This window comes from Petromyzon marinus, chromosome 2, assembly GCF_048934315.1.
Source record: "Petromyzon marinus isolate PM22_M1 ecotype Great Lakes invasive population chromosome 2, UKy_Petmar_22M1.pri1.0, whole genome shotgun sequence".
Lineage (NCBI taxonomy): Eukaryota > Metazoa > Chordata > Hyperoartia > Petromyzontiformes > Petromyzontidae > Petromyzon > Petromyzon marinus.
In genome coordinates this window covers 18,953,356-19,075,251 of record NC_133668.1, presented here as the reverse complement: position 1 = coordinate 19,075,251, position 121,896 = coordinate 18,953,356, and the positions used below count along the sequence as shown (strand labels likewise).

Sequence of the window (121,896 nt, the reverse complement as noted above, 5' to 3'; positions counted from 1 at the left end):
CTTTTCTATGGCGACGATCAAATCCATCCGCAAGACGACCACTGACAAAAACACATGTATCGCCTAAGTAACCCATGATTCCACCTCGGCGACACACGCCCTTTACCGGGGATGCCCCGACACCGGTTGCTGGGCACCAGGACCCCCGCCAGCCACCCGCCCCGCTCGCGGCGCCCACGTGTATTTGACGTCACACCGGGGAACCCCTCACCCAGACGTCACTCTTCTCTCTATATATGGTATCGTGACGTCAAATGCGGGGGTGGGGGTGGCGCGCGCGTCGTGACGTCTGTAGGTGGGCGGGCCCTTTGAGTCGGAAGAGCGGCGGGCGCGAGACGCTGCTCGCAGTCGGCAGAGGGGCAGCGCGCGAGCCGGGCAGCACGTGGACCGCGGGGGCAGCGCGCGACGCGGGAGGGTGGGGGTTAACACGTGGACCGCGGGGGCAGCACGTGGACCGCGGGGGCAGCACGTGACCGTGGTGGGGGGCAGCACGTGACCGTGGTGACGAGGAGGGCAGCACAGCGGGGCAGCTCTTGCGCCTCGTCTGCGCGCTGTCATGTCATCCCACGGGCCGCGGTGAAATGGAAGACGACGTCGCGCTGCGGGAGCAGAAGTTCCACAACCGAGTGCGGGAGTGGGTGGTAAGTGCGGGCACAGGGCGGTTGTGGTGTAGTTAATGTGTGTGAGTGGTGTGGTGAGTGGGTGTGAGTGGTGTGGTTAATGGGTGTGAGTGGTGTGGTGAGTGGGTGTGAGTGGTGTGGTGAGTGGGTGTGAGTGGTGTGGTGAGTGGGTGTGAGTGGTGTGGTGAGTGGGTGTGAGTGGTGTGGTTAATGGGTGTGAGTGGTGTGGTTAATGGGTGTGAGTGGTGTGGTGAGTGGGTGTGAGTGGTGTGGTTAATGGGTGTGAGTGGTGTGGTGAGTGGGTGTGAGTGGTGTGGGTGTGAGTGGTGTGGTGAATGGGTGTGAGTGGTGTGGTGAGTGGATGTGAGTGGTGTGGTGAGTGGATGTGAGTGGTGTGGTTAATGGGTGTGAGTGGTGTGGTGAGTGGATGTGAGTAGTGTTGTTAATGGGTGTGAGTGGTATGGTTAATCGGTGTGAGTGGGTGTGAGTGGTGTGGTGAGTGGGTATGAGTGGTGTGGTGAATGGGTGTGAGTGGTGTGGTGAGTGGGTGTGAGTGGGGTGGTTAATGGGTGTGAGTTGTGTGGTTAATGGGTGTGAGTGGTGTGGTTAATGGATGTGAGTGGGGTGGTTAATGGGTGTGAGTGGGGTGGTTAATGGGTGTGAGTGGGGTGGTTAATGGGTGTGAGTGGGGTGGTTAATGGGTGTGAGTGGGGTGGTTAATGGGTGCTCTTGCTATTAACAATGAGTGCGAGTGGGGTGATTATTACGTGGTGTGGTGCTTAAATGGCTGTAAAGTAGCACGGTCAGCCATGTATATTCCATTTTTATGTAAAGTTTTGGAATGTGTTGTGGGTAAATGGTTTGCGAGCCATGGTGAATGGTCGGTGTGCTTGATCGTGGAGACGATTGGTGTGATGAGTGGTGGACGACCTTGCCTGTAGGGGTGTGGTGAGTATTGTAGTGCTGATGGTTGGTGAGTTCCAGTGTAACACTGCACGTCGCCATGTATCGCTTATCAGCAGATTGGTGGATGATGGCCTGGTTAGTTTGATGTGGTTCACATATTTTGTCGCTGTTGGCTGTGTTGCTTGACACGCGCTGGTTAATGGTTGATTAGAAGCATGCTGATGTTAATGCGTGTCAATCGTGGTGCAATTGCCACGAATTGGGTTGATGATGAATGGGATGTGATTGTAAGGGGTCTCGTGGAGTGGCAGTCTTTGCAGTTGGGGTGTTTCGGTGGCGAGATGTGAACTACCTCGCCTGCTATACAGGAAGACGTGGGTTCGATCCTGACCCTCACGCCTGCTGGATATTTGGAGTTTGCGTGTCTCTCTTCCCATGGCCACGTCGATTTTTCTCGAGGTCCTCCTGTTTTCCCCTCCACATTTAGAATCAACATGCGTCTTAGAGTATTTGGCTGCTCAAAATTTCCACGTGATAAGCCACTTCGTTGAGCTATCATGTGTGGCCAGGTCGCATCAGGCAAGGTCCAACTCAGTGGACCTTGCCTGGCTTCGGGCTTCATACCCATGTGGCATGAAGCCAGGCATCGCAGCTGCGGATTGCATCATGGAGTGCGAATAAAAGCTGTGGTTTCTTTGGGACAATACCATGGGGATCCGTGACGGCCTTAAGCAGTGTTTCAAATATCCATTTGGAACTTATTCATATGAACCTTATGGCGGTCACTCGGGGTACCAAAGTACCCCGGGCTCTCGCATAATGTCCGTGACGCAGTCATTCTTAGTCTGTCGATGGTCGGCGATGCGGCAATCGACTCATCTCGACGAGCTGTACTCACGATGCACCACCACCACCGTGGTGCGTACCCAGAGCGTTCGGGGTTTCAGCGCAATCGTCGTGTGGCACCGATTTCGGATTGATTGGTTTACCCCAATCGCCGAGTGAAGTAACACCCCTGGAGAAAAGAAATAAAATATTTCATTGCCTCGGCCCATGTTGTATTATTTAGTACCCCCGGGGTTACCGACATGAGGATCGTATAACAAACGAAAGGCCAAGATCCCCCATGCTCCCCCTGTGTAGCCTTCAGAGACAGTTGGGGGAATGTGCTGTTGGCGAGTAGCTGTGAAGACCCGCAGGGTACACGAGGGGCTGGGTGGCCATCACCACGCCCGACCGCCTTTGTCTCCGCAGTGGCGATGTTTACACACCGCACCAGGTACTCATTTGAGGCTGAGGCGACCTAGGGGAAGGACCAAGACTAGTTCAGATAATCGTCCAGTTGTGATTCATGGACCTGGTGCACAGCACCACCCGATCGGATACATGTTTAACTTCATGTGCAGTCCCCACCCTAAGCTGTCCTATAGCTGGTGTGGTACGGTAATCACATGGACAATGGGTGATATGTGTTTTTTTCCCATGCTTGCAAAATCCACAATTATAACCGCACTTACAACCAGTGATTTGGCACTGGCTTAACGGTATTGGTGCTCCAAGTCCTCAACAAATAATGCCGTATTATGTTTTTTTTTCTGTACAGACCAACATTGTATTTCCTACACTTTCTATTACCTTTTACAGAAATAGCAGGTCTCTTGCCGCACCTTTTATCTTTGTATTCATATCTATGCATTCGTTTGTTTTGACGGTGAGATCTCTCAACCCTTAGGGACTGGGATGGTGATTTACCTCGCAAAATGGGGCTGGTGGCCTGGGGGATGTGTTCAGTTTTGGTAAAACGAGCTGCGGAACAATGTGGGAAAAACACAGCAAAGGCTGTCTGTGATGGCCAACTGAGCTGTAGGATTCAGCCATTATCTATTTCGCTTGCTGATTCTCCCTGGCCCAACTGCTGTTTCTTACACGAACTGTAAATTACGTAACAATATTGCATAACCATTTTTTTGCCTTCTTGCATGTTTGTTTTTGCTTTCTCATTTCAACATGCGCCAATCTTCATGGCCATTGTTTGGCTATGTCGCCACCTCTCTCTGAAATGTACCGGTTCTTGTACAGCATCATTACACACTTGGAATGTCAGATTTAGTTACTAATCCAAATTCTGGCTGTGTGGATTTATGGAAGAGTGCTGTTGCGAGGTGTGGAGTGGTTGGACCATAGCACAGCACCGGTTGTAGGATTGTAGATCACTGGCTCAGGGCCACCAGCACAGCCCAATGCTCATTTGAGCAGGGAGACACGATTCTGCTTGACAAAGATAGTGCCTCAAGCAGAGGTAGCAGTGGATTACTGATTCATCACAAGCTGGGTGCCGCGGTGCCGAGCTATTAACTCCCTCGCCTGGTATGCAGGTCGTGGGTTGCATCCCAACCCTGACGCCTGTATATTTGGAATTTGCGAGATTTCCCTGTGGTTGTGTGGCTTTTTCTCTGCATCCTCCGGTTTTCCTCTCCACATTTAGAAACATTTGTATTGAGTATTTGGCTGCTGTAAGTTTCCATACGATACGCCACTTCGTTGAGGCATCATTTGTGTCCAAGTCGCTTCTGAAAAGTAACTATATAGCTCAGTGGGCATTCCCTGGTAAAATAAAACCAAAAAGTTGAAATAGCTCTATGAACCCAGCTATCAGAGCTTGATTGCTGGCTATGTCTAGTGTCAGCGGTGAGTGATGTCTGAACCGGTCCTGGGACCTCTCGTCGCATACTGCTTCATCACCTCACACATTCGACGTGGTAAACCACAATCAAATAACCCTCATGACCAACAGTGTGGTAAGGCCTTCATCCAGAAGTGTATTGGCAAAGCTGTAAATTATTATTAGAGAAACGTGTCGGTGTGTTCACCTCATTTCAGGCCACATTGGCATCTGTGATGCTTGGGTGATGACTTTCTGATGGCTGTACAATGTTGCACTGCATCGCGTGCTTTCAGATGGGCTTTTGCGGCCGTCTGGAACACTCTTCCTTCTGATATTAGGAAGCTACTGGAGCTATGCACTTTTAAATGTAGATTCAAAACTCATTTATTTAAAACTGCTTTTTAAGTTTAGTTTGATGTCCTCCCTCGCAGCTCTGATTAGCACATTTGGCTATGTACGGTGTGAAATTAATTCAACATACATTCGCGCAGAAAAACAGTACATCTGTTTTATTTTATTTCTCACGTCATTCAAGCATTTGTGTTTAGTCTTTTCATAAATGAGTCATTTCTTTGAGTTATTGGCTGCCCTGGCTTATGCATATTGGTTTACAATGGGAAGATAATGTAATTAAATTACTCTTGGCTCTTAACAATGACACTTAACCAGAAACACCAGACCAGAGAATGTTCTTTTCGATAGCAATTATAATATTTATACCTGTAAAGTGTTAAGATTAAATATTAAAAAAGTATGAGTGGTGCGTGGTAATGAAATAGATCCCTTGACTCCCAATTGGAAAGTTGTGAATTAATTCAAATTCTGGTTAGAAGTTGGCTCAGCCATCATCCCCATGGGGTCGAAAAAATGGTGACCATTTTCAGTCATTCTTCAGATGTTATTGTATAGAGAAACTGGATCCAGTCGTGGGAATGTGGAGTTGGCACAACTGGCTGAGGACGACCAAAATATATCTTAAGTATTATTATGCTTGTCGACCGGAGAAATCCTCAATGAATGTCATGACTCTTTTACAAGAGGGTCCTGCCAAGTTTTGCAGTCGGGGGCAATGATTTCTATGTATAATCCAAATTGAGTAATTTTGGAGTAATTATTCAAATTTGGACCATGACACCAGTACATAATTTCCTACTCTTTGTAAATGACGGTCACGAGATCTCTAATGTCCACTGTGAAGCAGACAACGCATGGTTTGTTTTTACAGTTAATTCACCTGCAGTAATAACCAGGGTAGCCGCCGGATTTGAATCGTGAACCTCTGGGACAGGCAGAAAATGCCCAAGAGTAGTAGGCCAATGTGTGCCCGCGTCAAGGTCCAAATTTTCCAAATTTGACAATTGACCTGAAAATTATTTTAATTTTATTTACACACAGCAATCATTGCCCCTCTCCCACCCCCACTGCGAAAACTTGGCAGTTACCCTCCTGAAATTTAAGACGAAAAACCTTAATAAGTCAAATCACTTGAACACGTAGGCTTTCGCGACCATTCTGGCGAATTGCCCGATGCTGCTGGATGTAATTACCAGCGAAACGTCGTACTCAAACTGTAAATGTTGTGGATTCACTCTTTAACACACCGGTGGGCTAAAGTAGTGAATTATTTGTCTTTTGTCAACGTGACACTTTTTTTGCTGATTGGCCGTGTCGGGTGGTGGAGGGTTACGACACATTTATAAATAACGCGATCTAACCCAAAAACCTTTATTATGAAGTCGAATCACGTTCATGTTTCCGCCCATAGGTCTGTCGCGCATTGCTCATTTGCATTGGTTCTTTGGGTTTACACAAGCGCTTATTTATGTATCACTGTATTGGACAGTATATTAATATGTGCTTTCATCCCTCCAGCCTTTTATTGAGCTCATTTTGAAAAGTGACCAGGAAAAAGAGAGAGCAGTGGAGTTACCATAACACATGCAGCTCTGTAATCTCCAACTCCGTTTATTTATGAACAAAATCTTTTATTGAATCTTTCTGATTCACGTTATTGGCAGGTAAATTGAGAGCATTATTTTCAAAGAAGACAAAAATATCGGGAGGGTTTTATTGCAATTCTGGAAATAAGTGTGAATTACACATTCTGTGTCCTGGGTTCGTTTGGTGACCTGCAATATTGTGGATGACAGGACAATTTCCACCAATGCTTCACCGCTCTTACTATTTCAATAACTTGCCCGCTGTTATGTAATAAGCTGGGTTTTCGGCCGAGTGATTTAGGAGCTAAATCCTGCCAAGCCGTTACACTAATAAGCAAGGGCTTGCTGTGATTTGAAACTTTAACTGCAGTGTTGTGCAGCTGCTTGTGTAACAACAAATACCCAGCAAATTCCGTTTTAATTACAAAATTCGACATGGAGGGGAGGGGGAGATGCAATAAAAACAGAATTTGGATTTGTAACGCGTCAAAATGCAGCCACATCTTGGGATGCTGTACAATGCACAACATGGGACAAAATAAGATGTGTGCATACCTAAAATAAATATTTTAAGGCGGCAAGTTAAAGCACATGCTCAGTAGCCTTCATGGGACCCCCCCCCCCCCCCCGTTACTCGACAAAGGTCCCCTGGGTTACTTTCCACCCCCCCCCCCGCCAACCTCCCACGACTTAAAACACATCCCCGTGTGCCTGACGCATAATGAACCCGATTGACTTAAAGCATTAGAATGTGGAGTTGGCGTGGGCGGTTGATGTTAACATTTTAGTATGAGTACAGTGAGAAGAGGGATTGCCCTTGGAGTACGTTGACGACAATTATTGTTTTAAATTAGCTGGCGGGGGATGGGGAGCTTTCGGCTTCGAATAGGCACTCTGGAAGGACGGCAGGGCAACGTAAACAGACACGTTGAACCTGTGTCATGATGTTCAACGGGCAGCGCTCAGAATAGACGCGCGCCGACAGATGGACAGATGGCCTGCAGTCTTCTCCCGCCGCGCAATGCAGAGCCAAGACGCGCACAGAGTAGTTCTCCGCGAGCGGCTGCTCGAATGGCATGCTCCAGTTCAGTTGTTATATCGCAGGATTGTGAGAGATGGCGACGGCTTGGGGAAGTCTTCATCCATCTGTGGCTTCGTGACGCCTGATAATTCCACTTATAATGATGAATACATTTCGACGTCTGCTCATCACGATCAAGGGAATATGTTGACATGTGTGCTTATACTAAACTAACATTGGCTGGCACTGATCCTAGTTAGTGGTCCCGGGCCAATCTTGGAAGTTCCAGGTTTTTTTTTGTATGGCAGGTGTCACTGTTCACTTCCCGTAGCAGTGGTTGTCCAATGGTGGTTATCCATGTCAGAATGTCTCCATGCTCAAATGGGCATGTATGTACGTATGTTGAACTTCTTTCGCACCGTACATAGCCAACCGGGCTAATCGGTTGGCTACGTAAATAAAAACATCAGTTCTAAAGAAATATATTTTTCAATCTGCCCACGCCAACTCAAAAAGGTATCTATTGCGTGTTTGAGCATCTTAACACCTGTTTTATTGCCAGAAAGGGTGAAACCTTTCTTATTTTTCATACTTGTATACTGGCAAAAAAAGGTCCCGTGATAATCTTGATAATTAGCATACATATTCTTGGTTCTTTCGGTAAAGAACCAAGAATATCAATCCCTGCAGTCACGAAAGCTTTAAATAAAAATTAGCATAAAATTACGTAACATTGGTCCATCAACCAAAAACCTCCGTAATAATTAGTTTCTATCAGAATATCTTGGAGTGGACAAATCCAGTGGCTATGGTACAGTTCAGTATCATGAGATCAATTCCAGCCAAGGCGAACTCGGCCCCATCATCATCATCATCACTGCTTTGGGGTGTCTAAAATGAGCACTGCTTGTCGTGGTTACACAACTTTATCAGAAGGCACCTGGTGGTCATGGCAACTGATATCTCCCAAATTAATTAATATTTAATTGTTCAAAAAGTATCCCTTTATCCGGGAAAAATATCTCAAATTTCTTCTCTGAATTGTCGTGTGTTTGGTTGTTTGAATGATTAATTGCTGTGTTTTATAGCATGCACCAGTAGATGCAAATGTGGCGAAACCCCAAACATACATGGGAATAAAGACTCAGTGCCCTACTTGCCCTACAGCCATCTTACTCTACTAGGTAGCAGGCTCACGAACATGCTTATATTCTGCACGATCCACAAACCCTATCTCCAAATCACCAGGATGCAAAGCTTACGCCGTCACCGCCACACACCCCCGACGTTCAATTGGTGCCTGCTTAATGAGTGTGTCCGTGAAGCAGCTGGTGCTCAGCATGGGCGGATGAGCGATGACCAGTGCTCATAGAGTGGCCTCAGAGGCAGCAGCTGTCAGCCACAGGGGCCAAAGGGCCAGGGGGCATTGACTGCACAAGCCCCAGCGTAATTAGAGGGGGCCGCGTGGTGCAACGTTGTCCGAACAATGCCAGCCGATGCTGTGGATGACAAGAGGACACAGTGCGTGTTGTGATAAGACTGTTATTGTGTCGAGCGAGCTGGAGCCTGAAACTGAATGGCAGCCTTTATTGTTTTTTTTTGTTCATATGAAATTTGAGTCTCTTAAGGCAAACATTATGAAAGGGGCAAAATAGAGAAAGATAAATCTTGACTTAAGAGGGTACACCCCTTCGTCCTACCGTCTCCACCATTGACTCACCCACCTACAAACTGACTCGATTTCTGTCTGAGACCTTGCAACCATTCACTGGTAAGACCACCTCAGCTGTATTTAACTCAGCTCACTTGGTATCCTTAATTAAGGACATCTCACTATCTCCAGGTAATTTGCTCGTTAGTTTCGATGCAGTCTCTTTGTTTACCAAAGTTCCTGTGCCTGACACCATTTCAATAATTGAAGATTTGGTCCAACAAGGACTGAATGCTGATGTAACTGGCCGTGGTGAGATACTGCCTCACCAACACTTACTTCACCTGGAATTGAACATTCTACAAAAAGTTGAAGGTACCCCAATGGGTTCTTCCTTATTTCCAGTTGTAGTCAATGTTTTCATGGAAAAATTTGAGACAGATGCCTGCCAGGCATCCACTCTACGTCCGTCCCTGTGGAAGAGGTACATAGGTGACACGTTCGTCATCTATCCACATGGCCGACCAGCTCTGAACCAATTCCTCAACCACATCAATTCCATACACCCAGCCATCAAAGTCACCATGGAGGTGGAAAAGGATGGCAAGCTACCATTCTTGGATGTTTTAATCAAAAGGAGACCAGATGGCGCAATGGGACACTGTCTACAGGAAAGCCACCCATACGGATGCATATCTAAAACCTGACTCCCATCACCATCCTGCCCAGAAGAATTCCCTCATCAAAACTCTACACCATAGAGCTCGATGTATTTCCGACCATCATCACCTCGCCAGTGAACTGGAACACGTACACCAAGCTTTCAAGATGACTGGATATTCAGACTACACAATCCGTAAAGCGATCACTGCAACTGTTGGGAAAGAACCATCTGAGGACCGAATCAAAACCATCACCTTGCCATACATAGCAGGGGTCACCAAAAAGATCTCCAGCATCATGAGCAAACACCAGATCCAGGTTCGATTTACACAGTACATAAAATTTGTGATCTGATCCCATCTGTGAAAGGATGTGATCCCTGACATGCAATACCCCGGCGTCTACAAACTAAGCTGTGTCTGCAGCAGTAGTTACATTGGGGAAACTAAGCGACATGTCTCGGACCATGTTCGTGAACATAAGGCAGATCTTAAACACGGTAGGACCAATACCCCGGCTGTGGCTGATCATTGTTTTAATGCGTTGGGCTCACACGAAATTTATTTCCCTAAGACGAAGGTACTTTGCAAGCCCACTGGCTATCAACAAAGATTCGTTCATGAAGCCATCCACATATACACGCACAGACACAACTTCAATCGAGAAGATGGGTATAAACTGAGCAATCATTGGAAGGACGTTATCAACCAGTTTTAAGTCATAACTGGCTGTGATGTTCCCATCCTACCACCTTCCGATATTAGTTTTTATTTTCGGCTCTCTGATTTTACATAAGAGGTTAAATTTCTCACACTAACACAGCCACCTCGCTCTATGAGCTCGAGGTTGCTGCTCTGCGATCTCCCATTAACCATGCTTATCTCTCATTAACATGCTAATCTCTCACATTAATAAGCTCATCTCTCATAAACATGCTCATCTCTCACTTTAACATGCTAACCTCTCCCATTAACATGCTAATCTCTCACAGTAACATGTTAATCTATCCCATTAACATGCTAATATCTCACACAAACATGCTAATCTCCCCCATTAACATGCTAATCTCTCCCATTAACATGCTAATCTCTTGCAATAATATGCTAATCTCTCACATTAACATGCTAATCTCTCACATTAACATGCTAATCTCCCCCATTAACATGCTAATCTCTCCCATTAACAGGCTAATCTCTCGCAATGACATGCTAATCTCTCACATTAACATGCTAATCTCCCCCATTAACAGGCTAATCTCTCGCAATGACATGCTAATCTCTCACATTAACATGCTAATCTCCCCCATTAGCAGGCTAATCTCTCGCAATGACATGCTAATCTCTCACATTAACAGGCTAATCTCTCACATTACCATCACCAGCTATTTTGCTGTGACTGTTCCACCTGAAGACGGAAGCTTGTGTTGCCTCCGAAACGTCGTGATTTTATTTAGTTGTTTTCATTTATTTTATTTTATCTACGTGACTTTACCGAAAAAACCAAAGAGTATGAGTATCACTAGCCCCCTGCCCACTTCGTTCATGACCCTTGGGCTACACCCATTTTAAACCTTTAAAACAGTCTGCCTCAGCAGCTGTCCCCCTCTTTTTTGTTCCTGATGACGAACGCTTGCGCTGCGATCGAAACGTCGTAGTTTTTTGTTATTTTCTTACGTGACTTTACCGAAAGACCCAAAGAATATAGAAAGTATAAATCCAATAATGTTTCCGTAAAAACCAGCATGCAGCATATCCCATTTTTGTTGATGGCCCGGAGCCGTTGGTGGATATTTTGTAGTCTTATGGTGGGGGGCCAGTCCTCTTGATTAGATGGCCACTGGTTACTTCACACGAGGTGAAGGCAAAGTATCTCCACGAGTGTGGGGGTGCTTTGTGCCCATTCCTGTGAGATGACGTTTGGTCAGCGTTTCTTCTCTCCAGTCCTCGTGATCTTTCCCCCATCTGCCTTTTCATGATGATCAATCGTTTGTCATCATTTTCAAATGACGCCAATGCCCACCGCTTGCACCCGCTGGTTGGTAATCACAGAAAGTTAGGCCTTGAGGGGTCACGAGGACAGCGTTTGAGAAACCCAGCATTCGCTAACTAGGGCCTGCGGTAGGAATGACATCTTGCCAGATGGTGCTGCGGTCAGTATGCTCCTTTTACAATCGTTTGAATTGCGTTTAGTTTGTTGTTCTTTCCCTGCACCTCCGATTTGCACGGTTGGCTACGTACGGTGCGAAAAAAGTTCAACGGTCGGAAAGTTGACGGTTCAAAGGTTCTACATCATTAGACCTCCATTGCCAGTACCAAAATGTAATAATAGGGTTTTTCCCCTTTTTTTCTGGCAACAAAACTGAAACCTTTTTACAAGGATTCATGTCTGCATTAACCACAATACCTGCAGTCAAAATGCAAACAAGAAACATACTATGATAATATATGATGCATTGTCCTTGAAACTGATTGGTCCACACCAAGGGACGGCTTTCTTTTGAGCCTCGACCCAATTGGTGATCGACCAGATGACGCCAAAAGGGGAAAACCCCTATTATTACATTTTGGAACTGGCAAAGGAGGTCTAATGATGTATGTTCAAAGGTTGTTTGAGCCTATAATCCCGATTTCTTGTATTGAGCTGACCTTAGAAGTTCGCTCAGAGAACCTCCCTTCGCAGCTTTAATGAGAGATATTCATCAGTTGTCGCATTCTCACTGGCGATTCCAAACCGAGCCACGCTTTTCCTGGAATGTACCTGGGAAGATGCTGGCATGGTCCTAACTATTTTTCTTTTACCGGGTACAGCCCACTGAGCTATATAGTTATTTTCAGAAGCGACCTGGCCACAAATAATAGCTGAACAAAGTGGCTTATCATGTGGACATTTATCGCGGCCAAATACTCTCGTATGCACGTTTTTATGTGTGGAGGGAAAAACTGGAGGATCCGGACAAAAATCCACGGGGAGAACATGCATACTCCGAATAGATAGGCGGCGTGCTCAGGATCAAACCTATGACCTCAATATCAGGCGAGGTACGTGGCATCTGAATCAAATGTGAGCTTTGCAGGGCTTGGCCCATTCCCTATATCCCTCCCACCTCCCTCCTCCCCTTCCTTCTATATCCATTGGGAAGCAATCATATAATTTAACATATTTGAATATTAAATATTTTTTACACATGTTTGCATTAGCTAATATGCTATCCCCTCTTCCTGATGACGAACCGCTTGTGTTGCGATCGAAACGTCGTAGTTTTTAGTAAATTTTTTTGTTATTTTCTTTGAACCTATCTACGTGACTTTACCGAAAGACCCAAAGAATATGCTATCCCAAGCTCATATTGTTCTTGGTAATTTTGTGTTTTACAAAAAGCCACAGCACTAAAGTTTACCTCGCACGAGAGACGGCACTGACGCCGCTTGTCTCCCCCTTGTTAACACCATGGTGTGGCGATTGTTTCTGAGGGTGGCCTCGCTCAGAGGGGAGCCTGCGTGAGTGCTTCACGGCCCGGGTACAGCTCGCAGGCTGTTGTCACAATAATCCAGGCCTGGTCCACCTTCACCGCTTCGCAAACTGGGCAAGCAGGCTAATAAGTTATGTGTGAGAACACGGGATGATGCAATCTGTACCTAGTGTGCATTACATTGAAACTCGTGAACCTTTACCAACATACGTGGTTGTTTAGATAATCATTGCCCTTTAAACGTTCATTCATCTCTGCACCTCACACTTGCAACTCCTGCTGAAGTCATTGCAGATAATAAAACGCACGTACCCCTGCAATTCAACTTTGGCCTGAAACTGCTGTATTCAGCACGGTTGACCACATTTTAAGCTAACATTGTGCATGTTTAGTTTACAGCCATTCGTAGATTTTAGAGCCCAATTCACTTGTTAAATATACTTTTTTGTGATATTGTGCAGATTGTCTCCATTACCCACAGTGAGGTAAATTGCCCGAGGTGACGTGTTGAGGCCGTTGTGTCAACATTTGAATCTCGCTCTTTAAACACACGAATATGAAACAGTCAAATCAACAGCCATAGTGCCGAACGTGGGGCAGTGGCACTAATTTCCTTTCCCGGCCCTGAGGAGATGGTGGTGAAAAGTCCATATTCGTATGGAACGGCCATGTCCACAAAGCAAAATGCCCATTATACGTAACGAGGGTATTCTATTTTTGAGTTACGAGTATTTCTTTCACGGGGGTCCTGTAATGGGATGCTTGACCAATTAATTATTGAGTTGTGTGTGTGTGTGAAAGGAAATCAGTACCACACATTACAGCTACAAGAGATTATAATTCTCTCTGCTCTGAAGGAAGAGCCTTCGCCCAAGTTCATGACGAACGTGGCGAGCGTTTTTAGATTTCGCCTTGGATTAATTTTTTGCTTTTTGGCAGCAGCGCATCCGTGCCCAGGCGTGCAAATGAGTTGTGTGCAAAGCGTTAGGTCCCTCCCCCCCCACCCCCCCCCCCCCCATGATGAACGTCAAAAGTCAAACGCTGCGTGGCAAATGTGTAAGGTTGGCTCGAATGTGATGTTCTCGGATTCAGGAGGCCACCGTGGGGTTCAAAGCACTGCTCGCTGTGGCGAGTCGGGACGAGGGCGTTGGGGGGTGGCTGCCTCGTGAAGGAGCGAACTGTCCACCCGTCCTGAGATCCACTGCCCACTTGCCCTCATTCCCGTAGCGTCACCTCCGAATGGATTGTTCGTCCGCGGCTTATCAGCCCGGCGGTGGACGGAGATTAACTTAGTGGTGCCGCTCTGGAGATGAGTTTACGCGTCGATATTTTTTTCCGGCCGGGCTTTGCGCATATCGCCGCTTGTCACATAAATCTGCAAGTGTTTTTTTGTGAAGTTTTTTATGGGTAAAGAAAACTAACGGTTTGTGGAACGCTCTGTGATGCACATTGTAGTGACATTATGCAGTCGACTTGGGCAAGTAACAGTGTGTTGTCAGTCAGGAAATATACGTTAAAAGCCCAGCCTTTACATTTACCATTGTTTGAGTGACATCAAAGCCAAAATGCAGCTTTGAAAATTTCACACAAAATACATTCGTGGACTGGTCTGCAAGGTCAAAAATCCAGTCAAAGTGTCTCACTTCTAATGAAATTACTTCAGCAGCGCTCCTCCCTATTGGTTGCCTCGATCCACTGGTAGAAATGACACATTCACATGGCGGGGTCATTTTGTTCGTCAGGACGACCTTGTTGACTTCCCACAAAATCATCATACTCCGTCTGTACACCCCAGGAGCATGATGGGCTTGGGTGAACAACTGACGTCAATTTGAACTTGCAACCCGGTTATTGTGAGTCCAGCACTCTGGTCTTCTAAGCGAAATTGTGAATCTCAGCGAGCTCTCACATGGGTCAGTAAAGGGCACGAATCAATGAGCCTATCTCCTAATGAGGCCTCTCACTCTTACGAATGCCTAATGCTCACCGGATTCCTAGACTTGTTTATATGTCTGTCGCCCCTACTCTCCCAGCAGCCCTCCCTGATGTCCTTAACAAATCTAAGCACCCATACAGCATGCACCTTAATGAGCCGCCTCCACATAAACAGCCGATGCACTAACGTGGGAATAAATAACGGGATTGTGAAACCACGCACGCACACACACTCAAGTGCAATCAATGTAAACCGCAACACAGCGATCAAACCACACATCCCCACTTACTCAGAGTCTGTCCCCTTTAGCAGGGACTTCGCTTCCAATTCCTATTGCCCGTACACCCTCCCAGCTCTGGCCAATGTGACATCCCCCCACCTCCGATTATATTTATCCAAATTTCAGATGAAAAAATGAGGCGGACGATGAGAGCCGGTTGCAATGCTTTTGGAAAGCGGAGTTTCATAATAAAAAAGGTAACGGAACAATGTGGCCTCGAGTTCAACATGCTTCATCAGTGCATACGACCGGTGATGACACATGCTTCAGACACATGGGTATGGATGAGAAATGCTGAACGAAAACTGAAAAAGCATGGGGAGATGCACGATGGGAATTGCATTGAGAAAAAAGCAAGTGGGCTTGGGCAGAACGCATTGCTCGCAGGGACAGTGGCTGATGGGTCAAGAAAAATGATGGGAGTGGCAGTGAAGGATTAGAACGCGTCCCAGCGAACCTCTCTCCTCTGGGGAGATGGAGCGATTAAATCGACTCGTGGTGTGCAGGTGCCGGGTGGATTGTTACATCACGAGCATGAGAGATGGCAGCGGCTTGGGGAGGCCTTCCTCCAGCAGTGGATTGGCCATGGCTGCTGATGGATTAAACCTCAGAAACCACCTAAAGTTGTATAAAGGGACATCTATGTCGATAAGGAGAGTGCCTGGTGGCAGAGAAGGTGAGAGCGCTCCATGCCACAATTTGGTAAGATTGTGAGTTCATGTGACAGTTGGGTTGATCTCGACCTGCCATTCTTTGATCGATGAAATAAGTGTCATCAAGCGGTTGTCCTATGGATAGGCTGGCTCTCTTCATGGGAATGTGCAGTTCCTGTCACCGGCTCGGCCACCAATGGGGGATTAATGTCGCCCAATGCCCATTACAGCAGAGATACACTTTGAAGAACACTTTGTTTGGGGCTGAGTTGGTCCCAACCAATCAAGAGAAGCGCAGATCACACTTTTACACAGGGTAACATCCACGTCTCTTTGACGATAGGTGCTCTCGATTAATGCTTAGCATTGGACAGAGGGGTTTAAGCAAACACTTGGACCTTTGCAAACCCAGCCCAAGAGTTGCTGCATCAATAATACAATTTGTACTTCCTTACCACAGTGTAGACTGTCATAATCCTTCGTGACAGTGCAATGACGCAGATGACTGCATCTTTAAACATTAAGCAATGTTGCGGCAAGTTTTCTGTTGTACGCAAGCAACCACATCCGTAAAAAATGATATTCTCTGTACGGTTTCTTCTTGCTGATTTACTCACAGTAGTTTATAGGCAGACTCCCCTTCGCAAATCGCATTGGCATCGCCTTATTAGGGTCTTCTTATCGGTCTTATTGGTATCTCTGTTTGCTTGCTTATCTGCCCATCAATGTTTTTCTTGCAGGCTTGGTAAATATGTCTGTTATTACATCTGACCGCATTGAAGTGTTAAGAGTGCTCAATTCACAATTTGAAAGTTGCCAGTTCAAATTCTAGTGACCTTATTCAGGAGGCGAATCAACCCATCTCTCCATCGGGGTTGACAAAATGAGTAAATTTTGATTTAAAGCTTTCGTGACTGCAGGGATTCATATTCTTGGTTCTTTCGGTAAAGTCACCACGTAGAAGGGAAACAATAAAATAATAAAAATATAAAACAATAAAATTCTCACGACGTTTCGACTGCAACACAAGCAATCATCATCAGGTGTGAAAACCACAGCAAGAAATTTTAAAAAAAGTGGCGGTTATTTTTAACGTTAGCACCACGGAGTGCGATTTGTTCAGATGGACGATTGGTATTACCCCAGAGTCGCGGAATCTCTTCAGAAAGGTGAGAGACTCGATCAGCTAAGCCTTCTTATCCCGGAGTTTGTTGAAGGATCTCAAAGTTATGTGGAAACCCTCTCTGTAGAGGCGGTTAAATTTTGATTTAAAGCTTTCGTGACTGCAGGGATTCATATTCTTGGTTCTTTCGGTAAAGTCACCACGTAGAAGGGAAACAATAAAATAATAAAAATATGAAACAATAAAATTCTCACGACGTTTTGACTGCAACACAAGCAATCATCATCAGGTGATGTTTCGACTGCAACACAAGCGATCATGAGTAAAGCTTTGTGGGACATCGACAGTGGTTGCCCCATGAAGTTGCTGGCTCCCATCATAGGAATGTGGAATTTTTGCCACTGGCTCAGAATCGCCAATGGAAATGAGTACAAGTCTGTGCTCATGTGAGGAGGGAGACACTCAGACTTTTGACTTTTACCAAATCATTTATTTTTGTATGATGATACAGAGGGGGAAAGAGAGCCATGAGGTTCACTAGCCCAAGAATTTGGCGGGAACCCACTGACCACTCAAGCAACTGCTACTTCTGCATGGTGGACCCTTCCAAACGTCGGACTGGCAAGAGTGCACCTGCTATCACGTATCCGGACCTTCCTTCATCCATCGCCCCGGTGCCACACTGCCATGAGCTCCCCGTACCCACTCCTCCGGAGAGAGAGCAGCCGTCTTTAGAAGAAAGCAGCAAGTCGGAGAACGAGGAAGACGTTGTAGATCCAGATGACAATTTCAGGGGTGGAGCTGAGGAGAGAAACCCATACGACCCCAACCAAAAAGTCCTCAACGACTTGATCAGAGATTTTGGTCTCACCAAGTCCAATGCCGAGCTTTTGACGTCTAGGCTCAAGCAGTGGAACTTGTTGGATGAAAGTGTGCAAGTTGCAGATCAGAGGAAGCGTCACCAACCTTTTTGCAGCTTCTTCACCCGTAAAGATGGGCTCTGCTTCTACCACAATGCGACCAGTCTATTCGAGGCAATCGGAATCGTCTGTAACCAGAATGAGTGGCGCCTCTTCATTAACAGCTCATCCACGAGCCTCAAAGCCATGCTGCTCCATAATGGTAACATGTACCCATCTCTTCCCCTGGCTCACTCGGTGCTCCTGAAAGAGGATTACAACAGCATAAAGACCTTGCTGGACGCCTTGAAGTATGATGAGTACGGCTGGGAGGTAATCGAAGACTTAAAAATGGTGGCATTCCTGATTGGTCTTCAAGGCGGTTTTACCAAGTTTCCCTGCCATCTTTGCCTTTGGGACAGCAGGTACACCAAGGCGCACTACCACAGGCAGGACTGGCCACAGCGGACCGGGTTCTCTGTTGGGAGGAACAAGGTCAAGTGGGAGCCACTGGTGGACCCCCGGAAGGTGCTGATGCCACCACTGCACATCAAATTGGGCCTCATGAAAAATTTGTCAGAGCTGTAGATAAGGAGTCGGCAGCCTTCAAGTACCTTCAAGACTTCTTCCCTAAGCTGTCTGAGGCAAAGGTCAAAGCCGGTGTCTTCGTCGGACCACAGATAAAGAAGATCCTGGAGTGCAATGAATTCCCCAAGAAGCTCACTAGTAAGGAGAAAGCGGCTTGGAACAGCTTTGTCGCAGTGGTTCGTGGCTTCCTGGGAAATCACAAGGTCACAAACTATGTGGAGCTGGTTGAGACTCTGGTGAAGAACTACGGCACAATGGGCTGTAGGATGTTCCTCAAAGTCCATATCCTTGATACTCATCTTGATAAATTCAAGGAGAACATGGGAGCGTACTCGGAGGAACAAGGCGAGCGCTTCCACCAGGATATACTGGACTTTGAACGCCGCTACCAAGGACAGTTTAACGAGAACATGATGGGAGACTACATTTGGGGGCTGATTCGTAAAAGTGCTTTACAGTATAATCGTAAATCTCGAAAAACTACTCACTTCTAAATCTTTTGTAGTATTTTTTGTATTACTTTAGTATAAATACATGTTAGTTTTGATTCATGTTGTTTTTTTCTGACTTTATGTGAACAAAAAGAGACAAATTCGCCCCTTTTCTCATTGAAAATAGGTACATTTCAAAATATCATTGTCCTGTGGAATAATAGCCATTTTATATACTTTTTAGGCATAAGCAATTAGGAAATAACACTTACTACCTAGGAAAAAAAATTGTGTTACAAAGTGTAATCATCAGGTGTTGTTGTGGAGAATACAGTATAAGTAACAAAATCAACTTCTGAAATTATGCGCTCTCAGAAGGCCATGTTGCCAGAGATAAATGTGTGAAGGAGGTACAGAATATTGTTTATTTAGGATTTTCCTACGAAAGGATATTCAGTGAGGTAAATACAGAATAACCTTTATTACACAACGCGCCATTGTTTGCACATGCACTTTTGGCCCAGCGGCACAGAGACATCCTGGAAGAGAGAGGCGAAAGATGAGGTGTAGTATTTTCAGCAGTTATGTCGTGAAACATATCCGGAGGGCATGTTTGCGGAAAACAACTGTTAATCGCACCAGAGCGCTGTTAAATGTGACGTTTGGGCGAAAAGGGGCAAACGGCACATATATTGTAGCCGCATGCCTCGGAAGTTTGTCCTGGGCGATCGCCCATCATGATTTTGAAGCTTCGGTCGCTAAAATATCGATGTAAAGTTGACTTTCGGTTACACTTTTAGTGATGTTACTGCAACGATTCTGTTTTCTACACCGTGTGGGTGATTGATACCCAGCTCACTTTTGCAAATCAGAGTCATCCTGCTTTCTTGAGTTCTCACCTGGTTAAACAAATCAACTTGACGCTTGATCACGTAAAGAGGAAATAATAAGTTTCTGAACACACATCTCATTGCCTGCACTGTGAGGGGAAACTGCTTCAACTGATGCTTCAATGCGACCCTAATGACTGCCAATGGTTCAGATAACACCGGCTGTACAGGACACATGTTTCTCTGTGCGTGTGGCCAGGTGGTTGCTGTGCCTTGAGCGTTCGATTCACAGTCGGAACCTGAGAGTTCTAGTCCCATGCAGGAGTCTTATCGTCATACCATTCCGCTTCATGAAATGATTACTGTAGTTACCAGTTTAGCCAACAGTGGTCCTGTTAAAAGAAGTGATCCTGGCCATAGAAACGTGTGGCATTCCAACCACTAACGTAGACTGCTGCCTGAGATGAGTGCTGCCCTTTGGTCCTTTGAGCAGGAAGACAATTTCACTTTTTATATATAGATGTATAAGTTCCTTTGAATATTGCTAAGGTCCTAAACTGCGAGGCCTCCTGCTATATAATGGTGGCATCCGTTATCATATTGCTGGCACGAATGGCTTTGCAGAAATAACAATTTCCGTTTCTCCATAAAGGCACTGCACAAAATGGAGATTAACACAGTGGATGTTAAGTACTTGGAATCCCGTCCAGGTTCAGTTGACAATTTGCCAACTAGCGCTGTGCATCGACAATACTTAGATTGTAGCGCAGCGTGATAAACACTGCATTTAATCTAATTTTTTATTTATAGGGCGCCTTCGTTTAAGGCGCTTAAAATACGATGACAGAATGGAATGATGTAGCTGACAGGGGTGTAAAAGGATTGAGGAATGAATGACAGCGATAGAGGGGTACTTAGGGATCACAAAAGGGTAGGGGAGGGGAGGGGTGAAGTGGCGAGGGAAGAGGAGGGGAATGGGCAATGCACAAATGCACAACCACCACAACCGCCATTCGCCACTAAGTGGTGACGTCGCCTCGGTGCTTGTGCCAGGCTATGTGCACGTTGAGGCCACGTGAAGTGTCGAACGCCCGCTGGCAGGAGGTCACGGGGCAGAACCCCAGGTGCCAAGGGTCGACTGATTGAGATGGCTGGGCGCGCACCACCTGTGCCCCCTGCTGTGCCAACTTGCTGTGTTTTAGCCACCCGGCACTCCGCTCGTTGTTGTGAGCGTCGCTCCTCTGCCCTCCGTTGTTGTTGGAGGGCGACTGCCTCCAACTGCCCAGTAGCGTCCTTCACGAGCCTCCTCCACAGAGGCCGATCTTGACACCGCTGGTACCAGTCATCGGCAAGTCCACTCAGCTCCACATCCTCTTGTTCCACATCACTCCATCTCTTCTCCAGCCCGTGCCGTGCCCGTTTAGCCCCCCTCTATCCGGCTGAACAAAAGCTGCATGCACGCACACCTATGCACACACACACACACGCGTATCGAGTGTAATGACAGAGACGGGGTCTCCCATGTAACGTAATAGACAGTAAGGGCAAGAGCTACCAAGGCCGACATGGTATACGGGGTGGGGGGGGGGGGGGTGCCAGCATCACACTCGGTCGCTTTTTAATTTGCATCACAGATGTTGACATTATGCACCAGGTGCCCATTTAAGGCCAAGTGAAACTAGCAGAGGACCAGACCGCATTTCAGAAACTAAACGCAGCTGGTGCTCTGCATTATAGCACATATTTGAGGCCACGTTTCCAAGTTCAAGTAACGTGTACTGACCGCTAAGCAACAGGCACACACGCGAGCGCACTCACGCACACATTTGTACCCCAGCATTGGTTGCAAACAAGGCTGCAGATCAACCATACAGCCTACACACACACTATTGTGACAAATGCTGCTAGCGAGCACCTATGAAGGCCTGCAAGTGGCAAGAGGGGTTTGGTGTGGCCAGAACTTCACCTGGCCGCCTCTGTCACCCCGATGCTGATGCTTGCACACCGCACCGAGGTACTCATTTATGACTGAGTGAACCTAGGGGAAGCCCGGGAGCGATTTATATATCGGTCGCCGCTGATGTTAACCTTTGATTGGAATCGCTCTCGGGTCTCCGGGTTTGTAGTACAGTGCGCTAACTCCTTCGCTACCGCTTTCCGCACTTATCGACATACACAGACAAAGATCCCCCGCATAGGCTTAACAGACTGTTGAAGCAAGTGCTGTTAGCGAGAGGGTTTGGTGGCCAGCACCATGCCCGGCCGCCTTTGACGATGGTTACACACCACACCGGGTTACTCGAGGCTGAGGCGACCTAGGGGAGACCCATGACTGGTTCAGATAATCAACACCGGTGTTGGCCGTGAGTGGGAGTCGAACTCGGGTTGCCGGGTTCGTAACGCAGCGTAGCACTGACCGCTACGGCCACCGCTCCCCACTACGGCCACGGCTCCCCACCACGGCCACGGCTCCCCACTACGGCCACCGCTCCCCACTACGGCCACCACTCCCCACTACGGCCACCGCTCCCCACTACGGCCACTACTCCCCACTACGGCCACGGCTCCCCACTACGGCCACCGCTCCCCACTACGGCCACCGCTCCCCACTACGGCCACGGCTCCCCACTACGGCCACCGCTCTCCACTACGGCCACCGCTCCTCACTACGGCCACCGCTCTCCACTACGGCCACGGCTCCCCACTACGGCCACCGCTCCTCACTACGACCACGGCTCCCCACTACGGCCACCGCTCTCCACTACGGCCACCGCTCCTCACTACGGCCACGGCTCCCCACTACGGCCACCGCTCCTCACTACGGCCACCACTCCCCACTACGGCCACCGTTCGACATACAGACACACACACACACACGGGCATGCACGCCGCCATCAAACTTGTGCCGAGCCTTGTCTGGGATTGTTGGCACGCGCCGCAAACGCCGTCTCATAAAAATCCGTGCTCAAAGCTAGCGTCGCCTGCCAGCACGCGTTAGGTGGACCCTGCACTGCCGTTGTCCATTTAAACGTCTCCAGTGTAAGGGCACATGGCAAGCGTGTCTCACTGGATGTGCGGTCCTGTAGCCTGTAGCAGGAGGCTGTTAGATAAACATGCAGAATAACAGCGAGTCTGTGCTTTGAACTCCGGATTCACAATCTGAAGGTTGTTACTTAATTATGCTTTCGGGCCTAGCTCATAACCCTTGGCCCTTTCAAGGTTAATAAAGTGAGTAACAATTTGCGGGAACTAACAGTTGTGTTGAGACATTGGTTCCTGCCCGTAGATATTTGGAATTTCCACCACTTGCTGTAAGACCGCCAATGAAAATGAGCACTGCTTGGAACTGGGGAGTTCTTAGAGATGCAATGACTGTTGCGTCGTTACATCAGTAAATGTATTCGAAAAAAAAAGGTATTATGCACATGTTTCAATGTTGTGTAATTTATATGTCCCAATCAAATTACGTGGCAGCCTTAAATGACATTATCGGGATTGTTTGTAAACAAGATTGACGAAATGTGATGTGGAGGCATAACTGTTGCACAGTAGGGACACACAGTGACTCTGTCGTGGATGGATGATGCAGCATTCTGCTTCTTGTTTGATCTCATGGCATGTGCAATGTGAAATTCCGTGCACATGGAACATCGATCTCGTTAATCGAAAAGCGTCCATAAGTTGTCATTGGCATGAAAGCGAAATTTCGTAAAACGAACGTCCGTAAATCGAGGGATACCTGCACACACTTGACATGGACAACATTACAGCAACCTGGCCAAACAAATACACAATCTGGCATTCGCACATCTGGTCCGGGTCACCTAATTAACGCCCTCGCAACCTGTTCAGCAACTGGGTCCACCAAAATCACGACTGTGGAACATGAAATTCCAGGGAGCCCTTCATGACCCCCAGCGCAACGAGTGCTATTGAAGCGCACCCGTCCGTCATCGGTCGCGGACAGAGGAGCGAGCAGGGCTCGTTTGTTTCGTTTGGCCCACGACGCGCAAGCCCACCCTGGCATCGTACATCCTCGAGATGAGGTCCGTTGACCGTATCGGATTTAAAACAAACCCAACGATTTCCCGGGGGAGTGATGAAGCGCTGCGCTCGGCGAAGCCAAACGCCACCGATGTGCGGGCGTGCACGATGGTCGATGGGCGCACGGGAACGGGAAGTGCGCGCCTATTCAGGTAGTCTCCCCCCCCGACTTACGATGGGTCCGACCTACGATATTTCGATCTTACGATGGCGATAGCGATATGGCACAATTGTAAAATGTTTTACGTTTCGCGCGGCAGGCAAAGGCAGCAGCGTACGAGGTAGGAATCTTGGCGAGTGCAGTAGAATATGATGCGGTACGATACGTGCAATGCATGTATGATACGTAGCTTTAGCGATTTCATTTTAGGGTTACCACGATACGATACATACGTTCAATGCATGTTAAAAGTTTTTATGGCAGATAGGATTGTTTCCTGAAAAAAACTTTCTATTAAATTGCAGTTCATATAGGTAGGCTAAGAATTTACCTTGGTTTTTTATACTTTACATTTTACTGTGCAATCCAGTATTGCAATTAATAAATACATACAGTTTATAGTTTATGCAGTACGGTACTGTAAATTGCTCTGTTTCGCTAAATTTTCACCGTTCTTTAAGACTCCTGGGTAGGCTAGGCCATCTTCGACTTCGTCCTAACGCATCTCCATCGTAAGTAGAGGACTACCTGTATACACAAGCAATCCGTGTCCTGCACCTCATGTAGATAAGACGCGTGCTTAAATGAGGTACCGGCTGTGGTTGTATGAGGATCAGTCGGCGGTATTGTGTCAGACACGCCACCCCCCCCCCCCCCCATTAATGGGGCATCTGTGAAAAAAGAGCTTATCGGATCCCTCCAGTATATAAACACACGTTCTGATTGTGAAACTCCACAAAAGCCACTGAGGGATGAATGGGGCCAAGGTCAAACACCGAGCGAGCGACCCGAATTTGATACTCGCAACCCCTTGCGCGATTGAGAGTCTGAGCACTCTGTCAAACAGCGGCGCGCGCTCGTTTATGTAATGAAGAATGTTGCGTGCGGGAGCGGCAGGCAGCTTGCCCAGTGTCGCCGTTGTGGCCGGGGAGGAGGGCGAGGCATCGGGGAGGGGTGGGGTGGGAATCCATGGTGCCGCTTGCCCCGAGGCGAGGTGCGCGCACCGCTGCTATTTGACCTTTACTCGGAGCCCTGCCACGTCTTATCCGCCCCCCTGGCAAGGTACACGTGTGGTGGTGGTGGGGGGGGTGGCGTCTCTGACACGTGCGCACGTGTCAGAGACGCCACCCCCCCCCCACCACCACACGTGTACCGTGCCGTGGCGCAAGCTGGCAATTACGCTGCGTGGCCTTCACGTGCGTCTGTTGTGTTTGCGCGTGTTTACGATTGGGTGGAGCGGTCGGGGGTCGGCCGTAAATGACGTCACGTACCTGGGGGGTGGGAGGGGGGGGGTCAGACATTTGTGACGAGGGGGGGGGTGTTGAGAAATGTGACGTCACATCAAAATGCGCAACTTTAAATGAATATAGACAACACGTTCTACTTAATAATGTTTTTTGTCCTTTTTTCTGGCAACAAAACTGAAACCTTTTTTTACAAGGATTCGTGTTACTGCATTAACCACAATACCTGCAGTCAAAATGCAAACAAAAAACATACTATGATAATATATGATGCATTGTCCTTCAAACTGATTGGTCCACACCAAGGGACGGCTTTCTTTTGAGCCTCGACCAGATGAAAAAAAGGGGAAAAACCCTATTATTATTATATTTTGGTACTGGCAAAGGGGGTCTAATGATGTAGATGCTCACCCCGAGCCCTCATTACTTTGATAGTGCATTGTCTTTGAGCTGTGTGACGCCTTTTGGCGTCATCTGGTCGAGCACCAATTGGGTCGAGGCTCAAAAGAAAGCCGTCCCTTGGTGTGGACCAATCAGTTTCAAGGAAAATGCATCATATATTATCATAGTATGTTTTTTGTTTGAATTTTGACTGCAGGTATTGTGGTTAATGCAGTAAACACGAATCCTTGTAAAAAAGGTTTCAGTTTTGTTGCCAGAAAAAAGGGGAAAACCCTATTATTATATTTTGGTACTGGCAAAGGAGGTCTAATGACGTTCTACTTAATTAAATAGACTTTTTAATAAATGTTTTATCCTGCAACATCAGAGTGCAGCGCCACATTAAATACGCACTACAATGACAATAGTTTAAAGCGATTTGAAGCATGTTTTATGGGGTTTTTTTGGGGGGGGCGGCAGCAGAGCTTTGTGACGTCATATTTGAGGGGGGGGTCTGACTTTTTGTGACGCCGTGTGACGAGGGGGGGGGTCAAAAATCGTCCAAAATCACGTGACGTCATTCATGGACGGCCCCTAGTGTCATGGTCAGCGCGACGCACTACGAACCCGGCCAACCCGAGTTCGATTCCCGCTCACGGCCAACACCAGTGACAATTCTCTGAATCGGTCTTGAGCCTCCCCTCGGTCGACTCAGCCTGAAATGAGTATCTGGTGCGGTGTGTAAACATCGCCACGAGGGAGACAAAGGCGGCCGGGCGTTGGCCTCCCACCCGCTTCGTGTGCCATGCCGGCCTTCATAGGTGCTCACTAACAGCACTTGCCCCAAGTAGTTTGTTGAGGCTATCCGGGGAATCTTTGTGTCGACTTTTGTGCTATGATTACCAGTTGTAAACCCATGCACGTTAAATTGTAGCCATTTAATCGGTTCTCATCAATACCCATTGCCCCTAAAAACAAAGTAATCACTTTAATTAAAAGGCAGTGTCCCTGCTGATTTACATATTTACCTCGGCATGCATCCGCAGATTATTTCGGGGCACGGCTTCTGGCTTGGTTATCATTGACTTTTCCTCGTTTGCCTTGACGTTGTGTCCCCCATAGACTAAATTGGCTGTAACAGTATCGCCGAGACTTTTAAATTAATCTCGAGGGTGGGATATGCACCTCTCAGTAAAGGATACAGTTGTCGCGGCATCGTTGAGCGCCGCACGCGATTGACACTACTTGTCGCCTGTAATAACGACCTCTGAGTCAACAGGGGGCAGAAGGGAGTCTAATGGTGATGAGTCAGGCCGTTGGGCCAACGCAAACCCCAAGGCAGCTCGGGACCAGAGGTACAAACCCCCAGACCCCCAGGAAGGGGGCTTGGGGATAACGTCACTCCCCAGTCCCCTCCAGACGGTTCCAGAAGGGATGAGTGGCTAGGGGCGGAGTAAGCCAGGGACCGGCATAAAAGACAGTCCCCTGAACGGGACCGGCAGTCGTCGTTACCTGAAGACTCGAGAGCCACCCTGGAGCTGCCACCTTGAAGACCCGAAGCGAAGAGCCCAAAGGGCAGAACGCGAGCCCCTGGCTAGGGTCGGGTCAAAGCTTAACCAGCGAAGGGGTTAAAGCATAACCCAGTGTTAGGGCAGGCTAGCCCGGAGGGAATACCACGCTAGGTATCGGGTGGAAGGGGCCGTACCCCTTTGTGTTATTGTAATGTTGAGATAAGCGTGCTGCCTCCAGAAGAGTGAAGTCCTCTCAAGTTTGTACCCACTACACAGTGTCAGATTCTCTTCGAAGTCTAATCCTGAAAACAAAACAACCAACATTGATTTTAATGAGCCAATGTTAGTCCTAGTCAAAATTTGCCCCGATGCTCAAACGATAACGTGTTACCATTTATTTCTGTTGGCATTCTTAAGCGAGCGTTGGAAATTTCATGTTCTTGTGGCGGGGGTCAAATTTCTCGATAGATCCACTCTCCCGGTTTCACCTCAGAAATATTCATTGCATTGTGCCTGTGGAGGGATGTTGGAGATAATGATGAGACCGAGTCGACCTTGACTCCGATTTTAACCCACGTTCTCACAATTGGGAGTCCTGCTCCTCTTCCACTTATACTGCATTTTTCCACACATTCAGAAACATGCATTAAGAGTCTTGACTTAAAGTTTTCGCGACTGCAGGAATTCATACTCTTTGGGTCTTTCGGTAAAGTCACGTAGATAGAAAAATAATTTTAAAAAATCACGACGTTACGATAGCAACACAAGCAATCGTCTTCAGGTGAAAAGTAGAGCAGGCGAACTGCTGAGTTCGCTTGCTTGTGTTGGGATCGAAACGGCGTGATTTTTAAAATAATTTTTCTATCTACGTGATTTTCCAGAAAGACCCAAAGAGTATGCATTAAGAGTATTTGGCTGCTATAAATTTCCATATGATGAGCCACTTGATTGGCTTTCATTTGTGGCCAGGTTGCTTCTGAAAAAAATTGCTATATCGTTCAGTGGCCCTTACCTGGTAAAATAATAAACAGTTTAGTTTTTATTTTGCATTATATAATAACCGTTTTGTATTCGCGATCTCAAAGGTGTCTCGGTCTTCGACCACTTGCATGAAGCATCTACTCTCCATTGTGTTTCAGATCTGCTTCTTGTTGTTTACGTTCCTCTACATCACCTCCTACCTGATCATCACCCGATTCAAGAAGAGGACCGACTTCATTCTGGGTGAGTTGCTGGTCAAGGCGGACCGCGGGTGGCGAAACACCCTCCCAAACCTCTACCCTTCACATCTCAGCGGCTGTATTGCGCTCTGCGCACAGTGATGCCTTTATGACAATCACATTGCATTGTTAAGTCCAAGGAGCGTTCATGCGCCAAAACGAAGTGAAACGGACATATTCTTAGTTTTTTCGGTAAAGTCACGTTGAAGAGAAACAACAAAATAATAAAATATATATAAAACAATAAAAAATTCTCACGACGTTTTGACCATAACTCAAACGGTCATCTTCAGGTGTGTTGGTTTGCATAAATTTATAAATTCATAAATGTATAAATTCATTAATTTTTTATAAATTCATAAATTTATGCAAACCAACACACCTGAAGATGACCGTTTGAGTTATGGTCAAAACGTCGTGAGAATTTTTTATTGTTTTATATATATTTTATTATTTTGTTGTTTCTCTTCAACGTGACTTTACCGAAAAAACTAAGAATATGAATTACTGCAGTCACGAAAGCTTTAAATCAAAATTTGAAACGGACATGTTACGAATGGGGTTACGCAGCTCACAATTTTATAATAGAACGTGGCAATAAGTGTTGTAGATGTAAACAGGAAGAAGAGGGGGTTGCGATGGGAGGGATATGCTTACAAAACGGAGGAGGGCAGGTATTACGAGATGGCATTGGGGTGGCACCTAGTGGTCTGCAACCAAGGGGAGAATACCTCATTGCAGTTGGCAGCAGACTGTAAGAGCCAACCTCGGAGGTTGTGTCGTTAATGTACAACAGTTGTGGGAACTGGCAGAAGGAAGGAAACAGTGGCAAGGTACCGTAGTTATTGACAGCATCCCGCATTGGTCGCGATGACCTTTGGCTTACTGCACTCAAGAAGCTGGATTTATCACACATGCCTGAACATCACTCCCACCCCCCCCCCCCAACCGGTTGAACCCAAGGCACAGAGCGGTACCGGCGCACTGTGCCTGATGGGGGCATTGCGATCTCCGAGGCACCCAGCCGCCCGTGCGAGCGTCACTGCTGACGCATGCCGGTTTGCCGCCTGCTCGGAGGTGTCGCGGCACTTGCCAGCGTCCGCTAATCTGACACCGCCACAATCTGAGACGCTGTGCTGGAGCACGACCATGGCACACTCCAATCCATCACTGTCCCGAAAAGGACATCCTGTGAGGTTGCAGGGCAGTCCAGGGAGCTCGGAATGTCCCCTGTCGGAACGCTCTGCCAAGTTCGCTGGGATTCGGGAATTCGGGAATTCGTATCTGGGTATTAACCACCATTGATTAAACCGGGTTCTGAAATGTAGCTAGTTGAAGATCTGAACCTGATCACCCACCGACTGCCGAATAAAATAAACAATGGGAATTTTTTTTTTACTACATTACCTTTTTGAAGTCTTGTATGTGAAGTGGTTGGGCAAGTCAGAGCCCCGAGCCGGTGCTGGTGAGGTACTGGGCTCATATCTGGACACCACTCAAAAATGAAAGCGCCTCATAAAATTACATTTTTCATTTTATTTAGGATATTCCAGGTGATGAACCACTTTTGAAATGCCTGCGGAAGTCGTGCTGCGATGCCTTCTCTTACAGGGACCGTTCTCTTACACTAAGCGGTGATGTTACACCACTCGTTGCGAAGAAAGTTTCTTAATCTCATTGCGCGATGTTTAAGTGAGTTTGGGATACACTCGGTGATTAAAAAAAAAAGGTGGATGGTGCAACCCCCCTGCCCTTGCTTGCTTTCTCACACCACTGGTGGCAGCAGCGACTTTGCTCGAGGGAGTTCTATAGAGCGCCCCTCTGGAGGGATATTTGATCAATACTATTCCACGCTGACCAGACGTCGTCTTCGAAGACAATTGGTGATAAACAGCCAGGAAATGTGGCCTACGCTGGGCCTCGCCTATCCCCACCGTCGCGGCACGCATGCTCACAGAGCAACAGCAGACCCCCCCCTCACCCTGCGAGGCAAAACGTGAGGTGCGAATGCCCCCCCTGCACCCCGTCCCGATGCCTGCGACTGCCGGCCGGGCATGTTGGGCGCACAGTGGGAGCCACTATGTGCGTGGTGCTTGCCAGGATCCCCCGGAGGGTTTAACAGGGAAGGTGCCGCTTCAGTGGAGAGGCTTCTTGCCTTGCCTTCTTGCCGTGACACGGGACTCCGATCGCACAACAAGAGCGATCTTGTTTCACAGGTTGCCTTGATTACTGACGGAGATTGATGTCGGGAGCAGAGGTTGGTGGTTACGTGCAGCGGCTGCTTTTAATAAAAGTTGGGTACGACCGATTTGATGGCTCTATAATGCAGAAATGAACGTACTATGTTTCTTTTTTGCCTCCCAAATTAAATAACGTGGATTTTTTTTGAACCAATGGTTTATTTTTCTTAATACCCTTTGCTGAAAGGAAGATGCAGCCGCAAACAAAACACAGTGCTGTGTAGATGCGTACTCGACTGAGCATCCCTGTGCGGGTTTCGGCGTTTCTCGTTCAGCTTTGCGAAAGGCAAACAGAGAATGCTGTGACTCACCCACAGGTGTTCCATCTTGGTACTCGAGTAACGACACCGAAGTAACGTCACTGAATTGACTTCAAAATGCACGGCATTGACATCACAGTGACATCACTGGAGTGTCCTGCTGACCTACGTGACCGTAACAATGGTGTATTTGTATTCACTTAAGAAGCTCCAAGCCAGTGTTTTACAGCCCCCGGGCACACAGCCTACGTACACAAAGTAGAAATGCAACATTGGTATCATTTCAGGCCGTATCTTTGTTTAAGCAGAGCAGACTTCAGTTGAGAGGCTCTGGCCATTAAAGCAGTGTTACCAGGCAGTAGTGTGATGTTATATGCCAGGGGCAGCCACTAACAGTGAGGGATGCCAACATTTTCTAAAGGTTTTATAGCAAATTCTCGTAATTTTTATATTGAAATATTTTTTTTATGTTGAAATAAAGACATAGGGCATACAGCCCTATGTCAATCCACTGCTGGATGAAGGCATTCCCATGGAGTGGGGGTTTGGCTGCACTTCACCATGCTGTTAAGCCGTGGCTGCAAATCTAAACTCATGCTGCTGGATTCGTAGCATAGTGCACTAACCACTCCGCCACCGCTCCACCCATCCGCTATTAATAAGTCCAATGAAAATGAGTGTTCCCTCTTCCACGAATTCACGTGAAGCTGTTGCTGAAGTGCACCACGATGCCGGGGCATGACTGCGCCTGGTCTTGCCGTTCTACACATCGCGGGCTACATTTAGAAACGGGCAGCGTTCTCACAACACATGCCACGAGGGCCGGCCGTGCTCGTCATTTTGCCCGCTGTGCGTGACCATCGAGGTGTCGCCTAACGCATGCGCCGCAAGCGTTTCACATTAGTAGTATCTTGCGTAAACACCAGTGTGCCTTGTGTTGCAGGAGATGATGAAGATGCAGTGGTGAACAGAATAGCGTGAGTAATAAACGCGGTGCTTTCCACGTCGCGGCTTAAAAAAGAACATCATATGCGGGAATCTTGTGGCAGGGTTACACAGCACTTTGGACGATTTTGTCTTTCGGAAGAAGTCGTGGGTTTCACATTGAGGGCACATGCCCGGTCATCTACGATGAAGCTTTGGTGTGGCCCGGGTGTCTTCGGGAGATTTTAATCCTCTTGCCTGTGCACTTGAGCCTCCACCTGCTGTGAGGTTGTAGGTTCAAAGCCTGGTTTGCGATCATCTGTGATGCTCTCAGCACAGCCACCATTGACATAAGTGCATCTTTATCCAGTTCCATGTTCACACCTCGGATGACCACGGTTGGCTACGTAAGGTGCAAAATAAGTTCAAAATACGAGCTTTTTAACCACTAATAGAACTCATTCAAGCAAGGGAAACGATTGGCAAAAGGTGAACTGGAGAAACCAGTACAGCGACTTTATCAGTGCACAACAACACTATCGCCTGGAGCAGGTGGTGTTAAATGTGCATGAGGATGGGAGAGGCCAGCGCAGTCGGTCGTAGTGCCAGGGGATGTCCTGCACTTGTGCATGGCCTGAACATCTGCATGGCCTGCACCTGTGCATGGCCTGCACACCTGTGCAGTGCCACAGCAGGATTGTAAATAACAATAATATAATGCCTCCAATTAAGATATGGTGTGCGGGTGGCCCTGTGGAATATTACACTTGAAGGCCATGAGATATGGCATCGAATTGGGGGGAGGCCTTCATCCAACAGTGGATTGATCATGCCTTTTGGTGCTGAGTTTGACATTGCATTACATAGAATTCGAGCGTATAGAATTTTGTTGCATGATCTGACAGCATAATAGTATGCAAAAAGGTGCATTGTTAATCTAACCATTTTCCAAAATTAACCATGTCCCCTTCTCTTCTCTCAAGACCGTGGTCTTCTCAAGACCGTGGTCTTCTCAAGACCGTGGTCTTGAGAGATGCGGTCGCAGCTAGATGCTGAATGCATTCTCAGTGTCGATGTTGTGCTGTCGCGGCAATGTTGTGCTGTCGTGATAATCCTATCGGCGGTGTCTGCCACGCGTGCTGGCCCACCCGCAGGCTGTGGATGTGCACCTTCACGCTGGCCGTGTCCCTCGCGGCCGCCCTGCTGCTACCCTTCTCCATTGTCAGCAACGAGGTGCTGTTGTCGCTCCCGCACAACTACTACATGCAGTGGCTCAACGGCTCGCTCGTGCACGGTACGCTCGCTCTCGATCGCTCGTGCGCGGTAAACTCGCTCACTCACTCACTCGAGCAACACAGCGCAGTCGCTCATTCTTGAGCGGTTCACTTGCTCGCACGATGCACTCATTCGCTTACCCACAGTACACGTGCTCACCCGTGAGCGGTTCACTTGCTCGCACGGTGCACTCACTCGCTTGCTCACAGTACACGTGCTCATTCTTGAGCGGTTCACTTGCTCGCACGGTGCACTCATTCGCTTGCTCACAGTACACGTGCTCACCCGTGAGCGGTTCACTTGCTCGCACGGTGCACTCATTCGCTTGCTCACAGTACACGTGCTCATTCTTGAGCGGTTCACTTGCTCGCACGGTGCACTCATTCGCTTGCTCACAGTACACGTGCTCACCCATGAGCGGTTCACTTGCTCGCACGGTGCACTCACTCGCTTGCCCACAGTACACGTGCTCATTCTTGAGTGGTTCACTTGCTCGCACGGTGCACTCACTCTGCTTGCCCACAGTACACGTGCTCACCCGTGAGCTGTTCACTTGCTCGCACGGTGCGCTCTCTCACTCGTGTCAGCTCCCACGGTATATTTGCGCGCGCGTGGTTCTCTTGCGCACAGCCGCCCCCTGGCCGGCCGCGTGCACCACGCTCGCCCATGCCCCTGCCTGCCGTGATGGCCACGACATGAACGCCGCGCCGCGGGCGACTCGCGGTTAAACCCAGTGGAGGAGTGTTTTTCAGCGTCCTGCGTCGGAATGTTTGCTAGTTTTGTGCGTGGGAGGCAATGGAATACCCAGGGGGGGAAAAAAATTTGAGGTAACAAAGTTCAAATGGACAGCACCCACATGCTTTACTGCCACCTCCTGGCCAAATAATAACGCAACAGCTGGGGAGGCACAGTAAAGTTGTGATCTTTGCGTGATCCACCAACCCCACTTTGAAAGCACTTTCACGGGTGAGTGCCACCATACCCAGGGTCTGCGTGCACTCGCCTCCCGTGCTGCACAAGCTCCATGTGACAGAGAAGTAACATTCAAGCCATCGTACGATAGCGATGTCTTAAGTATTTATTGATCACAATCAAAACATTGTGTTTGAGCAAAATGCAAACTGCAGCCAAAACTATCAACGGTGCCAATTGTATCCGACGTAATAAAATCAAGTCGCACTCCTTTGAAGTTATTTACATTTCGACGTAGCGTATTCCCCTCAGTTATTTAATGCACTATTTTGCCGCGTAAACTAAAAGTTGGGGGTGCATCGTCTAATTCGGAGGCTCTTTCTGCTGTCGTCTGCCCAGGGCTGTGGAACTTGGTCTTCTTGTGCTCCAACCTCTCCCTGGTGCTGCTCATGCCATTCGCCTACTTCTTCATTGAGTCCGAGGGCTTCACAGGCTCCCGCAAGGTCAGTCCACTCGTCACAAAACACAAAGATCACTCCCCCCCCCCCCCCCCCCCCCACCGCCAACACCATCGACAATTATCTGAACCGGTTCTGGGCCTCCTCTAGGTCGACTCGGCACTCAAATGATTACCTGGCGCAGTGTGTAAATATTTCCGCTCGGGAGACAAAGGCAGCGTGGTGCTGGCCACTCGCCTCCTCGCGTGCCGTGCCGGCCTTTTATAGGTGCTCACTAACAGCACTTGCCCCAACAGTATATTAAGGCTGCACAGAGGATCTACGTCTTTGTCTGCGTGCCATGTTGCTGCAGGGAGTGATGGGCCGTGTGTACGAGGCAGCCGTGGTGCTGTGCCTCCTCGTGCTGCTCGTGCTGGGCATGGTGTGGGTGGCGTCGTCCATCATGGGCAAGGATCCCGCCAGCACAAAGTCCCTGCGCGGTGAGGCACTACTTGACCTCGCACACAGTCGTTGACCTCGCACACAATTCTTGTGGCTCAGACGTCAGAGCGCTGAGCTGGCGCTGCTCAGGTCCTTCCTGGGTTTTGAATCCAGATGGCTGCCTGATTCAACCAACTGTGGTCTCAAGTGTAGCGAATTGATGGTCTCAACCCGGTGACCAATTACTGCACGAAAGAAGACTCATTGTGTGAAATTTGGCTCTGCACTTAATTCGAGCCGTGAGAATTACAATGTCGGTTTCACTGTCACGTGATGAACCTCACTCGCAAATGTAGTGAGTGGGAAGTATGGACCAGAGGTCAATTGATCCAGGAAGTAAGAACAAAGGTTATTGATGCAGTTTCAAGAAAAACCTCATATCTAATTGATAAATTTGGTTGTGGGAATTGCTCTTCAACTTACCAGCAAACAGACACAATCATAATTGTCTTGTTATATGCTTGTACAGTTCACATTTGAATTTGTTTGTCTGTGTCGGGTGGTGGGGGGGGGTCTTCTGACACAAGATTTCCCAGATCATGATATGACCTACCACAAAAATAAATTGTGAATCGTAAAATTGTCTGAGAGAACCAACATGTTAAGAAGTGTTGTGTTTGCCCCTAGGCCTGTGGGACTTCTACCTGCCTTATCTCTACTCCTGCATCTCCCTCTTTGGGGTGCTCCTGCTGCTGGGTAAGTCACCCACCGCCGGCTTCTCCGCACTGCAGGTGCTCGTACCGCTTTGCTCCAAAAGTGTGACATGCGAACAATTTGGCCACCCAGTTCCATGACCACCCCTACATTTTAGCACCACTCATTACACACAAAGTGCTTGCCACAAATGAACCATGAACCACAATAGCTTGCTGATCCCGTCAAGGAGCATCCTCGCAGTGGCTTTTGGCTAACCATTGAATAAAGACGGTCACTAAATCGTGTGCTTTTAGATGCGCTTCTTCAGCCATCTGGAACGCTCTTTCTTTTGATATTGGAAAGTATACTGGATTGATGCACTTTTAAATCTAGATCCATCAGCGCTTACGAGCTGCAATGGCTGCTTTGGGTACACGGTCCAGACCTCCCCAGAGACCCTGGCTGACAGAGGAGGTGTTCAAGCTGGCTGAGAAAAAGCGAAAGGCCCACTCTAATCGGTTACAGCATCCCACGTCGGAGAATGAGGAGGCTTACCGCAGCATTCACTTGGAGGTTCGGAGAGCCATGTGGTGCTCCAAGGAAGGATGGTGGTCGCGGGTTGCTGAGGAGATGGAGTTTGCCTCAATGGCCCGTGATCACAAATCCCTATTTAATTCTATCAAAAAAGTAACCTGCAGCGCCACACCTATTACCATCATTAGGGGAAAAAATGGTGATCCAATCTCCGACCCCCAGGAACAGGATTGCAGATTTGCTGAGCATTTCTGTGAAGTCCTGGGGGAGGGGAAATCCCACCACATGGAAAACATTGTGGGACAAAGTGGGGATGACCCTGCTGAGGCTGCGGTGCCTCAAATATTGGAGGAGGAAGTCACCCCCTGTGAGTGGCTGGCTTGAGGTACCATCTGTTGAGGAAGTACTGAAGGCGATCCAGAGTCTGAGACCAGGAAAGGCACCGGGCAGAGATGATCTCCCAAGCGAAATGCTGAGGGTGGGTGGCATTTGTGCACAGACTGCCCTATATGACATCATAACAACAGTCTGGACCACTGGACGGGTTCCGCAGGACTGGAAGGATGCCCTGGTGGTCCCCATCTTTAAGAAGGGAGACCGCACAGACTGTAACAACTACAGGGGCATCTCACTCCTCAGTGTGCCGGGAAAGGTCCTGGCAAGGATTATTAAACACCGCCTTGCCAGGCACGCTGAGGAGAGGCTTATGGAGCCCCAATGTGGTTTCAGGAAAGGGTGGTCCTGCACAGATGCCATATTTTCTGTCCGCTAGCTACAGCAGAGGTGTAGGGAATTATACTCTTTGGTTCTGTTCGGTAAAGTCATGTGTCATGTGTAGGGAATTCCAACAAGACCTACATCTCTGCTTTATTGACCGGGTCAAGGCCGATGATACCATCAGTAGGCCTGGGCTTTGGGTTGTTCTTCGTGCTTTCGGAGTCCCTGACCCGCTGCTCACGGTCATTAAGGACCTTCATGATGGTGAGCGGGCCCGGGTAAAACTACGTGGCTGGGAGTCGGAGCCATTCCCTGTTCACCTTGGGGTGCGACAGGGATGTCCTCTGGCTCCAACATTACGTAGCATCTATTTCGACCATGTAGTTTGTGAAGCCTTCAGTAGTTGTACTGGAGGAATTTCCATCTGGTACAGATACAATGGTAGGCTGATCGATGCCCGGGTGCGGTCAAGGGATGGCTCCCTATTGGTCAACCACGTTATGTATGCTGATGACCTGGTTATTGCGGCTCACTCAGAGGAGGAGATGTAGGCGCTGCTGCTGAAACTGGAGTGTGCCACTAAGAGGTGGGGCCTTACCATCAGCTCCACCAAAACGAAGCACCTGCCTGGGTATTTTCTACCATTGGGCACTCCACCCCCACAACTCCCAATCGGTGATGGGGCAGTTGTGGAGAGAGTGGGGAGTTTCCCATACCTGGGCAGTGTGCTCATGACCGGCTCCGGTTTAACAGGAGAGGTCTCACTCCGAATCAGTTGAGCGGCATTAGCTTTTCATAGGTTGCGTAACGCTGTGTGGATGCTACCTGGTCTGTCGCTCCGCACGAAGCATCAGGTCTTCTCGGCCACAGTCATTCTCTCCTTTCTTTACGCTTGCGAAACGTGGACCCCCCTAATGGAACATCTTTGCCGGTTAGAAACATTTAGGCTGGCCTGCCTACGATCAATCCTGGGATTAACCAGGCTGGATTGTGTGAGGAGCTCACAAATCCTCGAACGATCTGGACAAAGTCCCATCGGTGAGCTCCTCCGGCAGGCAAGGCTGCGTTGGCTGGGCCTTGTAGCCCGCATGCCCAAACAGCTTTGTTCGGCCGGATGGAGGGGGCTAAACGGGCGCGGCACGGGCTAGAGAAGAGATGGAGTGATGTGGTACAGGAGGACGTGGAGCTGAGTGGACTTGCCCATGACTAGTACCAGCGGTGTCAAGATCAGCCTCTGTGGAGGAGGCTCGTGAAGGACACTACTGGGCAGTTGGAGGCAGTCGCCCTCCAACAACAACGGAGGGCGGAGGAGCGACGCTCACAACAATGAGCAGAGCGCCGGGTGGCTAAAGCACAGAAAGTTGGCACAGTAGGGAGCACAGGTGGTGCATCAGCCAGTCGTCTCAGTCAGTCGACCCGTGGCACCTGGATCTGCCTTGTGACCTCCTGCCAGCGGGCGTTCGACACTTCACGTGGCCTCAAGGTGCACATAACTTGGCACAAGCGTCGTGGTGACGTCACCGCCACTTAGTGGCGAATGGCCGTTGTTTTTGTCTTGTCAACTCAGCCTCAAATGAGTACCTGGTGTGGTGCTTAAACATCGCCCCTTGGGAGACAAAGGCGGCCGGGCGTGGTGCTGGCCACTAACCCCCTCTTGTGCCGTTCCGGTCTTCATAGGTGCTCGCTTAACAGCACTTGCCCCAACAGTCTTTTAATGCTATGTGTGGGATCTTTGTGATCTTTCTTGTTTGCCGCGCAGTGTGCACGCCGCTGGGCTTGTCGCGGATGTTCGGGGTGACGGGTCAGCTGCTGGTGAAGCCGCGGGTGAGATGCCGTCACTTGGGCACGCTTCCACCATCGCCACTTTCATTCTGTGCGCCTGCCGGCTCGTGTGTGTGTGTGTGTGCGTTTCCGTGTGTGTGCGTGCGCGCGCGCTGAGAGCACGAGCGGCAACATGCACCGCGCCAGGGTGGATACATCGACACACTGCTGACACCGAGGTGCACCGTGATGACACCAGAGGCTTGCGCATTAAAGTCGTGTCGTGGTGTCTCTCCCTGCTTTGACGAACAATGTGTCAGCACTCGTCTCAGGTTGACAGTCCCCTGAGGCAGCGGTGGCAATTCCGGTCTATTGGACGACCACCATTGATTGCCCCAATCGCAAGCATAGGTTATGCGAACGGTGATCCGGCCGGGTGGCGCCGATATTTGAACCATTGGCCCAACGATCGAAAGGTCGCGAGTTAAAATGCCGATGTGGGTCGTTTTTGGGGTCATCTTCGATTTCGTTAAGTGCTTCGCTCAACCCACATAAATCCCACTGCTAACAAATCTAGGTGGACGATGGGATAGTGACAAGTAAGTCTGCGTGTGCTGGTAAAATGGGATACGTGGTGTGGCGTTGCTCACAAACACTTGGTCAGGGGTCATTGTGATGTGCCCCCAGGTCAGAGATTTTTGCCCGGGTGGATTATCACTGTTGTTTTGCTTGGCCACCCCTGCCTTGTCCTATGCTGCCTCTAGATGGCGACTGTAGCTTGGGACAATTCTGTGCTCTCACCCTCCTGGCTATATAACACTTAGAAGCCAATTTGTTTGTCACCTGAGAAGACGAAAGGTTAACTTGAGTCAAAGTTCTTCTCAAATCAAAGTGTCTCCCCGCGCAAACGTGGCATTGGGCTGCAATTCATCTCCTTTGGTAACCCCACACCCAGCGGTGGAAATTCCATATTACCATGGCAGCGACCGTGCTCTCAATTGGACGACTACTTGTTGACTTTCCCGCAAAGCTGTGGCAATTTTTTTGGGGGGGTTAGCCGATTCGGCCTCCCAACAGGGATTTTAACCCTTGACCTTCTCTCACTCCAAGCCCGGCACTCCAAACCACAGTGCGACCCAGTGAAATAAAAGTGGTGGAGGGGTGGGGGGGGTGGTGGCGGGAAAATAAATTGAGGCTATAAAAGTAGCATTAGACTTTGCCTTGCCAATTATGTGACTGTAAACGTGTGGGAAAATCTGGGTAATGTTGATCTCGCCGGGTTTTTAGTGTGCGACTTGAGCCTGTAGGCCTCTGAAGCACTGTTTACTCACTTAGGCCAAACAACCACCCGGGGGAGTGCATGGGCGCTGGGAGGGGCAAGATGGCATTAAACAGAGGGTGTACTTGCTTTTATGGACGAGGAGCCAACTGAACTGGTTGGTGCTGGAGCGCGGTCGCTCGCTGGGCTCAAGGAAATGTCCAGACAGCCAGTGCACACTTGGCGATGATGAGAAGGCTTGAGAGGCAAGGGTTTGATGGATTGCACGAAGATGAAACCATCGTGTGGTGTGTGTGTGTGTGTCTATGCACAACAGACGTCGAGTTGTGTAATCGTGGTTTACGCACTGAGCTGCAATTGCAGTGGCGATTTGGGTTCAATTTGTGGGCGTGCACGGTGGCTAAGCGGCATTAATAACAATGATTTCATTTTACATAGCATCATTCAAGCTAATTGCATCCCACAACGCTCTACATTAATTATATATGAGGGCCAAATCCTATTTATAGCGAGTACCAAGCAAATTAAAAACTTCGTAAATAAAAATAATTAAACAAACGAAACGCAAAAACAAATAAAAGTTATAACAAAACAGAGAAATTAGTCCATTAGGTCACATCCCATACCATAATCCCGACTTCTCACACATCTTTGGCCGTGAATATTTTCACTCTTTCGAGTGTGCGCTGGTGATTGAGCTGATCCAATCAATCCATTTTGTCACTCCACTGCGGGATGTGGGCTTCCCCGCGCCCTGTGGGCTGCTGTGAGGGATATTTGACCATACTTCACCATGCTGGTCAGGGTGGGTTGACGACGGTGGGAGGAACTGCAGAACGACATTGCGTGTTATTGCGCTGCCGCCCGCTGCCCACGACATTAATTGCCCCAGTCTTTTTGCTCTTAGTGGTCAACCATCCAAGTATGATAAAAAAAAAAATTGTCCTGGTGTCACGGTTGGGGACAAAGAGGTTCTCCTGAGTATGCCTCGTGTCCGGTGACCTCGCGTGGGTCCACGTCACACGTAGGAAACAAACAACCACAGCCGTTTCCTTCTGAATGTTTATTGTTGTTTCGGAGTGTTGGCTAAAATGTATTCAAACGGTGAATTTAATATTGAAGATGCACAAGGTCGCACGCCTAATCGTCTGTGTTCAGAAAGTAGTCGGTTTTGTGAACAGGCCGGTTTACCTCGCATAGCTTTTGTGGAAGAAACAACCCACGAATTAAATGTTAACGGTTTATTTTCCTGATTGTATTCCAGTTGTGACGTCAGCATTAAGCCTTGAACATTAATATATTTATTTTCAGAAGCATCGCGGTCAACGGTGCATCACATCGTGGCAGAAAACAATCGCGTCCGTAGGCCTCTTATCTATCCCAGATAGCACATATTCTCACATGCCCCAAAAAGACAGTTTGCCTCATAGCAACCAAAACAAAAATTTCAGTCCTCAGAGCTGAAATAGATTTGCTTGTACATTCACTGGTGACTGGGCGGAGATGATCAACATCGCTACACTTATATTCTTAGCTCTTTCGGTAAAGTCACGTTGAAGGGAAACGATAAAACAACAATATACATATAAAACACTACACTTGAAAACCCAGTTTAACCATGGGCAGTTCAGAACCAAATTCAAACCCAGGATCTCAACGGTGCTGGCTCAAGTGCCCCTGATCCCGCACATTAACCCCCTGCGCCACCCAGGACACCCCCATGTATAGGCAGTGGTGTTAATAGGAGCATTGGTGTGAGTTTGTTCTCGGGCTGGCTATTGTGCTGTGTTTTGACCACTCTGGGCGTCTGCAGCTGCTGGAGAACCTGGACGAGCAGATCGAGTGCAGCCGGCTGGAGGAGGCGGTGCTCAAGCGGCGGCTCAAAGGTCACCCCCCCACCCCCCCACCCCCCCCTCCTACTCCTGCCCCCTCATGGCTGCCACCACTAATGCAGCACTCCCACCGCTACCTTACATTCGTGCCCCATGCTGGTTCCTCTTGCCGGCTTGCACCCATTTCCCACATGACCTCACGACCGCCGACGAACACAAAAAACACAAACTGCTCTCTCTTAAACCTTTTCCGTTCCGAGATGTCTGCAAGTCACAGGGTGGGTGTCCCGTTCACCGCTGAATCTCGGAACGCGCAAGCGGTTGGAATTAATATTAATTTAGAGAGGCATAGCGCCGGTTTTTTTTTTAAAGACATTGTACTCACAGCTGAGAACTGTCGTGACACGACCGCACTTTATGATAGCTGCCACCAAACTGTGCCACGGCCTCCCTTGTGGGAGCCATGGTACGTCTTCTGAAACTGAAGACATACCGATAAAGTTATTTTATTTTAGTTTTTCTTCCGTCATCGGAATGGAATCGGAAGAAAAACTTATGCCGTTAAATCGACGTTCACAATCGCCCCAGTGGCATCAACGGGGCATCGCTGCCGTGCATTTTAATACCTCGCTGGTTTTACAAAGCTTGAAACTTCAGTTTGTACAGCCCAGGATACGAGACCCCATTATGTATCCACGAAAGCGGCATGTTTTTTTGGGTGGCATTCTCTAGAAGTGGTGCTCTGCCGTGGAGCACCCACCACTGTTCCGCTGGAGTGCCGCGCACATGCACCTGCAACGGTGCGTGCGGCCGTGTGAGCTGACCATTGAAACGGCAGCGGTGGCGCTGAACTCGCTCAACTCCTGTGTTCGTTTACAAACTCAAGTCAAGCCAAAATGTTATCTTTATAGTTTTCTGAACACACGCCACCCTGCTCGTTTGCCTCGATTTCAGTCTGCCCTCAATATGTATGTGTGTTGAACTTTGTTTGCATCGTACGTGGCCAACCACGCTAATCGGAGGTACGGCAGTAATATTCATAGCCTCAAGGTGCTCGTGGCGTGGCACAAGCGTCGTGGTGACGTCACCGCCACTTAGTGGCGAATGGCGGTTGTTGTTGTCATAGCTGTCATACGTAGATTAGTACTATGCTACATGTCCATACAACACATATCGTGTTGTATTTAACAATAATCAGTGGTGAAGTTCTTCTTTCGCAACAATTCATGCTAAACTATTGGCATACCAAAAATAATAATGCCACTTAATATACAATAACAAGTCAAGAGTTCAGTATTTCAGCTCACATGGATGCTGGGCCGGCGTTCGTCTCCGTTGGCACGCAGTGGCCCTGCGCAGGTGGCCGTCCTTGACTCATTACGATTCCTCCCTTGGAGTCACAGCTGCAACATTAATAAAATGCTATCATTATTTAAAGCTTTCGTGACTCCAGGGATTCATATTCTTGGTTCTTTCGGTAAAGTCACATAGAAGGGAAACAATAAAATAATAAAAATATAAAACAATAAAATTCTCACGACGTTTCGATTGCAACACAAGCAATCATCATCAGGTGTGAAAACCACAGCAAGAAAATTTGAAAAAAATGGCGGTTTTTTTTTAATGTTAGCACCACGGAGAGCGATTTGGCAGTTATTGAGATGGACTTCAGATGGACTCGTCCATATCAGATGGACTCGTCCATCTGAATAACTGCCAAATCGCTCTCCGTAGTGCTAACGTAAAAAAAAACCGCCACTTTTTTCAAATTTTCTTGCTGTCGTTTTCACACCTGATGATGATTGCTTGTGTTGCAGTCGAAACGTCGTGAGAATTTTATCGTTTTATATTTTTTATTATTATTATTTTATTGTTTCCCTTCTACTTGAATTTACCGCAAGAACCAAGAATATAAAAATGCTATCATTTTTAAAATGTTTTAATTTGTTGTTAATATATCTTTGCAAGCTTTCTTAAAACAGTCATGTTAAAACAACTAGCAATCCTTTACTTAAATGTGAAGACCCCCGTGTCCCAGTTGTGGTTCCCCTTTGCTATAACACTGCCATCGTCTGTAGCTGCATATGGCTCACCGATGAGCCCTCACGAGGCCGAATCTTGTCACTATCTGCTGCGCTATTATATGCCCTCAATGCCTCCCGTGAGAGTCTGTCGGCAATAGATTAGGCGGTATTTGTCAGCAACGGAAGATTATCACCATTTTAGTTTTGGCTTTATCGTGAGTAAACTTTACAATGGGGTCAACCTCAATATTTCAGAAAGACATTTATGCAGAGTTACCAACTAATTCGTTTTCAGCATAGCAAGTTTTATTTGTACGTCCGTGTGTGCTGTGGCGATCAATTTTGTGTAGTTACTGCGCCGTGGCAGCAACTTTCTAATTACAATTTGCATGACCGCACAGTATTATTTATTACGTGGCCTCCCATGCAGCCTTTCTCCTCAGTATCATGTTGACTTAGAGGAAGCAGGTTAGCTGATAACCGTGTACTTCGTGAAGGATTCCGCATGTTTCCCACGTATTTTGGTCACACGGCAACTTGTGCATAGAACGGGTATGGCTTCAATTAATAGTTTACGTGTCTATGCTTGTGTACCCAGGAAAGCCTCACTGAGTCTCTTAACTCTTTTTCTTTTGGATTGTCCTTTCGACTTTTAACAGTTTAGGGGGCAATGTTGCTATTTGTAATCCAGTTGAGTAATTTTCAGGTAATATTTCAGCATTGCAATGTTTGGCCGAAAGCATTTACATTGTACGGTTTATTTTAACTTTGGGAGGATGCCATATAACCCCGAGGAAACACATTGTAGAACAGGGGAGAACATACAAGCTCCACATAGAAAGGCACCCGAGTCTGGAATACAACCCAGACCTTTCTAGTAGTAGTATCTCACAGACGTCCTGTGCTCAGGCATAATCCCTGCGCAGCATTAGCGCAAATTCATATCGGGCCAATGCTATCACATGTAGTCATTTAATGATCAGGGCTATGTTGTGAGTTGGGAAGCATTGCCACAGTGGTTCATGCACTGTATTCATTATATACCTGCCTACCTGAGTTTGATTCCCGGCCATTGCTAATATAAGTTTGCGAGCGACATCTGAACCAGTTATGGATCACCCCGCCCCCCACCCACTTCACCAATCGGCACTGACCATGACCGGACCAGGCGTGGGGAGGCCTTCATCCAGCAGTGGATTGGCAAAGGGTTGCAAGTTATTAATTATTGTTTTGTGAATATGTTACAACACAACCTTGTGGCGTGCACGTGTGCGATAAGGCTGTGTGGCTGAAAACTGTTTGTTTTAATGTGTAGGAGTCTTGTATAGATTTGAGGTGTTTTTTTCATGTACATGTGTCAGTAGAGTTGTGTGTGTGTATATATGTGTGTGTGTGTCTCTGTGTGAATCTGCGTATGTATATCCATCATTAGATAGTTTTGTGTGTGTGTGTGTGTGATGGTGTGCATCTCCGTTGTGTAGTGGTTAGCACGCTGCACTACCAACCCAGCGACCCGAATCTGATTCCCATTCATGATCAACACCAGTGGCGATTACACTGTGTAACAATTTTTTTATTTTTTTTTGTTCCTGGGTAGTAAGTGTTATTTCTTAATTTCTTATGCCTCAAATTACAGAAAATCGCTATTATTCCCCACAAACTTTGCTTTTGTGACCAGGACAATGATATTTTGAAATTTACCTATTTTCCAGAACATTCTAGAACTTTCCAATAATATAAATAATAGTATAAATTCAGGGGCCTTTAAGCCCACCAGTTCAGTTTAGTTCAGCTGCCTTAGTGGATACATATCTGCATTTTTCTGAGATGGCATCAAAAGGCTGCAAGCATCCGGAAGACGCATTTTTGCTGTGTCTGCTGCCAATTTATCAAGACAAGAGCGATAAAGCACTCTGTGGAAGCATCTGCTAAGATGCGTGAGGCCTCCAAGGCATATTTCGGCATGCCTGTCGGGGATCAAGACAAACCTCATTTCACCTGCGAGCAATGCAACAAAAATTGGAAAGTAAGATAGACAATTGCTGCTCGGAATTTAATGTTATAAAATTTGTTCCAATTTTTTTTATTGTTAAAATTTTTTTATTTTAAAAATGTTTTACAATTTTAAATGTTATTGAATTTTTTTTTATCATATATGAAAAATGTTGCGAGAATCCCTTACACATTAGTCATGGGTGAAATAAGTGTATTTGTGTTGGATGGTACAGAGGGGGAAAGAGAGCCATGAAGTTCGCTAGCCCAAGAATTTGGCAGGAACCCACTGACCACTCAAGCAACTACTACTTCTGCATGGTGGACCCTTCCAAACGTCGGACTGGCAAGAATGCACCTGCTATCACATTTTCCGGACCTTCATCCATCGCCCCGGTGCCACACTGCCATGAGCTCCCCGTACCCACTCTTCCGGAGAGAGAGCGGCCGTCTTTAGAAGAGATCAGCAAGTCAGAGAGCGAGGAAGACGTTGTAGATCCAGATGACAATTTCAGAGGTGGAGCTCAGGAGAGAAACCCATACTACCCCAACCAAAAAGACCTCAATGACTTGATCAAAGATCTTGGTCTCACCAACTCCCAATGCCGAGCTCTTGACGTCTAGGCTCAAGCAGTGGAACTTGTTGGATGAAAGTGTGCAAGTCGCAGATCAGCGGAAGCGTCACCAACCTTTTTGCAGCTTCTTCACCCGTAAAGATGGGCTCTACTTCTGCCACAATGTGACCAGTCTGTTTGAGGCAATTGGAATCGCCTGTAACCAGAATGAGTAACGCCTCTTAATTGACAGCTCATCCAGGAGCCTCAAAGCCGTGCTGCTCCATAATGGTAACAAGTACCCATCTCTTCCCCTGGCTCACTCAGTGCACCTCAGAGGATTACAACAGCATCAAGACCTTGCTGGACGCCTTGAAGTATGATGAGTTAGGCTGGGAGGTCATCGGAGACTTAAAAATGGTGGCATTACTGATGGGTCTCCAAGGTGGTTTTACCAGGGACACTTGGTAAAACCCTCAAAGTCCATATCCTTGATGCTCATCTTGATGCTCATCTTGATAAATTCAAGGAGAACATGGGAGCGTACTCGGAGGAGCAAGGCGAGTGTTTCCACCAGGATATACTGGAGTTTGAACGTCGCTACCAAGGACAGTATAACGAGAACATGATGGGAGACGACATTTGGGGGCTGATTTGTAAAAGTGATTTACAGTATAATCGTAAATCTCGAAAAACTACTCACTTCTAAATCTTTTGTAGTATTTTTTTTATTACTTTAGTATAAATACACATTAGTTTTGATTCATATGTTGTTTTTTTCTGACTTTATGTGAACGAAAAGAGACAAATTCGCCAGTTTTCTCATTGAAAATAGGTAAATTTCAAAATATCACTGTCCTGGTCACAAAATCAAAGTTTGTGGGGAATAATAGCCATTTTGTATACTTTTTATGCATAAGCAATTACGAAATAACACTTACTACCCTGGATCAAAAATTGTGTTACATCGTCTTATCTGAACCGGTCCTGGGCCTCCCCTTGGTCGACTCGGCCTCGAATGAGTACCTGGTGCAGTGTGTCAACATCGCTACTGGGGAGACAAAGGCGGCCGAGCGTGGTGCTGGCCAACCACCCCCTCCTGTGCCGTGCCAGCCTTAATAGGTGCTCCACTAACAACACGGCACCAACAGTCTGTTAAAGGCTATATGGGGGATCTTTGTTTTGTATATCCGTGTGCATTTGTGTGTCTCGGGTATGTATCTACATGCATATGTATCGGTAGACAGTTGTGTGCATGTCAGTGCGTATCTGCGCGTGCGTGTGTATATATGTGTGTGTGTGTGTGTCTCCGCGCGCGTGTCTGCGTGGCGAGCAGGTCGTTCGGCCTGCTGGCAGCACTTGAGCGTGGAGGCTCTGAGGGAGAGAATCTTCTGGGTGAGCAAGGAGCGCAGCAGCATGGGTGAGGGCCTTGCACGGTGCACGCCGCACTGCAGACAGCCTCGCTGTCTGTGAACTCTCACACCTCTAGGTCTGGCCAGGGCCTACTCTAGTCCGACTCGGACTGCGGTTTTTTTTTTTCTATTTTACCAGGTAAGGTAAACGAACTATATAGCTCTTTTTCAGAAGCGACCTGGCCACAACTGGTAGCTCAATGAAGTGGCTCATCATGTGGAAATGTGTAGCAGCCAAATACTTTCAAACGCATGTTTCTAAATGTGGAGGGAAAAACCGGAGGACCCGGAGGAAAAGCCAAGCTTTCCACGCACCGCCGATAAGCACGGTTTGGCTATGTACTGTGCGAACTAAGTTAAACATATATACATGTGACAACGGGGAGAACGTATAAACTCCAAATATACAAGCGTCAGGATCAGGATCAAACCCACGACCTTCTGCATCGCAGGCGACATAGTTTACATCTCGCTTGGTTTCCACAAGAGGTCGTGAGTTCGATCCTGACCCCGACGCCTGGATATTTGAAGTTTGCATCTTTTTCGGGTCCTCCTGTATTTCCCTCCACATTTAGAAACATGCGTTTAGAGTATTTGGCTGCGATAAAAAAAAATCCACATAAGCCACTTCATTGAGCTATAAGTTGTCGCCAGATTGCTTCTGAAAATATTCTCAGTGGGCCATACCTGGTAAAATAAAAACTGTTTAGTTTTAGTTTATTTGACGCAGTTAACACCAACACGGGGAAGTTCAAGGAAGGCTGGCATGCACTTTGCCGATCACAAGACCACCTCATGTGTTGTGGCATTATTGATGACTGCTCATCCCCACAGTCTGTAAGGCTAACGGAGGTTGTGTACCTGTGTGTGTGTGTGTAGAGCGGAGGGTGGGAGCCTCTGTTTGGCAAAGGAACTTGTGCTTCCCTCTTGTGATGCTACTGCTCCTGCTGCTCACGGTCAGTGGCCTTCGTGTTCAATTCCTGCTCATAACCAACAACAGTGGCAAATATTTGAACCAGTTAAGGGCCCTCCTCGAGGTCGAATCATACCTAAATAAGCACATGGTGCGGTATATTTATGTATGTGTCTTGAACTTCTTTCGCACTGGACATAGCCAACCATGCTCATCATAGGTGCTGTGGAAGGACTTTAAACTAAACACAAAGCAGTTGACAGAAATTAGTTTTCGATATAGATTTAACAGTGCATACATCCAGTGGCTTCCTAATGTCGGAAGTTTGTAAAACATAAGCATTATTTATAAATGTGTCGTAACCCTCCACCACCCGACACGGACAATCAGCAAAAAAAGTGTCACGTTGACAAATGACAAATAGTTCACTACTTTAGCCCACCGGTGTGTTGAAGAGTGAATCCACAACATTTACATTTTGAGTACAACGTTTCGCTGGTAATTACATCCAGCAGCATCGGGCAATTCACCAGAATGGTAAAGCCCTCACTTGCTCCCGGTCTTAAATGATGACGTCACCCTGCTGCTCTATTTAAGACCGGGAGCAAGTGAGGGCTTTACCATTCTGGCGAATTGCCCGATCATGCTGGATGTAATTACCAGCGAAACGTCGTACTCAAACTGTAAATGTTGTGGATTCACTCTTCAACACACCGGTGGGCTAAAGTAGTGAACTATTTGTCTTTTGTCAACGTGACACTTTTTTTGCTGATTGTCCGTGTCGGGTGGTGGAGGGTTAAGACACATTTATAAATAACGCGATCTAACCCAAAAACCTTTATTATGAAAACATAAGCACTTGGGAGACAACGGCAGTCCTTGCTTAACAGCACTTGCCCCCCAACTGTGTTAAAGGCTTTACGAGGAGACCTTTGTCATTGTGTGCGACAGGGCGTCTCCGTGGTGCTCGTGTGCTTCCACGTCCTGGTGCTGCTCATCGATGACGCGGCAATGCCCAAGGGAAGCCAGGTGAGAGTGCTCACCTGCCGTGTCAGTGCTCAATCGCTGGGTCCCAGGACATTGCCCCCCATCTATGCACGACGGTTGAACCAAACACCCCTCCGGCCATTCCTTCAGGCTCACGATTCGAGTTAGTCTCTCGTTAGAACGGTCTCTTCTGGTTTGTCTGCCTCGTACATATTGCCTCTTCATTCCGTCTCGTTCTTTGTGTTAACCTTAATGAATATAAGAAGATATAATGATATAATTTGTATATATCTTATACACAAATTGGTGACATGGTTAGGGCACTGCACTCTGAACCGAGCAACCTGAGTTTATTTCCACGGCTATCATGAGTGGCAAGTGATATCAAAACCGGTACAAGCCCTCCCCTTCCCCATTATAGATTATTGACCCCGGATGGATTTAAGTGGACTTGAGTTAACCTCCAAATCCAATATAAGCCCAGGACCTTCTGACTACCAGTGACGTATTCTGCCACAGCAACCGGTTAACGTTTTTAAAACATGAGGAACTGCCTTCTCAATGACAGTGAGAACATGGTGTCGGCACAGTTAAAAATTATTCTACAAAAATGCATAAACCTGGGGTTTCTCTCGATTTGGCAGATTCCATCTCCCGGCTAACATGTTGGATAACTGACATGTGACGCAGGTCCATCTTACAAATGTGACTCCTGCTGATTGTTTCACCTTGTGAAACAATCAGTTGAAACTTGACATGCAGCTACCACTGAAATGGAGCGCCATCTAATGTTGAGTGAGAGGCGGTGGTGGCTATGCACGTGGCCTGTAATCCAGCACTACGGAGGCAGCAAGTTTTTTGTGGATCGCACAAATGTGAAACTCCTTTCACCGTGGGCGTCGAGGAGGTCCCATACCCTGACGTGCCACGAGCGAACAGTGCAACAAAATGCGGACTAATCTTCATCTGATCTATCTGTGTAGGGTTTCTCCGTGTGCTCCGGTTTCTCCCACATTAATAATTCTTGAATAATGTCTTCATGTAGAGGACTGCAGAGCTTGGGCAGTTGTTGGTGCCGGCTCACCAAATGGCCGCTTGCCTTCGCACTTGTCTGTGGTTCTTCGCGCTTCTGTGTGGTGTGTTACAGTCCTAATTATCATTTATTACTAGTCCAGTATTCAAATGAGTCTCGTATGCAAATGTTTGGTGCCGTCCTCTGAGATTTTTCCCGAATCGTGATGTGATGCCCTTTTGGTGGAGTGAGTTCCATAGGGAAGATTATTTTTTTGTTTATTGCGTGACTACAACAATAGCCCGATCGAGATGTACATTACTCTAATTGGTGATCAAAAACCCAATGAAAATGTTTGTCGAGGTGTCATCATGGCTACTGCATTAATACCGTCACCATCATGTTCTTATTAACCATCCGTGACAGAGCAACACAATTTAGGATTGGGTTGTTGTGAGCTGAAATTCCAGTTAGGCATCGATAAAATAAGTACCACTTTTCGGAAATCAAGAGTGGTTGTACTTATTTTTGACTGGTACCCGCCATGACAATGTAGACAAATGCGAACACAGCCCCATACTCGTTTGCACAGGTGTCACTGTGATTTAATGTATTACAATACTACATTTTATACGGTTTTCACGACTTTTCACCATCAGTTGTATTGTGTAGCAGTAAGGATGATACTTATGATTACTATTAATAATTGAGATCATAAAATCGATAAACAAAGGTCATCCTGTTGGAGATCTGGCCACCAAAGTGGGAATGTGGAATTTCCACTACCTGCTCAGCCACCACCACCAGCGGAAAATAACCCTGCCCAGCAAGAAGCAGAAATGAGCTAGGACTTATTTATTTTTGCGTTCTCTATTTGAGGGTTCGTTCTTTGATAGCTCCAAATGTTTTCGGAACTTTGGCCATTGACATTTTGCTTCACAATGAAGAGACGATGAGACTCTTTTCTCTTCTTTTGAGAGACTGTGGCGAACTGTGCACAAAAAGTTAATGTTTCAACCCCGGTGAAAAATTTAACGAATACAGCGTAATTTGGGAATCGCGAATTATAAAGCGTAATTATTTTACAACACAATAAAAGCTTGTTTTGCAACACTGCAATCAGTGCTCTCTACGAGGGACGTAGGAGTCACCGTTGGTGTGTTCTCAGGGTCATTCTCAGAATGCACAAACATGAGATTGCCTCGCAGCGGCATGAGACTGGGTAGCAGAGAAGGATTGTTTTGCACTGCAGACCATCCACAATCTGAAGACTGGCTGTTGATTGCTTTGTAATTGATTTTTTGAGTCAGAAATATTGCAACTGCCTGATGATGCTGGTCATTCCTCAAACACGTCAGTTTGCTGAAGTAGAAATACATTGGCACGTTTATTGACATGACAACTTTATTAATTGGCAATATACGGTGATAGAGAGGTTATGACAAATTTACTTAAGCGATCTGACCCAAAAAAAATCTATTATAGGCAATAATATTGGCGACGAAAGGCTGCGTGTTACATTTAGCTGCTGCTGATTGTTCATCGACTGTGAATTAAACAATGATGGGCTCTTGCATCAGGGCATTGAATATATTCATAGCTGTCAACCCATACGGTTTACCCATATTCTTGTACGGGGAAATTCTATTTTTGAGGTCCATACTGCGTACAGCCATTTGAATACAGGCAAAAAATTATAATTGTCTATTAGTTTGTGTTTCTCCCTTGTGATGGGACTTTGTTGGATGAACGTTGAGATTTATAAGGACACGGGGTGACCAATAAAGTCTAAATTGGTCTGTAATAAAGCAGACACTGACAAGGGGTTGACAGCTATGCATATTAAGGTGAGGAGAGGCCTGGCTGTGCTCGTGTGTTATCCTCCATTGCCAGTGACCTCTTGCTAAATGTGGGCATTCAGAGCAGTCTGTTGCTGGGTATGGCTCACCGATGATCCATTCAAAGCAAAACACCCCATGACTGGGCCCATCCGGCCTGTAGGCCCTCCCTTGTGCAGTTTCACCGCCGGCACACTCATTAGCTACCCACTGGTGGGGTTGGATTAATCCATCGTCTCTGTCCACTGCTCGTTGTAAATAACATCAATTCTGGCTGCCACAAGCTAAGGCTGGGCCTGGAGCTGGAGGCTTAGTCTCGTAGATGGCCGGAGAGCGCGCACGTGATGCACGCATCGCACGCAAACGCATGCGATGCGTGTGCCTACACAGGGCTCGTGTTTGCACGTTAAGGAATTTTGTACTTGTATAGTGAGGGAAAAAAGTATTGAATCCCCTGCTGATTTTGTACGTTTGCCCACTGATCAGTCTATAATTTTAATGGTAGGTTTATTTGAACAGTGAGAGACAGAATAACAACAAGAAAATCCAGAAAAACGCATGTCAGAAAATGTTATAAATTGATTTTCATTTTAATGAGGGAAATAAGTATTTGACCCCCTCTCAATCAGATTTATGGCTCCCAGGTGTCTTTTATACAGGTAACGAGCTGAGATTAGGAGCACACTCTTAAAGGGAGTGCTCCTAATCTCAGCTTGTTACCTGTATAAAAGACACCTGTCCACAGAAGCAATCAATCAGATTCCAAGTTCTCCACCATGGCCAAGACCAAAGAGCTCTCCAAGGATTTCAGGGACAAGATTGTAGACCTACACAAGGCTCGAATGGGCGACAAGAACATTGCCAAGCAGCTTGGTGAGAATGTGACAACAGTTGGTGCGATTATTCGCAAATGGAAGAAACGCAAAAGAACTGTCAATCTCCCTCGGCCTGGGGCTCCATGCAAGATCTCACCTCGTGGAGTTGCAATGATCATGATAACGGTGAGGAATCAGCCCAGAACTACACGGGAGGATCTTGTCAATGATCTCAAGGCAGCTGGGACCATAGTCACCAAGAAAACAATTGGTAACACACTACGCCGTGAAGTACTGAAATCCTGCAGCACCCGCAAGGCCCCCCTGCTCAAGAAAGCACATATACATGCCCGTCTGAAGTTTTCCAATTTACATCTGAATGATTCAGAGGACAACTGGGTCAAAGTGTTGTGGTCAGATGAGACCAAAATGGAACTCTTTGGCATCAACTCAACTCGCCGTGTTTGGAGGAGGAATGTTGCCTGTGACCCCAGGAACACCATCCCCACCGTCAAACATGGAGGTGGAAACATTACGCTTTGGGGGTGTTTTTCTGCTAAGGGGACAGGACAACTTCACCGCATCAAAGGGACGATGGACGGGGCCATGTACCGTCAAATCTTGGGTGAGAACCTCCTTCCCTCAGCCAGGGCATTGAAAATGGGTCGTTGATGGGTATTCCAGCATGACAATGACCCAAAACACACGGCCAAGGCAACAAAGGAGTGGCTCAAGAAGAAGCACATTAAGGTCCTGGAGTGGCCTAGCCAGTCTCCAGACCTTAATCCCATAGAAAATCTGTGGAGGGAGCTGAAGGTTCGAGTTGCCAAACGTCAGCCTCGAAACCTTAATGACTTGGAGAAGATCTGAAAAGAGGAGTGGGACAAAATCCCTCCTGAGATGTGTGCAAACCTGGTGGCAAACTACAAGAAACGTCTGACCTCTGATTGCCAACAAGGGTTTTGCCACCAAGTACTAAGTCATGTTTTTTTCCCTCATTAAAATGCAAATTAATTTATAACATTTTTGACATGCTTTTTCTGGATTTTGTTGTTGTTATTCTGTCTCTCACTGTTCAAATAAGCCTACCATTAATATTATAGACTTATCATTTCTTTGTCAGTGGGCAAACGTACAAAATCAGCAGGGGATCAAATACTTTTTCCCTCACTGTACATAAGCACCTCGGATTAGAATGGTTATCAGTTACGTGTGGTGTGAAATAAATTCAACAAAGTGTTTTTTTGCGAGTCTCCTAAACCCCGTTGGTGTGCGAAATGGCCACGAGATGGAAACGTAGCAAATGAGTTCGTCACCTGTCTGTGTAACCGTTTGAGTGTTTTCCCCTCGTATGCTTGTGTTGTCTCTGGGTACACCAATTTCCTTTCAAGCATACGAAGCACAGCTTACTTAGAATGTATTGTATGAATCACATCCCGTGACAAGACTTCTCTTGAAAAGTGATGATTTACCCGTACAGAGGACACTGTTTTATACTCATCGGCAGACGCACCGAACTGCCCCCATGACTGAATGGAATGTGCCAGTTGCCCTTTCAGATCAACCCTCGGCCTGTCCCACACCCTAGACAGATAGAAGCAATTGGAGCTTGTTTACTGGGGGATAATGGTTAACTGTAACAGTTGACTCATCATCAGCAATCTCAATATTTCCTCACAGCAATCTCTCTGTACACAGCTTAGCATGTGCAGAATCATCTGCGTAGCCTTGTGGTCAATCTGAAGGTATGCATGCAAGTGGAATATTTGGCCAACTGTAGCATGCGCCGACACACTTTACGCATTGATTGGGCTGAATAACGCTAGACTACATGGTACAGTACAGTGTGGTGACGCCTACACTATGCTAGGCTGTAAGTTAAAATGATCTAGAGCTGGACTATCCGATTATTTAAGTCACACATTACTCCAACGATTATCAATTCGATTAATCAATTAATTGGATCACACATTTAATTGGATCACACGAACTATTCTGGCAAATCGTCCGATGATGCTAGATGTAATTACCAGCGAAACGTCGTACTCAAATTGTTAATGTTGTGGATGTACTCTCCAACACACCGGTGGGCTGAAGTAGTAACTAATTGGCGTTTTGTTTACGTGACAAATTCCTTACTAATTGGCTGTGTCGGGTGGTGGAGGGTTACGACACATTTATACTTACGCGATTTAACCCAAAACCTTGACACTGGTAGGAACCTCCTGATTACACCAGCACACAGGGGATTATTGTGTCCGTCTGCCTGACGTGCATCCAAAAATGGGAGGGGTGGGGCTGGGTGGAGAGGGGAGGGTGGGGGGCTGGGTGGGGAGGGGAGAGTGGGGAGGGGCTGGGTGGGGAGGGTGGGGCTGGGTGAGGGGTGGGAGGGGTGGGGTTGGGTGGGGAGGGGCTGGTCACCCTGTGGTGCCCTTATAAAACTCAACGTTTAACCTACTCACGCCGGTTTGTGCCCACCCTCACAGTCGGGCATATTTGTGGAATACACCATGCCGCCGTTGACCCTGGCCATTGACCGAGCAACCCAACGTTCCTACCAGCTCCCTCCGCAGGAATGTGTTAATCCTACTGGCTCAAATGACGTGTACCACACCTGCACGTTTTACAACGCCTTGTTTATATGACAACCATCGTTCCAAACCACGAACATTACTTCCTACTCTACAGTGGTTGCACGTGTGTGCATTACATTTGCTTTGGTCGAAGACGGCAGGAATTCACTCCGTATTTTGCCCGCGTGCTTGTTTGTGTACGGTCCACTTTTTAAATAATTTCGCCGTGTAAGTTATATTTTGTTTAGCTCCATTGAAAGGAAAATTGGACTGAAATGGGACTGGTAATTGGAAGGAAAATGGCACTGACAAACAGCATGCACTTAAGTGGCTTGTTTTGTTATGTGCTGTACACTAGGTTGTGTTATTTTGTATTAGGGCTCTACCACGTGATCCCAACTGTGACGGCAGCCGAGTTCCATAAGTAATGGTTAAACCGCGTGCACATAACTCGGGTAATTATCTGTGCTGCTGCTGCTGCTTTCGGGGTCACGATGTGCTCAGGAATCTCTTCAATGCAATTAGCGATCGATACGGTCAAGCTCTCTTTACCTTGTTCAACCATGTCTTGTCCTTTTTTGTTTGTTCCATTCCTCTATGCGTAATGGACTCTGTGATCAGATTAGATAGCTACATGGCATTGGTTACTTGAGAAATAACCATCTTTTTATCCAGGTAATCCACACAAAAGCATTCGGTCTCTGTCAAAGAGGGTCCTGGATTGGGATGTTTGGTCAACTTCTTTTTATAACTCTCATTTTACATGGGTGGGATGAAACCAAGGCCCCCCCCCCCCCCCCCCCCCCCCGTTGACTCAAATTTGGGGTTAAAATCCATGTGGCGGTTAACTTAGTCCACCATCGATCTTGGGTCGATAAATTAACTCGCACTTTGTGAGAATTCAACAGCGATCATCCTATGCATAGGTAAGTACCTACTTGCCATATGGCAATGTGGAATATCGATTACAAGCTTGGGGCTGCCGGCCTAGGTGAGCAGTGCCTGAAGTTCGCTTGAACATGGGAGGGGGGATGCTTTGCCTTTTGTTGATTTGTTTTTTTTTCGTAACGACGTTCCTCACAGAGAGCAACTTTAAAGATGATCGCCATGTTGTGGTGAAAGGTCAGGCACATGCAGTAAGTCAGTGACACTACAGCTAATTACTAATCTACAACTAATTACTAATCTAAATTACTAATCTACAACTAATTACTAATCTACAGCTAATTACTAATCTACAACTCATTACTAATCTACAACTCATTACTAATCTACAACTCATTACTAATCTACAACTAATTACTAATCTACAACTCATTACTAATCTAAATTACTAATCTACAACTCATTACTAATCTATAACTCACTCATTACTAATCTACAACTCATTACTAATCTACAACTCATTACTAATCTACAACTAATTACTAATCTACAACTAATTACTAATCTACAACTCATTACTAATCTACAACTAATTACTAATCTACAACTAATTACTAATCTACAACTCATTACTAATCTACAACTAATTACTAATCTACAACTAATTACTAATCTACAACTCATTACTAATCTACAACTCATTACTAATGTACAACTCATTACTAATCTACAACTCATTACTAATCTACAACTCATTACTAATCTACAACTCATTACTAATCTACAACTAATTACTAATCTACAACTAATTACTAATCTACAACTCATTACTAATCTACAACTAATTACTAATCTACAATTCATTACTAATGTACAACTCATTACTAATCTACAACTCATTACTAATCTACAACTCATTACTAATCTACAACTCATTACTAATGTACAACTCATTACTAATCTACAACTCATTACTAATCTACAACTCATTACTAATCTACAACTCATTACTAATCTACAACTCATTACTAATCTACAACTCATTACTAATCTACAACTAATTACTAATCTACAATTCATTACTAATGTACAACTCATTACTAATCTACAACTCATTACTAATCTACAACTCATTACTAATCTACAACTAATTACTAATCTACAACTCATTACTAATCTACAACTAATTACTAATCTACAACTCATTACTAATGTACAACTAATTACTAATCTACAACTCATTACTAATCTACAACTCATTACTAATCTACAACTCATTACTAATCTACATCTAATTACTAATCTACAACTCATTACTAATCTACAACTAACTACTAATCTACAACTCATTACTAATCTACAACTCATTACTAATCTACAGCTAATTACTAATCTACAACTAATTACTAATCTACAACTCATTACTAATCTACAACTAATTACTAATCTACACCTCATTACTAATCTACAACTCATTACTAATCTACAACTCATTACTAATCTACAACTCATTACTAATCTACAACTCATTACTAATCTACAACTCATTACTAATGTACAACTCATTACTAATGTACAACTAATTACTAATCTACAACTCATTACTAATCTACAACTAATTACTAATCTACAACTCATTACTAATCTACAACTAATTACTAATCTACAACTCATTACTAATCTACAACTCATTACTAATCTACAACTCATTACTAATCTACAACTAATTACTAATCTACAACTAATTACTAATCTACAACTCATTACTAATCTACAACTAATTACTAATCTACAACTCATTACTAATCTACAACTAATTACTAATGTACAACTCATTACTAATCTACAACTCATTACTAATCTACAACTCATTACTAATCTACAACTCATTACTAATCTACAACGCATTACTAATCTACAACTAATTACTAATCTACAACTCATTACTAATCTAAATTACTAATCTACAACTAATTACTAATCTACAACTAATTACTAATCTACAACTCATTACTAATCTACAACTCATTACTAATCTACAACTAATTACTAATCTACAACTCATTACTAATCTACAACTAATTACTAATCTACAACTCATTACTAATGTACAACTAATTACTAATCTACAACTCATTACTAATCTACAACTCATTACTAATCTACAACTCATTACTAATCTACATCTAATTACTAATCTACAACTCATTACTAATCTACAACTAACTACTAATCTACAACTCATTACTAATCTACAACTCATTACTAATCTACAGCTAATTACTAATCTACAACTAATTACTAATCTACAACTCATTACTAATCTACAACTAATTACTAATCTACACCTCATTACTAATCTACAACTCATTACTAATCTACAACTCATTACTAATCTACAACTCATTACTAATCTACAACTCATTACTAATCTACAACTCATTACTAATGTACAACTCATTACTAATGTACAACTAATTACTAATCTACAACTCATTACTAATCTACAACTAATTACTAATCTACAACTCATTACTAATCTACAACTAATTACTAATCTACAACTCATTACTAATCTACAACTCATTACTAATCTACAACTAATTACTAATCTACAACTAATTACTAATCTACAACTCATTACTAATCTACAACTAATTACTAATCTACAACTCATTACTAATCTACAACTAATTACTAATGTACAACTCATTACTAATCTACAACTCATTACTAATCTACAACTCATTACTAATCTACAACTCATTACTAATCTACAACGCATTACTAATCTACAACTAATTACTAATCTACAACTCATTACTAATCTAAATTACTAATCTACAACTAATTACTAATCTACAACTAATTACTAATCTACATCTAATTACTAATCTACAACTCATTACTAATCTACAACTAATTACTAATCTACAACTCATTACTAATCTACAACTAATTACTAATCTACAACTAATTACTAATCTACAACTCATTACTAATCTACAACTCATTACTAATCTACAACTCATTACTAATCTACAACTCATTACTAATCTACAACTCATTACTAATCTACAACTCATTACTAATCTACAACTAATTACTAATCTACAACTCATTACTAATCTACAACTCATTACTAATCTACAACTCATTACTAATCTACAACTCATTACTAATCTACAACTCATTACTAATCTACAACTCATTACTAATCTACATCTAATTACTAATCTACATCTAATTACTAATCTACAACTAATTACTAATCTACAACTAATTACTAATCTACAACTCATTACTAATCTACAACTAATTACTAATCTACAACTCATTACTAATCTACAACTAATTACTAATCTACAACTAATTACTAATCTACAACTCATTACTAATCTACAACTCATTACTAATCTACAACTAATTACTAATCTATAACTCATTACTAATCTACAACTCATTACTAATCTACAACTAATTACTAATCTACAACTAATTACTAATCTACAACTCATTACTAATCTACAACTCATTACTAATCTAAATTACTAATCTACAACTCATTACTAATCTACAACTCATTACTAATCTACAACTCATTACTAATCTACAACTAATTACTAATCTACAACTCATTACTAATGTACAACTAATTACTAATCTACAACTCATTACTAATCTACAACTCATTACTAATCTACATCTAATTACTAATCTACAACTCATTACTAATCTACAACTAACTACTAATCTACAACTCATTACTAATCTACAACTCATTACTAATCTACAGCTAATTACTAATCTACAACTCATTACTAATCTACAACTCATTACTAATCTACAACTAATTACTAATCTACACCTCATTACTAATCTACAACTCATTACTAATCTACAACTCATTACTAATCTACAACTAATTACTAATCTACAACTCATTACTAATCTACAACTAATTACTAATCTACATCTCATTACTAATCTACAACTAATTACTAATCTACAACTCATTACTAATCTACAACTCATTACTAATCTACAACTAATTACTAATCTACAACTAATTACTAATCTACAACTCATTACTAATCTACAACTAATTACTAATCTACAACTCATTACTAATCTACAACTAATTCCTAATGTACAACTCATTACTAATCTACAACTCATTACTAATCTACAACTCATTACTAATCTACAACTCATTACTAATCTACAACGCATTACTAATCTACAACTAATTACTAATCTACAACTAATTACTAATCTACAACTCATTACTAATCTACAACTAATTACTAATCTACAACTAATTACTAATCTACAACTCATTACTAATCTACAACTCATTACTAATCTACAACTAATTACTAATCTACAACTCATTACTAATCTACAACTAATTACTAATCTACAACTCATTACTAATCTAAATTACTAATCTACAACTAATTACTAATCTACAACTAATTACTAATCTACATCTAATTACTAATCTACAACTCATTACTAATCTACAACTAATTACTAATCTACAACTCATTACTAATCTACAACTAATTACTAATCTACAACTAATTACTAATCTACAACTAATTACTAATCTACAACTAATTACTAATCTACAACTCATTACTAATCTACAACTCATTACTAATCTACAACTCATTACTAATCTACAACTCATTACTAATCTACAACTCATTACTAATCTACAACTAATTACTAATCTACAACTCATTACTAATCTACAACTCATTACTAATCTACAACTAATTACTAATCTACAACTCATTACTAATCTACAACTCATTACTAATCTACAACTCATTACTAATCTACATCTAATTACTAATCTACAACTAATTACTAATCTACAACTAATTACTAATCTACAACTAATTACTAATCTACAACTCATTACTAATCTACAACTAATTACTAATCTACAACTCATTACTAATCTACAACTCATTACTAATCTACAACTAATTACTAATGTACAACTAATTACTAATCTACAACTCATTACTAATCTACAACTAATTACTAATCTACAACTCATTACTAATCTACAACTCATTACTAATCTACAACTAATTACTCATCTACAACTAATTACTAATCTACAACTCATTACTAATCTACAACTCATTACTAATCTACAACTCATTACTAATCTACAACTCATTACTAATCTACAACTAATTACTAATCTACAACTCATTACTAATCTACAACTCATTACTAATCTACAACTAATTACTAATCTACAACTCATTGCTAATCATAACCATTGACTGATTACCAATCGATTATATAATTACAATACCCCCCCCCTCCGCCTTAATTCACTGCACCTGAATGAGTTAAATGATGACGTCACCCTGCTGGTCTATTTAAGACCGGGAGCAAGTAAGGGCTTACCAATTCTGGCGAATTGCCCGATGATGCTGGATGTAATTACCAGCGAAACGTCGTACTCAAATTTTAAGATGTTGTTGATTCACTCTTCAACACACCGGTGGGCGAAAGTAGTGAACTATTTGTCCTTTGTAAACGTGACACATTTTTTACTGTTTGGCCGTGTCGGGTGGTGGAGGGTTACGACATATTTTTAGATAACGCGATCTAACCCAAAAACCTTTATTATGGACATTAAAGGTCTACAGAGGTCTTCCTCTGTACCAATGCTCACTTTTTTCATTCCCGATAGCGACGTGGCGCTTGACCTTTAGAGTGCCGGTGCACATTTTGGGGTAAAGTACGCATTATTTTTAGCACCGCAAATGTCTGCGTTACTCCCTTGCTCCCACGCTGACGTGGCTTGTCGGCAGATTCGCTCTCGTGCCTTTTTTCCCCCTCGCTTTAATTTTATCCTCGCTTGGAATACGTGGCAGGAATCTGACCGCTGGGTTTATTTGTATTTCTATTTATTTTATACAACAATGGCCTTAATGTATCCTCGCCGAGGCCCCCAGAAACTCCGAGGCCAGGATGACGCTCGTGAGTCTGCCCGGGGGCGGCGGGGGGGGGGGGAGCTGCACGCGTCGCGAGCCCTCTCTCTCTCTAAAAAAAAAAAAATCCGCGCACGCTGGCAACGAACGAATAACGCCCCGACTGTGGAAGGGAAATGGATTCCGGGAAGGGCGCTCACGGCTAATTAGGTGTGTCTTCCACTGCAGCCGTTGTTTATTTGCAAACCGTTAATTTTAGAGCAGGGCAGAGTTAAAACAGGATGCCTGGCGGTGGTGGACTGGCGGGCGTCCCCGGGCCATCCAGGACGGTGTAAAGTCACTTCGAGACGCACGGTTTCAACGTCCGGGGAGGGGGGGGGTGCCTGAGGAAGCACTTAATCCGATTTTGTTATTTCATTAGTGAAAATTAACCCGAGTGCATGAGTTCTTGCTTGATTTTTTTATTAATTGCTGCTCTTTTCATTGCTGGGACCTGTCCTTGGCAGTCTGTAGCTGGATGTGGATGATTGATGATGAGTCCTTATGATGACGAAGTGTACCTTCAGTATGGTGGGCTACTCGGATTGACTTATTTGAAAACCTCTTGGCCGAAAGATTATTTGTCAGTGATTTTATGTCATCATTTACATTTTTAGAATGTTCTTTTTTGTGTGAATCTCTCATAAGCAAGATTCAAATTGAAAGTGTTTCCATACCCAAAAGAGCATTGTACGGTGCTTAGAGTAATTAACAGCCCTGCGCCAGAGGTGTGATTTCCACATTCCTATGACAAGGGTGAGTATCTCTAAACCATTGACTATTGAGCTTTCACAATGTGTGGTGCTCAATGTCTCTATCCTGGGGAAATGATTTGCTGGGTTGACCCCAAATAGTGTTTTAACTCGGATGCTTCCGACTTTTAGTTACATTCTCTGCCACGGAGTCATCCGGTGTGATTGAAACTAATTCATAAGCAACTGCAACAGGTTTTGCTATTTATATCAATTAGGCATTTTTTTTGTATTACCTCTTGCCTGGTTTTCGTAACTATATTCAATAATTTCTCTTGCTGTTTTAAGGTTTAATTGGGTTTGCAGATATTTTGTCAGAGTACACCGTGGTTCTTGATTACATTTTTGTTGCAAATGTTCTGTGCTGTGCCAGCTTTTGTTACCCAGGTCTCGCTTGCAGAAGAGGCTTTCACCCTCAACGTTCTCTCGCCTGATTATCAATAATTATTGAGCAAGTCGCACTCAAACGTGGTGAACTCATTCGGCGCATTTAACTTTGGCGGCGTGAGCCCAGGAATTGGAATGTACTCTCCTTCGTGTTGTCTTAGTGCTGTAAGCAGAAGCTCCCTGAGTTTTTGATTTTCCATGAAGCTCATGGTCCACCCTAAATAGCATCCGCACAAACCGTGGAAGATGCGGATACCTGAAGCATAAATCGAAAATTAAAACCTCTCCAGTGTGTGACTGTGGTCATCCAGAACAGACAGTTCAACATCTTAACGACGCAATTCCCGATCCACAAACATGAAGGAGACATCACGGCGATATACTCCACTGCTCCTGATGTGGTTATCTGGCTTAACCACCTGAATGTGGAATTGTAGCTGTTCCTCTGCATTGACATCAGCCATACGAAAGAAGAAGCACTGTAACTGGTGGAGGCTTTATTCAGGCTGCTCATTTGAACAATGACTGGTTTGAGGCTAAGGCCTGCAGAGAGAAGGAGCCCCTGGTCATCATCAGAATGTTCATGTGGCGGCAGCCCCCCACACATGAGATTTGCACATTCTCCTCAGAAAACCCAACAGAGGAACATTGATCCAAGAGGTTTTGTGGTCAATGGATCGAATGTTACTTTATTTCATAATTATAAACAACTCCAGCATCTGTTTGTTTTATTTGAACAAGTAATTTTCCAGCAAAGTTCATTATTTATTTGGAGTATTTATGTTCAAGCCACAATGTTAACTAATGGCTTTTGCCAACAAAATCAAACTGCTCAGTGGCATTGGTTTTACAGACCACACCCCTGATGATGACACCGTGAAATAAAACCCGAGGCAGAGGTTTTTACCTTGTGTAAACTAACGCTACTAGCTTTTGGGGAACGGTGGGCATGGGGAACTAGCATTTCTAACTTACCCACCCGGCAGCATAACAAAAGGCGGCTTAATCCTAGCTTGCTTATTGACTTCCACCATCTACATCACAAAGCCTCAGTCTCGGCACCACCAGTTGTCTCCCAGTGCACCCTCGGTTTTGCAACTTGTCCTCCCAGCCCACACCGCGCCCCCACACTCACCATGCCCCCCCCCCCCTCTCTCCATGCCCCGCGACTACTATACAATCCCTCGTCACAGCCATCTCTGAGACACACTTAAGCGTTTGTGCTTTCACTACATGAAGAAGGACGCTTGTGTTGCGCCCGAAACGTCGTGATTTAAATAATTTTTCATTCATTTTATTTATTTTTTACCTACGTGACTTTACCGAAAAAACCAAAACGTATAGCTTTTAATGATCTGGAAAGCCTGTAGGTTGATGGTTCAAATTATACACTCACACATACCTGGTGTGATGCTTAAACAGCATCCCAACATGCCTTTGCATTTAGACTTTTTGTAAATTTTAATTGGATTGTATCTTTTGATTTAAAGCTTTCGTGACTGCAGGGATTCATATTCTTGGTTCTTTCGGTAAAGTCACGTAGAAGGGAAACAATAAAATAATGTTATTTCCCTTCTCCGTGACTTTACCGAAAGAACCAAGAATTTGTATTGTATCGTTGTTTTGCACATAATACAGGTTTTTTGGGGGAGTGTTTATCAAGTTTTGCCAGACCAACCAAAGTATAATGTTCACTACATGTGTGCATACACTAAAACGTATTTGTTGCCAGGCATTCTGTAAACCTGCAAGGCCTGGCCAGGCGTAATCAACGTTTGCTTTTCTCCGGGACAGACCTGGCCGGTGCCACACCAGGCTGTTCCTTCTCCTGCCCCTCTCCCTCATTGCTAACTCCTCCCTGTTGACAGTGACCACAGCGCCTTGTCACGGTGATGCCCACCGTTCCCCATGGGCTCCCCACCCACACCCCCGTGTTGTCCGTTGTCTTGCCCCTGTGCTAGGAGGTGGGCTTTGGGAAGGCCTCTCTCTCGGCGTTCGGGCCTCTGGGAGCCACTTTGGAAGTGGCGCTCATCTTGTATCCTTTTCGCAGCCTCCACGCCCAGATCCCCACATGTACATGCTCACGCTGGCTGGCTGGGCGGTGGTGCAGTCGTAACATTCGTGACCTCACAGCAAGATAGGGCCTGGGTTCGATTTCCAACTCGGGCCTAGAGAGTGCTTGCCTTGTTCTGCATGAGTTTCCTGCGTCCTCTGATTTCTGCTCATAGCTATGTAACTGGTACTGACCCAAATATCCTCATGCTCAACATTTGCTGCGAATTACTCAATTGGGTTTACACGCATAGCAACATCGCCCTCTGTTGCAAAAACTTGGCAGGACCCTCCCATTCCCGCACCTCCGATAATTATCACAGTTGGCTACGTATGGTGCGAAAGAAGTTCAACGTACATACATACGTATGAAAGAGTCCATGAGACTCGGTGAGGCTTTTCTGGATAAACAAGAGTAAAAGTCAAAATGCCACATGTCTACACTCTTAGTTTACTTATGAATGCTTTTGTGAAGGAAAATCAATAGTTTTATTTCAAATAAGTGGCTATAGTTACACAGAGACATCTCATTGAGCCTTAGGACTCGGTCCCATAAGGGTTCCCTTTGGAAAATTTGGAAAACTGTTCATCAAATATTTCGTGCTTGCATTATGATACTGAAACACCCAGAGACACCTGGCACGTGAGAGAAGATAACACTGAAACTCTACGTGTGTAGATCTAAGTACAGTTAAACCTTGGATTGCGAACATATTTCGTTCCGGAAACGTGTTTGTAATCCAAATCACTCGTATATCAAAGCACTCGTATATCAGTTGTGATCACGTGACGCTCGGCAGACAAAGCGTGCACGTACTTACTCGTATTGCAAGACCTCGCTCGTTTATCAAATTAATATTTATTTTAAAATTTTGCTCGTTTTGCAAAACACTCGCAGACCAAGTTACTCGCAATCCAAGCTTTTACTGTAATTGTTGTCACCTCTTACAGGCACTGCTCCATTTTCCCCACAGGTGGGTGTCTCACAAACACAAAGGGCCCATCCCTGCATTATCCCACCCCACCCACCCCACATGCCGACGGCTGTGCTAGACATTTCTCCAGGAATCCGAGCATGCACTGGCAGTGCTGGCAGCGTACAGACCTTGACGTCATCCAATGCCAGCTACCTTATGGTGTCGTCTGTGGTGGGATTCTACAGCCTGCCCCACTTCTGCACGCTCCTACCCAGAAACCGCAGCATGCCAATGACCAAGGTACAAGTGCAACGCATTGGCCCACAATGTACACAGCTGAGCGGCGCCCAACACCACGAAGCTCCCCTCTCCAATCAGTGCTGCTAGACTATTCAGAAACATGCGCTTATAAATTTCACCATGATAAGGCACTTCGTTGAGTTATCATTTGTGGCCTGTTCGCTTCTGCAGAAGAGCTATATAGCCCAATGGGCCTGATATAGTTAAAATAAAATAAAGTTTTGTATCGGTGGTTCCTGGTGACTCCAGTTTGAGTAGGTAATAAACTCCACCTCGACTTGTCCAGTTCCGTATGACACAAGTGTGCAACTTAATTTGGTTATTTCAACGTGACAGCAAAGTGTGACCATGCACTGAGAAAACTTCAGAGTCTCAAGACCTGTTTTCATGAGGATGTGTGCATGGAAATTTTCATGCCAATCTATTTTTAATAAGCGTTCCCTGCTTTATTATACATTCTCTCACTGAAGCACAAACTCGTGTCAAAGACAAACATCCCCTGTGTCGCCTAGCAAGCACCTATTGTAGCTTGTGAGCACCTTTAGACGAGCAGGGACCTATTCAGGCCGTCAGGGTGCATGAGGAGGTGGTTTGGCAAGACCCATGCCAGGCCATCTTTGGATACCTCGGCCATTAATGAGTGGCCAACTACAAGAAACGCCTGACCTCTGTGATTGCCAGCAAGGGTTTTGCCACCAAGTACTAAGTCATGTTTTGCAGAGGGGTCAAATACTTATTTTCCCTCATTAAGATGCAAATGTATAACATTTTTGACATGCGTTTTTCTGGATTTTGTTGTTGTTATTCTGTCTCTCAATGTTCAAATAAACCTACCATTAAAATTATAGACTGATCATTTCTTTGTCAGTGGGCAAACGTACAAAATCAGCAGGGGATAAAATACTTTTTTTCCCTCACTGTATGTGTTATCATCAGCTTGGTGTTGGCCACACCACTTACTCAGTGATCATCCCGGCCACGGTAGGTACTTGGCCATTAAGGTGCTCTCTAATAGCAGAGACGGTGTTCAGTGCTGATCAGGTGTCTTTGTATATGTCTGTCTCTGTGTGTGTGCCGCTCTCAGATTATCGGTAACTGCGTGAGCCTCTTGGTGCTGAGTTCTGCTCTTCCCGTGCTGTCCCGAACTTTGGGTGAGTCCTAAGCAGTAACATTCACTCCGAGCACATGTCACATCCTGCTGTGAGGCAACATGACCACGTCTCGTGTTGCATACTGTAATAACAAAACAATGGCCTTCATGTACCCACGATCGACTCGCTGAGTCTCAAGACTGTGTCTCAGTAGGCTCCTGCATTGAGATGTTTGGCCAATTTCACTAATGAGTGTTCAGGATGTGAGAGAAAACCACACAGAGAAAGCCCACGATAGATGCAGGAATCCATTGCTGTTCAATACAGCGGTTGCCTTTGGGTAGAGCCACGCTATGTGGCCGAGTGCCTTTTGGCGTAGCCCAGTTTCAATGAGCCCTGCCCTGTAGAGGGAGAGATCGCGTTGTGCGGGTGTCTAGCAATGCCGCCGCAGAGCAAGCAAATCAAAGGCGCCGTAAAAGCCACCACTTTCAAGTTCCCATTCCGTCTCATAAAATCAATTCTGCACCGACTTGAGCAAACAGTGACAAAACACACAGGGAACAGGTACGTGGTGCTCACGCCCAAAACACAAACGCACGCAGGCATACACACACACAGATAAAGCGTTATAGACTGTAAGGGCAAGTGTTGCTAGTGCGCGCCTGTTAAGGCTGGAACGGCACAAGAGGCGGAGGTGCGGTGAGTAACCGCACCTTTTGTCTCACCAGTACTTCTAGGAACTTACTCCACAAGGTACCTTTTTTAAGGCCGAGTTGGCCTAGCGAAGGCTCCGAAAAAGGTTCAGATATCACTCGCCACTGATGTTTTGTGTCACAGCTGGGAAATGAACCACAGCTGCTAGGATTGTAGCATAGTGTGTAAATTACTGCACCACATCGCACACGCAGAGACAAAGATCCACCACATGCCTGCTGAGGTTTTTGGGTCAAGTTCTGATCCCCGAAGTACATTATTTTGTTGTCATTTATTTCTCAATCCTTGTGCACCCCTGCCAACTACATCATTCCATTCTGTCATCGTGTTGTAAGCTATGTCAAGCGCCTTAAGTGAAGGCGCTTTTTAAATATTAGTGACATGAAATTAAGGATGCCTGAGGACTTGGTGTGGCCATAACCATGCCTGGCCACCTCTGTGTCCAAAGTTCTGGCACCACACCAGGTACACAATTGAGGCTAAAGTGACATAGGGTAGGCCCGTGTCTGATACGGACATCATTTGGCGCTGATGTTAGCCCCGGCCGGGAATCCAACTCTGGTAAACGTGTTCATAGTGCAATGTCCCTTGGCGCTGTATCTCACATGCACACAAACACAATTGCACCTCGACACATACATGCAGTTCACAAACACAAGAGTACAGAAATGCATACGCATGCACAAACCGTCCGGAGTCTATGGACCTGGCAATGCTGGTTGTGGTTTATAAACGAAAAACACACTTTCGAGAGTGAGCCAGGCTAATCGCGTGCCACAGGCGCGTGACATCACGACCGTTCCCCTCGTCGGCCCCATAAATCGTGATGGGCGATTTTAAATGCAGTGCCCAATGGGCCAGGGAGCCAGCTCGTTTATGAAATCTCAGGCACTGCTTTCAGTACTGTGGTAAGACACTGGCACGGGCACAGCCCCAGGAAGGGACTGGCCCACCTCACTTGGATCTGCTCATGGAAGCAACGGATGATGTTAAAGTTACGATTCCGCGGAAATTGAGCCGTTTAGCGTATGCCATCACACTGGTCGCTTGGACGCAGGGCACTGCGACAATGGGTGCTCGTCGGCAAATTGTCGTTGATCGTGGAGGTCCCGTGACAGGGCCTGCGTTGTTTGGACTTTGAAAATGAAAAACACTGGAAACCCAAAATACGCTTTGTTAGGCGTTGGCTTTAGCTCTGAGCGCCACGTGTCGTGAGCACGCATGACAGGCGCGCTCGCACGGAACACAAAAAACATTGCTCTTCACTTCCTCGCCCCGCCCACGCCCGTCCGCTGTGCGCGCGCGCGCGCATGTGTGCTAGCATGTGTGCGTGAACGCACGGCACGGTATGTGCGAGTGTGCGTGTACGAGTAGATGGCCGAGTGGTTAAACCGGCGAGTTAAAAAGAGTGGCGAATGCAGGTGGGTGCATACGCCAGGCAACTTGTTCATCAAACCCAAAGCACCTGATTCTGTGTCACATGACCTCCACGGGGAGTGCAGTTGCCAATGTGTACGTTGCCTTAACGTGTTAACACTGCTCAGCATTAGCGTATTAGTTAAATCCCACGCAGTTGCCAAATGGTTATTAATTTGAAGGAGCCCTGCTGGATGTCCCATTGTATTAAATGAAACCGTCTTCATTCACAATTGATTCGGGTGGTGGTCGCAGATAAGCAAATGCATCCTGGTAGCTGATTGCATTGATTGTCCGTGATATTGCAGGTGCGGATAATGGAAAGGTTTAGTTATCAATTCCTGTTATCCGTAAGCATGTTCTTTTTTTCCCACCACGCAGAAAAGGTATAATAAGCTCGGCAAGAATTAGCAGTCCTGGCCAAACGTTGCATTTCACAGTGGATGCTAGAAACAACTTCGCTGACCGTTAACCCCCTTGACCCCAACTCGATACCATAACATTTAACATTGACATAATGTGGATGTGGTACAATTGTGATATTGCAAACATTGCACATCGCCTCTCTGAAAATACAAATTTCCCACTCTTATTTTAAACACTTAACTGCAAACAAAAATGTAATGACAGATCAAATAGGAATGTCTTTCCATTATTCATTTGGTTTGCGCCGTCTTATTTATACTCACACGCATGTGAACTTATAACACAAGTATGTGAACTTACAACAAGGTGAGAGCCTAGTATGGCAAAAGTCTCTTGCAATGAATTAACTGTATGGAACAAAATATGAGGAGGAAAGATGACGACAGAGACCTTCAGAAATTTTGTTTTAATAACATGCAAATAAATATTACTTTATTAGAAGTAATGAACAGTTCTCATCGACAAATTTGATCGCGTCGGAGCAATTTGCGATGAGCCATTGCCCCTGCAATTTCTGCACCTGCACACAGCGTACACGACCCCCCACTTGCAGATCAGTGTGGTGTGCCTATCGCAAGAAGAGTACAGCAAGCAGGCTGATGATCCTTCTGTGTTAACGTGAAGTGCTCTCATCTCGTAGGCATGGCTTTCTGCTGAAACTATGGCTTCCTCCCACTGGCACGAACACTGAAAAGGGAATTGGCCCATCAGCTCAAGCAATGACATTACCCGAATGACCTCAAACTGTTATTTTATTTCTAAGTATTATTATGTTAGCAATGAATACAAATTATGGCTATCTGCAGTGCTTGCAGAGGATACGAGTAATTTTATGTCAGGGTAGGGTAAAACAGGTTGGAAATTGATAATAGTCCATGGCAATATAGAACAGTGGACATAATCAGTCAGAGGAAGTTGTCATGGATGGGGCAGATGCACGGGAAGAAGGGGAGAGGTTTCTGAGAGGGGCATTGGAGTGGCACCCAGAGTTCAGTGACCAAGAGGAAGACCTTCAGCCACATGGTGGGCTTCTGTGTAAGCTGACCTTGGGGTTCCGGTGTTGACTGCGAAACAGCTGAGAAGGAAGGGAGTGAGTGTGGGGACGCATGGTGGCATCGACCTTGCAGTTGTTTTAAATTGACTTATTTTAATACAGCCGAGTGTGAGCATTACACTCATAACCGGTAGAAGACTAAATTGAACTGTTTTTTTTGTGTTTAGTTTATTGTGCTTCCCCCATACCTCCAATCAACACAGTTGGCTACGTACGTTGCAGAGGAAGTTCAACATACATTAACAGACTTTAATCTTGATTTGAAGCTTTCGTGACTGCAGGAATCCATACTCTTTGGTTCTTACGGTAAAGTCACGTAGGTAGAAAATATAATCCAGCAGTGGAACTGCTGAACTAACGAGAGAGCAGCTACAACAAGGCTATCTATATATGTGTTCATCCCCATGAACACAACTGAGGTGCTTGCATCCGGGGGTGGAATTCCTTTCCAACTCAGACCCCGCTTCCTTGCCCATCGCCACGTATATAACTTTGTTGTAGCTGCTCTCTCGCTGGTTCAGCAGTTCCACCGCTGGATTATTTTTTTCTGCCTGAGGCCGACCGCTTGTGTTACGATCGAAACGTCGTGATTTATTTTTATTTTATACCTACTACGTGACTTTACCGAAAGAACCAAAGAGTATTAATGGACTTTGCCAATCGTTTTACTTTCATTATCCCACTGGACGGAAGGCAAATTATTGGTTCATTGATGACGGATATTATATATGTTTAAGTGTTTCGCGTGTCACTTAGAGAACTGTTAGAACTTTCGGCTAACTCTTCTCTGTCTTATGAGTGAAAACAACATAGACTTTTGGATTGTTCTTGTTCGCATATATTCAACTATAATCGTGCCAAATGTCAGTTCTCGCCATGCTCTAAGACGATTAAAATTATGTCCATCAGTCGATCGAGCGGTCGCGATTGGTACCATGTAAAACTGGGTGTACATCAACACACACCTCGCCTGCACGTCAAGCAGGTCGCCTCGCCGTGGATCTCTCTTGGCAGCCGCGTCACCTCCTGTGCCCCCCCACCCCCCGCTGTGTCTCCGTGCTCGCAGGCATCACCAACTTCGACCTGCTCGGCAACTTTGGCCGCTTCAACTGGCTTGGCAATTTCCACATCGTGCTGTCGTACAACCTGCTGTTCGCGGGCCTCAGCACGCTGTGCCTGGTGCGCACGTTCACGGCCACCGTGCGCCGTGAGCTCCTCCGCGCCCTCGGTACTTAATGTTATCACGGTTGTGATTCCACTTGTTTACGCAGTCAAATCTTGGGGCGCCGCGGTGGCCAGATATTAATTACCTTCCCTGGTCGTGGGTTGAATCCCGACCCTGACGCCTGTATATTTGGAGTTTGCGTGTGCTCTCCCCATCGTCGCGTGGAATCTTTCTGCGGGTCCTCCGGGTTTTCCCTCCATGTTTAGAAACGTGTTATTTGGATGATCTCGCCGCTAGAAATTTCTTCGTGATAAGCCACTTGGTTGAGCTATCATTTGTGGCCAGGTCGCTTCTGAAAGAATAGCTTATATAGCTCAATGGACCTTGGCTGGTAAAATAAAATAGTTTAGTAAATAATTTTAATATTTTCAAACCTGACGACTCTTTTTCAAGACTCTTTTCAGGAGGGTCCTGCAAAGTAGCAGAAGGGAGACGATGTTGCAATATGTCATCCCAAATTAGAACAATGCAGGGTGTTTATCAGCAGACCAACTCTCGAACACTTTCTGTGAATACCGGCTGGAAACAAATCACCGTAGTAGTAATAATACTGCACGCAAAATGGTGATCTGTGGACAGCAAATGTTGAAATTGTGACCATAGGATGGGTACTCCCATCATGCCTAACGTGTCACGTGACATCGCCGTACTGTATGTACAGTGCTCACAGTCTTATTTGAGACCAACATTCTAATTTGGCGCCACGTTATTGTATGCAGCAGTAGGACAATGAGACAACTGTACACCGGTTTAATCCTTCTTAGGAATCATCGTTATGATATGGTCATTGCCTTGCGCTGCGGGGGCTTAATGCATACAAGCCCACCTTGCTCACTGTGAGGGACAGTTTGGGTTTGTGATTACTCTGCTCCTTACACTTAAACGGGGGGGACACAGTATAGCAGAGAGCCAATAGACTACCACGAGATTCCAAGAGCTAGCAGTGGCCCCTCAGATTTAATCTCCAGCCATAGCCTTACATAGGGGCCCATGGGCTCAATTAAACCCTTAAGACTAACCGGTGCAATAGACTATATTATTCAACAACAGTTGCTGAGCACAGGCCCCCAAGGGTTCAAAACGTCAAGAGGCCAGCAACAACCAGCAACTGTCATAGTTGTGATAGATAACAGTAATAATGTTTCTTGAATTGGCTTTGTCCATGGGAGCGAAATGTCAAATACCAGCACCGGCGTGCAGCTGTGCACCAGTCTTGTATTCTCTTATTAAACTGCAAGCATTTTTTTTTTTTATGAACCAGTTCACGCAAAAGGTGTTGATGTGATAAGCAATTGAGTTGTCGGTCCTGACATTTTGACCAACACTTGATCCGTTAAAAAAAAAAAAATCTTCACGTTTTTGGAAAACGCTTCGCAGATAAGAAGCGCTGCCTGTGTTGGTTATTGTTGATGATTTCACGATTAGATTGTGCCCTGGTTTGCACCTGTCCTTTGTTCAAGGTAGCCTCAGCCAGTCCAGATAATAACGTTGCATGAAGCAAACTAAACAGCAGTGGAAAGTCCTGTCATTGAAATGGCTTGCATTTGATGTGCGAGTGGCTGGACATTCCTTTAAATGTGAGGGACCATGATCAGTAAGTTTAGTTGGGTGGTGCTGTGGCTTGGGCCCTCTGCTCACAATCACAAAGTCGTGGTAGGGAGTTGGCTGAGCCCATAATCCCTCCAGGGTTGATACAAATAGGTACCAGTTTGCTAGAAATCTACAGCGATCATTATGTATGCAGAGACTGCCCTCTGGAATGGGAATGTGGAATTTTCACCTTGGACGTCGGCCCACCAGTGAATATGAGTGCTGCCATGTTGGTGCACTGAGCAGGATAGACACTTGTGTATGCTTAGCTCGTGCGTTTGATTTAGAGCTGTGCTTCCAGTGAGCACATGGATCCGTTTAACTGCCCAGGTGATGACGCTCTTGTTATTTTAAAATCCACAGGCCTCTCCAAGCTTCTGTTACCCCAAGTTTCAGTTCTGAGTTCACAAATGGCAGGAAAGGTCCATCAGCCTGGTTGCAACCAGTCGAGCAGTAACCATCAACCCAGCACCTACCAACCTAACACCTATAAGTCCAGCAGTACCAATGACCATCAACCCAGCACCTACCAACCTAACACCTATAAGTCCAGCAGTACCAATGACCATCAACCCAGCACCTACCAACCAAAAACCTACCAGCCTAGCAGTACCAGTAACCATCAACCCAGCACCTACCAACCTAACACCTATAAGTCCAGCAGTACCAATGACCATCAACCCAGCACCTACCAACCTAACACCTATAAGTCCAGCAGTACCAATGACCATCAACCCAGCACCTACCAACCTAACACCTATAAGTCCAGCAGTACCAATGACCATCAACCCAGCATCTACCAACCTAACACCTATAAGTCCAGCAGTACCAATGACCATCAACCTAGCACCTACCAACCAAAAACCTACCAGCCTAGCAGTACCAGTAACCATCAACCCAGCACCTACCAACCTAACACCTATAACTCCAGCGGTACCAATGACCATCAACCCAGCACCTACCAACCTAACACCTATAAGTCCAGCAGTACCAATGACCATCAACCTAGCACCTACCAACCTAACACCTATAAGTCCAGCAGTACCAATGACCATCAACCTAGCACCTACCAATCTATTTCCTACCAACCCAGCAGTACCAGTAACCATCAACCCAGCACCTACCAACCAAAAACCTACCAGCCTAGCAGTACCAGTTACCATCAACCTAGCACCTATCAGCCCAGCAGTACCAGTAACCATCAACCCAGCACCTACGAAGCAATCACCTATCAGCCCAGCAGAACCTACGAATCCAGCAGCAATTTCCAGCTCAGCAGCGCTCAGCCCTGCAAATACCAATCTAGCACCGTTGAGCTCAACACACACCAGCCGAGCAACAACCAAGCCAACAGCAGTGAGCCTTGCAGCACCTATCTCGGGAATCATCAGCCCAGCACCGACCAGCCGTGCAATACCCAGCTCATATCCCATGAGCTGAACGCCTACCAGCTCAGTAGCACCCAGCCCTGGAGGGACACCGAGAGAGACACAAGCAGGGACACTGGCAGAGTCACAAGTAGGAATGCCGGGAAAGGCACAATCGGGGACGGTGGTGGACAGCCCAGCAGGGGCATCGGCGGAGACACAAGCAGAGACCCCGGGAGAGACGCAAGCGGGGACGCTGGTGGAGACGCCTTCTCATCTGCCTGCCCAGCGCTTGCCGTGGAGTCGGCGGCGGCGTCGGCGGAAGCCGTGCCCGAGGCCCCCACGCCGCTGCCCGGGTGTACGGCACGACCCTCGCTGCTCGGCGGCCCCGCCGCTCCGTGGGGGGCGCTGCGACGCCGACGTGCGCTGAGCGGCACGTACGACCAGGGCAGCACGGGGTGCCACGCGTGGGCGCTCGGCGGGCACAGCAAACCCCTACACAGCATCTGATGGCGCCGGGGCGCCGGCTCGCAGGGTTGTGGGGGGAGGAAGAAGCTTTATCCACCGAGAGTGTGCTGCCAGGCGCGTTCGCCGGTCCGAAGGCGATGTGAATCGCAGGCGCGCGTGGAAACTTTGGTTCCGGAGGGGGGCAGTAGTTGGTGGACTTCATAACAACCCCCGAGTTCAGCTGTTCGTGTTAGTTCTGCAGTGTGCGTTATTCACTTGGGTGACGCCATTGCAAGAACACCCCACTCACATTTCGAGCGTGAGAGTTCAACTCTGGGTGTCATCATCATCAACAAAATGTTCTCCACGTTGTGGGACGTCGACAGTGCTTGTCCTGTGGATGTCCTCGACTGGCTTTCCCTGCCGTGGGAGTATGGAACTTATACCACTGATGGAGTTTATTGCTGCCCAAATGCCCTTTTGAGCACTGGGACTTTTTTCACTTGTGACTTTTTATTGAAGAACTGTTTTAAGCTCGTTCGCATGAAGGACATCACTGGAACGTCCTCGTTTTACTACGATTGTCTAATACTGCACAAGCGAGAGTACATTGAATAAAAAAGTAAGCTGGAATGAGAAAGGAGAAAACTGGAAAAGACATCAATGAGCTCTGGCGGTTGGTACGTGCAATTTCTGTTTGCAGTGTTATGCAAGCGTTTTTATTATTTTGAGTCCATTTTTTCACTGCTATGTGGTTTTATTTCTCCACGTGGCAAAATATGTATTCCTCCCATGCGCCAACTGTTGTCTGTGTGTGTCCGGCACGCAATTTTACACTTGATTCCTACTTTTTTTAGCTTTATCACTGAACTGTGACCAATCATTGCATTGACTGCTATTGTATGTTTGTAAGTGAGTGAGCGTGTATGGGGGATTTTTGTTTGCAGATAATGTGTATATGTATGCGCACCTCTATTTGTGCCTTTGCGTGCATATGCAGTGGAGTTAATGATTGGAGCTCCGTGCTACCTCTCACTGCAGTTCTATTCCTCACACTGATGCAAGTATCATTGCTATCTGAACATGACCCGGGCCTCTGAGCTCACTCATGAGTGTTCTCTACACTACTCGGCCTCAAACTACACCTACCTTGGTACAAACACTGCAGGTGACGAGGCTGTTGTGTTTTTGTACACGTGGTTTTCCTTACAGGCGTGTGTGTGCGAATCACTTCTCAATACTGATGTGTCCTAGTGTCTCCTGCGTTGGGAGATATTCCACTTGAAAATGGTCCCAGAAAATTCCACTCTGTGTATGTGTGATTTAAATGAATGTTTGTTGGTGTGATGTTTTAGTTGTTTGCACACTGCATGACAATTTGCAGTGAAGCTTGGTGCGTTTTTTTGACCATGCACAACACCAATGGCAGTTGATGCCCATGAACCTGACCTGAGGCCTTCTATGAATACAGCCAGGAATGAGTACCAGGGAGACATCTGTGATTCTGGACACTTTACCTGGCCTCAACAGGCTCTTCCGCTTCGCCTTAATAAGACAGCGCTGGTAACAGCGCTTGCTTTAACAGTCTATCGGCCAAATGGGAGACCATTGTGTGTCAGCATGTGTATACACATCTGATGATTAGTGGTGTATGCCTGTTTTATGTGTGACTGTATGTATCCGTGTCTGAGCCTGTGTAAGACTATCGCATTGAATATTAATTCGATGTATTTTGTCACAAAGCAAATAGCTTGAAGCCTGTGGCCCACAAGCACCGATCGGGGCCTTGGCAAGGCTGTCCTCATAGCCACACTAGGCCTCGTCACTATAGCCCAGCAACAAAACCATCTATGTAGCTTCAACGATCGTTCTGCCATCTAATGCTTTTTTTGCATCTGAAATGCACTGTCTGTGTTACGTTGTTTTATTTAGCTATGAAATTAAGACACTGACGAGTGCATTTTGAGATTGCATCACCATGATTATCAATTACAGAACAAGACACACTATGAAGCTAAAGTAAAGCCTCCTACCAAGCAAACTGTGCCAACCGTACAAACTGCAGTCTCAGTGCTGTAGATAATTTTACATCGATGTATGCACCAGGGAACTTGTTGCGCATGGTGGAATGGCACTCAAATACATGGGCATTATTACTGTGGGTAACTAGTTTGGTTAAACTGTGGATAAACTTCACTTTATAGATATGTCTTTTTTGTCCTTCATTTTCCATTTTGTTGTTGTTAAACTAGCAATTCGTGGTCTTCTTGAGTTCGATTCCCTCTCACGGCCAACACCAGTAACGATTATCTGAACCGGTCCTGGGCCTCCCCGAGCACGATTCGGTCTCAAACGAGTACCTCGTGCGGTGTGTAAACATCGCCACTGGGGGTCGTGGTGCTGGCCACTCAACCCCCTGTGTTCCTTGCCGGCCTTCATAGGTGCTCGCTAACAGCACTTGCCCCAACAAGACTATACGGGGGATCTTTGTCTTTGCAACATAAACAAGTAGGATTCAAATGGAACGTTTAACACGTCTGTGTGCACTAAACATTAATGTTATACCTGGGATGAGGCATTATTACTTTGCAGTGTAGTCCCCGTTTTTCTTATTTTGTCCAAACCCTGCCATTAGTCCAATCCCAAATTATAGTTTTCACAAGAGTTTCGCATTTTTTATGTTTGCATAAATCGAATGCAAGCCTGCCAGTTTTTGGTGAGGGGGGGGGGGTAGTTTTCATAGTTCGTGGAGTCATTATTACCTGTTATCGTTAGGGAGCAAATATATTTTATAAATCATTCCACTAAACTGTTAAACACCTTAACGCGCTCATTAAAGATTTCTGCCATCATTGGATGAAGAGTTTAGGACACAATCAAGTCAAGGTGGGAAAGTGTCGTAATTCACGGTAGCTTTTTTCATCAATAATTTGAGCGAACCGCGATCTTACAGCCTTTAGTCATGCATGATTTGCTTTGGTGGTTTGCTATTAGGCATGTAAACCTCGATTATTTATGCTCTTACACGCGCATTGAATTGTGCGCATAGTCATGAATGATGAACGATTCATGCGCACTCCATGCGCACATCGCGTTCAGGTTCATGGCACTGAAGAGACGGAGAGACGAACAAGACCAGGAACCGTAGGAGGTTTGTAGGATGGTTACAGTGGAGATGGCAACGAGCAGGACGAATGAGGACGCGACTCGGAATCACGACCTAAAAAAACGTGCCAGTTACCCAGGTCATGCGATCGGTGACTCATTCTGTGCCTGCTGGGTTACTATCTCGTCGCCACCGTAATAAATGGCCTCGCATGCATTACTATGTGTTCGTGCCACCTTGGCGGAACATTGGTGGTGGTGGTGTCCGTGAATAGGTTCAGTGTGAAAGGACATTCCTGAACATGAATTACCATAGCGATGAAATATTAAATATTTACCATTCGTTGCTATGGCACACATTTACCATGCAACAATATTTGACGTAACGCCATGTACGGAATTGTGTTTTAAGCTGCAAAACCCATCGTGGGAAAGTTTCTCACCTAAGCGCCGAAGCAATAACTATATACAGATCCAGACTGGTCACTGGCCAGGGAGTTTGCTTGATTCAAACCCATGGCAGGAGCTGTGGATGGTGGCTAACGTAACCCAGACAAATTGTGAAATGTGTCGAAGTCCCCCCCCCCTCTTTCAGGAGCGCTTCCCCTAAGGAAATGTAAATGTGTTTTTACACCGATGTAAATGTGTACGCAAAGTGTTGCAGTCCACTCCCTGCAACTGTGCTTTCATGAGTCTGTAAAGTGCAGTTTGTGGTATAGGCACGTGGAGGTGTTAGAATGAAACTCGTAATGTCTAACTGGGTGGTTCTGCGGTTTAAAGCTCTCAACTGACAATGCTGAACAAGGAGTCGACCTGGCTTATCCCTGCAGGAGTGATAAAATGAGTACTCCCTATTTGGAAGTCTACAACGGTTGCCATAATGGAGATTGACTCACGCTGTAGGGTATGACATTTCTACAACTTGCTCAAGGCTCGGGGTAAGGCTAATGGAGATGAGCGCCTCCCCACACTCGAGGAGGGTGAGACTTACGTCTGACTGGCTTGTAAGAATAATAACATGCTGATTTGCAATTGCATCAGTTGGTTTTCTTTTCTTAATGGACCGTCTTCTCCATTAAACAATTGACACGGGACCTTGGCAGAACCCTAGCTATAACTCCAACCTCCAAGCAATAACCACGCGTAAAATGTTTCTATTTTGTTTTAAACACTCAGAAAATACACTGGTTAGGGAGTCATGGCTAAGGGGCAGAGCCCTCGGATGGGGTTCAGCTGCTTCTCTGACAGTGAGGCGTAGTCTTTGGTGACCTCGTCTTGGAAAATGACCACTGAATGGGATGACTACTGAATGGGATACTAACTTTCAGGCTTGGCGTTAATATGGGATTTCTGCTGAAGGTCGTGGGGTATCTGAATGGAGTCTCGTGTATGAATGGTAACATTCAATTGATAGCACTGTTTAATCACACACAATTAAAACTGAACAAACATGCAAGTGGATCATCGGGTCATGTTAAGCAATGTTTCCCAGCCACATTTGTTTAAGCAGAACATTTTTCGCCAGGTTTTAACTTCCCGAGTTTCGTCAGCACAGTGTGATCAAGCTTTTTTCTCGCATGGGAATTAGGATTCATCTATTGTTATCCCTTATTACTCCAGACAAAGGCAGGACAAACGTTGTCACATATCTGGGGGTTTCTCCATCCGCTTTTCTTAGGAGTCCATTAAAAAAAACTTGCATAAAATGTGAATCACTTACTGTTGGGAGTAAAAGTAACATTTTACTGGATGTTTGTTTTGTTAAATTGCCAAAACTTCCACTCTCTTTTGTTTTCAAGATTCCGGTGTGCACACAAAAGTGTGCTGTGGAGTTGGAGAGTAGCACATTATAAGTAATCCCATCACTTGAGCCAGATATCAGTCATCTGATACTATTCCTCCATTCAGTATGCAATCAGATTATCATAATTGATAAAATACCAGTTCATTGTCTTTCAAATACTTTCAGTTTGTTTTATTCCAAGGGCCAAAGGGGGAAATTTTGGTGTCATCCGCTCAAGCTAACACGAGGGCAGCAGTAGCAACCAGTGGCTACAGTTACAACAAATTGCTCTTATCACTAAAATTTAATATAAGTAAAATACGCTAATTCGGAGAGAGTAATATCACAAAAGTAACAGGCATGGTCCAGCGACGGCGCGTACGCCACTTGCTGTAGACGGTCGCAGTTCAAATCTGGTAGGCCCTCCTGGTTAATTCTCAAGGTGAACTAACGTTCACGATTCTGTGACGTTCACAAAAAAAATAATGAGCCTTCGACTGCCAGCGTCATGGTGTACATTTGAAAAATGACCTGCACAGTTACTCACATTGGATTACACATAGCAACATTGCTCCCCTCGTGTGAAACCATTGCAGGATGAACGTGTGAAACATAACCGCCTTCGTGAAAGCTTTGCGCGAGAAGAATTTGCACGGATCCCAAATGTACTCAATTATTATAACGGGATTACACTGCGTTACCTGCAAAAACTCTGCTGAACTGTTATCAGACAAATTGTTATTTTAAAAACGTAACCCTTCCAACACTGCTTGTGTCCCGAGCAGACATCTTTTGAACCGTGCTACCTTGCGTCGTGTGTGTGTGTGTGTTGTGATTGCGATTCAGGCCGAATTGACCTGAGAGTTTGCTCTGCAGCGACCTGCCCAGTGGAGGTGGTGTGTGTACGTTGTTCATTTGAACTGCACGCTGTTTTCGTTAAGCCATAGCAATGCAAGTGTGGCGAGGGCATAATTTATTTGTTTTGTGACAGTGGTTGATTTTAAAGTACAAGCTACATTTAATGTGTATGGTGTATGAGAATCGTTAAGTAAGTTTCCATGTGTGTGTGTGTGCGCGGGGAGCGGTGGCACAGTGGTTGACGCACCGTTCTGCAATCCCGCACAACTGGGTTGGATTATTGTCGAAAACGTGCAACATTTGTGGCACGTGGTATCAGAACCTGTACGAGGTCTCCCCTAGGTCAACTCAGCCTTAAGTAAGTACCTGCTCTGGTGTATAATCACTAGCATCGGGAAGACAAAGGTGGCCAGGCGTGGTGCTAGGCCACACCACTTCCTCCCGTGCCGTGGTGACCTTAATAGGTGCTCGCAAACAGCATCTGCCTCAGTGGTCTATAATGCTAAGTGGGCAACCCGTCTCTCTTTTGGCAGCGTTTGTGATCTGTTGGAATGCATGCGTCGTTTTAATGAATGCGCACGTGATACATTTATTTTAGTCAGTAGTCTGCTTGTCATTTACTGTTGTTTGTGCCAGTATTAAATAAAAACAAGTGCTCACGGCAATGTGTGCCTCGCATCTCATTGGACCTTTATAGCCAAGGGGGCTTTTGTGATCGTCCTTGCACGTGTTTATTTACACTGGTTCATATTTGCATTACAAAATCCCATGTGTCCGTTCTGTGAGGTGGGTGTCACGGCAGTTGAGCGGCGTCTCATATGTAGAGTCAAGCTCAGACTTCATCTGGCGCGAAGGAGTCCCAGGGAACCTTTGGTAATGATGATAAGCTATGACGTTTGGCATAGGTCAAGAAGCCAAGCCTAAAATTTCATCCCATGCATGATCCTTCTTTTGCTTTTGGGTTATCCCACGTGGTAGTTTTATGCCAAAATTCTTGGCAAAAAAAAAAACCTAGACTGGCCTCCGCCATAGACGTGTAGACTTTACACCACTGGATCCATCTCATCCCAGCAGCCCCTTCTAAGGGCAACTCCACCCCACTTTGTGAACTGAAGGGCGCAAAAAAGAAAACCCCACAACCCCACAGAACGCAATAAAATATCCTGCTGTCACTGAGATATGGCATTTGACCAAGAGGGGCACTTTCGTTCATAATTGTTTTTTACTGCCACTTGAAAGCTGCAGATGAGAGGACTTTGCGCCAACTGCAGTCTGAAGGCGTGTGTGCTATGTATGCCATGTGCTTGTGCACTTGTGTGTGTGTGTGTATATATATGTACTGCATTTGGAGATCAGTAGTATCGTGGTTAGCATACGAACCTGGCAATTCAAGTGCAATTCCGCTCACGACCAACATCGGTCAAGAATATCCTGGGCCTCCCCTATGTCGACTAAGCCAAAAATGAGCATCTGGTGCGCCGTGTAAACATCGGCACTTGGGAGACAAAGACGTCCGGGAGTGGATTCCAACCCACTCCCTCGTGTCGTGCCGCCATTAATGTGCTCGCAAACAACACTTGTCCCATGTGGGGGATCTTTTTCTCTCTTATGTACTGCATGCATGCATCGTGTATGAAATGACACGTGTGGATATGAGTTTTGTATGTGTGATGCCTATGTTACACGTATGCACCAGATGAGAGTTAAGGCTGCCTCGTCACCTGGCAGTGGATGTGTAATTGGAACCCTCACTGAGTCTCAACACTGCTTGAGACCACTTCGAACGTTTGGTCAAATTCTCTGTTGAATATCTTTTTTTGAAGGTGGCAGGAGACCACATTAACTGGAGAAACCCACAATTAGAAGGAGATAATCGTAAAAAAAAAATCCAAACAGATGGTTCAGGAGGCTCTTCACTCTACCTTAATTTCCTGGCCAACATGTCGCCCTACAAGTGGGTTTCTCGCGCACTTGATAATCCCAGCGTGATCCACCAACCCTGCCTCCGAAGCTTTGCTGCGTCACAAGTCCAACAGACCGTGAATGTGTGTAAAGTGCGCGGGCCTTGGCTCAGCTCTGGAGAGCGATAATAGGGTCCTGCCTCTCTCAATGGGCTCTCACCTCGACGCAAATAATGGGTAAGCGATCAATCAATCAGCGGGTGTACACTGCAGCGGTTCTGAAGAAAGGAGAAGGCCAGTCGAGACCTGCCCTGATGGGGCATTGATGGATGGGCTCGCCGATTGCCGTGGACTTCACGGCGAGCAGGAGAGCGCTGCCGGCGGCCTCTCCTCGTCAATTGCCGCACTCGAATTCAGCTCGGAGCCGGCTCTGCGACCGCATTCACGCCGTGGAATACCGCGGGACACCGGGAGGCACTTTGCGGACGGAAGCGTGTTTGTCGCTGTTGCGCAGACAAACGTACAGATTCGCTTGCGTGGTGGACTCCCCAAGCCCCCGCTTTGAGGTGGCCAGGGCGTGGCAGTACAGGAAGCGGGTTTCTACACCCGTTCGAGCGTTATCCTTTCATAGTAATATGAAGAGTTTTTTTAAAACAAAATCACACCCTTTTGTCAATCCATTGCTGGTTGAAGACCTCAAGTCAGTTGCAGGACCCTTCAGGAAAATTATTTTTGAGAATGGGTAACTCATGTGCTATGAAAAAGGGCCATTGCCCGAAACGTCACGGGTTATATATTGTTTCGTTTAAGGCAGTATTGTTGACGAATGTGTTGAGAGTTTCTAAGAATCACACTTCCTGGATAGATGAATGCCATTGTTATATTGATTGTTGATGTCACAGGGGGCGGGGAGTGTACAGTGGCCAGTTCGTTGCACTATGAACTCAGCGACCAGGGTTCGATTACCCACACTAAACAGCCTTGTGAAGTAGGGTCAAATGATGGCCATGACCACTGGCGGAGCCAATGGGGGGGTGGGGTGGCACGTGCCCCCCCCCCCTAATTTCGATCGGATCATTGGGGTTTATTAGTAATAAATCGGTATTTTGCGACCCACACTGCCACTGTGTAGCAGATTATTGTGTGCCAGGAACTCTATGCGATGATAGGACAATAGTCTGAGTCCATAATTGGCAACAAGTAACGGCAAAGCAGTTACAAGTGACTCAGAATTGTGCGCAGTTGCGTATACAGCAGGACACGACTTCCCTGAATGCATCAACACCTTCAGCGAGCGCGATGCCGATCACACAACGCGGTTCGAATTCGACCCTCGATCGATGGCTGTGCCATCGCCGCACACGCGTCGAATAAAAAGCAAGGGACAAGTCTTCACTTACTAACAACTCCTTACTTACTAACAAGTCCTTACTAACAAGTCCTCAATTACTAACAACTCCTAACTTGCTAACAACTCCTCTATCATTTTTCATTGCTGGAGGGGTTGCCCCCCCCTACCTGAAAATCCTGGCTCCGCCATTGGCCATGACCTACGTAGCGGTTATTTGATCAGCCTTCATCCGTAATTGGATTGACAAAGAGCTACACATTATGTCATTGTTAATAATGCTGTACATCAGCGGTCCCCAACCTTTTTGGCACCAGGGACCGGTTTTGTGGAAGACAATTTTTTTCACGGACGGGGGGGGGGGGGGGTCATCATTGAGTCTTTCCCCCTTTACAAAGAAGCTCTCCAGCGACGTTTGTGTTTTACTCATTTTGGCTACTAGGGGTTAGAGCTTCGTGGGCTTGCCAACACTGTGACTGAGACAAGCGCGCAGTGCGGGAAAGAGGCGCGGACGGAAGTGGTAAATAATAAAATAATGTGGGCGGACCACGCGCGGACTCACCGCTCTCACCTCCTGCTGCTGTGCGGCCCGGTTCCTAACAGGCCACTGGTCAGGTACCGGTCCGCGGCCCGGGGGTTAGGGACCCCTGCTGTACGTGTAGTCTCATTCTAGGCAGTTTTAGTGTTCAGCTGTGTATTATTTATGTATTACTCTGGTGACTGGATAGTAACTGGAGTTGGTGGACAACATCGGACAACAGTAAACATTATTGCGAGCTGCATCATGGGATCTGCCTTTCTCGTATTCTTTTTTTTACTACCTAAAAATGACATTTTTTTTTGCCCGTGTGTCTGTGCGTGGCCGAAACTTGCGAAAGATTCGGCTCACAAACCGTGGGTTTATGTTTAAAAAAAAAGTAGCCAGGTCCCACGCCATACGCCTCGTGCTGAGCCGGCGCTATTCCAATTTTTCGCGTTCGTCGCCTTCGAAGTAGTTTAAGTAGCGATTTAGTGCTGTGGTGGTCGCGGGTTGCTGAGGAGATGGAGTCTGCCTCACTGGCACAAATCGCTCTTTAATTCCATAAAAAAGTAACCTGCAGCGACACACCTATTACCATCATTAGGGGAAAGAACGGTGATCCAATCTCCGACCCCCAGGAACAGGTTTGTAGATTTGCGGAGCATTTCTGTGAGATCCTGGGGGAGGAGAAATCCCTCAGCCAGGAAAATGTGGGACAAAGTGGGGATGACCCTGCTGAGGCTGCGATGCCTCAAATATTGGAGGAAGTCACCCCCTGTGAGTGGCTGGCTGAGGTGCCGTCTGTTGAGGTGGTGCATCAGCCAGTCATCTTAGTCGACCCGTGGCACCTGGGTCTGCTCCGTGACCTCCTGTCAGCGGGCGTTCGACACTTCACGTGGCCTCAAGGTGCACATGGCCTGGCACAAGCGTCGTGGTGACGTCACCGCCACTTGGTGGCGAATGGCGGTTGTTGTGTGTGTAAGTCGATGTGTGTGTGTACGTCGATGTGTGTGTGTGGGTCCATGTGTGTGTAAGTCCATGTGTCTGTGTCTGTGTCTTAGTCGATATGTGTGTGTAAGTCCATATGTGGGTTTGTGTGCGTAGGTCGATGTCTGTGAGTCTATGTATGTGTGTGTGAGTCGATGTGTGTGTGTACGTCCTCGTGTGTGTATAAGTCGATGTGTGTGTGCAAGTCGCTGTGTCTGTGCGTGATTCGATGTGTGTGTGTTTCACTCGATGTGTGTGTGTTAGTCAATGTGTGTGTGGTGTGTGTAGATAACTAATATTTAACAATTAAGTTCGTAATTTTTACAATAATAACGTGTGAGTCGATGCGCGTGTCTGCGTCAATGTGTGTGTGTAAGTCGATGTGTGTGTAAGAGTCGATATGTGTGTGTGTCAGTCGATGTGTGTGTATGTCCATGTGTGTATGTGTAAGCCGATGTGTGTGTAAGAGTCTATATGTGTGTGTGTGTGTGTCAGTCGATGTGTGTGTTAGTCGATAAGTGTGCGTGGCTCCATGTGAGTGTATAAGTCCATTTATTTGTGTGTGTGTGTGTAGGGCCAAACAAAAAACATGCTCTGGTAGTATATGATGCATTGGCTTTGAAACTGATTGGCCCACACCAGAGACAGCTTTCTTTTTAGCCTAGTCTCAAACACTGTTAGACCAGAGGACGCCAAAAGGCGAACAGCCAAAAGGCGAAGAGGGATGTTCATAGTATAACCCTGAAACATATTTGTATGTTTTTGTGCTGTTCGCCTTTTGGCGTCCTCTGGCCTAACATTGTTTGAGACGAGGCTCAAAAGAAAGCTGTCTCTGGTGTGGACCAATCAGTTTCAAAGACAATGCATCATCATATACTACCAGAGCATGTTTTTTTTGTTTGTATGTATGTTCACCACAAGTATATGTGGTTAATGCAGACACGATTCCTTGCAAAAGGTTTCAGTTTGGTGGTTTAACATCTTAACACAAACTGTTTTATTGCCAGAAAGGGTAAAACCTATGATAATATTGTTTCGAGCTGGTCAGTAGATGACAGTACAAACTTCAGATTGTTTCACCTATCTGTACGGATATTTTTCTTATATCTTTAGATATGAGTGGCTATGTTTTGATTCCGCAGAAAGGACAAGTATGCGACGCAGTAAACTCATTTTAAGGGGTGTTTGGACTCATAGATTTATTTTTCCGGATCAACATTCATCAAATTATTTCCGTTTAATCCGACATCGTACCCATCGTTGCCGAATCAATAAAAAAGCCACGTGTAATGGCGACGAGGTCTGCTTAAGACATTTCAAACGTTGGTAACCGCGTGCAAGTTCAATCCTGATTTCACAACGCGCCGAGGTGGGTGCTTTTTTTTTAGGGCGCAGAGAATTATGGGAAAACGCTTTGGAGACACCCAAATAAGGCCATGAGGGGGCGTCCATGGTTTGACTTCAGGCTCCAGTCCATTCATTATTCTATCGCTACTGCCACGCTCCATAGTTTGATGCAGACTCCAGTTTATCCATTCTTGGATCGCTACTGCCACGCTCCATCGCCCATGGTTAGACGCAGACTCCAGTCCATTCATTATTTTATCGCTACTGCCACGCTCCATGGTTAGATGCATGCTCCAGTCTATGCCATTATTGTATCGCTGCAGCCACGCTCCATCGCTTCACCAACCTAGCTCCTTGATACAACCGCCCCGTGCGGCTGACTCGTTCTGTCGGATTGACTGTCCGCTCTAATCTACACGGGCGCCACGGTGGCTAGGAGATGTTAAATACCTCGCCTGATATACAGGAGGTTCGTGAGTTCGATCCCCGACCCTGACGCCTGCTGTATATTTGGAGTGTCGCATGTTCTCTTTCTCTCTCGCCGTGGTCGCGTGGGGTTTTTTCTCCGGAGGCCTCTGGTTTTTCACTCCACATTTAGAAACATGCGTTTAGAGTAATCTGGCTGTTATACATTTCCACGAGATAAGCCACTTCGTTGAGCTATCATTTGTGGTCAGGTCGCTTCTAAAAAAAACAGAGCTATACAGCTCAGTGGGCCTTATCTGGTAAAAATAAAAAAAACAGCTTTTAATAGTTTCACACTGCCCACCACCTCATTATAGGAAGGAGCATTTCTTGCTTTCCTTGCTCGGCGTTGGAACCCCCAAGCTCACGATCGACTGGCTGCCCGTGCTCAACTCAGGGCGCGTCGTGTCTCTCGTGTGCTCTAAGATCACGCACGAGTGTTCTCCGTGGCTGGCTTTAACATTCCCTCCCATCGTCCATCTCCAGTGCAAAAAAAATGATCATCACCATCAGCCATGATCATTCCACTGCTGGATGAAGGACTCCCGCCCCCCCAATTTACTTACGGCCCTGCGATGCAACACACCCACGTAGACCGCAGAGCGCCTGCACACGAGATCGTGGCATCGCTAAATGCCGATGACCTTGCTCAACTCTAGACATATATTGGTTTCTTGCTTGCCATACGGTAGTTAGCGTTCTTATTCGCTGGCCATTGGGGCATGTGCCCAGAAACGGGGATTGAAAGTATGGTCAGGTGTGCCCCCAAATGGAGATTCAACTACTATGGCATACTGGTGAAGCAACATCGTGATAAAGACGGACGTAATGAAGTGCTTTGGAACTGGGGTTGGTGGATCACGCAAAAGATCATTGCAAACGTGGTCAGTAGATATCAGGATAGTAAGTCGGTTGTTGATCTATTTGTAAAGTTTTGAATGATATCCCCCTGGTATACGTGGATATTCTCCGGGTAGTCCGGCTTCTTTCATCTTTGGAGCTCAAGTCAAGAATTACTGAATAAAGGACGATGGAAAAACTGAAGATAATGATTCCATAGGAATCTGGAACAGCCATCACTGTTTCGGGGATGAGCACTCCCCTACGCTCGTTTCAGTCGTTACATTAATTTTAAAAGGTGTGAATTTGGCACAAATGTAAATCTTATGAAAAACAGCACACAATCAGTGATAAAATACCTTCACATAATAGTCCATAACATTCAGATTACTAATAATAGCAGGTTCCGTTAATTACGTATTAATATGTTTTCAGAGCGTAATCAGATTACTATTGCTCAGCAAATTCAGATTACTATAACATTATATTATTGGCTCTTTCGGTGAAGTCACGTAGAAGGGAAACAATAAAATAATAAAAATATAAAACAATAAAAATATTGTTTCCCTTCTACGTGACTTTACCGAAAGAACCAAGTATATGAATCCCTGCAGTCACGAAAGCTTTAAATCAAAATTTACTAAACATTTTTTAAAAATGTTTTTGAAAATTAAAAGGATCAGGTGGGGGAGTGGGATGTTAATCGAATGGGTCGACAGATCACGCGGTCAGAAGCCTGCAATCAGCACACGCTACACATGTTCTCTCCAAGATTAAAATCGATGTCAAATTCCGTACGATTATTTCAGTTCGGTTAGAATGAATGCACTCTAGTTAATCTTGCTTGCGATACTTTCTGGAAATGAGTGATTTCAGTTGCTTCAAAGCAATCGCGCAATAGTCCAGCAATCAGAGGCCGATTTTTTTTTTGTACTCAGCGAAAGTTACAACCTCTCGGCACTTAGCGGGTCCACGCGGCTTATCTCACAATGCCCCCCCCCCCCGTGTAGCGTGCCCCCCACCTCCTCCCCTTCCCCCGTCGCATCCCAAAGCCGTTCATTCAAACTGTGACAAACACCCAACAACCCCCCCCCCCCATCATTCTCCCCTTCCCCATCCCAACACGAGGACCAATTAGTCGCGATCGTCTTAATGCTGATCGGGTTTTGGGCGGTGTTGTGACAATCCCCGTCGGCAAACGCGTTAAATGGGCCGCGTGATGATGAGAGAGCTAATTCGCTGTGCCTCTCCGGTTTCCACCGATTTGTAGCGGGAGGGCGCGCGACGACCCCCGTTAGCCGCGTGTGGATGCTGGGGACCGTCACCCCCACCCCGGGACCCCCCTTTCCCCTCCCACACCTACCCCCACCTCTCCCTGCCTGCGAGCCGAGCCCCCAGCCACGGATCCGCATCATCCCTCAATCCTTGCAGCCGTCCCGAGCCAGTTGGTGAGCATTCCACACTTTTGTGACGGTGACCAGTTCCTTTCCATAGGACGACAACAACAACAACAACCGACTACTTCCATCGCCGCCTCCGTCGTCGTTATCCATGATCAATCCGCTGCTGGATGAATGCCTCCCTCCACGAAGTCATCGGCAATCTCTCTCTGCGATGTAATACTCCACCCAGAACCGGCGAGATTTCATCGCACCATCTCCACAGTGGATGTGCTCATGGACGCGTTGAATTTCTTGGCTGCCGTTCCGTCATTATGCTTGACCGCGGTACCATGGGTGCACTGGTTAATAAGGCTAGTCAGCCGCAACGTCAAATTCCTTTGTTCTCAGTGACAGATTACATATTTTGTGTTGCCATTTTCATAATTAGTTTAAATATTGTTCATTTGTATAATTAGTTTAATTAACAATATTCTTTCCTGATTTGAAGCTTTCGCGACTGCAGGAATCCATACTCTTTGGTTCTTTCGTTAAAGTCACCTAGGTAGAAAATAAAATAAAATAAATCACGACGTTTCGATCGCAACACAAGCGATCCTCATCAGGTGGAACACCCACAGCAATAAAAGTTCTCCCGCCTACCTCAACATTCTCTTGCTGTGGGTGTCCCACCTGATGAGGATCGCTTGTGTTGCGATCGAAACGTCGTGATTTTTTTTATTTTCTACCTACGTGACTTTACCGAAAGAACCAAAGAGTTGCATTCTTGTAGTCTACGTATGCACGCATGTTCTGCTGTATAGGTATGCATGCACGCATGACTGCGCTCACATATGTGCATACTTAGTACTGTCTAGGCATGTGTGTTCACGTGTTCGTGCACAGAGGGGAGTTGAGAGGAGAGAGAGGCGATCAGATAAATCACTTTCTATTCCGTACCTCCACATACAAATAAAACTCCATTTAGTCCAGCGGCTCACATTAACCAACGGATTGTGTCTAAACACGCAAACAGTGGGGCTCCTCATCAACAAGTCCGATGTGGTTAAACAAACCACCGGTCTTCCATATGTTAGTTATTCAGTAAATAAACTTTTATCTGGATAATCCCTTCAGTTGGAACGTCTCGTTTGCAAGAGTGCCCGGGGTGTCAGGTGACACGTACATAGCAAACACGTAATGGCACGTATACAAACATTTTAAAATCATTATTGGTAAGTGCCCTCTCTCCACACTATGGACGGTTAATGAGCTGCTGCTCATTGTTGTGTTCAGCCGGAAAGAGAGGCGAGTTAAGACGGCGTGTCGCTAATCAGTCAGGTGATGGATGCGCTCTCATGAACGTCCTCTCACCAGCAGCACTCTCCCCCCCCCTCCTCACCACCACCACCACTCTCATCCTCCTCATCCCCCTCTTACCACCACCACTCTCATCCTCCTCATCCCCTTCTCACCACCACCACTCTCCCCCCCCTCCTCACCACCACCACACTCATCCCCCTCTTACCACCACCACCACCACTCTCATCCTCCTCATCCCCTTCTCACCACCACCACTTTCCTGCTCGCTTTCTCACCAAAGACACATATCACCCGTTTAGCCTGAACAGACTGTTGGGACAAGTGCTGTTAGCGAGCACCAATGAAGACCGGCACGGTACACGAGGGGGTGGGTGGCCAGCACCACGTCCAGCCGCCTTTGCCTCCCCATTGGCGATGTTTACACATCGCACCAGGTACTCATTTAAGGCTGAGTAGAACTAGGGGAGGCCCAGTATCGGTTCAAATAATCGCCTCTGGCGTTCGCCATGAGTGGGAATCGAACCCGGGTCGCCAGGTTCGTAGCGCAGCTCGCTAACTGCTACATTGCCGCTCCCGCTTTTCTCACCAGCACCAGCACCACCACTCCCCCCCCCCTCCTCATCACCACCACCACCACTCTCATCCTCCTCTTCTCACCACCAACGACCAACGTCCGTTTGAACGAGACATTTACCGATGTTGAAACAGAAAAATTGGTAGATTACTAGTTGGCTGTGTCGGGTGGTGGTGGGGTTTAACGACACATTCATATATTTACGCGAGCTAACCCAAAAAAAACATATTATGGCTTATAAATGGGAGATTTTTACGTTTTATGATGAAATTGCACATGGTACGTGAATCATTATTTGACCAAAAAAAGCTCCACTGAGCCTCAAGACTCGCTTTCAGGATGGCTCTGCGAGCGATGTTTGGCCCAATTCTTGTGTGGAGTGTTTAAGATGCGAGAGGAAATCAGAGTGGCAGGAGAAAGACCCCCACGCAAAGGAGTACCGCACAGTCAAGTCAGCAACCTATTTTCGCAGCCTAGAAAATTTGGGAGTCTCACACGTCTCTGCGTAATCCACCAACCCTTCCCTCCAGATTTTTGGATATGCCGCCACACCCATCACTCAAAAACAACCACGCTCAACGGAGACGTGTCAACGACCTACTTGCTGTACCGCTTCCCATAGAACACCTTATAGCCCCAAGGGTGTGGGTGTCTCGAGTGCATGTGCCGGCTCCATCTCTGCGTGAGCCACCAACCCCGCCCTCCAGTGCCGCTTACATTTGTTTACACGCATGGGGGCAGCACGCTGGGAGCGAGTCACACAAAACAAAGGCTGCTGCTGCTTCTTTTGCCGCTCCCCGTGTTTCCAAATGGGGCCCGGTGTTGGAACAACAAGTGACACACTGACGCAGCAGGTTAATTGGCTGTGCCATTCCGGTAACGTTAGCCTGGAAATAAGTGACAGGTTCTCTGACGGCTTAGCACCGGCGCGTACTGCCACGGCGCGCGAACGGGCGGCTCGCGTTACGGGCCCCCACTCATTGTGGGAATCCCCTAAGGAATCCCATTCTCTTGCGTCACGACGTGCTCCCGTGCCCCCTGTAGCTCTCGCCTCCTCTCTCGTCGAGCAGGTGAGGGAGGCCAGGCAAGTCTCACGTGCCTTGAGCACAATAGCAGGCGTTGCTCGCATGACCGCGAATGTTCAAGGAAATCAAAGTGGCGACTGGTAAAACAAATTCAAAATGGCATGCTGCACTTGAGTGTTGTTGCATTGCGATTTTAAACATCTGACGTTGAATAAGTGTCATGAAAATTAAATCATTTACAGTCCTATCTCAATCCACTGCGGCTTGAAGGCCTCCCCACGTCTCGTCGCTCGTGGGGGTTGATTGGTCATTCTTCGCCAGGCTGGTCAGCTGCAGCTTGGTGATGGTGGGGAAGCTGCTGGTCGTGGCTGAGCATGAAACTCAAGTAGCCAGGTTCTGAGCTCAGTGTGCCAATCACTGCCCGACCGCTCCACGCGTTCGTTAATCAATATCTATTCATGATTGTTACCACATTTTGTCATGGTGTTCTCTTTTGTTTTTTGCACACGTTGGAATATTTTTTTTGTATTGTCTCCTGCATGGTCTCAAACGAATGAAGACTTGTGCTCTCAACGGGACCTTACCTGGTTATGAAGATCATCTTATACTACTGCGTTTGTTTTTGCGATTGTGCCGTAGCCCTCTCCAATGTATGTTCATGTTTGTTCAGCGTGTTGTTCGGCGTTATTCCCGAGGACTCCCAGCACGCAGAGCGAACAACACGCGGTTACAACTCGAACACATCAGAAAGCTTTCATCCTACACGTACTTAGAACGACACGATCTTACTTAGACATTCATCGACAAAATGGGATGTCTGGATCAATGCATACTGGTCGCCGTGGGTTTAAACAAGGCAAATCCTGGAGCAGTTTCGAATTGATTTTATCTCATCAGCAGGATGTAGTCTACGAGACGAATTCTACTGGGTAACCCCAATGCAATGGGCGAAAATATAACCGTGGCCCACAGTTAGATCAGTGCCGGATTATCCTAGTAGCAAAAGTAGCTACCGTTCATATGCTACGGGCCCCGCACTTTAAAGCTATCAATTCTGGTTCAGTGATTCTGCACTTGCTTTATTACTATAGTAATATACTGCCTTCAACTTTTATGATAGACTGGGTGATTAGGGTTAGCGATTTGTCGTATTATCTGGCTATATAGCAAATGAAAAAATACAATTACTTGACGATGCAAGTAAAACATTTCTGTGTTTTAATATTTACGTGTTTTATTTATTTAGGGACCCTTTATACCATATGCTACAGGCCTCGCAATAGCTTAATCCGGCACTGAGTCAGAGCCGTCCCTCGGGCATGTCGAATCGGGGCGACCGCCCCAGGCCCCGCGCTTTGGGGATCCCTGCGTTTTGACGTCACAGTATCAGCTGTATTACTTGCGGTTAAGTTTGAAGGCGTTGGGCCCACGCAGTGGGATTTGCCTCGGGCTCCGCAACCCCCCCCCCCCCCCTCTATGCACGGCCCTGCCCACAGTTACAATATAATACTACTGCATTTGTTGTAATAGTACTTACTTACAAAAAAAATTCATAATGATAGAATTTGTATTGACAGAGCGCCTGATTAACGTACAATTGCATGCCCGTGTTACTCATTCCATGCCAGTGGTGGAAATTCCACGTTCACGTGGCAGGGGCAAATGTATTTCAAGATGGAAATAAAGATGTACATACAGTAAATAAATATGTATTGACAGGTGAATGTGGACCAAAAAGTCACTCACCATGAACAAGCGAACTGTGCGAGCTACTTCTTTTTTTTGTATCAACCCTGGCAGTCTTGACCCAGTGCTAACAATTCCACATTCCTATGACGAGAGACAGTCTTTAAAACGGGAAACTAAATTAATATTTACAGGGGAAACCAATGGGATCCCCCCCCCCCCCCCCCCACAAAAGTAAACCCGCAATTTTGATTAACTACATTGGGTCGGGGGGAGTAGGGAAGGGCGCTTATCTTCATGGACTGCTCAGATCCAGCGCTGGAGAAATTCCACATTCCCATGTGCGGTGGGCAAGTCTCTCTATCAAAAAGACCCCCCCCCCCCCCCCCCCCGCTGATTAAAAACGTAGCGATGCATAGAACTCTTCATTCTGCAAGTGCGTAGCACCGCGTAATCTCAAACGCGCGCAGCTGATAAGAGGCGCAATTCAACAGAGGCGGCAGGAAACAACACGCGGCTCGAGTTGACGGCTTGAAACGCTTTCAAATGCCCCCCCCCACCGCCCCCAATTCCCTTCAACGCCGCACGCAGCAGCAGCAGCGGCAGCATCATCCCCGTGACAGCAGCTGAGCCCGCATCGCTCTGAAGATCCTCATCTCTGCCCCGTTCTGCGATGCACGCCCCCGATAAGAGGGAGGGAGGGGGTCCCGCGTTCGTCTTTACGATTTAAGTTCGCTGGGGGGTTTTTTGTGTTGTTGTTGCTGCTGCGTGTGTCCAGGGCAGCAGAGCTTCCTATTAATGAGCAGAGGGGGGGGGGGGGGCGATTGTGTGCCATCGGTGCAGCGTGAAGGCGGTCAGGCACGGTCGCTTGCCCGTGTGTGTTGCAGGGTGAGGGGGGCACACACAAGCGCACACACACGCGTCAAGTAAAACACAACAGACAGGTTTTTTTTTTATTGTCGTGCCGTTTGCCTTCTTAGCGACTGCTAAATGCTCCTTGGCTTCGTGCGTGACCTTACACACGCCCGGGCTGAGAGGAGTTTGCAGCGATTCCAAAGGAGGCTTTTAAGTCGGCTGTCTAAATTTTCTAGTGTTTTTTTTTCTTCTGTTGTTGCTGCATTCGCATTGCTAATCTTTCAATTTCTTTCCCTTCCTCCTTTGAAGGTCCGCTTTGAAGTGCACCTTTTTATGTTCTATTGACATCGCCCAGTATTGTTTGCACGTCGCTCGCGACCTACCCCGTGCACAATGCTTGTCCCCAAATCCCCGGTATTTGTAAATGGTGAAGTGCATCGAGTTATGATAATAAATCCTTTTTTTTGTTGTTTTGCCTAGGAAAGCCTCACCGAGTCTCCAAGCTATTTGTCAAGAGGGTCCTGCTTGGAATGTTTGGCCAATTTGTTATTTTGGTGGCCGGGAGGGCGGGGGGGGGGAGCATGCAGGAAGCTTGAGTATTCAGGGGAAAACCCCCACGCGTACGAGACCACAGACACACAATCCGCACAGGTAGATCGGACACCTGCTTGCTACACTGCCCTTTACAGAGTAGACTTACCAGTGAGTGTGACCTTGCAAGCATTACTGTTAAATTTTGATTGAAAGCTTTCGTGACTGCAGTAATTCATATTCTTAGCTCTTTCGGTAAAGTCACGTTGAAGGGAAACAATAAAATAATAACATGAATATAAAACAATAAAAATTCTCACGACGTTTCGACCATAACACAAACGGTCGTCATCAGGTGTGTGACGACCGTTTGTGTTATGGTCGAAACGTCGTGAATTTTTTTATTGTTTTATATATATTTTATTATTTTATTGTTTCCCTTCAACGTGATTTTACCGAAAGAGCTAAGAATAAGCATTACTGTTATTGACTTGCCATGCATTGATTCTCATCATATCGACCTCGGAGAGAAGCTATCTGCTACAGGGTTCCCTCGCTTTATGCGATTTCACACAACCTATTTTTACCCAAAATTCGCTTTATGCGGTTTGAATTCACTCATATGCGACTATTCGGTCGGACGTGGGATTACATTACGTGTGTACTGTATGCGCTACTCGGCAGGCAGCTGTCTCGTGCGGTTTCTCTTCATGCGGCCCTTTTGTGAAACGCATCTACTGCCGCATTAAGCGAGGAAAACACGTGTTGTTGGCAGTGATCGTCACCAACACCATCACCACAGAAAAAATACAAACATCCCCCGCTTCGTATGCAGCAGACTGTTGGGACTAGTGCTGTTAGTGAGCGCCTATGAAGTAGGACACGGTACACGAGGTGAGTGGCCAGCACAACGCCCGACCGCCCCAGTGGCGATGATTTTTACACACCGCACCAAGTACTCATTTGAGGCTGAGTCGACCTAGGAGGAGGCCCTGGACAGGTTAAGATAACTGTCACTGGTGTTGACCGTGAGCGGGAATTGATCTCGGGTCGCCGGGTTCGTGGTGCACAACATCACCACCACCATCATCGCCACAATCATCGCCATCATTCGTGAAGTCGGTCAAATGAACCCCTAGCCTCATTTAAAGCTCCGTCGCTTTGTGGCGGCAAGGTGGTTGTGCTATAGGACGGACTGGTGTCTGGCACGGGAACGTGGAATGCCCACCGCCGTTTTCCGGGAACGCCGACGGAAATGAGCGGCCGCCCAGGGCTCCGACGAGGCAGAGAGACGCGCTTTGGGCGTTAGATATCAAACCATGGGGGATGCCCTCTCTCGGCGATTGCGGTCGCCGGCAGCGGCGGCGGCGGCGGCGAGCGATGACGGTCGCGTCACCTGAACGCACTTCACCTCTCCGTGCGCCGCGGTGTGGCCTGGTAACGCGAGACGCTCATTGCCGTGACGAAGCATCGCGCCGCTCCTGACAGACGCGCGTCTCTCGCCCGTAACCCGAGACGGAATGTTCGCGCCGTCCGCTTGGCACCGCGCGCCGCACGCAGCGATATTCACGATCGGCGCCTTGCCTGCGCTTTCGAGCGAGTTTGTTTGATGGTGGAAGAGCGAGTTTGTTTGATGGTGGAAGAGCGAGTTTGTTTGATGGTGAAAGAGCGAGTTTGTTTGATGGTGGAAGAGCGAGTTTGTTGATGGTGGAAGAGCGAGTTTGTTGATGGTGGAAGAGCGAGTTTGTTTGATGGTGGAAGAGCGAGTTTGTTGATGGTGGAAGAGCGAGTTTGTTTGATGATGGAAGAGCGAGTTTGTTGATGGTGGAAAAGCGAGTTTGTTTGATGGTGGAAGAGCGAGTTTGTTTGATGATGGAAGAGCGAGTTTGTTGATGGTGGAAGAGCGAGTTTGTTGATGGTGGAAGAGCGAGTTTGTTTGATGGTGGAAGAGCGAGTTTACTGATGGTGGAAGAGCGAGTTTGTTTGATGGTGGAAGAACGAGTTGGTTGATGGTTGAAGAGCGAGTTTGTTGATGGTGGAAGAGCGAGTTTGTTGATGGAGGAAGAGCGAGTTTACTGATGGTGGAAGAGCGAGTTTGTTGATGGTGGAAGAGCGAGTTTGTTGATGGTGGAAGAGCGAGTTTGTTGATGGTGGAAGAGCGAGTTTGTTTGATGATGGAAGAGCGAGTTTGTTGATGGTGGAAGAGCGAGTTTGTTGATGATGGAAGAGCGAGTTTGTTTGATGGTGGAAGAGCGAGTTTGTTGATGGTGGAAGAGCGAGTTTGTTTGATGGTAGAAGAGCGAGTTTGTTTGATGGTGGAAGAGCGAGTTTGTTGATGGTGGAAGAGCGAGTTTGTTTGATGGTGGAAGAGGGAGTTTGTTGATAGTGGAAGAGCGAGTTTGTTTGATGGTGGAAGGGCGAGTTTGTTTGATGGTGGAAGAGCGAGTTTGTTGATGGTGGAAGAGCGAGTTTGTTTGATGGTGGAAGAGCGAGTTTGTTTGATGGTGGAAGAGCGAGTTTGTTGATGGTGGAAGAGCGAGTTTGTTGATGGTGGAAGAGCGAGTTTGTTGATGGTGGAAGAGCGAGTTTGTTGATGGTGGAAGAGCGAGTTTGTTGATGGTGGAAGAGCGAGTTTGTTGATGAAGGAAGAGCGAGTTTGTTTGATGGTGGAAGAGCGAGTTTGTTGATGGTGGAAGAGCGAGTTTGTTTGATGGTGGAAGAGCGAGTTTGTTTGATGGTGGAAGAGCGAGTTTGTTGATGGTGGAAGAGCGAGTTTGTTTGATGGTGGAAGAGGGAGTTTGTTGATGGTGGAAGAGCGAGTTTGTTGATGGTGGAAGAGCGAGTTTATTTGATGGTGGAAGAGCGAGTTTGTTTGATGGTGGAAGAGCGAGTTTGTTGATGGTGGAAGAGCGAGTTTGTTTGATGGTGGAAGAGCGAGTTTGTTTGATGGTGGAAGAGCGAGTTTGTTGATGGTGGAAGAGCGAGTTTGTTGATGATGGAAGAGCGAGTTTGTTGATGGTGGAAGAGCGAGTTTGTTGATGGTGGAAGAGCGAGTTTGTTGATGGTGGAAGAGCGAGTTTGTTTGATGGTGGAAGAGCGAGTTTGTTTGATGATGGAAGAGCGAGTTTGTTGATGGTGGAAGAGCGAGTTTGTTGATGGTGGAAGAGCGAGTTTATTGATGGTGGAAGAGCGAGTTTGTTTGATGGTGGAAGAGCGAGTTTGTTGATGGTGGAAGAGCGAGTTTGTTTGATGATGGAAGAGCGAGTTTGTTGATGGTGGAAGAGCGAGTTTGTTGATGGTGGAAGAGCGAGTTTGTTGATGGTGGAAGAGCGAGTTTGTTGATGGTGGAAGAGCGAGTTTGTTGATGGTGGAAGAGCGAGTTTGTTTGATGGTGGAAGAGCGAGTTTGTTGATGGTGGAAGAGCGAGTTTGTTGATGGTGGAAGAGCGAGTTTGTTGATGGTGGAAGAGCGAGTTTGTTGATGGTGGAAGAGCGAGTTTGTTGATGGTGGAAGAGCGAGTTTGTTGATGAAGGAAGAGCGAGTTTGTTTGATGGTGGAAGAGCGAGTTTGTTGATGGTGGAAGAGCGAGTTTGTTTGATGGTGGAAGAGCGAGTTTGTTTGATGGTGGAAGAGCGAGTTTGTTGATGGTGGAAGAGCGAGTTTGTTTGATGGTGGAAGAGGGAGTTTGTTGATGGTGGAAGAGCGAGTTTGTTGATGGTGGAAGAGCGAGTTTATTTGATGGTGGAAGAGCGAGTTTGTTTGATGGTGGAAGAGCGAGTTTGTTGATGGTGGAAGAGCGAGTTTGTTTGATGGTGGAAGAGCGAGTTTGTTTGATGGTGGAAGAGCGAGTTTGTTGATGGTGGAAGAGCGAGTTTGTTGATGATGGAAGAGCGAGTTTGTTGATGGTGGAAGAGCGAGTTTGTTGATGGTGGAAGAGCGAGTTTGTTGATGGTGGAAGAGCGAGTTTGTTTGATGGTGGAAGAGCGAGTTTGTTTGATGATGGAAGAGCGAGTTTGTTGATGGTGGAAGAGCGAGTTTGTTGATGGTGGAAGAGCGAGTTTATTGATGGTGGAAGAGCGAGTTTGTTTGATGGTGGAAGAGCGAGTTTGTTGATGGTGGAAGAGCGAGTTTGTTTGATGATGGAAGAGCGAGTTTGTTGATGGTGGAAGAGCGAGTTTGTTGATGGTGGAAGAGCGAGTTTGTTGATGGTGGAAGAGCGAGTTTGTTGATGGTGGAAGAGCGAGTTTGTTGATGGTGGAAGAGCGAGTTTATTGATGGTGGAAGAGCGAGTTTGTTTGATGGTGGAAGAGCGAGTTTGTTTGATGGTGGAAGAGGGAGTTTGTTGATGGAGGAAGAGCGAGTTTGTTGATGGTGGAAGAGCGAGTTTGTTTGATGATGGAAGAGCGAGTTTGTTTGATGGTGGAAGAGGGAGTTTGTTGATGGTGGAAGAGCGAGTTTGTTGATGGTGGAAGAGCGAGTTTGTTTGATGGTGGAAGAGCGAGTTTGGTGATGGTGGAAGAGCGAGTTTGTTGATGGTGGAAGAGCGAGTTTGTTTGATGGTGGAAGAGCGAGTTTGTTTGATGATGGAAGAGCGAATTTGTTGATGGTGGAAGAGCGAGTTTGTTGATAGTGGAAGAGCGAGCTTGTTTGATGGTGGAAGAGCGAGTTTGTTTGATGGTGGAAGAGCGAGTTTGTTTGATGGTGGAAGAGCGAGTTTGTTTGATGGTGGAAGAGCGAGTTTGTTTGATGGTGGAAGAGCGAGTTTGTTTGTTGGTCGAAGAGCGAGTTTGTTTGATGGTGGAAGAGCGAGTTTGTTTGATGGTGGAAGAGCGAGTTTGTTTGATGGTGGAAGAGCGAGTTTGTTTGATGGTGGAAGAGCGAGTTTGTTTGATGGTGGAAGAGCGAGTTTGTTTGATGGTGGAAGAGCGAGTTTGTTGATGGTGGAAGAGCGAGTTTGTTTGATGGTGGAAGAGCGAGTTTGTTTGATGGTGGAAGAGCGAGTTTGTTTGATGATGGAAGAGCGAGTTTGTTTGATGGTGGAAGAGCGAGTTTGTTTGATGATGGAAGAGCGAGTTTGTTGATGGTGGAAGAGCGAGTTTGTTGATGGTGGAAGAGCGAGTTTGTTGATGGTGGAAGAGCGAGTTTGTTGATGGTGGAAGAGCGAATTTGTTTGATGGTGGAAGAGCGAGTTTGTTTGATGGTGGAAGAACGAGTTTGTTGATGGTGGATGAGCGAGTTTGTTGATGGTGGAAGAGCGAGTTTGTTGATGGTGCAAGAGCGAGTTTGTTGATGGTGGAAGAGCGAGTTTGTTTGCTGGTGGAAGAGCGAGTTTGTTGATGATGGAAGAGCGAGTTTGTTGATGGTGGAAGAGCGAGTTTGTTGATGGTGGAAGAGCGAGTTTGTTGATGATGGAAGAGCGAGTTTGTTGATGGTGGAAGAGCGAGTTTGTTAATGATGGAAGAGCGAGTTTGTTTGATGGTGGAAGAGCGAGTTTGTTGATGGTGGAAGAGCGAGTTTGTTGATGGTGGAAGAGCGAGTTGTTGATGGTGAAAGTGCGAGTTGTTGATGGTGGAAGAGCGAGTTTGTTGATGGTGGAAGAGCGAGTTTGTTGATGGTGGAAGAGCGAGTTGTTGATGGTTGGAAGAACGAGTTTGTTTCATGGTGGAAGAGCGAGTTTGTTTGATGGTGGAAGCGCGAGTTTGTTTGATGATGGAAGAGCGAGTTTGTTGATGGTGGAAGAGCGAGTTTGTTGATGGTGGAAGAGCGAGTTTGTTGATGGTGGAAGAGCGAGTTTGTTTGATGGTGGAAGAGCGAGTTTGTTTGATGATGGAAGAGCGAGTTTGTTTGATGGTGGAAGAGAGAGTTTGTTGATGGTGGAAGAGCGAGTTTGTTGATGGTGGAAGAGCGAGTTTGTTTGATGGTTGAAGAGCGAGTTTGGTGATGGTGGAACAGCGAGTTTGTTGATGGTGGAAGAGCGAGTTTGTTTGTTGGTGGAAGAGCGAGTTTGTTTGATGATGGAAGAGCGAATTTGTTGATTGTGGAAGAGCGAGTTTGTTGATAGTGGAAGAGCGAGTTTGTTTGATGGTGGAAGAGCGAGTTTGTTTGATGGTGGAAAAGCGAGTTTGTTTGATGGTGGAAGAGCGAGTTTGTTTGATGGTGGAAGAGCGAGTTTGTTTGATGGTGGAAGAGCGAATTTGTTTGATGGTGGAAGAGCGAGTTTGTTTGATGGTGGAAGAGCGAGTTTGTTGATGATGGAAGAGCGAGTTTGCTGATGGTGGAAGAGCGAGTTTGTTGATGGTGGAAGAGCGAGTTTGTTGATGATGGAAGAGCGAGTTTGTTGATGGTGGAAGAACGAGTTGTTGATGGTGAAAGAGCGAGTTGTTGATGGTGGAAGGGCGAGTTTGTTGATGGTGGAAGAGCAAGTTTGTTGATGGTGGAAGAGCGAGTTTGTTGATGGTGGAAGAGCGAGTTTGTTGATGGTGGAAGAGCGAGTTTGTTGATGGTGGAAGAGCGAGTTGTTGATGGTGGAAGAGCGAGTTTGTTGATGGTGGAAGAGCGAGTTGTTGATGGTTGGAAGAACGAGTTTGTTTCATGGTGGAAGAGCGAGTTTGTTTGATGGTGGAAGCGCGAGTTTGTTTGATGGTGGAAGAGCGAGTTTGTTTGATGGTGGAAGAGCGAGTTTGTTTGATGGTGGAAGAGCGAGTTTGTTTGATGGTGGAAGAGCGAGTTTGTTGATGGTGGAAGAGCGAGTTTGTTTGATGATGGAAGAGCGAGTTTGTTTGATGGTGGAAGCGCGAGTTTGTTTGATGATGGAAGAGCGAGTTTGTTGATGGTGGAAGAGCGAGTTTGTTGATGGTGGAAGAGCGAGTTTGTTGATGGTGGAAGAGCGAGTTTGTTTGATGGTGGAAGAGCGAGTTTGTTTGATGATGGAAGAGCGAGTTTGTTTGATGGTGGAAGAGAGAGTTTGTTGATGGTGGAAGAGCGAGTTTGTTGATGGTGGAAGAGCGAGTTTGTTTGATGGTTGAAGAGCGAGTTTGGTGATGGTGGAACAGCGAGTTTGTTGATGGTGGAAGAGCGAGTTTGTTTGTTGGTGGAAGAGCGAGTTTGTTTGATGATGGAAGAGCGAATTTGTTGATTGTGGAAGAGCGAGTTTGTTGATAGTGGAAGAGCGAGTTTGTTTGATGGTGGAAGAGCGAGTTTGTTTGATGGTGGAAAAGCGAGTTTGTTTGATGGTGGAAGAGCGAGTTTGTTTGATGGTGGAAGAGCGAGTTTGTTTGATGGTGGAAGAGCGAATTTGTTTGATGGTGGAAGAGCGAGTTTGTTTGATGGTGGAAGAGCGAGTTTGTTGATGATGGAAGAGCGAGTTTGCTGATGGTGGAAGAGCGAGTTTGTTGATGGTGGAAGAGCGAGTTTGTTGATGATGGAAGAGCGAGTTTGTTGATGGTGGAAGAACGAGTTGTTGATGGTGAAAGAGCGAGTTGTTGATGGTGGAAGAGCGAGTTTGTTGATGGTGGAAGAGCAAGTTTGTTGATGGTGGAAGAGCGAGTTTGTTGATGGTGGAAGAGCGAGTTTGTTGATGGTGGAAGAGCGAGTTTGTTGATGGTGGAAGAGCGAGTTGTTGATGGTGGAAGAGCGAGTTTGTTGATGGTGGAAGAGCGAGTTGTTGATGGTTGGAAGAACGAGTTTGTTTCATGGTGGAAGAGCGAGTTTGTTTGATGGTGGAAGCGCGAGTTTGTTTGATGGTGGAAGAGCGAGTTTGTTTGATGGTGGAAGAGCGAGTTTGTTTGATGGTGGAAGAGCGAGTTTGTTTGATGGTGGAAGAGCGAGTTTGTTGATGGTGGAAGAGCGAGTTTGTTTGATGATGGAAGAGCGAGTTTGTTTGATGGTGGAAGAGCGAGTTTGTTTGATGATGGAAGAGCGAGTTTGTTGATGGTGGAAGAGCGAGTTTGTTGATGGTGGAAGAGCGAGTTGTTGATGGTGGAAGAGCGAGTTTGTTGATGGTGGAAGAGCGAATTTGTTTGATGGTGGAAGAGCGAGTTTGTTTGATGGTGGAAGAACGAGTTTGTTGATGGTGGATGAGCGAGTTTGTTGATGGTGGAAGAGCGAGTTTGTTGATGGTGCAAGAGCGAGTTTGTTGATGGTGGAAGAGCGAGTTTGTTTGCTGGTGGAAGAGCGAGTTTGTTGATGATGGAAGAGCGAGTTTGTTGATGGTGGAAGAGCGAGTTTGTTGATGGTGGAAGAGCGAGTTTGTTGATGATGGAAGAGCGAGTTTGTTGATGGTGGAAGAGCGAGTTTGTTAATGATGGAAGAGCGAGTTTGTTTGATGGTGGAAGAGCGAGTTTGTTGATGGTGCAAAAGCGAGTTTGTTGATGGTGGAAGAGCGAGTTGTTGATGGTGAAAGTGCGAGTTGTTGATGGTGGAAGAGCGAGTTTGTTGATGGTGGAAGAGCGAGTTTGTTGATGGTGGAAGAGCGAGTTGTTGATGGTTGGAAGAACGAGTTTGTTTCATGGTGGAAGAGCGAGTTTGTTTGATGGTGGAAGCGCGAGTTTGTTTGATGATGGAAGAGCGAGTTTGTTGATGGTGGAAGAGCGAGTTTGTTGATGGTGGAAGAGCGAGTTTGTTGATGGTGGAAGAGCGAGTTTGTTTGATGGTGGAAGAGCGAGTTTGTTTGATGATGGAAGAGCGAGTTTGTTTGATGGTGGAAGAGAGAGTTTGTTGATGGTGGAAGAGCGAGTTTGTTGATGGTGGAAGAGCGAGTTTGTTTGATGGTTGAAGAGCGAGTTTGGTGATGGTGGAAGAGCGAGTTTGTTGATGGTGGAAGAGCGAGTTTGTTTGTTGGTGGAAGAGCGAGTTTGTTTGATGATGGAAGAGCGAATTTGTTGATTGTGGAAGAGCGAGTTTGTTGATAGTGGAAGAGCGAGTTTGTTTGATGGTGGAAGAGCGAGTTTGTTTGATGGTGGAAAAGCGAGTTTGTTTGATGGTGGAAGAGCGAGTTTGTTTGATGGTGGAAGAGCGAGTTTGTTTGATGGTGGAAGAGCGAATTTGTTTGATGGTGGAAGAGCGAGTTTGTTTGATGGTGGAAGAGCGAGTTTGTTGATGATGGAAGAGCGAGTTTGCTGATGGTGGAAGAGCGAGTTTGTTGATGGTGGAAGAGCGAGTTTGTTGATGATGGAAGAGCGAGTTTGTTGATGGTGGAAGAACGAGTTGTTGATGGTGAAAGAGCGAGTTGTTGATGGTGGAAGAGCGAGTTTGTTGATGGTGGAAGAGCAAGTTTGTTGATGGTGGAAGAGCGAGTTTGTTGATGGTGGAAGAGCGAGTTTGTTGATGGTGGAAGAGCGAGTTTGTTGATGGTGGAAGAGCGAGTTGTTGATGGTGGAAGAGCGAGTTTGTTGATGGTGGAAGAGCGAGTTGTTAATGGTTGGAAGAACGAGTTTGTTTCATGGTGGAAGAGCGAGTTTGTTTGATGGTGGAAGCGCGAGTTTGTTTGATGGTGGAAGAGCGAGTTTGTTTGATGGTGGAAGAGCGAGTTTGTTTGATGGTGGAAGAGCGAGTTTGTTTGATGGTGGAAGAGCGAGTTTGTTGATGATGGAAGAGCGAGTTTGTTTGATGGTGGAAGAGCGAGTTTGTTTGATGGTGGAAGAGCGAGTTTGTTGATGATGGAAGAGCGAGTTTGTTTGATGGTGAAAGAGCGAGTTTGTTGATGGTGGAAGAGGGAGTTGTTGATGGTGAAAAAGCTAGTTTGTTGATGGTGGAAGAGCGAGTTTGTTGATGGTGGAAGAGCGAGTTTGTTGATGGTGGAAGAGCGAGTTTGTTGATGGTGGAAGAGCGAGTTTGTTGATGGTGGAAGAGCGAGTTTGTTGATGGTGGAAGAGCGAGTTTGTTTGATGGTGGAAGAGCGAGTTTGTTTGATGATGGAAGAGCGAATTTGTTGATGGTGGAAGAGCGAGTTTGTTGATAGTGGAAGAGCGAGCTTGTTTGATGGTGGAAGAGCGAGTTTGTTTGATGGTGGAAGAGCGAGTTTGTTTGATGGTGGAAGAGCGAGTTTGTTTGATGGTGGAAGAGCGAGTTTGTTTGATGGTGGAAGAGCGAGTTTGTTTGTTGGTCGAAGAGCGAGTTTGTTTGATGGTGGAAGAGCGAGTTTGTTTGATGGTGGAAGAGCGAGTTTGTTTGATGGTGGAAGAGCGAGTTTGTTTGATGGTGGAAGAGCGAGTTTGTTTGATGGTGGAAGAGCGAGTTTGTTTGATGGTGGAAGAGCGAGTTTGTTGATGGTGGAAGAGCGAGTTTGTTTGATGGTGGAAGAGCGAGTTTGTTTGATGGTGGAAGAGCGAGTTTGTTTGATGATGGAAGAGCGAGTTTGTTTGATGGTGGAAGAGCGAGTTTGTTTGATGATGGAAGAGCGAGTTTGTTGATGGTGGAAGAGCGAGTTTGTTGATGGTGGAAGAGCGAGTTTGTTGATGGTGGAAGAGCGAGTTTGTTGATGGTGGAAGAGCGAATTTGTTTGATGGTGGAAGAGCGAGTTTGTTTGATGGTGGAAGAACGAGTTTGTTGATGGTGGATGAGCGAGTTTGTTGATGGTGGAAGAGCGAGTTTGTTGATGGTGCAAGAGCGAGTTTGTTGATGGTGGAAGAGCGAGTTTGTTTGCTGGTGGAAGAGCGAGTTTGTTGATGATGGAAGAGCGAGTTTGTTGATGGTGGAAGAGCGAGTTTGTTGATGGTGGAAGAGCGAGTTTGTTGATGATGGAAGAGCGAGTTTGTTGATGGTGGAAGAGCGAGTTTGTTAATGATGGAAGAGCGAGTTTGTTTGATGGTGGAAGAGCGAGTTTGTTGATGGTGGAAGAGCGAGTTTGTTGATGGTGGAAGAGCGAGTTGTTGATGGTGAAAGTGCGAGTTGTTGATGGTGGAAGAGCGAGTTTGTTGATGGTGGAAGAGCGAGTTTGTTGATGGTGGAAGAGCGAGTTGTTGATGGTTGGAAGAACGAGTTTGTTTCATGGTGGAAGAGCGAGTTTGTTTGATGGTGGAAGCGCGAGTTTGTTTGATGATGGAAGAGCGAGTTTGTTGATGGTGGAAGAGCGAGTTTGTTGATGGTGGAAGAGCGAGTTTGTTGATGGTGGAAGAGCGAGTTTGTTTGATGGTGGAAGAGCGAGTTTGTTTGATGATGGAAGAGCGAGTTTGTTTGATGGTGGAAGAGAGAGTTTGTTGATGGTGGAAGAGCGAGTTTGTTGATGGTGGAAGAGCGAGTTTGTTTGATGGTTGAAGAGCGAGTTTGGTGATGGTGGAACAGCGAGTTTGTTGATGGTGGAAGAGCGAGTTTGTTTGTTGGTGGAAGAGCGAGTTTGTTTGATGATGGAAGAGCGAATTTGTTGATTGTGGAAGAGCGAGTTTGTTGATAGTGGAAGAGCGAGTTTGTTTGATGGTGGAAGAGCGAGTTTGTTTGATGGTGGAAAAGCGAGTTTGTTTGATGGTGGAAGAGCGAGTTTGTTTGATGGTGGAAGAGCGAGTTTGTTTGATGGTGGAAGAGCGAATTTGTTTGATGGTGGAAGAGCGAGTTTGTTTGATGGTGGAAGAGCGAGTTTGTTGATGATGGAAGAGCGAGTTTGCTGATGGTGGAAGAGCGAGTTTGTTGATGGTGGAAGAGCGAGTTTGTTGATGATGGAAGAGCGAGTTTGTTGATGGTGGAAGAACGAGTTGTTGATGGTGAAAGAGCGAGTTGTTGATGGTGGAAGGGCGAGTTTGTTGATGGTGGAAGAGCAAGTTTGTTGATGGTGGAAGAGCGAGTTTGTTGATGGTGGAAGAGCGAGTTTGTTGATGGTGGAAGAGCGAGTTTGTTGATGGTGGAAGAGCGAGTTGTTGATGGTGGAAGAGCGAGTTTGTTGATGGTGGAAGAGCGAGTTGTTGATGGTTGGAAGAACGAGTTTGTTTCATGGTGGAAGAGCGAGTTTGTTTGATGGTGGAAGCGCGAGTTTGTTTGATGGTGGAAGAGCGAGTTTGTTTGATGGTGGAAGAGCGAGTTTGTTTGATGGTGGAAGAGCGAGTTTGTTTGATGGTGGAAGAGCGAGTTTGTTGATGGTGGAAGAGCGAGTTTGTTTGATGATGGAAGAGCGAGTTTGTTTGATGGTGGAAGCGCGAGTTTGTTTGATGATGGAAGAGCGAGTTTGTTGATGGTGGAAGAGCGAGTTTGTTGATGGTGGAAGAGCGAGTTTGTTGATGGTGGAAGAGCGAGTTTGTTTGATGGTGGAAGAGCGAGTTTGTTTGATGATGGAAGAGCGAGTTTGTTTGATGGTGGAAGAGAGAGTTTGTTGATGGTGGAAGAGCGAGTTTGTTGATGGTGGAAGAGCGAGTTTGTTTGATGGTTGAAGAGCGAGTTTGGTGATGGTGGAACAGCGAGTTTGTTGATGGTGGAAGAGCGAGTTTGTTTGTTGGTGGAAGAGCGAGTTTGTTTGATGATGGAAGAGCGAATTTGTTGATTGTGGAAGAGCGAGTTTGTTGATAGTGGAAGAGCGAGTTTGTTTGATGGTGGAAGAGCGAGTTTGTTTGATGGTGGAAAAGCGAGTTTGTTTGATGGTGGAAGAGCGAGTTTGTTTGATGGTGGAAGAGCGAGTTTGTTTGATGGTGGAAGAGCGAATTTGTTTGATGGTGGAAGAGCGAGTTTGTTTGATGGTGGAAGAGCGAGTTTGTTGATGATGGAAGAGCGAGTTTGCTGATGGTGGAAGAGCGAGTTTGTTGATGGTGGAAGAGCGAGTTTGTTGATGATGGAAGAGCGAGTTTGTTGATGGTGGAAGAACGAGTTGTTGATGGTGAAAGAGCGAGTTGTTGATGGTGGAAGAGCGAGTTTGTTGATGGTGGAAGAGCAAGTTTGTTGATGGTGGAAGAGCGAGTTTGTTGATGGTGGAAGAGCGAGTTTGTTGATGGTGGAAGAGCGAGTTTGTTGATGGTGGAAGAGCGAGTTGTTGATGGTGGAAGAGCGAGTTTGTTGATGGTGGAAGAGCGAGTTGTTGATGGTTGGAAGAACGAGTTTGTTTCATGGTGGAAGAGCGAGTTTGTTTGATGGTGGAAGCGCGAGTTTGTTTGATGGTGGAAGAGCGAGTTTGTTTGATGGTGGAAGAGCGAGTTTGTTTGATGGTGGAAGAGCGAGTTTGTTTGATGGTGGAAGAGCGAGTTTGTTGATGGTGGAAGAGCGAGTTTGTTTGATGATGGAAGAGCGAGTTTGTTTGATGGTGGAAGAGCGAGTTTGTTTGATGATGGAAGAGCGAGTTTGTTGATGGTGGAAGAGCGAGTTTGTTGATGGTGGAAGAGCGAGTTTGTTGATGGTGGAAGAGCGAGTTTGTTGATGGTGGAAGAGCGAATTTGTTTGATGGTGGAAGAGCGAGTTTGTTTGATGGTGGAAGAACGAGTTTGTTGATGGTGGATGAGCGAGTTTGTTGATGGTGGAAGAGCGAGTTTGTTGATGGTGCAAGAGCGAGTTTGTTGATGGTGGAAGAGCGAGTTTGTTTGCTGGTGGAAGAGCGAGTTTGTTGATGATGGAAGAGCGAGTTTGTTGATGGTGGAAGAGCGAGTTTGTTGATGGTGGAAGAGCGAGTTTGTTGATGATGGAAGAGCGAGTTTGTTGATGGTGGAAGAGCGAGTTTGTTAATGATGGAAGAGCGAGTTTGTTTGATGGTGGAAGAGCGAGTTTGTTGATGGTGCAAAAGCGAGTTTGTTGATGGTGGAAGAGCGAGTTGTTGATGGTGAAAGTGCGAGTTGTTGATGGTGGAAGAGCGAGTTTGTTGATGGTGGAAGAGCGAGTTTGTTGATGGTGGAAGAGCGAGTTGTTGATGGTTGGAAGAACGAGTTTGTTTCATGGTGGAAGAGCGAGTTTGTTTGATGGTGGAAGCGCGAGTTTGTTTGATGATGGAAGAGCGAGTTTGTTGATGGTGGAAGAGCGAGTTTGTTGATGGTGGAAGAGCGAGTTTGTTGATGGTGGAAGAGCGAGTTTGTTTGATGGTGGAAGAGCGAGTTTGTTTGATGATGGAAGAGCGAGTTTGTTTGATGGTGGAAGAGAGAGTTTGTTGATGGTGGAAGAGCGAGTTTGTTGATGGTGGAAGAGCGAGTTTGTTTGATGGTTGAAGAGCGAGTTTGGTGATGGTGGAAGAGCGAGTTTGTTGATGGTGGAAGAGCGAGTTTGTTTGTTGGTGGAAGAGCGAGTTTGTTTGATGATGGAAGAGCGAATTTGTTGATTGTGGAAGAGCGAGTTTGTTGATAGTGGAAGAGCGAGTTTGTTTGATGGTGGAAGAGCGAGTTTGTTTGATGGTGGAAAAGCGAGTTTGTTTGATGGTGGAAGAGCGAGTTTGTTTGATGGTGGAAGAGCGAGTTTGTTTGATGGTGGAAGAGCGAATTTGTTTGATGGTGGAAGAGCGAGTTTGTTTGATGGTGGAAGAGCGAGTTTGTTGATGATGGAAGAGCGAGTTTGCTGATGGTGGAAGAGCGAGTTTGTTGATGGTGGAAGAGCGAGTTTGTTGATGATGGAAGAGCGAGTTTGTTGATGGTGGAAGAACGAGTTGTTGATGGTGAAAGAGCGAGTTGTTGATGGTGGAAGAGCGAGTTTGTTGATGGTGGAAGAGCAAGTTTGTTGATGGTGGAAGAGCGAGTTTGTTGATGGTGGAAGAGCGAGTTTGTTGATGGTGGAAGAGCGAGTTTGTTGATGGTGGAAGAGCGAGTTGTTGATGGTGGAAGAGCGAGTTTGTTGATGGTGGAAGAGCGAGTTGTTAATGGTTGGAAGAACGAGTTTGTTTCATGGTGGAAGAGCGAGTTTGTTTGATGGTGGAAGCGCGAGTTTGTTTGATGGTGGAAGAGCGAGTTTGTTTGATGGTGGAAGAGCGAGTTTGTTTGATGGTGGAAGAGCGAGTTTGTTTGATGGTGGAAGAGCGAGTTTGTTGATGATGGAAGAGCGAGTTTGTTTGATGGTGGAAGAGCGAGTTTGTTTGATGGTGGAAGAGCGAGTTTGTTGATGATGGAAGAGCGAGTTTGTTTGATGGTGAAAGAGCGAGTTTGTTGATGGTGGAAGAGGGAGTTGTTGATGGTGAAAGAGCTAGTTTGTTGATGGTGGAAGAGCGAGTTTGTTGATGGTGGAAGAGCGAGTTTGTTGATGGTGGAAGAGCGAGTTTGTTGATGGTGGAAGAGCGAGTTTGTTGATGGTGGAAGAGCGAGTTTGTTGATGGTGGTAGAGCGAGTTTGTTGATGGTGGAAGAGCGAGTTTGTTTGATGGTGGAAAAGCGAATTTGTTGATGATGGAAGAGCGAGTTTGTTGATGGTGGAAGAGCGAGTTTGTTGATGATGGAAGAGCGAGTTTCTTTGATGGTGGAAGAGCGAGTTTGTTGATGGTGGAAGAGCGAGTTTGTTTCATGGTGGAAGAGCGAGTTTGTTTGATGGTGGAAGAGCGAGTTGTTGATGGCGGAAGAGCGAGTTTGTTTGATGGTGGAAGAGCGAGTTTGTTGATGGTGGAAGAGCGAGTTTGTTGATGGTGGAAGAGCGAGTTTGTTGATGGTGGAAGAGCGAGTTTGTTGATGATGGAAGAGCGAGTTTGTTGATGGTGGAAGAGCGAGTTTGTTGATGGTGGAAGAGCGAGTTTGTTTATGATGGAAGAGCGAGTTTGTTGATGGTGGAAGAGCGAGTTTGTTGATGGTGGAAGAGCGAGTTTGTTGATGGTGGAAGAGCGAGTTTGTTTGATGGTGGAAGAGCGAGTTTGTTGATGATGGAAGAGCTAGTTTGTTTGATGGTGGAAGAGCGAGTTTGTTGATGGTGGAAGAGCGAGATTCTTGATGATGGAAGAGCGAGTTTGTTTGATGGTGGAAGAGTGAGTTTGTTTGATGGTGGAAGAGCGAGTTTGTTTGTTGGTGGAAGAGGGAGTTTGTTTGATGGTGGAAGAGCGAGTTTGTTGATGATGGAAGAGCGAGTTTGTTGATAGTAGAAGAGCGAGTTTGTTGATGGTGGAAGAGCGAATTTGTTTGATGGTGGGAGAGCGAGTTTCTTGATGATGGAAGAGCGAGTTTGTTGATGATGGAAGAGCGAGTTTGTTGATGGTGGAAGAGCGAGTTTGTTGATGATGGAAGAGCGAGTTTGTTGATGGTGGAAGAGCGAGTTTCTTTGATGGTGGAAGAGCGAGTTTGTTGATGGGGGAAGAGCGAGTTTGTTTGATGGTGGAAGAGCGAGTTTGTTGATGGTGGAAGAGCGAGTTTTTTTTATGGTGGAAGAGCGAGTTTGTTGATGGTGGAAGAGCGAGTTTGTTTCATGGTGGAAGAGCGAGTTTGTTTGATGGTGGAAGAGCGAGTTTGTTTGATGGTGGAAGAGCGAGTTTGTTTGATGGTGGAAGAGCGAGATTGTTTGATGGTGGAAGAGCGAGTTTGTTTGATGGTGGAAGAGGGAGTTTGTCGATGATGGAAGAGCGAGTTTGTTTGATGATGGAAGAGCGAGTTTGTTGATGGTGGAAGACCGAGTTTGTTGATGATGGAAGAGCGAGTTTATGGATGGTGGAAGAGCGAGTTTGTTGATGGTGGAAGAGCGAGTTTGTTGATGGTGGAAGAGCGAGATGTTGATGGTGGAAGAGCGAGTTTGGTGGATGGTGGAAGAGCGAGTTTGTTGATGGTGGAAGAGCGAGTTTGTTAATGATGGAAGAGCGAGTTTGTTTGATGGTGGAAGAGTGAGTTTGTTGATGGTGGAAGAGCGAGTTTGTTGATGGTGGAAGAGCGAGTTTGTTGATGATGGAAGAGCGAGTTTGTTTGATGGTGGAAGAGTGAGTTTGTTTGATGGTGGAAGAGCGAATTTGTTTGTTGGTGGAAGAGGGAGTTTGTTTGATGGTGGAAGAGCGAGTTTGTTGATGATGGAAGAGCGAGTTTGTTGATAGTAGAAGAGCGAGTTTGTTGATGGTGGAAGAGCGAATTTGTTTGATGGTGGGAGAGCGAGTTTGTTGATGATGGAAGAGCGAGTTTGTTGATGATGGAAGAGCTAGTTTGTTGATGGTGGAAGAGCGAGTTTGTTGATGATGGAAGAGCGAGTTTGTTGATGGTGGAAGAGCGAGTTTGTTTGATGGTGGAAGAGCGAGTTTGTTGATGGTGGAAGAGCGAGTTTGTTGATGGTGGAAGAGCGAGTTTGTTGATGGTAGAAGAGCGAGTTTGTTGATGATGGAAGAGCGAGTTTGTTGATGGTGGAAGAGCGAGTTTGTTGATGGTGGAAGAGCGAGTTTGTTGATGATGGAAGAGCGAGTTTGTTGATGGTGGAAGAGCGAGTTTGTTGATGGTGGAAGAGCGAGTTTGTTGATGATGGAAGAGCGAGTTTGTTGATGGTGGAAGAGCGAGTTTGTTTGATGGTGGAAGAGCGAGTTTGTTGATGATGGAAGAGCTAGTTTGTTTGATGGTGGAAGAGCGAGTTTGTTGATGGTGGAAGAGCGAGTTTGTTGATGATGGAAGAGCGAGTTTGTTTGATGGTGGAAGAGTGAGTTTGTTTGATGGTGGAAGAGCGAGTTTGTTTGTTGGTGGAAGAGGGAGTTTGTTTGATGGTGGAAGAGCGAGTTTGTTGATGATGGAAGAGCGAGTTTGTTGATAGTAGAAGAGCGAGTTTGTTGATGGTGGAAGAGCGAATTTGTTTGATGGTGGGAGAGCGAGTTTGTTGATGATGGAAGAGCGAGTTTGTTGATGATGGAAGAGCGAGTTTGTTGATGGTGGAAGAGCGAGTTTGTTGATGATGGAAGAGCGAGTTTGTTGATGGTGGAAGAGCGAGTTTCTTTGATGGTGGAAGAGCGAGTTTGTTGATGGGGGAAGAGCGAGTTTGTTTGATGGTGGAAGAGCGAGTTTGTTGATGGTGGAAGAGCGAGTTTTTTTATGGTGGAAGAGCGAGTTTGTTGATGGTGGAAGAGCGAGTTTGTTTCATGGTGGAAGAGCGAGTTTGTTTGATGGTGGAAGAGCGAGTTTGTTTGATGGTGGAAGAGCGAGTTTGTTTGATGGTGGAAGAGCGAGTTTGTTTGATGGTGGAAGAGCGAGTTTGTTTGATGGTGGAAGAGGGAGTTTGTCGATGATGGAAGAGCGAGTTTGTTTGATGATGGAAGAGCGAGTTTGTTGATGGTGGAAGAGCGAGTTTGTTGATGATGGAAGAGCGAGTTTATGGATGGTGGAAGAGCGAGTTTGTTGATGGTGGAAGAGCGAGTTTGTTGATGGTGGAAGAGCGAGATGTTGATGGTGGAAGAGCGAGTTTGGTGGATGGTGGAAGAGCGAGTTTGTTGATGGTGGAAGAGCGAGTTTGTTAATGATGGAAGAGCGAGTTTGTTTGATGGTGGAAGAGTGAGTTTGTTTGATGGTGGAAGAGCGAGTTTGTTGATGGTGGAAGAGCGAGTTTGTTGATGATGGAAGAGCGAGTTTGTTTGATGGTGGAAGAGTGAGTTTGTTTGATGGTGGAAGAGCGAGTTTGTTTGTTGGTGGAAGAGGGAGTTTGTTTGATGGTGGAAGAGCGAGTTTGTTGATGATGGAAGAGCGAGTTTGTTGATAGTAGAAGAGCGAGTTTGTTGATGGTGGAAGAGCGAATTTGTTTGATGGTGGGAGAGCGAGTTTGTTGATGATGGAAGAGCGAGTTTGTTGATGATGGAAGAGCGAGTTTGTTGATGGTGGAAGAGCGAGTTTGTTGATGATGGAAGAGCGAGTTTGTTGATGGTGGAAGAGCGAGTTTCTTTGATGGTGGAAGAGCGAGTTTGTTGATGGGGGAAGAGCGAGTTTGTTTGATGGTGGAAGAGCGAGTTTGTTGATGGTGGAAGAGCGAGTTTTTTTATGCTGGAAGAGCGAGTTTGTAGATGGTGGAAGAGCGAGTTTGTTTCATGGTGGAAGAGCGAGTTTGTTTGATGGTGGAAGAGCGAGTTTGTTTGATGGTGGAAGAGCGAGTTTTTTTGATGGTGGAAGAGCGAGTTTGTTTCATGGTGGAAGAGCGAGTTTGTTTCATGGTGGAAGAGCGAGTTTGTTTGATGGTGGAAGAGCGAGTTTGTTGATGGTGGAAGAGCGAGTTTGTTTGATGGTGGAAGAGCGAGTTTGTTTGATGGTGGAAGAGGGAGTTTATCGATGATGGAAGAGCGAGTTTGTTTGATGATGGAAGAGCGAGTTTGTTGATGGTGGAAGTGCAAGTTTGTTGATGATGGAAGAGCGAGTTTATGGATGGTGGAAGAGCGAGTTTGTTGATGGTGGAAGAGCGAGTTTGTTGATGGTGGAAGAGCGAGATGTTGATGGTGGAAGAGCGAGTTTGGTGGATGGTGGAAGAGCGAGTTTGTTGATGGTGGAAGAGCGAGTTTGTTAATGATGGAAGCGCGAGTTTGTTTGATGGTGGAAGAGCGAGTTTGGTGGATGGTGGAAGAGCGAGTTTCTTGACGGTGGAAGAGCGAGTTTGTTGATGGTGGAAGAGCGAGTTTGTTGATGGTGGAAGAGCGAGTTTGTTGATGGTGGAAGAGCGAGTTTGTTGATGATGGAAGAGCGAGTTTGTTTGATGGTGGAAGAACGAGTTTGTTGATGGTGGAAGAGCGAGTTTGTTTGATGGTGGAAGAGCGAGTTTGTTGATGATGGAAGAGCGAGTTTGTTGATGATGGAAGAGCGAGTTTGTTGATGATGGAAGAGCGAGTTTGTTGATGGTGGAAGAGCGAGTTTGTTGATGATGGAAGAGCGAGTTTGTTGATGGTGGAATAGCGAGTTTGTTGATGGTGGAAGAGCGAGTTTGTTTGATGATGGAAGAGCGAGTTTGTTGATGATGGAAGAGCGAGTTTTGTGATGGTGGAAGAGCGAGTTTGTTGATGATGGAAGAGCGAGTTTGTTTGATGGTGGAAGAACGAGTTTGTTGATGGTGGAAGAGCGAGTTTGTTTGATGGTGGAAGAGCGAGTTTGTTGATGATGGAAGAGCGAGTTTGTTGATGATGGAAGAGCGAGTTTGTTGATGATGGAAGAGCGAGTTTGTTGATGGTGGAAGAGCGAGTTTGTTGATGATGGAAGAGCGAGTTTGTTGATGGTGGAAGAGCGAGTTTGTTGATGGTGGAAGAGCGAGTTTGTTTGATGGTGGAAGAGCGACTTTGTTGATGGTGGAAGAGCGAGTTTGTTTGATGGTGGAAGAGCGAGTTTGTTTGATGGTGGAAGAGGGAGTTTGTCGATGATGGAAGAGCGAGTTTGTTTGATGATGGAAGAGCGAGTTTGTTGATGGTGGAAGAGCGAGTTTGTTGATGATGGAAGAGCGAGTTTATGGATGGTGGAAGAGCGAGTTTGTTGATGGTGGAAGAGCGAGTTTGTTGATGGTGGAAGAGCGAGATGTTGATGGTGGAAGAGCGAGTTTGGTGGATGGTGGAAGAGCGAGTTTGTTGATGGTGGAAGAGCGAGTTTGTTAATGATGGAAGCGCGAATTTGTTTGATGGTGGAAGAGCGAGTTTGGTGGATGGTGGAAGAGCGAGTTTGTTGATGGTGGAAGAGCGAGTTTGTTGATGGTGGAAGAGCGAGTTTGTTGATGGTGGAAGAGCGAGTTTGTTGATGGTGGAAGAGCGAGTTTGTTGATGATGGAAGAGCGAGTTTGTTTGATGGTGGAAGAACGAGTTTGTTGATGGTGGAAGAGCGAGTTTGTTTGATGGTGGAAGAGCGAGTTTGTTGATGATGGAAGAGCGAGTTTGTTGATGATGGAAGAGCGAGTTTGTTGATGATGGAAGAGCGAGTTTGTTGATAGTAGAAGAGCGAGTTTGTTGATGGTGGAAGAGCGAATTTGTTTGATGGTGGGAGAGCGAGTTTGTTGATGATGGAAGAGCGAGTTTGTTTGATGATGGAAGAGCGAGTTTGTTGATGATGGAAGAGCGAGTTTTGTGATGGTGGAAGAGCGAGTTTGTTGATGATGGAAGAACGAGTTTGTTTGATGATGGAAGAGCGAGTTTGTTGATGGTGGAAGAGCGAGTTTGTTTGATGATGGAAGAGCGAGTTTGTTGATGGTGGAAGAGCGAGTTTGTTGATGATGGAAGAGCGAGGTTGTTGATGGTGGAAGAGCGAGTTTGTTGATGGTGGAAGAGCGAGTTTGTTTGATGGTGGAAGAGCGAGTTTGTTGATGGTGGAAGAGCGAGTTTGTTTGATGGTGGAAGAGCGAGTTTGTTTGATGGTGGAAGAGGGAGTTTGTCGATGATGGAAGAGCGAGTTTGTTTGATGATGGAAGAGCGAGTTTGTTGATGGTGGAAGAGCGAGTTTGTTGATGATGGAAGAGCGAGTTTGCTGATGGTGGAAGAGCGAGTTTGTTGATGGTGGAAGAGCGAGTTTGTTGATGATGGAAGAGCGAGTTTGTTTGATGGTGGAAGAGCGAGTTTGTTGATGGTGGAAGAGCGAGTTTGTTGATGGTGGAAGAGCGAGTTTGTTGATGATGGAAGAGCGAGTTTGTTTGATGGTGGAAGAACGAGTTTGTTGATGGTGGAAGAGCGAGTTTGTTTGATGGTGGAAGAGCGAGTTTGTTGATGATGGAAGAGCGAGTTTGTTGATGATGGAAGAGCGAGTTTGTTGATGATGGAAGAGCGAGTTTGTTGATAGTAGAAGAGCGAGTTTGTTGATGGTGGAAGAGCGAATTTGTTTGATGGTGGGAGAGCGAGTTTGTTGATGATGGAAGAGCGAGTTTGTTTGATGATGGAAGAGCGAGTTTGTTGATGATGGAAGAGCGAGTTTTGTGATGGTGGAAGAGCGAGTTTGTTGATGATGGAAGAACGAGTTTGTTTGATGATGGAAGAGCGAGTTTGTTGATGGTGGAAGAGCGAGTTTGTTTGATGATGGAAGAGCGAGTTTGTTGATGGTGGAAGAGCGAGTTTGTTGATGATGGAAGAGCGAGGTTGTTGATGGTGGAAGAGCGAGTTTGTTGATGGTGGAAGAGCGAGTTTGTTTGATGGTGGAAGAGCGAGTTTGTTGATGGTGGAAGAGCGAGTTTGTTTGATGGTGGAAGAGCGAGTTTGTTTGATGGTGGAAGAGGGAGTTTGTCGATGATGGAAGAGCGAGTTTGTTTGATGATGGAAGAGCGAGTTTGTTGATGGTGGAAGAGCGAGTTTGTTGATGATGGAAGAGCGAGTTTATGGATGGTGGAAGAGCGAGTTTGTTGATGGTGGAAGAGCGAGTTTGTTGATGGTGGAAGAGCGAGATGTTGATGGTGGAAGAGCGAGTTTGGTGGATGGTGGAAGAGCGAGTTTGTTGATGGTGGAAGAGCGAGTTTGTTAATGATGGAAGCGCGAATTTGTTTGATGGTGGAAGAGCGAGTTTGGTGGATGGTGGAAGAGCGAGTTTGTTGATGGTGGAAGAGCGAGTTTGTTGATGGTGGAAGAGCGAGTTTGTTGATGGTGGAAGAGCGAGTTTGTTGATGGTGGAAGAGCGAGTTTGTTGATGATGGAAGAGCGAGTTTGTTTGATGGTGGAAGAACGAGTTTGTTGATGGTGGAAGAGCGAGTTTGTTTGATGGTGGAAGAGCGAGTTTGTTGCTGATGGAAGAGCGAGTTTGTTGATGATGGAAGAGCGAGTTTGTTGATGATGGAAGAGCGAGTTTGTTGATAGTAGAAGAGCGAGTTTGTTGATGGTGGAAGAGCGAATTTGTTTGATGGTGGGAGAGCGAGTTTGTTGATGATGGAAGAGCGAGTTTGTTTGATGATGGAAGAGCGAGTTTGTTGATGATGGAAGAGCGAGTTTTGTGATGGTGGAAGAGCGAGTTTGTTGATGATGGAAGAACGAGTTTGTTTGATGATGGAAGAGCGAGTTTGTTGATGGTGGAAGAGCGAGTTTGTTTGATGATGGAAGAGCGAGTTTGTTGATGGTGGAAGAGCGAGTTTGTTGATGATGGAAGAGCGAGTTTGTTGATGGTGGAAGAGCGAGTTTGTTGATGATGGAAGAGCGAGTTTGTTGATGGTGGAAGAGCGAGTTTGTTGATGGTGGAAGAGCGAGTTTTTTTGATGGTGGAAGAGCGAGTTTGTTGATGATGGAAGAGCGAGTTTGTTGATGATGGAAGAGCGAGTTTTGTGATGGTGGAAGAGCGAGTTAGTTGATGGTGGAAGAACGAGTTTGTTTGATGATGGAAGAGCGAGTTTGTTGATGGTGGAAGAGCGAGTTTGTTGATGATGGAAGAGCGAGTTTATGGATGGTGGAAGAGCGAGTTTGTTGATGGTGGAAGAGCGAGTTTGTTTGATGGTGGAAGAGCGAGTTTGTTTGATGGTGGAAGAGGGAGTTTGTCGATGATGTAAGAGCGAGTTTGTTTGATGATGGAAGAGCGAGTTTGTTGATGGTGGAAGAGCGAGTTTGTTGATGATGGAAGAGCGAGTTTATGGATGGTGGAAGAGCGAGTTTGTTGATGGTGGAAGAGCGAGTTTGTTGATGGTGGAAGAGCGAGATGTTGATGGTGGAAGAGCGAGTTAGTTGATGGTGGAAGAACGAGTTTGTTTGATGATGGAAGAGCGAGTTTGTTGATGATGGAAGAGCGAGTTTGTTGATAGTAGAAGAGCGAGTTTGTTGATGGTGGAAGAGCGAATTTGTTTGATGGTGGAAGAGCGAGTTTGTTGATGATGGAAGAGCGAGTTTGTTTGATGATGGAAGAGCGAGTTTGTTGATGATGGAAGAGCGAGTTTTGTGATGGTGGAAGAGCGAGTTTGTTGATGATGGAAGAACGAGTTTGTTTGATGATGGAAGAGCGAGTTTGTTGATGGTGGAAGAGCGAGTTTGTTTGATGATGGAAGAGCGAGTTTGTTGATGGTGGAAGAGCGAGTTTGTTGATGATGGAAGAGCGAGTTTGTTGATGGGGGAAGAGCGAGTTTGTTTGATGGTGGAAGAGCGAGTTTGTTGATGGTGGAAGAGCGAGTTTTTTTATGCTGGAAGAGCGAGTTTGTTGATGGTGGAAGAGCGAGTTTGTTTCATGGTGGAAGAGCGAGTTTGTTTGATGGTAGAAGAGCGAGTTTGTTTGATGGTGGAAGAGCGAGTTTTTTTGATGGTGGAAGAGCGAGTTTGTTTCATGGTGGAAGAGCGAGTTTTGTTTCATGGTGGAAGAGCGAGTTTGTTTGATGGTGGAAGAGCGAGTTTGTTGATGGTGGAAGAGCGAGTTTGTTTGATGGTGGAAGAGCGAGTTTGTTTGATGGTGGAAGAGGGAGTTTGTCGATGATGGAAGAGCGAGTTTGTTTGATGATGGAAGAGCGAGTTTGTTGATGGTGGAAGAGCGAGTTTGTTGATTATGGAAGAGCGAGTTTATGGATGGTGGAAGAGCGAGTTTGTTGATGGTGGAAGAGCGAGTTTGTTGATGGTGGAAGAGCGAGATGTTGATGGTGGAAGAGCGAGTTTGGTGGATGGTGGAAGAGCGAGTTTGTTGATGGTGGAAGAGCGAGTTTGTTAATGATGGAAGCGCGAGTTTGTTTGATGGTGGAAGAGCGAGTTTGGTGGATGGTGGAAGAGCGAGTTTGTTGATGGTGGAAGAGCGAGTTTGTTGATGGTGGAAGAGCGAGTTTGTTGATGGTGGAAGAGCGAGTTTGTTGATGGTGGAAGAGCGAGTTTGTTGATGATGGAAGAGCGAGTTTGTTTGATGGTGGAAGAACGAGTTTGTTGATGGTGGAAGAGCGAGTTTGTTTGATGGTGGAAGAGCGAGTTTGTTGATGATGGAAGAGCGAGTTTGTTGATGATGGAAGAGCGAGTTTGTTGATGATGGAAGAGCGAGTTTGTTGATGGTGGAAGAGCGAGTTTGTTGATGATGGAAGAGCGAGTTTGTTGATGGTGGAAGAGCGAGTTTTGTGATGGTGGAAGAGCGAGTTTGTTGATGATGGAAGAGCGAGTTTGTTTGATGGTGGAAGAACGAGTTTGTTGATGGTGGAAGAGCGAGTTTGTTTGATGGTGGAAGAGCGAGTTTGTTGATGATGGAAGAGCGAGTTTGTTGATGATGGAAGAGCGAGTTTGTTGATGATGGAAGAGCGAGTTTGTTGATGGTGGAAGAGCGAGTTTGTTGATGATGGAAGAGCGAGTTTGTTGATGGTGGAAGAGCGAGTTTGTTGATGGTGGAAGAGCGAGTTTGTTTGATGGTGGAAGAGCGAGTTTGTTGATGGTGGAAGAGCGAGTTTGTTTGATG

General features: G+C 46.2%; 1 protein-coding gene across 1 annotated transcript; it reads left to right on the top strand.

Annotated features, from left to right (window-relative positions):
* Positions 1 to 261: 261 nt before the first annotated feature.
* On the top strand, positions 262 to 82,702 carry LOC116945583 (uncharacterized). Its single transcript, XM_032960038.2, has 17 exons — positions 262 to 641; positions 28,155 to 28,239; positions 31,679 to 31,712; positions 32,814 to 32,953; positions 34,246 to 34,349; positions 34,657 to 34,783; positions 35,412 to 35,480; positions 38,431 to 38,495; positions 41,525 to 41,597; positions 47,450 to 47,533; positions 48,405 to 48,481; positions 49,390 to 49,467; positions 65,654 to 65,727; positions 66,871 to 66,961; positions 68,046 to 68,112; positions 72,729 to 72,890; positions 74,841 to 82,702. The coding sequence occupies exons 1-17, from the start codon at positions 582 to 584 to the stop codon at positions 76,352 to 76,354; spliced, it is 2,904 nt and encodes a 967-aa protein (XP_032815929.2). The 5' UTR covers positions 262 to 581; the 3' UTR covers positions 76,355 to 82,702.
* Positions 82,703 to 121,896: the final 39,194 nt, after the last annotated feature.

What these genes read in the sequence shown, in the direction of transcription:
- LOC116945583 (XM_032960038.2), top strand. Translation starts at nt 582, where the DNA reads ATGGAAGACGACGTCGCGCTGCGGGAGCAGAAGTTCCACAACCGAGTG. An exon ending in AGCTGCTGGTGAAGCCGCGG is followed by an intron (nt 38,496 to 41,524) that starts GTGAGATGCCGT and finishes GGGCGTCTGCAG; the next exon opens with CTGCTGGAGAACCTGGACGA. An exon ending in GCTCAAGCGGCGGCTCAAAG is followed by an intron (nt 41,598 to 47,449) that starts GTCACCCCCCCA and finishes CGTGGCGAGCAG; the next exon opens with GTCGTTCGGCCTGCTGGCAG.